The sequence below is a fragment of the Equus quagga genome, chromosome 10 (assembly GCF_021613505.1).
Source record: "Equus quagga isolate Etosha38 chromosome 10, UCLA_HA_Equagga_1.0, whole genome shotgun sequence".
In the NCBI taxonomy this organism is placed as follows: domain Eukaryota; kingdom Metazoa; phylum Chordata; class Mammalia; order Perissodactyla; family Equidae; genus Equus; species Equus quagga.
Genome location: NC_060276.1, coordinates 29,082,797 through 29,226,975, shown reverse-complemented (window position 1 = coordinate 29,226,975; position 144,179 = coordinate 29,082,797). Strand labels below are relative to the sequence as shown.

At 38.5% G+C, this 144,179-nt stretch overlaps 1 protein-coding gene across 1 annotated transcript; it reads left to right on the top strand.

Annotated features, from left to right (window-relative positions):
- Positions 1-57,208: 57,208 nt before the first annotated feature.
- Positions 57,209-129,160, top strand: WDR44 (WD repeat domain 44). Its single transcript, XM_046673893.1, has 20 exons — positions 57,209-57,668; positions 84,117-84,150; positions 90,453-90,527; positions 94,570-95,212; positions 95,710-95,840; positions 96,961-97,056; positions 98,316-98,452; positions 99,252-99,335; positions 103,023-103,129; positions 103,892-104,043; positions 105,648-105,786; positions 106,518-106,582; positions 116,831-116,944; positions 120,985-121,107; positions 123,613-123,804; positions 123,996-124,097; positions 124,313-124,428; positions 125,299-125,426; positions 125,818-125,952; positions 128,074-129,160. Exons 1-20 carry the CDS (start codon positions 57,592-57,594, stop codon positions 128,166-128,168), a joined length of 2,745 nt encoding a protein of 914 aa, XP_046529849.1. The 5' UTR covers positions 57,209-57,591; the 3' UTR covers positions 128,169-129,160.
- Positions 129,161-144,179: the final 15,019 nt, after the last annotated feature.

Sequence of the window (144,179 nt, the reverse complement as noted above, 5' to 3'; positions counted from 1 at the left end):
ATAAAGAAGAAAATGACAAAATTGAAAATAGAGAAGTAACCATAGACAGATGTAATCAAAAGAATTGTTGTATAATAATTTACTCAACTCTATACAAGTAAATTTGAAACCCTAGGTGAAATGGATTATTTCCAAGAAAAATTTGAATCACCAAAATTAATCCAAGAAGAGAATGAAAATAAACCAATTACTATGAAAGAAATTGAAAATGTCATCAGAGTAACCCCCACAATTTCTAAGGCTCAGAATTTTCTAATGAATTCCATGAAATCTTCAAGTACTGAATAACTCCAGTGTTATTTCACCTGTTTCATAGCACAAAGAAGAATCCAAATTATCTTCTCCAAATTTCAAAGAAAGCTTTAGCTCAATCTCACTTATGAATATCAATGCAAAAATACTAAGCAAAATATAAACAAATAGAATTAGATAGCCCATTGAAAGAATAACAAACCAATGACCAAGTGTGTTTATTTCTGGAAAGAAAATTATTTTTAACGTTAGGAAATCCATTAATATAATTCACTATATTAATAGATCAAGGGAGAAAAAATAATATGATCATTTTCATAGATGCTGAATACGTATTTGACAAAATAAAACATTCATTGCCAATTTAAAATACTCTCAATAAACTAGGGATACATATATACTTGCTTAACATTATGGTATTTAAAACAGTTTGATACTGATCTATAAACAGACAGACAGACAGACATAGCAACGGAAAGGATACAGTCCAGAAATAGAGCCAAATATATACGGGACTTTAGTATAGGAATAAAAGCCACATTTCAAATCAGTGGAGGAAATGGTTGTATTCAACAAATGGTGTAGTGACAACTGGCTAGACATACGCTAGATCCCTTCCACATTCCTTGCACCAAAAGAAATTCCAGACAGGATTAGTTTTCAAGAAACTAGGGGTCCGGCCCCGTGGCCCAGTGGTTATGTTTGCATGCTCTGCCTCGGTGGCCCAGGGTTTCACCGGTTCGGATCCTGGGCGAGGACATGGCCCCACTCATCAGGCCATGATGAGGCAGCATCCCACATGCCACCACTAGAAGGACCCACAGCTAAAATATACAACTGTTTACTGGGGGGATTTGGGGAGAAAAAGCAGAAGAAAAAAAAAAGAAGATTGGCAACAGTTGTTAGCTCAGGTGCCAATCTTTAAAAAAAAAAAAGAAACTAAAACATGTTAGAAAAAATTAGTTGAATATGTTTATGACCTTGGGATAAGAAAAGTCCATTTAAAGACAACACAATATACAAAAGCCATAAGGAAAAAATGATATATTTGACTACATTAAAAATTAAAATTTTCCATAGGGAAAAATATTCCTTGCCTCAAAATAATTCTAGATAGAACAAAGATCTAAACATTTTTTAAAATTATAAAAAATAACATGCAAGGTTTAAAAAAAAAATCCAAAGCCATGAAGGACCTTCCAAACAGGGCATAAAACACAGAAGCCATAAAGAAAATATTGACAAACTTGAATGCATAAAAATTTAAAAGATCTGCAAGAAAAAGCACTATAACCAAAGTCAAAAGACAAGCTGGACAAATATTGGCAATTCATATCACAGATGCAGCACTAGTTTCCTTAATATATAAAGAACTCTTGGCACTCAAAAAGAAAAAGACCAATAGAAAAATAGGCAAAGGATATAGACAGACATCCACAAGAAAAAAGGAACTTGCTTTTAGAATGTCAAAATTACTGAAGCTCACTCATAATGAAAGAGATGCAATTACAACGAGATATCATTTTCACCTATTCAAATTGTCCAAGATCTAACAGTTTGACATTATTATTATTTTATTTTATTTTCCTGAGGAAGATTTGCCCTGAACTAACATCTGTGCCAATCCTCTATTTTGTAAGTGGGTTGCTGCCACAGCATGACCGCCAAGTAGTGGTGTAGGTCCACGCACAGGAACCAAACCCAGCCTGCAGAAGCAGAGTGCACTGAACTTAACCACTAGGCCACAGGGCCAGCCCCTGATAACATTATTATTTTTTTTTAAAGATTTTATTTTTTCCTTTTTCTCCCCAAAGCCCCTCGGTACATAGTTGTATATTCTTCGTTGTGGGTCCTTCTAGTTGTGGCATGTGGGACGCTGTCTCAGCATGGTTTGATGAGCAGTGCCATGTCCGCACCCAGGATTCAAACCGACGAAACACTGGGCCACCTGCAGCGGAGCGCGCAAACTTAACCACTCGGCCACGGGGCTAGCCCGGTGATAACATTATTTTTGATGACGGTGTGAGAAAACAGACACTCTCTTACATTTCTGATGGGAGTGAAAATTGGTGCAACCAGTGTGGAAATCAATTTTTTTTTTATTGAGTTAATGATAGGTTACAATCTTGTGAAATTTCAATTGTACATTAATGTTTGTCAGTCATGTTGCAGGTGCACCACTTCACCCTTTGTGCCCACCCCCCCCCCCCACTTTTCCCCTGGTAGCCACTACCAGTCCGTCGCACTGCATTTTTTTTCCTCATATGAGTGGAGTCATACGGAGATTATCCTTCTCTATCTGGCTTATTTCACTTAACATAATTCTCTCAAGGTCCATCCATGTTATTGCAAATGGGATGATTTTGTTCTGTTTTGCAGCTGAGCAGTATTCCATTGTATATATGTACCACATCTTCTTTATCCATTCGTCTGTTGATGGGCACTTAGGTTGCTTCCACGTCTTGGCTATTGTAAACAGTGCTGCAATAAACATTGGGGTGCACAGGACTTTTGGGATTGCTGACTTCAAGCTCTTTGGATAAATACCCAGTTAGTGGAATGGCTGGATCGTATGGTAGTTCTATTTTTAACTTTTTGAGGAATCTCCATACTGTTTTCCATAGTGACTGCACCAGTTTGCATTCCCACCAGCAGTGTATGAGGGTTGCTTTTTCTCCGCAACCTCTCCAACATTTGTTGCTATTAGTTTTAGATATTTTTGTCATTCTAATGGGTGTAAGGTGATATCTTAGTGTAGTTTTGATTTGCATTTCCCTGATGATCAGCGATGATGAGCATCTTTTCGTGTGCCTATTGGCCATCAGTATATCTTCTTTGGAGAAATGTCTGTTCGTGTCTCCAGCCCATTTTTTGATTGGGTTGTTTGCTTTTTTGTTGTTGAGTTGTGAGAGTTCTTTATATATTATGGATATTAAGCCTTTGTCAGATATATGACTTGCAAATATTTTTTCCCAGTTAGCGGGTTGTTTTTTTGTTTCAATCCTGTTTTCATTTGCCTTGAAAAAGCTCTTTAGTCTGATGAAGTCCCATTTGTTTATTCTTTCTATTGTTTCCCTTCTCTGAGAAGGCATGGTGTCTGAAAAGATCCTTTTAATACTGATGTCAAAGAGCATACTGCCTACGTTTTCTTCCAGAAGCCTTATGGTTTCAGTCTCACCTTTAGGTCTTTGATCCATTTTGAGTTTATTTTGGTGAATGGTGAAAAAGAATGGTCAATTTTCATTCTTTTACATGTGGCTTTCCCGTTTTCCCAGCACCATTTGTTGAAAAGACTTTCTTTTCTCCATTGTATGCCCTCAGCTCCTTTGTCAAAGATAAGCTGTCCATCGATGTGTGGTTTTATTTCTGGGCTTTCAATTCTGTTCCATTGATCTGTGTACCTGTTTTTGTACCAGTACCATGCTGTTTTGATCAGTGTAGCTTTGTAATATGTTTTGAAGTCAGGGATTGTGATGCCTCCCGTTTTGTTCTTTTTTCTCAGGATTGCTTTAGAAATTCGGGGTCTTTTGTTGCCCCATATGAATTTTAGGATTCTTTGTTCTAATTCTGTAAAGAATGTCATTGGGATTCTGATTTGGATGGCGTTGAATCTGTAGATTGCTTTAGGCAGAACGGACATTTTAACTATGTTTATTCTTCCAATCCATGTACATGGAATGTCTTTCCATCTCCTTATGTCGTCATCCAGTTCTCTCAGACAGGCCTTGTAATTTTCATTATATAGGTCCTTCACTTCCTTAGTTAAATTTACCCCAAGGTATTTTATTCTTTTTGTTGCGATTGTGAATGGTATGGTGTTCTTGAGTTCTTTTTCTGTTAGTTCGTTCTTAGAATATAGAAATGCTACTAATTTGTGCAAATTGATTTTATACCCTGCAACTTTGCTGTAGTTGTTGATTACTTCTAAGAGTTTACCAATGGATTCTTTGGGGTTTTCTATATATAAGATCATGTCATCTGCAAACAGCGAGAGTTTCACTTCTTCCCTCCCTATTTGGATTCCTTTTATTCCTTTTTCTTGCCTGATTGCTCTGGCCAGGACCTCCAGTACTAGGTTAAATAAGAGTGGTGATAGAGGGCATCCTTGTCTCATTCCTGTTTTCAGGGGGATGGCGTTCAGTTTTTGCCCGTTGAGTATGATGTTGGCTATGGGTTTGTCGTATATGGCCTTTATTATGTTGAGGTAGTTTCCTTCTATGCCCATTTTGTTCAGAGTTTTTATCATAAATGCCTGTTGGATCTTATCAAATGCCTTCTCTGCATCTATTGAGATGATCATGTGGTTTTTATTCCTCAGTTTGTTGATGTGGAGCATGACGTTGATTGATTTGCGGATGTTGAACCATCCCTGTGTCCCTGGTATGAATCCCACCTGATCATGATGTATGATTCTTTTGATGAATTGCTGAATTCTGGTTGCCAAAATTTTGTTTAGAATTTTTGGATCTATGTTCATCAGTGATATTGGCCTGTAGTTCTCTTTTTCCATGGTGTCCTTGTCAGGTTTTGGTATCAGCGTGATGTTGGCCTCATAGAATGTGTTAGGAAGTGTTCCATCTTCCCTAATTTTTTGGAATAGCTTGAAAAGGATAGGTATTAAATCCTCTCTGAAAGTTTGGTAGAATTCCCCAGGAAAGCCATCTGGTCCTGGGGTTTTATTCTTTGGGATGTTTTTGATTGCTGTTTCAATCTCTTTCCTTGTGATTGGTCTGTTCAAATTATCTGCCTCTTCATGAGTGAGCTTGGGGAGATTGTAGGAGTCCAAGAATTTATCCATTTCCTCTAGGTTATCCATTCTGTTGGCATACAGTTTTTTGTAGTATTCTCTTATAATCTGTTGTATTTCTGCAGAGTCTGTTGTTATTTCTCCTCGCTCATTTCTGATTTTGTTTATTTGAGCTTTCTCCCTTTTTTTCTTTGTAAGTCTGGCTAGTGGTTTGTCAATTTTATTTATCTTCTCAAAAAACCAGCTCTTTGTCTCATTGATCCTTTCTACTGCCTTTTTCGTTTCAATAGTATTTATTTCTGCTCTGATTCTTATTATTTCTCTCCTTCTGCTGACTTTGGGCTTCATTTGTTCTTTTTTCTCTAGTTCAGTTAGGTGTGCTTTGAGGTTGCTTATTTGGGATTTTTCTTGTTTGTTAAGATGTGCCTGTATTGCGATGAATTTTCCTCTTAATACAGCTTTTGCTGTATCCCATATGAGTTGGTATGGCATGCTATCATTTTCATTTGTTTCCAGGTATTTTTTTATTTCTTCTTTAATTTCTTCAATGATCCATTGCTTGTTCAGTAGTGTGTTGTTTAGTCTCCACATCTTTGTGCCTTTCTCAGCTTTTTTCTTGTAATTAATTTCTAGCCTTATAGCACTATGATCTGAGAAGATGCTTGTTATTATTTCAATTTTTTTAAATTTGTAGAGGCTTGCCTTGTTTCCCAACATATGGTCTATCCTAGAGAATGTTCCATGTGCACTTGAGAAGAATGTGTATTCAGCTCTTTCAGGGTGAAGTGATCTATATATGTCTATTAAGTCCAATTGTTTTAGTTTTTCATTCAGCTCCACTATTTCCTTGTTGATTTTCTGTCTGGATGATCTGTCCATTGATGTGAGTGGGGTGTTGAGGTCCCCTACTATTATTGTGTTGTTTTTAACATCTTCCTTTAGGTCTGTTAATAGTTGCTTTGTGAATCTTGGTGCTCCTGTGTTGGGTGCATAGATATTTATAAGCGTTATTTCTTCTTGATGAAGCGTCCCTTTGATCATTATATATTGTCCCTCTGTGTCTCTCTTTACCTGTCTTATTTTGAAATCCACTTGGTCTGATATGAGAATTGCAACACCTGCCTTTTTTCCTTGCTATTTGCTTGAAGTATTGTCCTCCACCCCTTCACCCTGAGTCTGTGTTTGTCCTTGGGGCTGAGGTGTGTTTCCTGGAGGCAACAAATTGTTGGATCTTGTTCTTTAATCCATTTTGCCACTCTGTGTCTTTTTATTGGAGAGTTCAATCCGTTCACATTGAGAGTGATTATTGATGCATGCAGTCTTAGTGCTGTTAATCTGTCGCTCATTATCTTGTTTTCCTGCGTTTCTTTTCCTGTGTTCTTTAGACTACCCATTTAATACTGCAATTTCTTATGCGGGGTTTCTTTGATTTTTCCTTATTTATGATTTGTGACTCTGTTGTGTACTTTATTTTAGTGTCTACCTTGAAGTTTGTATTTAGAATCTCGTGTATAATATAGTCTATTCTCTGGTGGTCTCTTACTTACTTGACCAATACTGATTTAGACACTTTGCTCTTCCCCTCCTAAATAATTATTTTCATTTTTTATTCCAACTCGTCTTATTAATTGGTAGTTAGAGTGCTAAGATCGTCCTTGTTTTGGTAGTTTCCTTACCTTTACCCTAATGCTATAATTGAATATTTGCTATCCTGTTCTGGTTCTATCCATCGGTCTCCCTAGTCTGTGGATTGTGTCCCCTTTCTCCCTTTTTTCTTTTTTCAGGTATGAGAGCCTTCTTGAGGATTTCTTGTAGTGGAGGGCTTTTGGTTACAAATTCCCTTAACTTTTGTTTGTCTGGAAAAGATTTAATTTCTCCCTCATATCTGAAGGAAATTCTTGCTGGATAGAGTATTCTTGGCTGAAGATTTTTATCCTTTAAAGCTTTGAATATGTCACTCCATTCTCTCCTAGCTTGTAGGCTTTCTGTAGAGAAATCCGCTGACAGTCTGATAGGGGCTCCTTTATAGGTTATTCTCTTTTTTCTTACTTCCCTGAGTATTCTTTCCTTATCTTTCCTTTTTGTCAACTTTACTACTATGTGCCTTGCAGTAGGTCTTTTTACATTGACAAATCTAGGAGATCTAAAACCCTCCTCTGCACACATTTCTCTGTCGATCCCTAGATTTGGGAAGTTCTCTTCAATAATTTCGTTAAGCACACTTTCTGCTCCATTTTCCTTTTCCATATTCTCAGGAATTCCTATGATCCTTATGTTCTTACTCCTCATTGAATCCATTATCTCTCGGAGATTTTCCTCATTTTTTTTTAATTCTTAGGTCTCTTTCTTCCTCTGTCTGGCGCCATTCAGCCAGTCTATCTTCGATTATGCTAATTTGCTCCTCCATGTTGTCTACACGGGCATTCAGGGAATCTGTATTCTGTTTTATCTGATCCATTGTGTTTTTCATCTCAAGTAATTCTATTTGATTCTTGTTTGTGATTTCAATCTCTTTTGTGAAGTAACTCCAGAACTCGGCTTGTTTCTCTATCTTTCTCTCTACCTCATTGAGTTTTTTTATTATAGCTGCTCTGAATTCATTATCACTTAGTTTACCTAATTCCAAGTCCTCAGGACTTAATTCTGTGTTTTTATTGTTTTCCTTCTGGTCTGGGACTTTTATAAATTGCTGGATGGTAGAGGAGCGGTTTTTTCGCATGGTGGTAGAATTTGGTTGCAGTTACAGCCTGTCGCCACTAGATGGGGGTCGAGAGCCACGTGTTATGAGCTCTCCGCCTTGGGGCAAGATGGCTGCGCCCACTGGCTTTGCGGGGGGGGGGGGGGCTGTTACACGCGCTGGTCTGGGTTCAGATCAATTCTGTTCTCTGGTCTCCCAAGGCCCTTGATTTATAGGGTCCCCTGTGGACGGAAGCTTTCCCCCCATCAGCGGGTTTCCACTGAATCAGCGGCAGGAGTCCTGGATGATCCCCTGGTTGCGCGGCCCCTCCCCCGCTCCTTCCCTACCCGCGCCGCAGCAATCACAGACTCTAGGGGAGGGAGCAATGTTCTCTCCTACCGTTCCAGCACCTCCGAAGGTGTAAGCAAGGTTTATGATCTCCGCCTTCTTGGTATTGTAGGTCTCTAACGAGCTGGCATTATGTTTATCCTCTGAAATTCAGTTCTTCCAATCTTTTGTTGTATTTTGGAGGAGAGAGAATCCCGGGTCAGCTCACCCTGCCATTTTGCCTATCCGGAATCTCAGTGTGGAGATCAATTTAACAATATCTTTCAAAATTTAAAATAATTGACCCAGCAATTATATTTCAGATCATTTATCCTACTGTTAAACTCCCACTTTTGCAAAATGACATATGTACAGGGGTGTTTATTGCAACATTGTTTGCAATAGCAAGGGTTGGAAACAACTGAATCCCCATCAAATAGAGGACAGTTTAAATAAATAAAAGATCTATATGATTATACAAGTGATTTCTAGAAGCTACATGAAAAATGTTGAGTGCCTACTTCTGAGGAAGGAAACTGAGGGGTTGGAGATCAGTTAAGATTAGAAAGATTTACTTTTCATTGCATGCTTTTTTGTACTCCTTGAGCTTTTTACTATGTGCATAATTTACCTATTTTGTAAACTTACTTTATTTACTTAATAAACATGTCAAAATTAACTATTGCAGAACACTCTCAGCTTTCCAAACATCAACTCGGGTATTTTTCACAACAACCCTATGAGGTAGGCACTATTGTTATTTCCATTTCACAGATGATGAAACCCAAGCACACCGTGTGGGCACATTATGACTACCATGGGCCCTAGGCACTTTGGTCATTGTGGGACCATTCTGCCATAAAAAAATATTGATGGGGTCAGTTCCGCAGCATAGTGGTTAAGTTTGGCTGGCTCCACTTCGGTGGCACGGGTTCGCAGCTTTGGATTCAAGGCACAGACCCACACCATTCGTCAGCCATGCTGTGGTGGCAAACCACATATAAAGTGCAGGAAGATTGGTACAGATGTTAGCTCAGGGCTAATCTTCCTTAGCAAAAAAAAACATTGAAAATGACATTTTACAACTGCTTTGGTATATAAAGACAAATATAACCCAGGGTAGATTCATTATTACCTATTCATTGGTTTTATATTTATCTTTTCTTCTGATTTTAAAAGAAATTAAAGTTAAAACATTTTCATGGGCTCCTAAAAGTAGAACAGGTCCTAGGCACGGTGCCTACTGTGCCTAATGGATAAGTCAGCCTGCAGGCACAGAGAGATTAAGTAACTTGCCCAAGGTCACACAGCTAGTAAGTGGCAGGGCTGGAATTTGAACCCAGATAGTATGGTTTCACAATCTGTGCTTCTGATCTGTATGCTAGATAAATAAAGCAAATCACAGGTGGGAAATTATGTAGTTATATATGTGCTGACATGGAATTACCTATGAAATAAATTAAGTGAAAAAATCAGGAGGGAAAATAGTGTCATATTATGTGTTTTTTAAAAAGAAAGTTCATACACATACACACACACACACTCACACACACATGCGCTATCTCTGGAAAAATTTTTAAAAATGTCTAGAGAAAGGGACTGGGGAACTGGGGGCCAGGGAGACTTGTTTTCACTGTATGTTCCTTTTACCATGAGCATATATTTACAGATGAAGAAACTGAGGCTCAAACACGGTTAAGTAACTTGCCCAAAGTTACACATGTAGTAAAGAAACCAATAGCATACATATATGAACAACTATTCAGCCAATCCACAATACATTGCCATTTCTAAGTATAGACCTTTCAACATATCCTCATTAAATTTCATCATTTTAACCCATAGGACCAGTCAGCCAGGCTCTTTTTTTGCCTTTATTTTTTATTTATTTGATTTTTTTGAGGAAGATTAGCCCTGAGCTAACATCTGCCACCAATCCTCCTCTTTTTTTTGCTGAGGAAGACTGGCCCTGAGCTAACACCAGTGCCCATCTTCCTCTACTTTATATGTGGGACGCCTCCACAGCATGGCTTGCCAAGCGGTGCCATTTCCACACCAGGGATCCAAACCGGCAAGCCCCGGGCCACCAAAGCAGAATGTGTAAACTTAACTGCTGCACCACCGGGTCGGCCCCCAGGCTCTTTTCGTATCATGATTCCAGATCCGTTGCATTCATCTTTATGACACACTTAAATCTGGCAAACATGCTTTCTGTGTTTCCATCCAAGTTATTGATGAAAATGTTTACCACATGACAGAGCTTAAGCAGAGCCCTGCTGGTGAGACTAGAGATCCCTCCAGGATCACATCAACCACTCTCTTTGGGTAATGAGCTACCAACTCAACTGATTGTGCCATCTATCATTCCACTTGCATGCCTCTTTCCCCTTGCCTGTAGGATACCTGAAGATCCAAATGATTTACCACCAAGTGTCCATAGCATTCCCTTGCTCTCTGAAGCTTGCTTCCCTAAGCTTCTCTGAAACCCCTTTCACATTAGGTATTTAAAATTAATAAATGATTGGTTTCTTTATTATGTTCTGCAGGCTTCTGAAGTTTACAACCTGGCCAATTCCCCGGAACTCAAACATAAACTGTGTCAGAAAGACTATGATTTCCACCCCCAAATTTTTCATAACACATTTGAACAAAACATTTTAAGAAGCAGAGATATACAACCGTTTCCCCACTGAAATCAACCCACTACAACCCGAAATAACCCAGACAACTGAACACAGCAACCGGCAAAGGGACAGACATCTCTAGCCACAGGGGGAAGGGAGCTAAATGCATACCAAAGGAGTGCTCTCTGGAACAAACTCTTGCCCTATTTCTAGCTATGACACACAAGCTATAGTCAAAGTGTTGGGAGAAAAACATATTTTCTGGTTTCCTCTGTAATCACACACTATGGCACTGAATGTTTACACAGGTAACCCTAACAGCACACAATTGCTAAGTTTCTGAAAAGTTTACTGTAAAGCAGAATTTACTGAACAAGGATTCATTTTTTTCAATGACTTGCCCTACCAAATTGGAGCCACACTGCCCTGCAAATTATTTTGTCCCCTGGATATTAAAAAAAATTACTCTTACAAATGCAGCAGAATTTTCAATTACATATTTTAGAGGGAAAAATGTGATTAACACTAAAGTAATAAATAACATGTTTTACTCAAAATGTCAGAGTAAAATGACTAAAAGCAAAAACATAATAGAATGTCAGAGATTCCGGTAATGGGATGACTTAGCCAACATTGCCTCACATATTGTTCCACCGTGAAAGTTCAGTTTTGCACTATTTCTAATATTTTCCCATTTTAGATTTACCATCCCCTTTTCAGACCTCTACATCAGATGAAGTTTGTATGGTTTGTGAAAGGATTTGTTTTGATGGAAGATAATAATGCACAAAGTAGGTCTGTTTAGATATGCAGTTGACTGGCAGCTGTTAATGACCAAAAAATGATTAGCGAATTAAATTGTGACTATACTAGTCCCCAACCTAACAGTCAAAGTGGTGCTGCTCTCTTTAAGGTATGCTATTATATTAAAATAGTGTTTGTTGATGGGGCTGGCCCTGTGGCCGAGTGGCTAAGTTCGCACGCTCCGCTGCAGGCAGCCCAGTGTTTTGTTGGTTCGAATCCTGGGTGCGGACGTGGCACTGCTCATCAAACCACGCTGAGGCAGCGTCCCACATGCCACAACTAGAAGGACCCACAACGAAGAATATACAACTATGTACCGGGGGTCTTTGGGGAGAAAAAGGGAAAAAAAAATAACATCTTTGAAAAAGAAAAAATAGTGTTTGTTGAGATTGACAAAATGCTGGTCATAGTTAGATATTCACTTTTTGCTGTCCTTTACCATTGCAGAATGGAATAATGACATCTAACTTTTACTGAGCATTCACTATACACCAGATACTGGGGAAACTGTTTTACATGTATTATCACATTTAAGGTTTACAACAACCCTGTAAGGTAGAAAGCACTGTTATCCCCATTTTATAGAAGGAACTGAGGGACAGAGGAGCTAAGTAATTTGATCAAGATCACATAAGCAGTAAGTGGTAGAATCTAATATGAAGCGAGACTAATTTCAGAGCCTGAACTGAGTCACTACACTGGGAAAGGAATTTGGCATTTCTGTTGATGATGGATGGGGGGAGTAGATATAATAGCAGCAACTTTGTTTTTTAAAAAAATGGGGTTGCTATTTGTATCTTACTAAATTAATTTCTTGATTTGGGAGTTCATCTAAATCAATCAATGATAAGGAGAGACACCTACTTACTTAGGTTGACTCTGTCAATATTCCATGCATCTGTAAATGGCTTTTCATTAGATTACAACTGAACTTCACCCCCACCCCGCAACATTGTAGCTTTGATGCCTTTAGGATAAGTGACCTAGAGTGCATTGCTATAGAGAAGGGCTGGGAAGAGAAATGCGAAAGATTGTTTTCCTGAGGCTTGACTGAGGGGTCTCGCAGGAAAGGCCTGGAGGTACATTTAGTAGGAGCACATTAGTCCAATGCTCTTAAGACTCAACTCTCTTTTGTATATAAATTATTAAAAATTCTCGCACAGCTAAGAATAGCAATTCTCATTCTATACTATATTCAATAGAACACAACTGTAACTTAATATGTTAATACACCTGACACTGATATTTCAGATTATTGTTTTATAGTTGAGAATCCATATTAGAGGATAGAGATTCTAAAACAATGATCCTGGGCCAGCCTGGTGGCGCAGCAGTTAAGTGTGCACATTCCGCTTCAGCAGCCCAGGGTTCACCAGTTTCGATCCCAGGTGCGGACCTATGCACCGCTTGTAAAGCCATGCTGTGGCAGGTGTCCCACATATAAAGTACAGGAAGATGGGCATGGATGTTAGCTGAGGGCCAGTCTTCCTCAGCAAAAAAAAAAAAAGAGAGAGAGAGAGAGAGTAGGATTGGCAGCAGATGTTAGCTCAGGGGTAATCTTCTTCAAAAAAAATAAATAAATAAAACAGTGATCCTGACTCTTTTTTGAGTGATGTACTAAAAAAATATATACCAGCCAATTGAGCTGCATCCTAACCTCTTCTGAATTACACACAGGTCCTTCCCACCACCACTCCCTTTCCAAAATCATCTCTCTTCTCTACAAGGGCTCTCAAAGTCCCTCTTTTTTTTTTTCAAACATTTTATTTTTCCTTTTTATCCCCAAAGCCCCCCAGTACATAGCTGTGTATTTTTAGTTGTGGGTCCTTCCAGTTGTGGTATGTGGGATGCCACCTCAGCATGGCCTGATGAGCGGTGCCATGTCTGCGCCCAGGATTCAAAACAGCGAAACCCTGGGCCACCAAAGTGGAGCACTAGAACTTAACCACTCGGCCACGGGGCCAGCCCCTCAAAGTCCCTCCTGAATAATAGCTGACCAGTTATCAGAAAACCAGTCCTCCATGTTTTCTCCTAAACTATATGAAAATTACCCATTTTTCATTCTCACTCCAAGAGCAATAAGTCTCCCTTCCACATCGCAAATCAGGTACTGCTTTTATGGTGTTTCTCTTGATTTAGGGGTGGTTACAATTATTATTATTTCTAGTATTAGTCATGGTCTTCCAGAGAATAGCAAGGCTGTAATTCATGCTTTACTGTAATTGGTAAATCAGGCAAGTGAAAACCAGCAGAAGCCCATAATTTAAATCCTCTTTGGGTTCTTAATCTAAGTCTCTGACATTTGAGAATTAGGATCAGTAATATATGGTTAAAATTAAACCATGAAGCAAGCCTATATAAATTACTATAAAATCTAACTCTAACCCAGAAACTCATAAATTAAGAAATGAAATTGAAATTCTACTTTTAATCTTTAGTATTATAACTTAATACTACAGTACACACCATGCTAAATAGATGTATATTTTGTTTTTCTTTATATTGCCTGTTATAGAGTAAGGCTTTTTGATCCAAACTAAAAGCCAATAATTTGCAGCTGACAAGTTATTCTTCTGAAAACACATTTTTCCAATTAATGTAATTCCAGAAAACATTTTTATGCCATCAAATCTACACTCCATTTATTCTAAGTAATGGGAATTATATCCTATTTTCTCTTAGTTGTGACTTAAGTCTGACTCTTTTCTTTCTCATCCTCTCTTTTTCCCTTTGATGCCTGTTTTATAAGAACCATAGATAAACTAAAATTGCATGAGATTGAAACATTGCTTATAAGCTGAAGAATTACCAGACTATTTCAGATGACGCAGAAGGAAGTGGTCTTTGATTCTATGTCCCCAAATCACATATGAATGGCTGCCCTCTCAGGGTGGAAGTCAACAGTTCCCTTTTATTTCCTGTATCACTGGGGCCCTTGTCTTCTCCTAGCTCCCCTTTGTCTACTGCTACTCCCAGGCCCATCTTGCCTAAGTGCTGCCTGGCAAATGGAAATGGGAACACAAAAGGATGCTACTAAAGACAAAGGAAGGAACTAACATTCCTTGAACATCTTTTTTTGTGCCACACTCTGGACCAAGCATTTTATACGTCATCTCACTTAATTCTACAACAGCCCTACAAAACTGGAGCTATTATCCTCATTGGGCAGATAATGAAACAGAGGCTAAAAGACCTCTTAAAATGTGCCCAACACATACAGAGCTACCGAAGATCAGAAAGGAAACAAGAGAAATCAAAAAACTGAAGGGAAGACAAACTCTGTTCACCTTACTCCTTCCCATCTCTCTCCAATCCTCAACTCCAGGGGACCAGGAGGGCCAGTTGCCTCTAGGCTAAAATTCTCACTGAGCTTCAACTGAGACTTTTTTTTTTTTGAGGAAGACTAGCCCTGAGCTGACTGTTGCCAATCCTCCTCTTTTTGCTGAGGAAGACTGGCCCTGAGCTAACATCCGTGCCCATCTTTCTCTACTTTATATGTGGGGCGCTTACCACAGTATGGCTTGCCAAGCGGTGCCATGTCCGCACCCGGGATCCGAACCAGTGAACCCCAAGCACTGAGAAGCAGAACATGCAAACTTAACCGCTGCACCACCGGGCCAGCCTGGACAACTGAGACTCTTAATATTAAGTTAAACTTAACTCTTAAATGTTACCTACAATAAAGCCATTCATACGGGCTCAGAGACAAATGAAGGGATGGAAAGATCTTTGGACTTCCATTTCCAGGAATATGGAGGACTAGATCTCCTAAAAAATCTCATGCTACAAAATACCTAGAAATTCTGTAGGTTCATTTTGAATCTTTTTGATGTTTAACGTAACTCAGCCAACAAGAGAGAAGAGGAAATCTCTACAAGTCAAAAACCAAAAAAAAGCTGATAGGAGAACAACGAGCAGATGTTAATGCTTCAACAGCCCTGGGTATTTTTACACTTGTCAGTAACCAATATTCAAAGAGATATTAGCAGAGAAATTTATGGAATTTATGAAAGTTATAAATCCTCAGATTCAGACAGCACAAACCATAAACAGGATTAAAAAAAATAAATTCCAAATGGTAAAGGAAAAACTCAGATTTTTCCTTCCCATGTAGGGAAAACCTCAGTTCAGTCTACCTCCTGTGTTGGGAAATACCTAGCTCTTCCCTCCTGTGTGTCTCCTTTACTTTTACACATACGCTATACTCCCACAGAACACTTCACTTCTGACACTTCTAATCGCCAAATGCATGGAGGTTTCCCCAAACCAAGCAATCCTCTGTGACACCAGTTAGATGTCCTATAATTTAACTCAATTCTAACACTATTTCCAGGTAAATAGCGTTAGATCCCACAAGTTAAAGGTTCAGTCCCACAAAACTGCTCCCATCCCTCTTCAGATGCCAGTCGCAAGTAGTACACCCCCAGGTTACCCACAACTTCTGTCCGGTTTGCCTACCAATCAGAGGTTCCCATGACTCCCTCCTCAGGTTCAATTAATTTGCTAGAGCAGCTCACAGAACTTAGGGAAATACTTACTGACATTTACCAGTTTATCAGAGGATATGATAAAGGATACAGATGAAGAAATACAGAGGACAAGGTCTGGGAGGGTCCCGAGTGCAGGAGCTTCTGCCACCATGAAGTTGGGGTGTGTCACCCTCCCGGTGTGGATGTGTTCGCCCCCTTACTACTGGGCTTTTATGGAGGCTTCCTCACAGAGGCATGATAAGTTATTGACTCCATTTCCAGCCCCTCTCCCCTCTCTGGGAAATGGGGGACAAGGCTGAGAATTCCAAGCTTCTAATCATGGCTTGGTCCTTCTGGTGACCAAGCATCATCCAGGAGCCATCCAGGAGCCCACTCAGAGTCACCTCAGTACAATAAAAGATGCTCCCAGTGCTCTTATCACTTAGGAATTTACAAGGGTTTTAGGAGCCCTGTCTCAGGGATGAAGTCAAGACAAATATTAGAACAAGACATGCTCCCACTGCTCTTATCACTTAGGAAACTTAAAAGGGCTTTAAGAGCTCTGTGCCTGGACCAGGGGCAGAGATCGATATATAATATTTTCTATTATCTCACACAAATCTAAACACATTGCTGTCAAATATCAAAAATAAACAAAATATCTTAAAGCAGCCAGAGAGAAAAGATAATTATAAAGGGAAAACAAACAGACAGCAGGCATCTCAACTGTAACAATAAAAGCCAGAGTAAAAGAAAATAATATCTTTAAAGTGCTGAGAGAAAATAATTGTCAATTTGAAGTTGTGTAACCAGCAAAACTATCTATCAAGAACATGGGTAAAATAAAAACATTTTCAAACAAATGAAAATTAGAAGTTTCACCAACAGACCCTCACTAAAGGAAATTCTAATGAATAAACTTCAGAAAGAAGAAAAATTAACCCCAAAGGAAGGGCTGATATTCAAGAAGGAATGACTTGGAAGGATATTAGAAAATATATGGTCAAAGCCAAACAACCACTGACCATGTGAAACAATAACAACAATGTATAATTTGGATAAGGGGGATGTATAACACTGACCAACAGTAACAAGTAAAATGGGGGGAGGTTGAGTGAAATTAAAGCATTCTAAAGTTCTTATTTTGTTTTGGAAGAAGGTAGAGAATGTTTATTTTATTAATAAAGAGATTTTATTTAGTAAAGTATGCATGTTAGAAATTGAAGAGTAACAGTAAAAGAAAAAATTGTTTAAATCTCAAATTAAAACAAAACATCCTTGGGGCCAGCCCTGTGGCTGAGTGGTTAAGTTCATGCGCTCTGCTTCAGTGGCCCAGGGTTTCGCCAGTTCAGATCCCAGCTGCAGACATGGCACTGCTCATCAAGCCATGCTGAGGTGGCATCCCACATACCACAACTAGAAGGACCCACAACTAAAAAAATATGTACAACTATGTACCAGGGGGCTTTGGGGAGAAGAAGAAGGAAAAAAAAAGGAAGGAAGAAGATTGGCAACAGATGTTAGCTCAGGTGCCAATCTTTAAAAGAAAACAAACAAAAAAAACAGCCTTGATCAAGTCAAAGAAGACAGGAAAGGAGAAAAAAGGAAAAGGAAACAAGCAGAACAAATGGCATACAATAAGAGAGTGAACATAAATCCAAATATTTCCAGAAAGATGAGTGGATATACTTTTCTCATTACTCCCACTAAGTACAACTAAAATCTCTGGAAGTCATACATAAAACAAACATAAGAAAGCTCTGAAAGGTAGACAGAAGAAGGTAGACAGGCTAGGGATCTTGGGACCTAAGGAAGAACAAGATGGTGATTTCCCTAGGCATTCTTTTTGACTCATATATGCCAGACTTAGAGCCAAAGAAGCTGGCATCCCAGAAACTAAATGCGCGCAGATACAAAAAGCCCTAAGACTGCTCTCTCTATCTCAAAGGACCAGGAAAGGGGCAGCCTAGCAAAACAGAAATCTTTTAGACAATAACTACTCAGCTGTGGCCAAACATCACAGAAAAACTGTGGCCCTAGCCCTGCTCCATCGGCAAAAGGCATGTGGGGAGCCTAGACTTCTATCCTCTCTCCAGACTGTAACAAGGCTTCTCAGTACTCCCTTCAGAGTGGTGTCAGAGAAGGCTGAGTAGGGAGGCAGGAATTTCACTTCTTGTAGGTGATAATAAGGGAAACTGCCAACAAAGGTAGAAATGTAGGCCACATGGGGAGCCTGGCAGTAACAAAGCAGCCCTCCCTCTCCCTACTAGGGTAGTATCAGAGGAAGCTTGGTGGAGAGCTAGGATTTCACCACTGCCCAGTGGTAATGAGACCACTCATTACCTCCACTAATGGTGTCACTGGAGACTGTGGTGAGCTGCTGGGGAGGTATGAGTGGAGGCCTGGCAGAGCCAGAATTCCCACCCCCACCCAGCATTAGCAAGTAGCAAACCCTCTCCCACAAGTGTCTGACAAAAGCCAAGCAGGGAACCTGGACTCCTACAACCCACCTAGCAGTAACAAGGAAGTGCCCCTCTCCTCTTGCCAGAGCAATGCCAGAGGAAGCCCCCTTTTAGAAAGTCTAAATAAGATCCAGAATCTCATAACATAATCAAAAAATGTCCAGGTTTCAATAAAATCCAGTCCATATACCAAGAACCAGGAAGACAAGCTGAATTAAAAATAGAATCAATAGATGCCAACACCAAGATGACAGAGATATTAATATTATGTGACAAAGTTTAAAGCAGCCATCATAAAAATGCTTCCACAAGCAATTAAAAACACAGCTGAAACAAATGAAAAAATAAAAGAAAATCTTAGCAAAGAAATAGAAAATATAAAGAAGAACCAAATGGAATTGAAAAATATGATTAATTAAAATTTTAAAATTCAATGAATGAGCTAGACAACAGAATAGAAGGGACAGAGGAAAAATATATCAGTGAATTCAATGATAGAACAATGAAAATTACTCAGTCTGAACAAGAGAGAGAAAATAGATGGGAAAAAAATGAACAGAGCTTCCTGAGACTATAACAAAAGATAACATTCATGTCATCAGAGTCCCAGGAGAGGAGAAAAAGTGCAGTTCTTTAAAGATTTTATTTTTCCTTTTTCTCCCCAAAGCCCCTTGGTACATAGTTGTGTATTTTTAGTTGTGGGTCCTTCTAGTTGTGGAATTCAGGACACTGCCTCAGCATGGCCTGATGAGCAGTGCCTTGTCGGTGCCTGGGATCTAAACCAGCGAAACCCTGGCCTGCCAAAGCAGAGCGTGTGAACTTAACTACTCAGCCATGGGGCCAGCCCCAAAAAAGTGCAGTTCTTTAAAAGTATTCAAAGAAATAATGGATGGAGATTTCTCAAATTTGGCAAAAGACATAAATCTACAGGTTTAAGAAGTGAACCCCAAACAAGATAAATTCAAAATTCCACACATAGACACATCACAAACTTCTGAAAACTAATGACAAAAAAAAAATCTTGAAAGTAGCAAGAAAAGTGGAAACACAATTTGAATGACAGTGGATTTCTCATCTGAAACCATGCAGACCAGAAGGAAGTGGCATGGTAAACTTCACATGCTGAAAGAAAAGAACTGTCATACACTATGGAATACTACTCTGCCATAAGAAATGATGAAATCCGGCCATTTGTGACAACATGGATGGACCCTGAAGGTATTATGCTGAGTGAAATAAGTCAGAGGGAGAAAGTCAAATACCATATGATCTCACTCATAAGTAGAAGATAAAAACCACGACAATCAAACACATAGCAACGGAAAATGGATTGGTGGTTATCATAGGGGAAGGGGGGAGGGCAAAAGGGGTGATTAGGCTCACATGTGAGGGGATGGACTATAATTAGTTTTTGGGTGGTGAACATGATTTAATCTACACAGAATTCGGAATATATTATGATGTACATCTGAAAGTTATATAATGTTTAAATTTAAAAAATAAAATAAATTTTAAAAATAGAGCATCTGGGTTGTTTCCATTGTTTGACTATTGTGAATAAAGCTGCTGTGAACATGATGCATAAAAAAAAAAAAGAAAAGAAAAGAACTGTCAACCCAAATCCTACATCCAGGGTAAACATCCTTCAGGAATGAAGAGGAAATCAAGACATGAAGGCAAACTAAGGGAATTTGTCACCAGCTGCAGTAAAGGATTGGCTTTTAATAAAAACCTTTACTAAAACCTTGCCTAAATGGCTTAAAGAAGTTCTCTAAATGAAAAAACAATAATAAAAAAACGTATCTTGGAACATCAGAAAGGGAGAAAGAATATGATAAGCAGAATTTACTTCTTGAGTGTTCCAAATTATGTTGAATGATGGAAGCAAAAATTATAACACTGTCTAATGTGGTTCTAAATGTATGTAGAGGAAACATTTAGGACAAATATATTGTAAATGGGGAAGTGTAAAACAACATAAAAGGAGGTAAAGTTTCTACACTTCACTAGAACTGGTAAAATGAAGACTGATAGTCTGTGAAAAGTTACGTATATATAATACCTAGAACAATGACTAAAAAGACTACACAAAGAGATACTCTCAAAATCACCACACATAAATTAAAATAGAATTCTAAAAATGTTCAAGTAACCCACAGGAAGGTAAGGAAAAAGAAATTAGAGAAAGAAAAAAGTAAACAAAAAATAAAATGGCAAATTTAATTTAAAAATAGCAATAATTACATTAAAGTTAAATGGTATAAATGTATCAATTAAAAAACAGACTGGCACAGTGGAGTTTTGTTTTGTTTTGTTTTTTGTTTTTGAGGAAGATTAGCCCTGAGCTAACATCTGCTGTCAATTCTCGTCTTTTTGCTGAGGAAGACTGGCCCTGAGCTCATATCCATGCCCATCTTTCTCTACTTTATATGTGGGACGCCTACCACAGCATGGCTTGACAAACGGTGCCATATCTGCACCCGGATTCTGAACCAGCGAACCCTGCACCGCCAAAGTGGAACATGCACACTTAACCGCTGTACCATTGGGCTGGCCCCAGGCACAGTGGATTGAAAAACACAATGCACTGTAAGTTATCTGCAGGAAATTCACTTTAAATATAATAATATAGTCAGGTTGAAAGTAGAAGGATGGAAAAAGTTATATTGTGCAAACATTAATCAAAAGAAAACAAGAATGGCTATATTAATGCCAGAATATATAGAAAGAAAATATATATGCTAATATACATTAGCAGTTTATATGTTCTATATGATATGTAATTTTATCATTTACATATTATATATTAAATTAAATATATATTAATATATAAATAAATAATAATACATATATAGACAGAGTGTAATATAAAATAGATTTCAGGGCCAAAAGACTGAACTGAGACAGAGGATATTATATAACGGACCAATCCATCAGGAGATAATAATCCTAATTGTGTATGCACCAAACAGAGCTGCAAAACATGTGAAGTAAAAACTGATTGAACTAAAAGAAGAAATAGACAAATCCACAATTATAGCTGGAGACTTCATCACCCCTCTCTCAATAATTGACAGAACTAGACAAAAAAATCAGCAAGGATATAGTAGACCTCAACAGCACCATCAACCAATGGGATCTAATCAACATTTATAGAACACTCCACCTAACAGTGGAATACACACTCTCTTCAGTCCCCTTGGAACATATATCAAGATAGGCCCTATCCCAAGCCATAAAACAAACCTCAGCAAATTTAAAAGAATTGAAATCTTACAGAGTATGTTCTCTCACCACAGTAGAATCAAACTAGAAATCAATAACAGAAAGATAGAAAGAAAAGTCTCCAAACACTTGGAAACTTAGCAACACACTTCTGAACAATCCATGGATAAAAGTGCAATAAAAACATACTGATGTTGAAATGAATGAAAACAAAAACACAACATATCAAAATCTGTGGGACACAGCTAAAGCAGTGCTGAGCAGGAAATTTATAGCACTAATTGCATACAATAGAAAAAAGATAAAGTCTAAAATCAATAATCCAAGCTCCCACCTCAAGGACCTAGCAAAAGAAGAAAATAAATCCAAAGAAAGTAGAAGTAAAGAAATAATAAGGATAAAAGCAGAAATCAATGAAATAGAAAACAGAAAAACAATACAAAAAAAATCAATGAAACAAAGAGCTGCTTCTTTAGAAAGATCAAAAATTTGACAAACCTCTAGTAAGACTGACAAAGGAAAAAAAAGACACACATTACATTACATATCCTGCAGATATCAAAAGGATAACAGGAAAATACTATGAACAGTTCTACACATAAATTTGTCAAATTAGATGAAATGAACCAATTCTTACAAAAACACAAACTAACACAATTCACTCAGTATGAAATAGAACACTTGAACATCACTATAACTATAGGGAAATTTAATTAGCAACTTAAAAGACTCAATTTAAAAGGCTTCAATTTGAAAAAAAGAAATCTCCAGGTCCAAATGGTTTCACTGGACTATTCTACCAAACATTTAAAGAAGAATTAACACCAGTTCTACACAATCTCTTTTTTTTTTTTTAAGATTTTATTTTTTTCCTTTTTCTCCCCAAAGCCCCCAGGTACATAGTTGTATATTCTTCATTGTGGGTCCTTCTAGTTGTGGCATGTGGGACGCTGCCTCAGCGTGGTTTGATGAGCAGTGCCATGTCCGCGCCCAGGATTCGAACCAACAAAACACTGGTCTGCCTGCAGTGGAGCGCATGACCTTAACCACTCGGCCACGGGGGCCAGCCCCATACACACAATCTCTTATAGAAAAGAGAAGAAGAGTCATTTCCCAAATCATTGTATTGCCCTGATACAAAAACTAAATATAGTACAAAAAAGAAAACTATAGGGGCCAGCCCCATGGCCAAGTGGTTAAGTTTGCAAGTTGTGCTTTGGCGGCCTGGAGTTTCACTGGCTAGGAACCTGGGCACGGACACAGCACCGCTCAAGCCATGCTGAGGCGGCATCCCACATAGCACAACCAGAAGGACCTACAACTAGAATATACAACTACCACTGGTGGGCTTTGGGGAGAAGAAGAAGAAGAAAAAAAAAGATTGGCAACAGATGTTAGCTCAGGTGCCAATCTTTGAAAAGGAAAAGAAAACTATAGGCTAATATCTCTTATGACTATAGATGCAAAAATTCTTAAAAATTTTAGCAAATAGAATTCAGTAATACATAAAAAGAATTATATACTGTGAACAAGTAGAGTTTATTCCAGGGATGCAATGCTGGTTCAGTATTCAAAAATCAAGCAGTGTAATCCACCATATTAACAAGCTAAAGAAGAAATACCATATTAACAAGCTAAAGAAGAAAAATGACATGATCGTATCAATCAATTCAGAAAAAGCACGTGACAAAATTCAACACCCATTCATGAGTAAAAATCTCAGAAAAATAGGAATAGAGGGGAACTTCCTAAACTTGACAAAGAACATCTACAAAAACTCTACAGCTAACATCATACTTACTGGTGAGAAACTAGATGCTTTCCTCCTAAGATCAGGAACAAGGCAAGGATATCTGCTCTCACCACTCTTATTCATTATAGTGCTGGAAATTCTAGCCAGTGCAATAAGACAAGAAAAGCAAATAAAAGGCATAGAGAAAGGAAAGGAGGAAATAAAACTGTCCCTATTTGCAGGTGACATGATTGTCTATGCAGAAAATCCCGAGGAATTTACCAAAGAACTCCTAGAACTAATAAGTGAGTTCAGCAAAGTTTCAGGTACAAGATAAACACATAAAAATCTATTGTATTTCTATATACTAGCAATGAACACATGGACACCAAAATAAATACAATACCATTTACAATCACTCAAAAAAAATGAAATGCTTAAGTGTATATCTAACAACACCTGTACAGAACTTGTATGCTGAAAATTACAAAATGCCTCATACAAGAAATCAAGATCTAAGTAAATAGAAAGATACATCATGTTCATGGATTGGAAGACTCAACACAGTAAAGAAGTTAATCCTCTCCCAAACTGATATACAGGTTTAATGCAACCTCAATCAAAATCCAAGCAAGATTTTTTTATAGATATAGACAAGATTATTCCATAATTTATATAGAAAGACACAGTAACTAGAATAGCTAAAAGAATTTGAAAAAGAATAAAATGGAAGGAATCAGTCTACCTGATTTCAAAACCTGTTATATAGCTATAGTAATCAGGATTGCATATTGGTGAAGGGATAGACGTACAGATCAATGAAGCAAAATAGAGAACCCAGAACTAGACCCACACATATATGCCCAACCAATTTTTTAAAAAGGTGCAAAAGCATTCAATGGAAGAAAGATAGGCTTTTAAACAAATGATGCTGGAGCAATTGGTCATCCTTCAGCAAAAAATGAAACTCAATCTAAATCTCAAAATGGATCAGGGATTTAAGTGTAAAACTATAAAACTTTTAGGGAAAAAACATAGGAGAAAATATTTAAGAAGCAGGGGTGGGCAAAGAGTTCTTAGATTTGACACCAAAGGCAGGATCCATAAAAGGAAAAATTGATAAGCTGGGCTTCATCAAAATGAAAAATTTTTGCACTTTGGAAGATCCAGATAAGAATATGAAAAGACAAGCTACAGAATGGGAAAAAATATTTGCAAACCACATATCCGACAAAGGACCAATATCTGGAACGTATAAGGAACTCCCAAAACTCAATGGTAAAAAAACAATCTACTATAAGAGAAATTTCACCAAAAAGGATATACGGATGACAAATAAGCACATGAAAATATGTTTAACATCATTAGCCATTAGGGAGATAGAAATCAAAACCACAATAAGATATTACTACACATCTATCAGAAGGTCTAAAACAAAAAATAATGGCAACACCCAAGTACTGGCGAGGATGTGAAGAAACTGTATGACTCACACATTTCTGGTGTGGATGTAAAATGGTACAGCCACTCTGGAAAATCGTTTGGCAGTTTCTTAAAAAACTAAACATGCAACTATCATATGACCGAGCAGTTATACTCCTGGGCATCTACCCCAGAGAAATGAAAACTTATGTTCACACAAAAACCTATACAGGGGTGTTTATAGCAGTTTCATTCATAACAGTCAAAAACTGGAAAACAACCCACATGTCTTCTAACATGGATGAAACTTAAGGACATTATGCTAAGTAAAATAAACTAGCTACAAAAGGACAAATACTCTATGATTCCACTTATATGAAGTATCTAAGGTAACCAAATTCATAGAAACAGATAGTAGGATGGTGGTCAACCAGGGGAGGGGGAAATGAGGAGTTGCTGAATGGATATAAAATTTCAGTTTAGCAAGATGATAAGAGTTCTGGAGAATGCTTGCACAACAATGTGAATGTACTCCTACACTGTACACTTAAAATTGGATAAGATGGTAAATTTTGTTATGTATATTTTACCACAATCAAGAAATTTTAAAAAGATGTTCATCATATAACTTTAACCTTGTGTCTCATTTTCAATAACTGTCCATATAGTATAAGTCATTATTTTGTACAAATCCAGAAATTCTGGACAATTACATTGCATAATACTGTCCACATTAAGAAACATTAATTTGTCAACTGTGTACATTTAAAATATATGGCAATTTTTAACTTTTATTTGGCATTTATTTTTTAATATATCCCCCAAAACAAAATTGGGCAGGTTGCTCTAGACCTCCGAGAGTCCTTACTCCTCTTCACATACCCCTTTCAACCACCTTTCCCCTTCTAGTTCTTCACCCTTCTAGTGTCCCCATCCCATTTCTATGGAATCCTCACCCTGGGGGTCCTCAGTCCAGGAGCTCCTGTCATTTCTACCTCCCATCCCTGCCCAGCAGCCCGCATTCATCCTATCAAGCCAGAACTGCTAACCAGGGAAACTGCCACTTGGACTTGCTGCTTGGACTTGGGGGAATTTCCAGTCCTGCTCGTCAGAAACTGGCATGGAATGTTGTAGAAGTGGGGTGAGGAGTGCCAAGTTAGACGGTGGCAAGGCTTTCAGGACAGACTTTTGCATGAGTCTGAAGTCAAAGCTTAGGAACTACTTCCAAAGCAAGGAAGAGAAAGTTGACAGAGTTGGCTAAAGCTCTCACTAAACATTGGTGGGACAGGTCCCCCTGTTTGTCCAATACACAAGCACAGTCTGTTAGGAAACCACACAGCCCACAAATAAAGGGACAATTGGTTGGGTCAACGCTGTACTCCTAACAAACACTAGTCCTTAATGGAAGTTGGGATAGGTAGAAATGGATTCCAGATACATACTTAGGTAAACTATGAGCTTTGCAAAGCAGAGCCTGGACCAGAGAGGCCTGATCTGAATCCCAACTAAGCATGTTACTCCAAATTGTTCCACAGCTAGTAGGAAGGAACAGTGCCATAGTTTCATGAGTGTCTCTGGCCGATGGTATCCTGCCTCAGGCTTCCCCCCTCTTTGTGGACACAAAGCCAGCTTCAAGGGAGTACAACCCATGCAGTCAGTCACACAGGGCTCCCACTCAGAAGGGCCTGTGCTTAATTTAATGTTCAGCTAGTGCCATCTTGAAATTCTTAATAATTTTATCTCTGAACTTATATTTTGTAAGTGAGGTTCATTGGGACAATGGATCATGCACATGCACAGAGAAGATATGCGGAAGAAAGAAAAAAGCTTTATGTTTACGTGCATTTAACAGCAATTTTTTCTTTCTTTCTTTTGAAAAAAGCATTTTCATTTTGCACTTGGCCCGGCCAATTTAGGTATCCAGTCCTGCATGACCATCACATTTTCCTGGCAAAACACATCAACAACTGCCTCAAATCTGCCAACCAGATACTCTAGCTCTGCTTCAAAGAACCTGGAACTTTATGGAACTTTGTGCTTTTTCCCCCCTTAATTTCACAAAATACATTTATTAGAGGGAAATTAGAAAATATGGTTACAAAAAGAAAAATATGTAAAAGTCATTGCTGGGGCCAGCCTGGTGGCATAGTAGTTAAGTTCATACACTGTGCTTTGGTGGCCTAAGGGTTCGTGGGTTCAGATCCCCGGAGCAGACCCACATACCACTCATCAAGCCATGCTGTGGCAGTGTCCCACAAACAAAGTGGAGGAAGATTGGCAGATGTTAGCACAGCGACAATCTTCCCTAAGCAAAGAGGAAGACTGGCAACAGATGTTAGCTCAGGGCCAATCTTCCTCACACACACACACAAAAAAAGTCATTGCTAATCCCAAGATCCAGAGATAACCACTCTTTCTTTTTTTGGTGACTAAGATTGGCCCTGAGCTAACATCTGTTGCCAATCTTCCTCTTTGCTTGAGAAGATTGCCACTGAGCTAATATCTGTGCCAATACTTTTCTATTTTTTGTATGTGGGTTGCTGCCACAGTATGGCTTGATAAGTGGGTAGGTCTGCACCTGGGATCTGAACCCATGAACCCTGGGTCACCGAAACAGTGTGCAAACTTAACCACTACACCACTGGGCCGGCCCCAGAGAGATAACCACTCAATATTTTGACATATATCCTGTTTATATGCACATATACTCATTTTTGTAAAAACAAATATATATATAATGAATATATAAATATATACTATAAATATATATAAATCACATACAAGTTTATATATATACATATTTTATAAAACAGGATCGCACTCTATATACAGTCATAGAATCTTTTTTATTTTCCTATAGATTATGGTTCAATCTCCTAGGCACATGCTCATCTGGATTTGGGTGAATGCTACATAGAAAGGGACCTTCCAGATGTGTCTTGGAGAGGTAGAATATCTGATACTGCCCTATGCCCTGTGTCACACACCTTGACCATTTCCCAAAGACCAATCACTGGGATTCCTCCCAACTTTCTGGCCAGAATTTCACCAGTCTTGAAGAACTCCCTGCATCTCAGCTGTCACAGAATCACTCCTGAGCCAACCCGATGTTTATTTTAGAAAACTTAGAAGTGCAAAGGACAAGTTCTCTTTGGCCAAGGTATCTTCAGGATGCTGGACAAAGTATCAATTATCTTGGAGTGGAAAAGCCCCTGAACTATTAAGGACATTACCCAATTACTGGAGTTTCCCCAGTTTTCCACCTCCTCCCTAGGAACCCTAACAGACCTTCTCAAGAAGGAAAGCTTTCCTATAGTCCCTGGCTGCAGCCACAACCTGCCAGCAACTGAAATCCCTGTTTACCTCTGCCTTTATCTTTGCCTACCCTTCTCCAACATGCTCTGAAGTTATTAAAAACAACCTCCAGTTCTATGGAGAGAGCCATTAACCACATTTCCTCTAAAATATGTTACCCTACTCCTGTACCTACTTCTTAAGGAATCTGCCTTTGGTTGAAGTTAAGAATATAGTGTGGAAACAGGAATTCCTGTCTTCTAGCTGTAGACATACTACCTCAAAGTCCTCAAGTCCCTGTGACACTAAGGTCAGAACACCATTGGCTAAAGTAACTAGACAAATGAGAAAACTCAGTTTTTGACAAATAAGGAGGGCAGTATTTGTAGAGGTATTTGTTTCACATTCAGTGTAGGTGGGACCACTAACTAGATGCCCTATCACCTAAGCCAGAATACCAGGGAGTCACAGAGATTGCCCCTCTGCAGAGATCCCCTGGCCTAAAAGACTATGCACCTAGCATCATGCGCCATTACAATAATACAACAGGGAGAGCAGAAGAACATTAAGTACAGCAACACATGGCTGAGGTCCAGAGCTACCCAAGGCATCCTTTGTAGAGATGGAAAGCAAATATAAGGATGGATACTCTTTCTGTAGGACCTTTCATATCTCTAATGAGAGAAGCCCACATAGAAGTGATGCACTTCTGCTACAGGTTAACTCCCACAGTCATCTAGAAAACTATCCTCCCACACACCCACACTTGTGAAACATGCACCCAGATCAAGGAAGCATTAATTCAACAAACACTTATGAGCACCATTTATGTGCCATATACCATAAGAGATGGTGAGGATGCAATGATGAACCAAACAATCATGGTTCCAGTCCTCACAGTTTCGAGTATAAAGAGGGTAGACAGATATTAAACACATAATCACAATAAAGCTGATCACACTGTTATGATTCACCAAGTAGAGGATAGACCCCAAAGGCCCAAAGCATTCCTATTTGGAGCTCTGCTCCCAATTTCAATGTGTAGAGGGGGGTGGTTTCCCCCCACAGCACCAAGCAATGCTTGGGACACCAGCTGAGTGTCCTACAATTCAACTCAATTCTGACACTATCTACACAGACATAGCATTGGACTCCACAGGTTGAGGGCTCAGTCCCACAAGACTGCCCCCCACCTCCACATTTCAGATGTCAGTCGCAAGCCCAGATTGTTACCTATGCTTCTGACCAACAAGCTACAAATTAGAGGTTTCAAAAGCCCCTCCAGCTCAGGAGCCCAATTGCAAGTCCAGGTGGTTACCTGTACTTCTGACCCGACTGACTACAAATCAGAAGTTCCCACGACTCCTTCCTTCGGTTCTATTAATATGCTAGAGCAGCTCACAGAACACAAGAAACCCGTTTACTTACTGGAATATCAGTTTAATATGAAAGGATATAATTCAGGAGCAGCCAGATGGAAGAGATGCATAGAGCAAGGTATGGGAAAAGGATGAGAAGCTTCCATGCTCTCCAAGCATGCCACTCTCCAAGCACCTCCATGTGTTCACCAACCTGGAAACTCTCTTAATCCTGTCCTTGTGGGTTTTTATGGACGCTTCATTACATAAGCATAATTGATTAAATCATTGGCCATTGGTAATTGATTCAACCTCCAGCCCCTCTCCCCTCCCAGGAAATCGGGGATGGGACTGAAAGTTCTACCCCCTAGTCTTGGTTGGTTCCCCTGGCAATCAGCCCGCATCCTTAGGTGCTTTCCAAAAGTCATGTCATTAACATAAACTCAGTGATAGTGGAAAGGGGCTTGTTATACATAACAACACACTCATTTTACCTTTCTGACATTGAAGCAATTTCAGGAACTGAGGACAAGAGACCAAATATTATGACAAAAGATGCTCCCATTGCTCTTATCATTCAGAAAATTCCAAGGGTTTTGGGAGTGGTGAGCCAGGACAGTGAACCATGGACGAAGACCAGGTATTTATGAAAATTATATTTTGGTTATCCCAATGACCAAACATTTATTTCTTATAAATCACAATATCACAGTTTCCCTACTTATTCTTAATTTCTAAACACCCCTGGGAAATTGTCCCTCTTGATAATATCACATAGTGCTCCCTAAAGCTACAATTCATTTTGCCGTTAGCAGAATCATCTTCCTAAAACACAAATCTGATCATGGTACACATTTTTTCAAATTCCTTGGTGCCTACCAAATAAAATTCAAGCTCCTTGGTTATCTGGCAATCAACGGCCTTCACAATTTGGCCACAGTTATGTTTTGTTTTCAGTTTCTGCCACATGTCCCCAAATCTCTGCCAATGCACCATTCTAGCCCACCAAACTACTCCCCAAAGATACCATGTACTTTTAGATTCCATGCCAATCCTATCTCGTTATTGTTGGGTTTTGTTTTGTTTTGGTTTTTACAATTTTTCCATTCAAATCTATCCTCTAACATAGTGACTATAAGTGTGCATCTGACGATGTAATTTCCCAGTGGTTCCCGTTCACTTGCAGGATGAAGTTTAAACTTTTTTTTTTTAAAGATTTTATTTTATTTTTTCCTTTTTCTCCCGAAAGCCCCCTGGTACATGGCTGTATATTCTTAGTTGTGGGTCCTTCTGGTTGTGGCATGTGGGATGCCACCTCAGCATGGCTTGATGAGTGGTGCCATGTCCGAGCCCAGGTGGTGCAGTAGTTAAGTGCACATGTTCCACTTTGGAGGCCAGGGGTTTGCCAGTTCGGATCCCGGGCACGGACATGGCACCACTTGGCATGCCATGCTGTGGTAGGCGTCCCACATATAAAGTAGAAGAAGATGGGCATGGATGTTAGCTCAGGGCCAGTCTTCCTCAGCAAAAAGAGGAGGACTGTCAGCAGTTAGCTCAGGGCTAATCTTCCTCAAAAGAAAAAAAAAATGGAAAAGCAGGGGCCGGCCCCATGGCCAAGTGGTTAAGTTTGCATGCTCTGCTTCAGTGGCCCAGGGTTTCACTGGTTTGGATCCTGGGTGCAGATATGGCACCGCTCATCAGGCCATGCTGAGGCGGCATCCCACATGCCACAACTAGAAGGACCCACAACTGAAAATGCACAACTATGTACCAGCGGCTTTGGGGAAAAAAAGGAAAAATAAAATCTTTAAAAAAAAAAAAAGGAAAAGCATTATCAAGTGCCTGGGCGGCAAGATGCATTATTCTAAATAAAAACTTCTCTATAAATTAATGTATAAATCTAATGTAACTTTTATCAAAAACCTAAGGAAATTTTTTGAAATGTTAAAGTTAGTTGTAAAATTCATTTGTAAGAGCATATCCTAGAAATTTATTAATTTATTTTTTTGGTGAGGAAGAGTGGCCCTGAGCTAACATCTGTTACCAATCTTCCTCTTTTTGCTTGAGGAAGATTGTCACCGAGCTAACATCTGTGCCAATCTTCCTCTATTTTGTATGTGGGACACCATCACAGCATGGTGACAAAAATGGCAAGCAATAGCATATATTGGAGAATATGAGGAAGCCATTTGGTATAAACCTAATTCGGCCTGACCTTGTCTTTCCAAAAGGGCCTGACCGCAGCTGTTGAGCACGCATTGTATATCTGCTTTAGATATTCCCTATGGCAAGAACAAAGGCCCTTGAGATAAAGGTGCAACTTCCCTGCCCCTCCCAAGGTTGGCATTCCCTTAAGGATTAAGCATCTTTCCTTAGGCTAGAAACTGATTGCTGCACTCACCTGTGACCGCCCACCTAGGGACAATAGGCTTGCCTCCTGCTACACCCTGTGACATAGCAGACCCACTACCTGCTGTGTCCATGAAGCACTGTGCCGACAGGGCAACCTTGTGACTATTGTGGGAGAGACATTTCAATCATATGTGAAACGTCCTGTATGGGGGTATATAACCATTCTGTATACCTCACTTCTTTGGTGCCCTTTCTTCCTTCGGGAAGAAAGGCCCTGGGCCATGGTCCTCAGATTTCAGCTCAGAATAAACTCACCCAAATTTTCATTTATAGATTGGTTATGGATTATTTTCGTGGACAATGGCTTGATGAATGGTGTATAAGTCCACACCCAGGATCTCAACCTGTGAACCCCAGGCCACAGAGCAGAACATGCACACTTAACCACTACACTACCAGGCTGGCCCTCCCAGAAATTTTTGAAAAAAAAGAATAATGAGAATGGACTTGCTCTACCAGAAAGCAAAGCTTACATAAAGAAACAAAAATAGGGGCTGGCCCCATAGCCGAGTGGTTAAGTTCGCGCGCTCCACTGCAGGAGGCCCAGTGTTTCGTTGGTTTAAATCCTGGGTGCGGACATGGCACTGCTCATCAAACCAAGTTGAGGCAGCGTCCCACATACCACAACTAGAAGGACCCACAACGAAGAATATACAACTATGTACCGGGGGGCTTTGGGGAGAAAAAGGAAAAAATAAAAAAATCTTAAAAAAAAAAAGAAACAAAAGTGAATGTAGTCTAGGAACATATCCATGTATTTCTGGGATAGGGTATGTGATAATAGGGGTGCTTCCATTCAGATGGGAAGAAAATGATTATTCACTAAATGAAGTTAGTATGGTTTCCTATCCATCTGGGGAAAAAATTTAGAATCTGTACTTTATACCATATGCAAAAATAAATTCCAGATGGATTGAAGATCTCAAGATAAAAAGAAAATATAGAGGAAAGTACAAAAGAAGGAAATCCGAAAGACTTATTTGACAATATTGAGATAGGAAACACTTTCTAAGCAACTCACAAAACCCAGAGGCTATAAGTGAAAAGAAAGATAGATCTGACTGCATACAAATTCACAATTGTATGACAAATGACAGCATAAACACCAATCACATGTTTTTCTTTCAAAAACTAATAAATACAACTGGGATAAAATATACCGACAAATTAAAGGATAAGAAACTTAACGAATAAAGACTTAGCAAATCAATAGGAAAAGAGAATCCAAAGAGAAAATAGGCCACAGGCAATCCAAAGATGAGAAGTACAAATTGCTAACAAAACATTTTTAAATGTTCATCTTCACTAATAACCAAAACACGCAAATAAAAACAATGAGATCTTTATATTATCAAGTTGGGAAAAATGAAAACGATCAAGCACTTATTAACACAGTGCCACTGGTGAAGGTGTGGAGAAATGGACTCTCTTAAACTCTGTCGGTGAAAGTGACTAAATTGCTTCAAACTTCAAAAGCTCTACAACAAATTCTGTAAAATTTTAATCATATATTTAAGTATCTGTTACAATGTCATGTGTGTATAGCCAATCATCCAGCAATTGCATAGTGTGCCTTATATTATTTCCAAACTAAACTTCTATACTCAGCCAAATTATTAATCAAGTGACAGGGGAGATTAAAGACTTTTCAAACAGGCAAGATCTCAAATAATCTGTGATGCCTGGATCAGCTGAAGATTCTCATTCCCCACCCCCTAACACACACGCACACACAAGTGTTATGCTTTGACCTATTCTTGAGAGCTGGAGGTTGACCACAGCAAGCTTAAAAAATATAGGGCAGCCCACTCCCTCTGGTCATCTTTCTGCAAAATGTTCAAAACCTGCTCCACACTACTAGTCTTGCCAGATACCCTGACTATTGTGAGCCTTATGTTTCTTAGGACAAGTGGTTTGCTGGTTGGCTGGCTCTCCAAAATTTTCTTTCCTTTTTAAAGATTGGCACCTGAGCTAACATCTGTTGCCAATCTTCTTTTCCTCTTTTCTGCTTCTGCTCCTCCCCCTCCCCCCCCCGCACGCCCACCACCCCCCCCTCCTCCTTCTGCTGCTGTTTCTGCTTCTGCTGCTGCTACTATTTCTGTTTCTGTTTCTGTTTCTGTTTCTACTTCTGCTGCTGCTGCTGCTTCTGCATTTTCTTCTGCTGCTTCTGCTGCTGCTGCTGCTTCTGCTTTTTCTTCTGCTGCTTCTGCTGCTGCTTCTGCTTTTTCTTCTGCTGCTGCCACTTCTTTCTTCTTCTTCTTCTTCTCCTCTTCCTCCTCTTCCTCCTCCTCCTGCTTCTTCTACTTCTTCTGTTTCTTCTTCTACTTCTGCTTTTGCTTCTTCTGCTTCTGCTTCTGTTTCTTCTGTTTCTTCTGCTTCTCCTGCTGTTTCTTCTGCTGCTGCTGCTTCCTCCTCCTCCTCCCCCTCCTGCTTCTCCTGCTGTTTCTTCTGCTGCTGCTGCTTCCTCCTCCTTCTCCTCCTCCTCCCCCTCCCCCTCTTCCTCCTCCTCCTCCTCCTTCTCCCCAAAGACCCCCCAGTACATAGTTATATATTTTAGTTGTAGGTCCTTCTAGTTGTGGCATGTGGGACGCCGCCTCAACATGGCCTGATGAGCAGTGCCATGTCCACACCCAGGATCCGAACCGGCGAAACCCTGGGTTGTGGAAGTGGAGCACATGATCTTAACCACTCAGCCATGGGGCCAACCCCCAAAATACCTTTTATTCAAAAGAAAAAGGCCTGGGTTTAGAGTTTGTCAATTTTCATGACATAAATATTCCCATTACAGCCAATTTCAAGCTGCCAACATGACACCAATTCCCTGAAAATGTAATCATCAGCCAGTACAAGCCAACTCCAGCACACCACTGTGTAACACGCAGCACTCACTCACGACTTTGCCCATAAACTCCCTCAGGAGGGATTCATAGAAACTCTCAGGGAAGCTGAAGATGGCCTGTGCCCCAGAGACTCTTCCTCTGAAAACTCTATGTAATATGGAATGGCAACATTGCCCTTGCCTAATACGGCAAGATTAGTGCTTGCTATGCAATTTTTCAAAATTAAACAAAATACATCATATATAGGTAGTTAATACGTAAAGGGAAAACACAACGAAATGTTGAAACAAAAGGCAAGATAGTGATTAGCTTTGGTGGTGAGGGAATGGGACACAACTGAGGAGGAGCACGCAGGTGCCTTCTAAGGTATGGATGAGGTTGTTCCTTATGCTTACGATGGTGTTTATCTTATTATGATGCCTCTGCTATTTTTTATGTAATACACACTTAATAGTTCAAAATGTTTAAAGTAATAATAAAATAGAAAAAAGAAAAATGCTTAAAAGAAAAATTATATATTAAAATACAGTACAGTAGAACATTTTTATGTAGTCCTCAGTTGGGAGGGCCTTCCTTAGCAAGACTCTAAACTCCAAATCGAAAAGCTTGACAGATTTGATTATGTGAAAATTTAAAATTTCTGTACAACAAAAGATAACATAAACAAAGTTAAAAGACAAGTAACAGATTAGGAAGGAAATTTTTCTATTATGTGAGAAAAGGATTAAAACTTCAAATATATAAAGAGCTCCTATAAATCAATGAGAAAAAAGACAAATAATCTATCAGAAAATGGAGTAAAGAACATCAACAGACAATTCATAGAAAAAATGCAAATACTAATCATATGAAAAATATTCAATCTCACTAATATTTTGGAAAAAACAAACTAAACAATAATGAAATGCTATTTTTCACCCATCTTCTTGGCAAAGATAAAAAGGATTGATAATATCCATGCTGGTGAGGGTGTCGAGACACAGAGTCTCTCAAATACTACTGGTGAGAATGTAATTGTGTACATTCTTCTTAGAGGAAATCTGGTTGTATTTCTAACAAAATACTAAGTGCATTTTTCAACCCTGCAATTTCTCTTCTACAGTGCTAGCCTTTGGATACACTTGGATAGCACACAAAGTATAGATGTAAGAACAAAACTGAATGTCCATCAACAGGGGACTGATTAGATATAGTACAAGATATTCACACAAAGAAATACACGCATCTGCTGAAAAAAAGAAGACACACTGACATGGAAAGATAGCTCTGATTTATCGTAATATTAGAAAAAAGCAACATGCAGATCAATATTGATGGTATGATTTTATTTATGAGGAAAACTATATATGTGTGTGTGAATATACATATTTGCATATAGAAAAAAGCATAGAAAAAATTTATATATATATGTATATAAAACCATAGAAAAATATTTTGAAGGGAACTCACTAAACTGTTCATTATGGTTACCTCTTGTGAGGGAATGTGATTTGGGAGCAGCTAGAGGAAGACTAACAATTATGAAATTTAACTTCTGCATTGTTTGAATCTTGATAAGCATGTATCTGAAGATTTCTTGCATATTTGTAATATAAAGATGTTAATGTTTGCATAGTTGGTGAAGAAATTTTTACCAAAAAAATTTGATAATTTTTAATCTAGTATAGCTTTGATTGGGACCTCTTTTAAGAATAATCTAGATTACTTTTGTCAAAGCAGCTTATGGATAATATGGGATCACAAGCACAATCACAAAATGGTGTATCTCTGACTCCACTCCCATCTGCTCTACAGAAGTTATAAATAACCCTTTTAAGTTTTTCCCAGATATTTCTGGCAATAAGTCTCCAGCGGCTATCTCACATATGCTCTGTAAATGAGCCTGCTTTGCTGCCATGTGCTATCTGCCATTTTCCTCCAGCAATGATGTCTCCGATTCCCTTCATCACCAAAAGTGTCTAGTATGCCAACAGTGCCCAAGAACGCCACATGAGCTGATGTCTGAGCTGAAGCGCCAGTGTTAGTTGTCAAAGACACCGAAGCTACCACTGCCAACAGAGCTACTGCCCTCCACAGTGTCACTGCCGATGTTGCCGCCACCATCACCATCATCTTGGTACCTCTCTTTCCCTCCCCCTCATGTCCAGTTTATCTATAAGTCCTATGGATTCAACCTCCAAAACATATCTCAAATATGCCAACTTCTTTCCAAGTCCACTATTATCACCCTGGCCCAAGCCACCGCCGTATCCTACTTGTGCTCTTGCAAATACCCTACTAACTGGTCTCCCTGTTTCCATCCTTACACCAATCCAATCCATTTCCACAATAGTAGTAAGAATGACCCTTTAAAATATAAATTAGGTCTTACTTCTCTGCTCAAAACTATTCAGCGACTCTCCATTACACTTAGATTAAAATTCAGACTCTTTGCCATGAATTACTAGATGGTACAGGATCTGGCCCCTGACTACCTCTAGAACCTCAGCTCGTGCCACTCTCTCCTCAGTCAATCTGGTCCAGCCACGCTGGCCTCCTTTCTATTCTTCAAACATGCCAAGCTTCTCCTGCCTTCAGGTCATTATATTTGCTGTTCCTCTTGCCTAGAATGTTTTTCTCCCTGCATTTCATATGGCTGCCTCCTTCTTGTCATTCACACCTTGCCTTAAATCTCCCCTCTGCAGAGAGCAAGTTTCTCTGACCTACCAATCCAAATAGGCACTCATGCATCCTCTATCACGTCACTCTATTTAATACTCTCCAGAGCACTTCTCACTACCTGACGCTGTCTTGTTAGTCCATCCCCACCAACAAAACTACTAGAATCCAAGATCCAAGAGAGAATGGGCCTTGTCAATCCTGTTCGTCACTGTATCCTTAGCACCTAGACTAGTGCCTGGCACATAGGACAAGCTCTCAATAAAATGCTGTTGAATGAAGGAATCACCATCACCAATACTGCCCGTGTTGTTGCCAATGCCAAAGCTGTTGACTCCTTGTGCTCTTGAGATCCTACTGAATTTTAGAGGATGCTGTTCTTTTAAAAATTTTATTTTTCCTTTTCCTCCCCAAAGTGCCCCCAGTACATAGTTGTATATTTTTTTTAGTTGTGGGTCCTTCTAGTTGTGGCATGTGGGATGCCGTGTCAGTATGGCCTGACGAGCGCTGCCATGTCTGCGCCCAGGATCTGAACCGGCAAAAACCCAGGCCACCAAAGAGGAGTGCGTGAACTTAACCACTTGGCCATGGGGCCGGCCCCAAGGATGCTATTCTTTATATCTTACTCTTCTCCAGCTCCTTAGAGCTAGGTTTCAGGTACGGTAATTCACGTTATGGCCTCAGGAATGACTCCCGGGGGGCTGAACCCAGGGGCAATTTGATTGATAGACACATGCTGCACCCAGAACCACTCCTCCCTTGTCACATAGGCCAATATCCTGACTCAATCCTGTGTGTCTCTAGACTCTAGAGCAGCAATTCTCAAACTTGGCTGCACAAAGAATTACCTGAGGAAATTTAATAAATATTAATGCCTGGCCAGGTCCCACCTTCAGAGGTTCTGATTAATTGGTCTGGGAGGCATTGTGGGTGGCAAAATTTTTTTTTTTCAACTGTCCAGGTGATTCTGACGTGTAGCCAAGGTTGACAACCACTGCTTTAGAATAAATTCTTTGTTTTTTCCCTCCGCAAAGCCCCAATACATAGTTGTATATCCTGGTTGTAAGTCCTTCTAGTCCTTCTACGTGGGATGCCACCACAGCATGGCTTGATGAGCAGTGTGTAGGTCCGTGCCAGGGATCTGAACCCATGAACCCCAGGCGCCGAAGAGGAGTGTGCAAACTCAGCCATTACACCACCAGGCCAGCCCCAGAATAAATTATTTCACAGGGGACTCCCTGATCTGATTCCTCATATAAATATATTCCTGGTAGGTCAATTTCAAGTCCCCTTGACTCTCCCTGAATAGGACGAATAGTAATTTTAGGCTCAAGCTGGGACTGTTGCTGCATAGATGTGCTGCCACACACTAACAGTGAAATGTTAGTCCAATAATATCTTGACCTAACCAGGGTTCTGAAGATCCATTTCATGATCAGATCAACCGAGATGAAGCACTTTTAAGCAATGTAACATGTGCTTGTTGTCACTAGAGGGCTTGTCAGGCAAGGTAAGCAAAACAGGAAGAAACAAAATGTCCAACTTCAGAGAATCCATTTACTCCCACAGTTCCTATCATTTTGATGAGTACAAATCTAAACTTTCTATCCCTTGCTCGGATCGCTTTTCAAATGTCCAGTCCTGTATATTCAAGAACATCCTAGCTATTTCTTCCTAATTGTCTGTCACCTCACATTTAACCAAACACTAAAATCAAACATGTCTTCCAAAACTGACTTCCCTTTCTGACTTCTGTTTCTGTCAGTGATGTTTTTATTCTCCCAGTCACCCAAACAAGAAACTCCACAGTCCCATGCCTCCTTTTCCCATATGTTCCCTTCCTCCATGCTCCAAGTTGATTTTAGCTCCTAAGTTTTTCTCACATCCATTTCTTCCCATTTATAGCCATTGCCACAGCCCTAGTTCAGACCCAAAGAACTTCTTACTTGGACTTCTATAATAACTTTTTAAGGGATCTCTCTGACTCAGAGTTTGGAGTCCTCTACTCCTTCCTTAACACTGTCACCAGAATGACCTTTTCAAACCAAAAAGCTGATCATGGCAGTCCCCTGCTTAAAATCCTTCAGCGGCTCCATACATAATAAAGTACAAATATCCCTTTAGGGCCCTTTAAGATCTGTCTCCTTCTACTTTTCCAAACACATCGTTCACAGCCCCTTCTCTTGCATGCTAAGATCTGACTTCTCCAAACTTGCAGTTCCCCCATCTTTGCCTTTGCAAGTGCTATTTCCTCTGCCTATAATGTTCCTCCTCCTCTTTTTAACCTGGTGAGCTACTCATCCTTCAAAGTTCAGCTATGGAGTTTCCTTCTTTGTGCAGGCAAAGGTAGTCACTCTGGTGCTGCCTGGGCATCAGGATTTTTTAAAGCTCTCCAGGTTATCCTGATGTGTACCCAAGGCTGAGAACCACTGCTACCTTCTCTCTCACACTACACTGTATTTTAACTAGTTTTTAGCATATCTGTCCTCCTTTTTAAACTCTAAGGTCTTTGAGGGAATAAACCATGTCTTATTCAATTTTGCAGTCCTAGCACCTGTGGAGAACAAATGAATGAATGCGTGAATAAGCCCTACCAGTAACATAAAAGTACAAATTTCCATTAATATTTTTGTCATATCATAACCACATATAGTTCTCTTTTGCAAACATATGATGTAGCATTATCTTATAAGAACATAAGAACTGTCTTGCTGATTTAGACTAGGTATTTTCACCTATAGTGTAAAAGAACATGATTGTTCTGACAACTACCTCAACCTGCTCAGAGATATACCTACAATAATCCCAGCTTCCTGGAATAATTTATTATAAAACTATTATAGGTAAGTTAATCAATCTCTTCAGAAGTTATTTGTAATTTTAGCTAGTCCTATTTTGTGGTGATAAATTTACTGTTGGCACGCAGCAACATTCCAGGGCCTGGTAGTAGACACAGAGCGCAATGAAGCCACCTAAAATTTTCTTTTTTAGATAGAACTTGATCCTGGGACCAAGGACAATTTATCCCCAGAGCAGCTTCTCTAGATGCCTTCATTACAGCATCACATTCTTATCAACAGCTGCTTAGCTAAAAAGTCCTGAGGACAGCTCAGCCAGCCCAGCCCAAAAAACTTGAAGATATTTCTGGGATTAGAAGAGAGTTGAGAGACCATGGAAATAGAGGACATCTGTTGTTGTCATTCCACAACAAAGAAGACACCAGAAAACTTGGGCCTTTATCCTCGGTAGGAGTGCCTAACCACAACTTGGAGGTGTCTGGCCACGGAGAAATAGGAAGGCCTAACTTGACTTGGGTCTGGGACATGCATTCTCCTAACCTGGACCCTGCTTTGTCAGGGGTGCCCTGTTAAAGAGCTCTTTCAACTCCTTCCACCTCATTTACCTAGACACACATAGAGTATTTACAGGACTGGACCATGACCCCTTTCCAAAAGAACAGGGACCTGATTATTTGATAAGGCCATGGACTGGAAAGCAAGAAAGTATCTTGGTGCATGTGTAGCCAGATCAAGAAAACCAGGGTTCAAAAGTAGTTGGAACACTTATCAACAAACTCTTATGTAGGAGCATAGTCTAAAGCTGCAGCCAGGAGGCTAGTTGTTGCCTCAGCCCTGGTCTATGGAGGGCTGTTTAGGGATAAAAATGGCAAAATTCTTCCTATTTTCAGGACTTAAAGGGTGAGCATCTTGTTCTTTAACTGAAAGCTCTCTTGGGGTTGCAAATGGGATAAAATGGACCTGGACACCCTCTAGCTGGGCTCCTCGTATTTTCTCTACAGAACAGCTCCCTTGGTCTATTCCAGATGCAAGTAAACTTAAGGCACCGAGAGAAAAATTGGGGGAGAAGTGATTTACATTTGCAGTGATGGCAAACTATTGCTCAACTTTGCATAGGTTGAACCATTAACTCCTTCCAGTACTCACTGCTTACACTCCCTACAATACAGACGAGTGACAACACTCACTAAACTCTGATCTTGAAGTCTAAGTTTTCTAATTAATTTTCCCTCCTGCCATCTTCCAGTCACGGAAACAATTACGCTTTAACTTCCTTTTAGGTCTTTCGAGGAGCAAAGTCCTCTGTTCTTTGGCCTTCAACAGAGATGATTTTTGGCTTCAGATTGAAACAGCACTAACTTCTCTACCACCTCTCATCACCCAATTGGCTAGTTTCCCTCTGGCTGCTCCTAGAATGTTCTGTTTCTATCTTCTCCTCCCTGCTTATGACAGAGGCCCTGCTCCCACACTGTTCCTGGTCCCTGCTCCCAGGATTATAGCATCCTGAATGGTCTGCAGTTTCTCTCTGTTGCCTCTCTCCGGACTCTCTCCCTGGCTGCTGTACTTTCCAGCTTCCATCATATATTCTGTACCCAGCTCTCTTAAACTTCTTTCTTTCCCTAACTCTGGTCATGCCACATGTTTTCTATCTCTTCTCTTTTTTCAAAAAAAAAAACCCCACTTTTGAATTTTGGATTTGTTTTTTATGAGGCTATCCCTAGGGATCACCCATCCACCATGTAGGGCTGCATTTCCTTACCTCCCTCTAGTTTAATCTTTCCCCCATTCGGGTTTCAACAATTCACATCTTCAGAAGCACCCCCAACACACACAAACACACTGTCATCAAGCATTTACAAATACTTAAGATTCTTATGTTTACATTTAAATCAAATTAATTAAAATTAATTTTAAAATATAAATTGATTCTTATATTTTATAAATATATTCATAAATTTTATATATTTGATATTATATTTATATTTTAATAGTCCCACTTTTAGATCTCACATCCCCAATTTCACAGTCACTTTGAAGAAGGAAGGCATTTTATCTACAGATGTCTCTGAGTATTTATGGCTGGAATCCTCAGTCTGATGGCCAAACGGCAATCCTTACGGTATGAAAATATAACATGAAGCTCCCTCAAACAAACCTTGTTTAACGTGTTATCTAAAGACCACCTGCATCACAGTCACTTGGCGCAAGCTTCTTAAAATGCTGACTTCAGGGCCCTCTCAGAGATCAGAATTCAATAGATCTAGAGTGAAGTCTCAGAATCTATATTTTACCAGGCTCCCTAGGTGAGTGTGTAGTTTGAAAACCATTGCAGTAAGACATGCTGCTTACATAGCTTTGCTTACCTTAGGTGTCAGCATCTTGACTGTGGTCATCAACTAATGCACTCCTAACGGTATGTGGAAAGTTCTTCAACTTGGGACTTTAGGAAAACAGCAAAAATGTTGAGAATAACTGAACCTCAACAACAACAAGAACTATATACCTACTCATGCATGCACACACACAAACTGCTTGTTTACTTATTGCATATACTTAGATAAAACAAACTATGCAGCTCTACAGTGGGTTTTGATATCAATCTCCATATCCTCCTTTCTAAGGAACTGGCCCTGCGTACACTTTCCTTCCAGGTTCTGGGGATCATTGTCTGTGTCCCAAGTTGTTATTATCCCATGCTGACTGATGTGGGAGATCCAATTCTTGTTTCAGAATGCTTATTACGAATCCCACGCACTTGCTGTAAGTATGGAGAATTAACTGATTTCTACATTAAGCTTTATTTCCTTCCAATATGTTCTGCAAACAGCTGACTACCTACTGTACTAGTTAATTGAAATTGGCAATACTTTCAATAAATATATAGGGGCCAGCCCAGTAGCGCAGCAGTTTAGTTCGGGTGCTCCGCTTCTGCAGCCCGGGGTTCGCCGGTTCGGATCCTGTGTGTGGAACTACACACCACTTGTCAAGCCATGCTGTGGTAGGCATCCCACATATAAAGTAGAGGAAGATGGGCACAGATGTTAGTTCAGGGCCAGTCTTCCTCAGCAAAAAGAGGAGGATTGGCAGCAGTTAGCTCAGGGCTAATCTTCCTCAAAACAAAAAAAACAAAAAACAAAATAAAACAAAATAGTTCTGGGTTGGCAGTCCCAGGTAAGGGAATAGGGGTAAGCGCGACTCTTCTCTGGAAGAATTCACTTTAAACTCAAGTCTCAACGAACCTCCAAAGAAAAAGTTCCAATGAATATGTGCTCACAAACAAATATCACAACACACAAAAGGAAAAACACGAAAGACAGGTTAAGACACATGGAAGATATAATGAGAAGGACCAACATGCATCTAATGGGAGTTCTAGAAGGAAATATTAAACAGAATAAGAGAGACAACATCTAATAGATAATGTCTGAGAATTTTCCAGTTAGTGAAATACACAGATCCTCAGATTCAGGCCACATTTAGTTAGCATCCTAACTCTGTCTACTAAATTTACTAGGCTAATACCAAACCTTCATTTGTTCACATGATAATCCTAGATTGACCGCAATCAGGGTACCCAGTCATGTCATCCTCAAATGGAACAAAGGACAATGAGCACAGTTGCTTGAATGAGCCTCATGGTTTTTTCCAGAATACTAGAACTGAGACTATGTATAGTCAATGTAGACCTTTCTTTCAGAGTCTGAAGTCGTATCTGGTACGTGAGCTCTATTAATTCTAACTCCTAGCGTGGCTGTTCTGCAACCTCCAAAAAGAAAAACAGAGATAAAAGTATGCATTTCGATGCAATATACTGAGAAAAGCATGCATTTAAGGGCCAGGTTCACTTAAGTTTAAATTCTGAACCTGCGACTGTGCTTCAGGTCACTTTCTATAAAATCAAAATAAAAACACAGTGGAGGAAGGTTTGAGAATTGAATGATTGAGATAACGTGTACAATGCCAGTCAGATCATAGGTACAGAATAAACAATTATTCCCTTTTTATCCCCTATCCCTATTCTTAGGTCATGACTTTCAGACCTTTGTCCAAGACTGACGCCAGATCCACAGCTATGATAAGTATTTAAACAAGTTGTCTACTCTTGACAAATGGTCATTTAGGGTATAAAACTTTGCTAGAAAATTTGAAATACTAAAATTATGTCTACTATTTTGCAACTTCAAGATGCATGGGTAAGCCGGGTCTAAGGATTGAATTGATATTGACCAACCAGAACAGCCAGCCAATGTGACTGAGGTGGACAGGGTAGTAAAGGTGGACAGCACAACTCAAGCAGGCAAAAGATCTGGCACAGCAAGCGAGATTTTGAGTCCATAACTTAGCATTAGCCAGAGAACAGAGAAAGACTGTAGTCAAGGCAGGCTGGAGAAGGCTGGTGTCCAAAAGTTTAGGCTTCAAACATGAGGAACATAAGCTAAAGCCATAAATGAAAAGTTGGAGATTTGCTTATTCGGGGGCTGCGCAATGAATATTGGGAGCCCATGCCCAGATGATTTGTGTCACATGTGTCAGACTCCAGGCACAGAGTACTGGAGCTACAAGTCAGAGCTCGAATCAAGAGCTTAGATTACAGGGATGGATGCAAAGCCCAAACCAGAAGGACGAGGCAGGCCATACCATCATTAACCCACTACATAGCACAATGCCTAGTGCATAGTTAGCCCTTGATAAACATCTCTTGAATGAATTAATTAATGAATGAATGATCAAGCAACCACAGTGAAGCCAGGTAATGATACTGGAAGGTTAGTAGTAAGATTAACATTGAAACTAAGCCCAAGTTCTAAAGGCAAGCAGGTTCATGCAATGGTAAAAGACCACACAAACAGGAGATTGGACAGTCCCTAACATGACATGAGTAGCAAGCAGGACTGCTGCAGCTCTGGAGAATATTTTGCAAATGGGGTTGAATTTTGGGTGTCATGTACGTATGAGTGTATGTGAAACAAGATGTTTCTTTCATATTTTAAATGCACATTAGGTTATTTTTTCTGAATTCACTGTTTTTATCTTCTGTTACACCTTAATGTTCATGCCCAAGTTTATTCCCAAGTGCACTCAAGGACTTCAGAAAGCAAACAGCACCTGTTGATGTATTACACCTGTTTCACCATGACCTCCCTAGATCCATGGTTCTTAACTGGCAGAGGGAGGATAGGGATATTTACCCCCGAGGTAGTTTTTGTTGCTTCATAACAAACTGCCACAAAGTCAGTGGCTTTTAGAAATACCAATTTGTTAGCTCACAGTTCTGTAAGTCAGAAGTCTGGGTACAGGGCGGCTAGGCTCTCTGCTCAGGGTCTAAGAAGGCTAAAATAATGGTGTCAGCTAGGCTGCTTTCTCATGGAGCATGGAGTCCTCTTCTCAGCTCACTCACGTTGTTGGCAGAATTCAGATCCCTGCAGCCATAGGACCCAAGGCTCCATTTCCTCCTGACTAGCAGTAGGAGGCCACCCTCAGCTCCTAGGGGCCACATTCCACACCTCACGGCCCCCAGAGGCAGTTCACAGCATAGATGTTTGCTTTCTTCCAGGCCTGCCATAGAGCATTTCTCTAACTTCTTCCCCACCAGCCAGAGAAAACTCTGCTTTTAAAGGGCTCATGGGAGTAGGTCAAATCCACCTGCATAATGTCCCTATCTTAAAGTCAACTGATTTGTGACTTAATTACATCTGCAAAATCCCTTCACAGCAGCACTAGATTACCACTGAATTGAGTAACTGGAAGGAGATGTGTAGACACCAGGAGGTAGCAAATCCTAGGGTGTATCTTAAAATTCTACCTACCACAACCCCTAATGTTGAGATGTACCCATTTAGATAAAGAATACCGTAAAAAATGAAAAAAAAAGAGATATCAAGCAACTGCTTTAATTTTTTTTGTTGTAATATTATTTCCGGCACTTCACTCATTAACATGGCTCATTTGGTACAAGCTAGCAAAACTAGAGCAAATTCTAGGGAGATAAGGAAAAAATAACATCAAATCAAAATGTGATCTTGGGCATGTCACTAAACCTCTTAATGTCTCAGTTTTCACACTTGTAAAGTGAAGGTGATAATGTGATCTTTCATACGCTAAAGCACTTAAGAGTTCAGGCTCTGGATTCTGATTGACTTGGGCTCAAATCCCGACCACTAAATGCTAGCTGTGAAACTTGGGTAAAGTTATTTAACTTTTCCAAACCTCAGATTTCCCCACCCACAAAATGGGGATAATAGAGGTATATTCCTCATATAGTGTATGGATTCAGTAAAATAGCATATGCAAAGTACTTAATATAGTGCCTAGCACTAATTTAATGATAGCAATTATTATTTTATCACTGAATGACATAAGAGCTGTGAAACTATCTCAGAAAGTATAAAGAGCTATTCTAATGTAACATATTATCACTAGGTACACATAGAAAGCATAGGATTAGACAGGTACCCTGGGGCCGCCTGGTGGTGCAGCAGTTAAGTTCGCATGCTCTGTTTTGGTGGCCCAGGGTTTGCCGGTTCGGATCCTGGGTGTGGACCTACATACCACTCATCAAACCATGCTGTGGCAGGTGTCCCACAAATAAAATAGAGGAAGATGGGCATGGATGTTTGCTCAGGGCCAATCTTCCTCAGCAAAAAAAAAAAAAAAAAGACACAACTAGAAGGACCCAGAACAAAGAATATACAACTATGTACCAGGGGGCTTTGGGAAGGAAAAGGAAAAAATAAAATCTTTAAAAAAAAAAAAAAGAGCAGGATTGGCAGAGGATGTTAGCTGGGAGCTAATCTTCCTCAAAAAAAAAAAAAAAGAAAGACAGGTACCCTCTATATAACATGTTTAGTATGTACACATACTATCACACATTTAATGTACCACCTTAATTGTGCAGTTGAAATTGCCATTTATCTTCATCTCTGAACACATTCAGTGTAAACACATCAGTGTATATTCCCAGATAAAAAACATAAAGAGGACTGATAACCACCTTTAAACAGATCAAGGGTTTCGTAAGGACTTAGTAGCCAGAATTATAACCAGTGGATGGAAATTACAGAAGTACAGATTTGGGCTAAATACTATGAAGAAATTTGTTAACGTTTATCAAAAAATGGATTGGGTAAATAGTAAGCTCCATGTCCCTGAGTGACCATTTAGGGAATTCTGTGAAAGGAATTCATGCGTTAGACATGAGGCTCAGACTGGTGACCTTTAAAGTCCCTTTCAATTGTAAGAGTCCATGAAATTCTAGTTGTTGCTGTTGAGTGAGTGTGTGTGTGTGTGTGTGTGTGTGTGTGTGTGTATGTGTGTATTAGCCTGGTAATTGATAATTCTTTTTTTTTCTTTTTTGATTTTATTTTTTCCTTTTTGCTCCCCAAAGCTCCCCAAAGTACATAGTTGTATATTTTTAGTTGCAGGTCCCTCTAGTTGTGGCATGTGGGATGCCACCTAAGTGTGGCCTAACGAGCAGCGCCATGTCCGTGCCCAGGATCCGAACCGGCAAAACCCTGGGCTGCTGCAGCAGAGCACGTGAACTTAACCACTCGGCCATGAGGCCGGCCCCTGATAATTCTACATAAATGTTTGCCATTAGATTAAGTTTCAGGAGTTAAAAATATATATAAATGCCACGGAAGAAAAACAAAAGATTTCTTCTCCAGTTTTTGACCTAGAGTGATTTTTTGAAGCATAAAGTTCATATGTCTTAGTTTATCTCTTTTTAGATCAGGCCATATATACTGCTTATTGTTTTGAAAAACAAAATTATATTTAGTCGTATTATTAGAAGTGAACCTCTAATATTATATTTTGCATCTAGAAGTTCCATATCAGTCCATCATTTCACAGTTGCTTTGGAAATTACCATTACCATTCTCATTGTGTGTCAGGCCTGCAGTCAGAAAATATGACTTTTTACTGGTAGGCTAATTACATTCCAAGACTTGCTTTGTGGGTATTTTTTCCAAGTTCAGCTTCTTAGTGGCACTCTCTAAACTGTTCCTGAAGCTAAGTGTGACACCAGCAATACGCTCAGGACTCACAGTCAAGCACTATATTGGGAATGAATTTCAGGTCTTAATTTTGTGTCTCATTCTACCTTGTATATGATTGGTTAAATATTTTCTTTTACTATTTTCCCCTTGTTTACAAAGTAACACGTATTCACTGTAGAAAATTCAATCATTATATAAAGATACAAATAAAGCACAAATCTTATAATTATTTTTAATCAGTAACCAAAGGCAATCACCATCAATCGTTTGTGTGAACATACTTCCAGAATTCCCTATGCTTATATACACACATAGATACATAGATAAATGATTGTACAGAAATGGGATTATGCCACATGCAGTATTTTGTAACATCTGTCTTCATTTAACACATCATGAGATCTCGTCATGTCAATGAATATGGAGACTGAACCCTTAATAACTTGTGATTAGCACATTGTTCCTGTCTGCTAGTAACCCTTTCTTAGAAAAAAACATCCATTGCATCCTCTGTGTAGTCCTACTGAGGAAGACAGTCACAGTAGTCTTTCCCCATGTGGTGCATGGCAGGGAATCAGCTGACCCAGGCCTGACAAATTAGAATTCACTATGCCCTTAGCTAGAGAGATTTCCTAAGACCAATCAACATCATTCTTGAGATTTTATATGAACGCTGGGAAAGAGAAAGTCTCACTTCCTTTGGGATTGAGAATTAAGACATAATAAACTGAAGTTGCTTGCAGCCATCTTTGCTGACTACAAGAAGGAAGCTGTCTGCGATTGGTAAACTGAAGTCAAAGCACAAAAAAAAGCAGAGATAAGCAAAGATGAGAGATGGACAGGAAGAGAGAGTATTCATATATCTTGGATCCTGGATCCAGCCATGCCTGAAGCTACCTTATCTGGCCCACAACTGGTGCTGCTATAAGGCAACATATGCTTTCCTAAAAATCACTGCACTATGCAAAGTTGTTCAATAAAAACCACAGGGTTTATGGGGAAAACAGGACCAGGAATACAACATTCAAAAACTTTGTCAGTGACACATACACAAAAAGATACGAACCTAATAAAAACGATAGCACAGGGACACAGGGATGGTTCAACATCCGCAAATAAATCAACGTGATACACCACATCAACAAACTGAGGAATAAAAACCACATGATCATCTCAATAGATGCAGAGAAAGCATTTGACAAGATTCAACAGCCATTTATGATAAGAACTCTGAACAAAATGGGCATAGAAGGGAACTACCTCAACATAATAAAGGCCATATACGACAAACCCATAGCCAACATCATACTCAATGGGCAAAAACTGAGTGCCACGCCACTCAGTTTGGAAAACAGGAACAAGACAACGATGCCCTCTATCACCACTCTTATTTAACATAGTATTGGAGGTCCTGGCCAGAGCAATCAGGCAAGAAAAAGGAATAAAAGGAATCCAAATAGGGAGGGAAGAAGTGAAACTCTCGCTGTTTGCAGACGACATGATCTTATATATAGAAAACCCCAAAGAATCCATTGGAAAACTCTTAGAAGTAATCAACAACCACAGCAAAGTTGCAGGGTATAAAATCAATTTGCACAAATCAGTAGCATTTCTATATTCTAAGAACGAACTAACAGAAAAAGAACTCAAGAACACCATACCATTCACAATCGCAACAAAAAGAATAAAATACCTTGGGGTAAATTTAACTAAGGAAGTGAAGGACCTATATAATGAAAATTACAAGGCCTTTCTGAGAGAACTGGATGACGACATAAGGAGATGGAAAGACATTCCATGTACACGGATTGGAAGAATAAACATAGTTAAAATGTCCGTTCTACCTAAAGCAATCTACAGATTCAACGCCATCCCAATCAGAATCCCAATGACATTCTTTACAGAATTAGAACAAAGAATCCTAAAATTCATATGGGGCAACAAAAGACCCCGAATTTCTAAAGCAATCCTGAGAAAAAAGAACAAAACGGGAGGCATCACAATCCCTGACTTCAAAACATACTACAAAGCTACAGTAATCAAAACAGCATGGTACTGGTACAAAAACAGGTGCACAGATCAATGGAACAGAATTGAAAGCCCAGAAATAAAACCACACATCGATGGACAGCTTATCTTTGACAAAGGAGCTGAGGGCATACAATGGAGAAAAGAAAGTCTTTTCAACAAATGGTGCTGGGAAAACGGGAAAGCCACATGTAAAAGAATGAAAATTGACCATTCTTTTTCACCATTCACCAAAATAAACTCAAAATGGATCAAAGACCTTAAGGTGAGACCTGAAACCATAAGGCTTCTAGAAGAAAACGTAGGCAGTACACTCTTTGACATCAGTATTAAAAGGACCTTTTCGGAGTCCATGCCTTCTCAGAGAAGGGAAACAATAGAAAGAATAAGCAAATGGGACTTCATCAGACTAAAGAGCTTCTTCAAGGCAAATGAAAACAGGATTGAAACAAAAAAACAACCCACTAACTGGGAAAAAATATTTGCAAGTCATATATCTGACAAAGGCTTAATATCCATTATATATAAAGAACTCTCACAACTCAACAACAAAAAATCAAACAACCCAATCAAAAAATGGGCTGGAGACATGAACAGACATTTCTTCAAAGAAGATATACGGATGGCCAATAGGCACATGAAAAGATGCTCATCATCGCTGATCATCAGGGAAACGCAAATCAAAACTACACTAAGATATCACCTTACACCCATTAGAATGACAAAAATATCTAAATCTAATAGTAACAAATGTTGGAGAGGTTGTGGAGAGAATGGAACCCTCATACACTGCTGGTGGGAATGCAAACTAGTACAGCCACTGTGGAAAACAGTATGGAGATTCCTCAAAAAATTAAAAATAGAACTACCATATGATCCAGCCATTCCACTACTGGGTATCTATCCAAAGAGCTTGAAGTCAGGAATTCCAAAAGTCCTATGCACCCCAATGTTCATTGCAGCATTATGTACAATAGCCAAGACATGGAAGCAACCTAAGTGCCCATCAACAGATGAATGGATAAAGAAGTTGTGGTATATATATGCAATGGAATACTACTCAGCTGCAAAACAGAACAAAATCATTCCATTTGCAACAACATGGACTGACCTTGAGGGAATTATGTTAAGTGAAATAAGCCAGTTAGAGAAGGACAATCTCTGTATGACTCCACTCATATGAGGAATTTAAAAATGTGGACAAAGAGAACAGATTAGTGGCTACCAGCGGAAAGGTGGGGTGGGGGGTGGGCACAAAGTGTGAAATGGTGCACCTGCAACGCAAATGACAAACATTAATGTACAACTGAAATTTCACAAGATTGTAACCTATCATTAACTCAATAAAAAAAAATGGTAGCACAGTTTTACACATGTTAAATGGTTAAGGAACACACAAATACTATAATAAATATGGTGCTTTATTTAGAAAAAGATCTGAAGTTTGCTTAAGGAAATGGGTATCACAGAGGTTACAGGTTGGGAGTTATTGTGAAGTGGTGGAAGGAGGGTTATCTGAAATCAGATGGAACGTTGTAACACTAGACGTGCAGGAGTGTGACTCAAACGCACAAAAGGAAATGAGGTAGCTGGCAGGTGTTTAGGGTATGTGTGTGTATTTTACGTATTCCTATGCAACTTGATTCACCTGGGTATAATCTTCTGCTTTCACCTAATGTTTCTGGCTGACAAAATCACACATAAGCAAATGTAAAATTCACTGGATGCTCAAATTGTTCTCTAATCTATTAATCACAAAGGAACAGACAAGTGTTATAGCAGTCTGTATTTGATTATGCAAGCAAATAAATTCCTTTTTGTTGTTGTTGTTTACGATGATTCCAGCTAGCTTTATTCCAGAGTTCTGAACAGTAATATATGGCTATATAATATTCTGTTACATACTTTAAATCCCAGGCTGGCTTTTTTCTGTGTCTCTTCACACATTTCTAGACAATCTTTCTCTACTTTCAGTTCTTGCATGCTCAGAGATTGATAATTCATTTTAACGTTAACATAAACCATTATTAACAAGATGGGGTGGATTTGGAAAAGATATAAAGATTCCAAAGCCAAATAGAAATGATTTTTTGAATATTTACTATTATAATCTGTAACATGACTAACCTTTCAAACAGATAATTAAGGACTGATGATTATAGAATTTTATCTTGACCCTGAGAAATTTTGGCCAGTTTCAGAATGATCTTTTCATGAATTCTGATACTTCAAAATCCATAAAAACTCTCCCAGAGATTGCAATATTACATCTTTTCATGTCCATATTGTATCTTCAAATCATCTAACCCTGTACATAAAAAGTTTTTCCCTAAACTGGACAGCCACATGCAAGAGAATCAAAGCAGACCATCATCTTACACCGTGCACAAACATCAACTCAAAATGGATTAAAGACTTGAATGTAAGACCTGAAACCAGGAAACTTCTAGAAGAAAACAAAGGCAGCATGCTCTTTGACATCAGTCTTAGCAGCATATTTTCAAGTACTATGTCTGACCGGGCAAGGGAAACAAAAGAAAAAATAAACAAATGGGACTACAGCAAACTAAAAAGCTTCTGCACAGCAAAGAAACAATCAACAAAATGAAAAGACAACCTAACAATTGGGAGAAGATATTTGCAAACCACATATCAGATAAGGGGTTAATATCCAAAATATACAAAGAACTCATACAGTTCAACAACAAAAAACCAACAACTCAATTAAAAAATGGGCAAAAGATTTGAACAGAGATTTCTCCAAAGAAGATATACAGATGGCCAACAGGTACATGAAAACATATTCAACATCATTAACACGGAAAAGCAAATCAAAACTACAATGAGATATCTCACTCCGATCAGAATGGCTATAATTAACAAGACAGGAAATAACAAGTGGTGGAGAGGATGTGGAGAGAAGGGAACCCTTGTACACTGCTGGTGAGAGTGCAAACTGGTGCAGCCACTATGGAAAACAGTATGGAGTTTCCTCAGAAAATTAAAAATAGATCTACCATGCGATCCAGCTATTCCACTGCTGGGTATTTATCCAAAGATCGTGAAAACACAAATGCATAAAGATCATGCACCCCTATGTTCATTGCAGCATTATTCACAATAGCTAAGACTTGGAAGCAACCTAGGTGCCCAGCAAGGGACGAATGCATAAAGAAGATGTGGTATATATGCACAATGGAATAGTACTCAGCCATAAGAAATGATGAAATCCGGCCATTTGTGACAACATGGACGGACCTTGAGGGTATTATGTTAAGTGAAATAAGTTAGAGGGAAAAAGTCAAATACAATATGATCTCACTCATAAGTAGAAGATAAAAACAATGACAAACAAACGCAAAGCAACAGAGATTGGACTGGTGGTTACCACAGGGGAAGGGGGGAGGGAGGAGAGCAAAAGAGGTGATTAGGCACATGTGTGTGGGGATGGATTGTAATCAGTCTTTGGGTGGTGAACATGATGTAATCTACACAGAATTCGACATACATTATGATGCACATCTGAAAGTTATATAATGTTATAATCCAATGTTACTGCTATAAAAATAAAAATTAATTAATTAATTAATTAATTTAAAAAAAAGTTTTTCCCTGAGTTATCACATTAACTCTTGTTTGTAACAAAAGCCTACATGCATTACAAGTGGTTACACTTGGGGTTGGAGCAAAACTCGTCCCAAGGATACTGCCAGTTTGTATTACTCTTGCCAAGAGGAAAGAGCAAGTATCCCACAGACAAGCTGTTCCATACAGTGGCTGTGACCTCTAGCCTTTGAAATTTCTTTTTTTTTTTTTAAATATTGGCACCTGAGCTAACAAGTGTTGCCAATCTTTTTTTTTTTAATTGCTTTTTCTCCCCAAATCCCCCTAGTACATAGTTGTATATCTTAGTTGTGGGTCCTTCTAGTTGTGGCATGGGGGACGCTGCCTCAACATGGCCTGATGAGCAGTGCCATTATGAGTGCCATGTCCACACTCAGGATCCAAACCGGTGAAACTCTGGGCCGCTGAGGCGAAGCACGCAAACTTAACCATTGGCCACAGGGTTGGCCCCTAGCCTTTGGAATTTCTAAGTAGAGTTTATGCTAGGCAGGTAAGGAAGTGTAAAAAGTTTCCTTAAACTCACCTTAGCCTTAGACCTGCGTAGTTTTTAAAATTATTAGAAATGAGCCACGTGGGAAAAGGTTTTATCCTCCTTTTCATCTATACATATGATTTTGCTGCATTATACAATTCTGTTGTGAAACTGATTCAAATGACCATTTAATTTGAGTGTACTTTCAGTTCTAGGGTCCTCTAGAAATAGTATCCTTTGGACCAAGGGTTGGCAAAATTTTTCTGTAAAGAGCCTGATGGTAAATATTTTAGGCTTCGTGAGCCATACAGTCTTTGTCCCAACTACTCAACTCCACCCTGAAAGCAGACATATACAATACATAAACCAATAGGCCTGCCTGTGTTCCAATAAAACTTTATTTGCAAAAACAGACAGCAGGACAGATTTATCCAGTGTACCATAATTTGCCAACCCTTGCTTTGGACCAATAGTTTTCAAATTTTTTTTTTTTATGGAGCCTTGGTGCAGTCTCTGGAGACTCAGGGAAGGCCAAACAGGCAGAGACCTGAGCGATCCCTGCTTCAAACAGAGCAGTTTTTATTTTTATGATATGTGAACTTTTGCATGAAATTAGGTTTGTTTAAAGGGTTCCATTTCTAACAAGGAGAAAAGCTTCAAAATCACTGCCTTGGACTAAACCTAAAAGCTGCTGCTTTAAAACTCAAGAACAGATGTTCCAAGCAAAACAAACATCTTTGACATCTTTAAAAAACGATGATAGGGCCAGCCCTGTGGCATAGTGGTTAAGATCATACACTCTGCTTCAGTGGCCTGGGGTTCACTGGTTCGGATCCTGGCATGGACCTACACAGCACTCATCAAGCCATGCTGAGGCAGTGTCCCATATACAAAATAGAGGAAGATTGGCATAGATGTTAACTCAGTGACAATCTTCTTCAGGCAAAAAAAAAAAAAAAAAAAAAGAGGAAGATAGGCAATAAATGTTAGCTTAGGGCCAATCTTCCTCACCAAAAAAAGAAAGAAAGAAAGATGATAGGTGGTAGGCATGTGTTTTGACATTCCCAGAAATTCACTTTCTCACACAATTGATAAAAGCATTTAAATAAACAACTTTAGTAGCTCTAAAAATGTTAGCTTATCATTTCTATTCCATTTTGACTTTTTCTAAGTACAATGTTTAAAGTACCTTAAAAGGTCCAAGGGAGGGGTATGGTATAATGAAAAAAAGCATCAAACTAGGACTCCATATTTGTCTCCATTGGCAGATTGTGAGCTCCTGGAAGACAGGAACTAAGCTGTCCTCTTCATCTTTGAATTGTCCTCAGCACCTAGAACAGTACATGACACCAAACTTTAATTTTTAAGGCAAACATAAATTCACTATTAGATAACTAAAAAGAGAATAAATTCAGGTAATTTGTTTACTTATATCTTCCCATAACATAAGGAAAAAAGCGTATCTTTCCCAGTGAGCAACAAAATAAAAAGTTAGTACTTGGTGATACACTTTTATGTCTAGAAAATTAACATGTTGAAAACATATAAAAGTTAATAATTACTGGATTATGACAAAAGTCATATCCTCACAAGGATCCAGAAATCTCTTGTTTGCAATTCTGAAATTCAAAAAGCTCTGGAAAGCAAGAATTTTGGGGTTTTTTTTAAGTAGCTTATTTGACAGTCAAATTGATCTAACCTAAACTTATTTGTCAGTAGTATCTGACCTGAACTGAAATGAGACTATTTACCGATATTTATTTACGCCGTATGAAAAATCATATGGTTCGCTGCAAAAATATTACCGTATTTGATTATGCAGTGTTTTCTCTGAACTCCCTCGGATGTTACAGAAGATACAGTATACGGCACTGGTTCTACACAAGTCCACCAGACAACACCAGATCTTTTCCTCGTTGCTTTACAAGGAGGAATCTAGACTCCCATTCCAGCCATGCCCCTGGTCCCCATCATTCTTTTCCACCGCCATTTCGAGCAATAGTTGAGGCTGCGCAAACAGCTCACAGAGCTTGCCTGTCATGACATCAGTGGGAATGTGCTTTGCCATCATACAGAAAGTCAGTGTTATCACTTTCATGCTTAACGACCCGTTATTTAAGAAAGAACATCTTGGTCTCTTAAAAAGTACCTTTCTATTTTCACCACTGGATTTCGGGCAGTTGAGGATCCAAATTAAGTTACTAGCTCTTAGCCTTGCAACGGTGGCTGCTCAATATATATTTACCACCTGACTGATGCACATCTTGGCCAGCATAGCATGTACGAATTTCTCTCACATTAAGCGTGGGCAACAGATATTTGTAGAGAAAATGTAACCGGAGGCCCTATACTGGCTCAGCTCCAGCAATAAACCCATTATTACTTCATGGAACTGAAATACTCCCCACTTATCCGTCATGGACCCCACCCTCTGGCCGGCAGGATCGTATTTAGGGATCTCAACTAGAGATCTTGTAATAAATAGGGCGGTCTATTCCGGGGACGCTAGAGGTGTGGACCTGCCCACGCCCTGGAGTGGGATATTCCGGGCTGGAATAAACGAAGACGACGTAAAGGCAAAGCACACGTTTTCTAATAGCATTTCCTCGCAAGTGAAAAGCAGACTTAAAATCACCCCTCTGAAAACGCCTCTCTTTGGAACCGCAGAGCTCGGTGGGAGGCGCCCTGCCGGACCCAGCCGACGTCGGCAGCGCTCCCCGGGAGCCCGGGCAGCCCGCCGCCCCTGCGCAGGTCCTAGACTCCTCCCTCCAGGAGGCTTGTCCCCACCCTTCCCGGCTGCTTCCGGCCCTCACCGAATGCCCTCAACGCGCTTGCGCCGTTTTGATAGGCTTCTCGAGTAGAGGAAATCGGAACACTGCCTCTCTGGAACCGCCCCCGCCTCCTCTTCGCCCCGCCCACGCTTTCCCGTCCCCTCCCGAAATCTCGCGAGGGTAGGTGCGCGTCCGTATTTTGCGGGCAACTGGCTCTCCCAGCTGCAGTAATTGCTGCTGCGGGAGAAATCGGAGCTGCTGTCGTCGGCGCGCCCGCCCTCACCCTCGAGGAGAGCCGCCGCCTCTCCTCTCGCTCTCCTTATACACCTATCGCCGGGAGCGGCGGCAGCAACAGTCCCCGGAGCCGCCGCTGCCTCCTCAGGCGGCCGCTCTGCCGGTGGTTCTCACAGCCCGGCAGCTGACGGCGGTCCCCTGCCCCTCACCGGCTCCTCACTCAGATCGTCTGCCCCCTCCTCGTCCTCGCCAGGCACCCCCCCCTCCCCGCGGTCTCGCTGGTGTGGGGGACGACGAGGAGGAGACCAGAGTCACCCTCTCTCCAGGCGACGCCGGCCCCCTCACCCGCGGGTGTGTCCTATAAATGGCGTCGGAAAGCGACACCGAGGAATTCTTTGATGCCCCTGAAGATGTGCACCTAGGGGGTGGCTACCCTGTGGGGTAAGTAAGTGTAGCTCTGGCCCAGGAGCCGGGCGTCCCGGTCCTCCGGCTTCCCCTGTGCCTTCCCCCACCCCCCTCCCTGGTCCCGCCGGGTCCGCCACCGCTGCTCCTCGGGCACTTCAGAGGGAGTCGGGGGAGGGGGAGTCGCCCAATTCGAGCAAGGCCCCTCCTTTCCCTGGCGAACGGCCCAGGGGCGCTCTCGCAGCCCGTTTCTCGTCTTGCCTAGCTTTCTGCGAGGTGTGGGACACCTTACGTGCCTGAGAGCCGGCGATTTGTGTTTGTGGGGTTCAGAGCTTACCTTTGAAACATCCGTTTTGGCCTTGGGTACCATAGATGAAAGGAGCAGTAGCAGGAGAAATCACATTTACCATCTCTTTCTTTTGCCGCTAACTTACCTGTTCGTTTCAGAGGGAGCTGTAACTCTCCCTGTTGGCCGTCCGTCCTCTTCGTTGCACAGAAAGAAGAGGAGCGGGAGAAAGGTTGGGTGTTTACTTAGGAAAGTCCTCTAGCTGATGTTTTATTAAAATAGCACCTTAGCGCGAGGCAAAGGAAATCGCAGACAAGGTTCTTTACCATTAGGAAGAACGCGGTCTTAAAAAGGTAGCCGGACATAAATGTACACAACCGACTACAGAGATACAAACAAGTGCTGAGTAATCTGGTGGTTGGAAGGAGAGCCACAGCTTTGTGCGCTTTATCTAATTCTGCAAGATGTTTTAGTGGTGATTAATCGGGGAGATTCTGAGTAGGAAGTAGCGTAGTTGGAAGGCTTCGCTTGACTGAGACTTCTACTTACCCACTCCTCCACTTTTCAAAGTTGGAATAATGTTAAAAGCGATTTCATCGAGCTCTTCTACGGACTTCTCTGGAACTAGAGGCAGTGAAATATGTTGTCATGCTATAAGACCTTGAGGATTGGTGAAATCTGTATGTTAATGCAAGTCCTAATATGGTTCCAGGAGTCAGCCGCCTTCAATTTTCAAGCTTACCACGTCGAAGAAATACCTCATTTGATGCAAATAAAGTTATCTGTACATTCTAGAAGTCATTGTAAAACCTAATATATATTATATGTGACATGTACCAAAAAAGTTGCAGCAACAAAATCAGAAAGAAATATATGTTGGTAGATCGTTGACGTGCGTGTGTTTCCACCAACCTTCATGTCACTGTTGTGGGGTTTTTGAGTGACAATGGCCGATCCTGAGATGGCAGTGAATCTCCTTCAAGTTCAGTATCTGAAAGAAGTTCATAGCTAGATTGTAGAGGAGAGAAAATACATTTGGATTTCCAAATACTTTGGAGTCCCTTGAAATTAAATTTTCTTGTTGTGGTTTTCCCCTCAAAGTAATGAACTGTCAATTTTGGTTAAATGAGACACCTGATCATTTAGGACTTTTGTGTGTGTGTCTGTGGAGAAGGGGAGGGAAATAACTATCCATGTATATGATTTTAATCAATCTAGAACTATGTGAATATTGTTACTTTTCAATGAATAAAGCAAATTTAATTTTTAAGGACAGTTATATCAGGACCTATGTTAACTGCCTAGTCTATTACCTGGCACAGAGAAAGAACTCACATGTTCATTCCTTTCTACTTCCTTTCTCGGAATTAGCAAATTTAACTTCACACAGTGCTTACTTTGGGAGGCAGTATGCAGAACTTGGAGCTATTTAACTTATCTAAACTGAATGAGTCATTTGGATAGGATTGATAGAGTCACTTCTTCCCTCCTGGCATAATATAGCTTCTCAAGCACTGTGATCCTTTGGTACTTGATGAAAAGTAACAACGTCTCTTGGGACCCAGCATTCTAATTTTAACTCGGACCTGCCCAAATCTTCAGCTTGTTGAGCTGTATGGGTAAAACTGTCCTGTCAGTCTGAATTTCACGACTCCATCCTGTATCAGTGAGGGGATTTGGAAGAGAATTAGACTCATCTGGAGAATTGCATCTGAAAAGAACTAGCAGTACTGGGAGGACAGCAGAAGGTTGGCATCATTAACCTTTTCCCTCTCCTTTGTGAGAAGTTTTGTCATTTGCATAAAGTACCCTGAGGAGACTTGGCTGGGTAACTAACAACCTAGAATTGCAGTGAGAAGTCTTGATTGGTGGAAACAGATGGTGTCACTGGATATCTGGTCATCAGAAATACCTTCTGTCCCTTGATATGAACTGGAGTGGGCACACCATACAATCTCCAAGAGATTAACACACTGAATTTGGGCACTTTAAGAAATGTCCCTTGCTATTGTGTTTTCTCGACTACACAGATCATTTCACCAAATTGTAGTAAACTGAGTAGGCAGTTGAGAATTATCTGGTGTGTTTTCTTAATTAGGAGAATCCAAATACACAATCCATTTCCTAAAATTGACTTATTTCTTCGATTTCCCCTCCAATGGTGTCTTCAGTTTTGTCATTCTACTCTTTGAAAGCAAATTTAGTAAGTTAAAAATCAGCCCAGTTTTTAATGGAAAGGCTTTTGATTCCAATGCAGCCTACTTTTCCACAGTGGCAGATCGTCTCCACTTGCCCAGCTTTGCAGTATACACCACATTTATAATGCTTTATTTTGATTGATATTTTAGGTCAGGTTTCCTTATTCTTACCTCTCTTTTTACATATGAGGAACCTTGGGCTCAAACAAGTTAATGAATTGGCCTAGGAGACACAGCTTCTAAGCTATAGAGCTGGGATTTGAAACCAGTTCTTCACACTTCTAGTCCAGTATTTTTTTCTAGTACATCGTAGCTGTGTGTGTGTGTGTATGTGTATGTAGAGGGTATCCTCCTCTTAAGAGATTCTGGAATAAAATGCTTTAGGACCAGCTTATTGAATTGAACCGATGCATCTATTTAAAACCAGCAGCCCAAACTTTTCAGTTCTCTTGTCTAGAAAGTCCCACTTTTCTCCTTCAGGAATATGTCTTTTGTTTTGTCAAATAGGAGTTTTATTAGATCATATCATGTTACAACTAGAAGGGACATCTAGTTAAACTCCTTCATATAAAATGTTGGGAAAACCATAGCCTGGAGAGAGAAAGTGACTTGTCCAAGGTGCCACAGCAAATTAATGGCAGAGTTAGGACTAGAATCCAGATCACTTTCATAGTCTACTGTTCTTTTTGCTACCATGCTGTCTTTTGATAAAGCAGGAAAGGAGGAGGAAGTGTGGTATAGTAGAAAAAAGCCTGGGCTATGAGTCATTTCATTTCCTCATCTTTAAATTGAGGAGATTACACTCAGAACCCTTCCAACTCTAAAAGTCTGTCATTGTGTTGAGATTTGATAGTGTGCTTTTACTGATAAGCTTTCGTTCTTGGGAAATCTTTCCGTGATTTTTTTTTTTTTTAGTTTAACAAACTTGACGGTGTTAAATATTTAAATTAAATATTTACTGGGTAAATTATATATGGGATGAATACTCCTGCTGGTTGTGTGGATTATACATACACATACTAAAGGCTGGCACTGAGAACATGTTATAAAAATAAATGTGACATTTTGAGCATTCTTTAAGTTTTTTTTTTTTACCAGCAACCAAAATATTTTTGAGGCCTTGGAAGGAAAGACAGAATGGTAACATTTTTATAGTGGGAAGGGACCAGAGATCGTTTAGCCCAGCCCTCGCATTTAACTGAAAGAGAAACCTAGGCTCAGAGAAGGGAAGTGACATATTGCTGACTCGTGGCAGACTCAGAAGTAGAACCCAAGTCTCCTGCTTCCTCGTTTGTACGATGATGTTGCCTTGCCTGTGGAAGGAGGGAAAGTGTTGCTGGGGATCCCTACTCTAGGTTTTTGGCACTTACCCTGTTAGTGGGGCTCCTCAGATGGTCTACTCCTATCAGCTGTGATTCTCTTTCTTCATGCCTTGCTCTCAGAGGATGTTAACTGTTTTAGGATCCTAACTTTTGCCCACAAATTTTCTCCAAGTCAGGATGAAAAACGGTGACAGAATAGCTGATCTAAGAACAGTGGTTGTTACCTGTCTTGTTTTATTTTTAGGAGTCTAGTTAGTGTCAACTGCAGCTTATCATTTTAGGTTGGAGTAATAGTGAAATTTTGATTTTTAAGTCATGACAACGGAGATCACACTATCCCAAAGAATGGTTTGGTCTAAAAGACAAAAAGTTCCACAGTTGCCTTTGTTGAAAACTCAGCTTCTCACTTTACTCAGGCATCAGAAACATTTCTCCCTGAACTGAAAATTGATACCAGTTTCAGTAAAAAAAAATTTTTTGCGATTTGGGTTACTTTAGGAAAAATTCCCTAAAGGTGGCCGTTCCTGGGTTGGCATTTAATTATAGATTATATTTAATCATGGATTATATTTAATTGCTGTTGGCTTTGATGATTGATAGAATATTTGTAAATGCTGTTTTATTATACCCATGTAACATCATATTGAAGTAGAGGAAAAACCTACATATTAATTAGTAAATCCAAGTTCTAAATTTAGTGGCCTCCAACTGTCATTTGGTGACTCATGGAGATAAGACAGTCCTTAGCAGTATAGCAGTTGGGGGGCTCAATTTGAATCTGTACCAACTCTGTAAATTGAAAACTCTGTTCTTGTGATAACCTACTTCATAAAATAGGGTAGATAAGATTTGATCTTTAAAAATGTTAAAAAGCTAGATAGTTTAGAATGTTGACAGTTCAGTGGTGGTCCTACAGGACAGAACATGATTTCTAATTGTTGGTATTTGAGACTTACTGTGTAACCTTCACATTGCACAACAGTTCGTGTGTTCTCTTCAGTTCGTTGTTTTAACTTTGACAAAATCAGGTGAATTTACCAGGCAAACCCGTTGAAGAGGCTGTTTGTTTCTTCCTCAGATTCTGCCTGCAATTCTGATAATCACTTCCTTGGGGTACTGTAGGTGGAGGAAGGGAGTGGTCGTTGGGGTGGTGGTGATGGAGCTGGAGGTGGGGAAGGTAGCCCTAGCAGCCTGTGTAGAGACCAGGTTACAAGGCTGCCTCCTGGGGCGTGGATAACTGAGAGACTACAAGTCGAACCATTTAGTATTGTTTTAGATACACCCCTACACAGTGTGCATTCAGTAACGCTTTCTGTAAGAGATTAATAGCCCATAAGAAATACCTCAAACAAAATTTAAAGAAATAAAAATTGTGGGTACTATGTCCCACTGATATTTAACTTGAATTGATAATTAACCTACATTTCTGTTTTCTACCCAGAGCTAAGCTAATTTCTACAAACTTTCACAAGGTCTGTTCCCTCCAGCTGTCAGATATTATTCTGCTAACCAGCTAAAGCTTTAATTGGGTGCTTTCCTTATTCTTCAGAGCAGGACCCTATTTGTTCTCTTGTTTCAAACTGAGCAGTCTTTGTGTTAGTCTGTCATCTCGTGATTCAAAATTGAGGAAAAAGCACATAACACATAATGTGAGCCTCATACCTAATGGCAACCCCGATGTTTTTCCCCAGTCAGTGTACAAATTTATCTTGGTTACTATAGCAACCAGCCTATCAGTTATTCTTCTAGCTCTTTTGCCTTCTCTCAGATGCTGGGATTACCATATAATCAAGTTCTGCTAAAGCTCTTCAGGTCTTAGCATTTTATTACCAGCTACAGCTGTCTGGCAGTTTACAGTTTGGCATTCCATCAGGGTCAATTGGTTTTAAGTCCACAAAGCCTTTTTGTCTTCAAATATTTTAAACATACAGAATTTAACAACACGTTTAGGCAACAATTTCATCATACTAATTTTCTCAGTTCCATTGTTCGTCATTGTCTTGAAGATTGAATGCATTGCATCGCTGATATCCAATGGCCATCCCTTTGTAATATCAGCTAAAATAAATTTCAAGATGAAGAGTGACCATTTAGGAAATATATGTGCAGATATGATTTTAGGCTCTGTATCATCACAAACTAACTGAGGTAACTTAAAAGCACCTTGGTTCATCAGCAAGTACCAAATAAATAATCTGGCTCCTAACAAAGATAATTTTTGTTGGTTGTAAAAAGAATGTTTGGCCTTTATATTCATTCTAATTTGAGAAAACTTTTAGAAATGTAATAGGAAAGGTTATCTTTCTTTTGCAGCCTTTGAATAAGTGGGAAAAGAAAAGACTGAATGGTTGTATGGGTCTTTATTATAAGTCTTTCTATTTACTTGACAAATACATTTTTTCTCTCTTAAAAATCTCAGAATTCCTATAACTAAAATAGTTTTAAATTATAAATGTTTACTTGTCTTGCTAAAAATAAAGATATTGAAGAAATAGGAAATATAAACTCAGTTTATATTATATATTAGTGTTTGTGTTAGTAATTGTTTTTGGTGCTCATCCTTGTTAATATTGTATAGGGTAGTAATAACTTCTAAACGTGTACAATCCCTCGGGTTATCTGAATTGAAGGTAGTTAATCTGTTAATGATTTAGCCAATATTAGTGTCCATTTCTGTAGATGACAATGACATAAGTAATATCTTTTTAAAAAATCAAAGTAGAATTTTAGTCTTAATATACTGTGTGTACTTTTCAAAAAGTGTTTATTTTTCTGAATTAGAACATTATGTAGTAAGCTTGTAAGTTTGTGAAATGATTAAATTAAATCTTCCTGGCTTGAATTTTTATTGAAATCATGAGTTGAATGGTTTCATTTTAAGACTTAGTGTATCCTATTAAAAACTGTGGTTAAATTCTGACAATGCCCCAAGGAGAACTTTATTTTAATTGCACAAATAGACTTAAGAGCAGAAGGAGTTTTACTTTCTCCACAGGGCCCTAATCCTTAAAACTTTAAAGAAGAAGAGAGAGGGGAAGGATAAAACATTTTAAAAAAATGCAAAGGGTGAAGCATAAAATTTTTGGAAGCTTCTGACAGAAAACTTTAACAATATTTTCCAGTAGACAGCGTGTACAGAGCAAGCCATACCTATATAAAACCTACTTGACCACTACTAATTATAATAGACTATTCCAGTACAAACTCATTGAACCATGGGCATTCTTATGAACCACAGGTCAAGCTTTCTAGAGAATGAATGAATAGAATGTAGAGCTGTATTCAAACCCACTTTCTCAGGAGCAGGCATCCTGGTTACTAAGTAGGCTCAAGAGAAGAGGTTGGCAGTGTTCTTTCCGGCATTGCTCTTGAACTGGAAAGACTAGCCACGGAGGAGCTTCATATCCATAGTGTTCTTTTAAATTTGTTCCTGAAAGTCTTTATTTAAATTGGAAGACTGAGGGAATCATCTTTCTGGTTTAGCAGTACTATTAACAATTTGTGTGTTTTTTAAAAATATCTATTTTAGATATGCTTATGTACGCTTGTCAAACTGAAATGGCAGGTGGTTTGAACGTTTTCCCCAGCCCCAGTTTCAGCCCATTCACCCACAGCTTTCTCCTTCCCAGCTTACCTAATGTCATTAGTAGAGAGATTCCCTGGCACAATAACTCATTGTCCCTTACAACTGACAAGGGGCAGTAATGGATGAAATATAATGGTTGGGTCTTTGGGAAAGGAGTAAGGGAAAGATGGGTTAAATTGGATATAGTGGATGCATTGGTAAGTGGGAAAGGTTAGCGTCACAGGTAGGGGTAGGTTATTGGGTTTGTCAAAGTTAGGTGAGCAGAATGAATACATAACTTGATAAAACTAGTACCTTTGTGAGTGAAAGTGAGTAGGTTTGTCAATATTTTGCAATTGGTATTTTATCTTTATTGGACTGGCTTTAGAGATTAAGGCTAGTGACTAAGATCAGTCTTTTTTCCTTTAAGTGAACTTTACTATCCCTATTTTGTCCCTGGTCATAGCTCTTGGCTGTTGACTTTTAACCTTTGCCTTATTTCCCAGCATTGAGAGATGTCCACAGCTGATGTGTAGCAGCAACAAAAGGTTTAGGTGGCAATAGGGATGGTGAGTAGGCATGCTCTGTGCTCTTCCACTTCTCCTCACAGTTTCTTCTACTTTTGAACTTCCTGGTTCTCTCAAATTCCCCATCCCCTGCGGGCAAGCACACACCACTTACTATATGAGTAAAGAGGGAGGGAATGGAGGGGGCTGAGGCAAGGACAGTGGTTTGGATTTATGGGACCTTTGTGACTTGGGGACATCCTGTACTCAATAAATAATTAAATGTTAACAGTGAAGCTTTGGGAGATGTTGCCAGTTATTCTGCAGTTGTATCAGTTCCTTGTTGCCAATTTTTTTTCCATTTTTTCCATCGTTCACAATAAGAAAGAAGTGTTATAGTCCTACGTGTTGTTACATGTAAAGAATGATAATCCCATACTGTCAGCTAATGTCTTGGGCATTAGGTTTCAAAGTGCTTTTACTCGTGTTATCTCTTCTGATTATCCAGCAGTTCTGTGAGATAAAAAGACAATTTTTGTGAGATAGATAGGACAATTATTATCCTAATTTTGCAAATAAGAAAACTCAGCTCAGGGTGGATAAAGGACAGCCAGCAAAAATGGAACGTCAGGGGCGGGCCTGGTGGCGCAGCGGTTAAGTGCACACGTTCCACTTTGGCTGCCCAGGGTTCGCCGGTTCGGATCCTGGGTGCAGACCACTTGGCAAGCCATGCTGTGGCAGGCGTCCCACATATAAAGTACAGGAAGATGGGCACGGATGTTAGCTCAGGGCTAATCTTCCTCAGAAAAAAAAAAAAAGAACATTACTCATTTGTGGTGATTAGATGATGGTTTTGAATGGAGATATAAAACATTAGATTCCTCCCTATTTTCCTTTTGTAAACTATAAACATGTCAGATGTTATATTGTAAATGTGAAGTATTAAAGTGATGAGGCTAACTCTCCTGCCATTTGGGTATGTATAATTTACTGTGTAAAACGATGAAAAGCAGTATTTTTTATGCTCTTCTTTTTAAGCTTTGACAGAATTGACTATAGTACGGTAGCTAGGTCACAAAATGACCTTGCTACTGAAAGAGCTGGAATCCCAGACACTGCTAACTGCCTTTCACAGGGTATGTTCTTTGTTCCTAAGGGAAAACCCCTCAAGAAGTGAGCCACTGCTGATTTGGGCTTCTGTGCCCCAGAAAGTTTTGATCCCAGATTTCCTTTTTCTGTAATTGCTCTGTAGGTTGTTGTCAGTTGTTTAGTTAGGCCACAGTTGTTGGGTTTTTCTGTTTGATTTTTTTTTTTTTTTGGTATAACTCTGATTCATGTTTTTGGCTACAAGCCACTAATTAGAAACACAATGTTTCTTTCTTTTTTTTTCTTGCCCTTCAGAGTTGTTTTCTAGCAGTCACAATGAATGCATGTGGTAGCTATTAATATTTTGCACCTAATCAAACGTCTATTGGCTTTCAAATTTATTTGACATCAAATATTAATGGAAAAAATGTATTCTCAGTAGTTAGGTAAATAGAAAAATTACATTATCAGTAGTTACTATTTAAGATGTAAATAAGGTTGAGGAATCTTTTTTGTAATAAACAACTTGGCTTACAGAATGTTTTATGTAGGTAAACATTCTAGGTAATTTGAGATTTTTCTAGAATATTTATCAAGTCTTTAATACATGTTTCATTAAAGAATGCAGAAGTAGAAATTCAAATACATAAAGCATAGAATTTATAAAGTACTTAATATTAAATCATACTGAAATATGTTCAGTTTTCTATTGTTATGATATTAAGGGAGAACATGAATAATTAAAAACTACCAGTTACACCAAAACCTCAGTTCAGTCATTAGTTTACATCTTCCTTTCCCATCAAACCTTTTATCAGAGATAACAGTAAATGTTTTATTAAAAGATTTAAAAAACAAAATAAATGATTTGATTTTTGTTCCTCTGCTCATCTTTGGTGATGAGCAGTGAACTCAGAAGGAGAAAAGTGAAGAATCTCAAAGTGTGAATAAGCAGTTCACTGATAATAGAATTGATTTATTTAAATTTTGGGGTTTTTTTCTTTTTAATGAGAAGATTTTTAAAGATTTTATTTTTTTTCCTTTTTCTCCCCAAAGCCCCCAGGTACGTAGTTGTATATTCTTAGTTGTGGGTCCTTCTAGTGGTATGTGGGACGCCACCTCAGCGTGGCTCGATGAGCAGTGCCATGTCCGTGCCTAGGGTTCAAACCAAGGAAACCCTAGGCCGCCTGCAGCGGAGCGCACGAACTTAACCACTCAGCCACAGTGCTGGCCCCATTTTTGGGGTTTTTTTTGAGGAAGATTAGCCCTGAGCTAACATCTGCCACCAATCCTCTTTTTGCTGAGGAAGACTGGCCCTGAGCTAACATCTGTGCCCATCTTCCTCTACTTTGTATATGGGACACCTGTCACAGCGTGATTTGCCAAGTGGTGCCATGTCTGCACCAGGGCTCCAAACTGGCGAACCCCAGGCTGCCGAAGCGGAACATGCTAACTTAACGATTGGGCCACCCGGCCAGCCCCCAATTTTTTTTTTTAAGATTGGCATCTAGCTAACAACTGTTGCCAATCTTTTTTTTTTTCCTTTTTCTCCCCAAATCCCCCCAGTACACAGTTGTATATTTTAGTTGTGGGTCCTTCTAGTTGTGGCATGTGGAACACCACCTCAACATGGCCTGATGAGCGGTGCCATGTCCACGCCCAGGATCCGAACCAGTGAAACCCTGGGCTGCCCAAGTGGAGTGCGGGAACTTAACCCTTAACCACTCGGCCACGGGCCAGCCCATATTTAAATTTTTTGAAAAGGAGGGTTGTGACAGGTTCTTTAGAGCTCTAATTTTTATATAGGGTGACCTTAGAAGTTATTGGCATTGACTTTTTAAGATTAATATGCCATTGGATGTTTCAGATAACTTACAAAATCATATTACCACATTAACTTGATAAAGCGTCTGTAATATGGCCTGTAGCCCAATATCTTGTTTACTTTTTAAAAAGTAAGTTATAAAGTGATTTAGCATGTTTGCATTTGTATTGACTTCTCCAGGCAGTCAAAAATTTAGTTACCTGTTTCTGTTGCGATTTTACTAGAAATTACTTTAAATAGTTAATACATGTGAGTTTTATCTAACCCACTTTATTGATTGGGACATTGTGATATAGCTACCCTACCCTGGAGTTATTATTTTAATGTGGGTATTTATTGAATGGTTGTAAACATGTGGAGTAGAATGTTTTTAGTTTATAATTCTTAAGTAGGCCCAGGAAACTGATCTATTTTTCTGTTACTTTGTCAATAAATAATTAAACTCTTCTTTTAGGAATATGGCATAAAACTACATGAATTACATAAATCAGTTTTGAAAAATCAAGTTGTCATTTTAGATAAGATATAGTTGCTTAAGGATCCACTTTAAGTGTGTAATTACTTTATGTGTGACTAGATTTTTATTTCATTATAAAGTTTCCTTTGATTTCATTAAAGATCGTTTAAAAATATTGCCACAAAACCTACTTTCAAAAACATAGAGCCGTTGTGCCAAATTTTCTCACCATCTATTTCTATTAATATCATTGATAAAATAGTTTTTAGGTATTTTAGATATATTTTACTTCTTGGCTTTCATAGTATTTAAAACTTAAAATGGTCTTTCAAAGGAAAATAAAAGTAGTAATTCACATCTTGAGGATTCAGTTAATTCCCTGTTAGGTAATTGTTGCAACTATGGTCTCAGCTTTTTGTTAATCTTGTTAATAAACCAGTATTGCCACGTGTCTAGGGAAATTGGAGTGATTCCTATTTTCGACTGCCTAATTAAAACGTGACATTTTAGGTTGTACTAGGAAGATAAGACTTGTTTATGATTGACCTAGCACTTATTTTTTTCCTGCTGTTGCTATACTTTCAGGTTTAGTTGGGATTGTCACTTTTGGTAGTAGCCAACTTAAAATAGGGCTGTGAGCGTGGGCCTGATACTGTCACAAATGATTTGAGTTTGAAAGGCCAGCAGATGATTTTCTCTTAGATCTCGTTTCTTTACTTTGACTATTGTTATTAGGTTGAAGATGCTGCTTGACTTCCCACCTTCTATGGGGGTTTTACACTTAGCGTAGAATCTAGTAAAACTTGCCATAAGAATGTAACTAATTAATCATTATATACGTTTCAATTCCAGCGAACAATACTGAATACCAAATATTGAAAACCACGCACTTAGAGCAAGATTTAAAAAATAAAACAGTATCTTGTTCTCTGAATTTGAACTGTTTTCAGTTTTTGTTCAACCTGGGGTTTTGTTTTGTTTTTGTTGTTGTTTTCCTTCCTGGCCTAAGTGGGGAAAAAATCTTCATGTCAGTGCTTTCTGAGCACCTTCTGATTCCTAGTTTAGACTTAGCACTTTCATGTTGGTCTTAGTTGGCATCAGATCTTCCTATTTCAGCTTGCTAGGCTTTAGAAATCAAAACCCTTTAATTACCTGCTTACTTTAATGGCTGGCTAAAGCCCTATCTATACTCATATCCTGTTCACCTCAAAGACCTTAGAATCCCAGCACCTTCTTTGCACAGGCAAGCTGTTCTTTGCTCTGCTTCATTCAGTTCCTTGACGTACTGCTTAAGCTCGTCTTACATTTATATTTTCCTGCTAGCAGATGCAAAAAGAAGAAGGGGGTAAAAACAAAATCAAGCTATATAGTAATTCTCTGTTAAGCCCTTGGTAGTCACCTTCCTATAAGAAAAATGTTTCCCAAGCCACCAGCTTTATTCTAGCTGAGTCACTCTATACTCCCTCCTTCCATATCTGTCATTGCCCCTTTTTACCTCTTTAGGAGTCTGCCAGGAATTTTGCAACCTGACAAGAGGCTTCTTCAAAGCAAACCACGTTTTTTTCTCAGAGCCTAAAAAAAGTGAGTCCTCTTACTGACAGAAAAAGAAAAGAAGACCTTGTTAGTCTATTTTTCTGTCTTTTGTCCAATTGTTTTGTTATATTCTTTTCACCTCGTATAATGAAAAGTTTGGAAATGGGAATGTTAAGCGTGAGACGGCTCTTGTATTTTATCTTCGTACTTTAGGAGGTGGGTCTTTGAGTTCCTAGTTGTTTAGTTGACTATGAAGCAGGTGGCAAATGTAGGTTTACTTTGCATGCTCCTTCCTCCCTGTTCTCAGAAGGCTTACAGATTGTGTTTGTTTTTCAGATAACCCTCAGGTAAGAGGTAGAGAAACACCAAGCCCGAAAGGCTGAAGGATCGGTCTATAGCTAAAGGGTGAGAAACTAGAGAGGTAGGATGGCTTGTGGAATCTGGCTCTTTGAACCATGGAAATTCAGTGTGCTTTTTAAAAGTAGACTTAAGCACTTGCATCATGAGTTTACATCCTGATTACCCTAAAGCCATAGTGCATGAGTGATAAAGATTTGAGTTTAAAATTGGAAAAGGTGATCCAGTGATTGCCTGTTGAGCAACCACTCGCTGAAGCTCTGAAAAACCAAGTTAGACTTCTACTGTAGTCAACCATGTCGATACCTGATTGCAGACTGCGAAACGTGGCTTTGCAGTAAGCCAGGCAGGGCAAATGCAACTAGCTTCTATTTAGGGAATCTAATCTATACGGGTTCTTAATACACACTTATATTGATTGCCATTCAAATCTAGGAGCTATTAGTGCTTCAGGTTGTGGAAGGATGTTGAGATTATGTATTGACAGAATTGAGATGCAAATTCTACTTCATATTGCAGAAGGCTCATCAGTTTTTTGATTGATAAATAATATATCTGAAATATTTCTAATATTCTTTTTATAAAGTGAAGTGTGTCCTAAAATAACTTTATTTATAGTAACTGAATCCCTTTTTAATAACAACATAATTTTAATCGATATTTATCTAGAAAATTAGCTGATGATATTTATTTGACCAATGTAGGGTAACTTCATTTTGAACACATTGACTGAGGACAGTTTCGAAATGATATGAATATGTTTATAAATAATGATCGTGAGTCAATTTACATATCTAGAGATTTTGTCGTTTTGTTAGAATAGCCATCTTGTTTTTGGTTTTTTGTGGGGGGCAATCAAAGCTAAAATAATGAAGCAATTAATACACCTTCCTACTCTTCACTGAATTTTTTTTGAAAAATTTGCATAATAGCATATATGTATTTGCATTTGGGTATGTATGCTGAATGCACGGTCTGAAAAGGCATTCACTGAATTCACATGTGCAATTTTTTTCCCAAGTCAGTGAATGCTATTGAATACTTAGATGAATATTTATACAGTAGATTGACAACTCAATTCCTCCTACTTTGTCCCTTTATCACATACTAGCAGATCATAGGATTAATTGTCTACCTAATTAACTTGGAGGTGGGGGTTGCCAGATAAAATACAGGGCTCCCAGTTAAATTCCAATTTCAGATAAACAATGAATACATTTTCAGTATGTTTATCTGAAATGGAATTTAACTGGGCAGCCTATACTTGTAGTTGCTAAATCTGGCAACCCTAGGTGGGGGAGAAGCAGAAGGAGACTAGTGGGTATGGGCACGCTTGTGAGACTTAAATACAATTAGAGTGTGCAATGACAAGGACAGCCTTTCTCTGAAAGGGATGCCAAGATTTTTGAATGCTGTGTTTATTTTAGAGTCCAACACTTTTTCTTTGGAAATACATCAGTGAAAACAGAGCTTAGAAATTGCAAAACTTAGCAATATATCGTTTCGGGGTACATTGCATTTTAAAAATGAAAAAGTAAGGTAACAATAAATCAAATCTAGGCTAGTGGTTCCCTCAAAGGGAAAGGCAGCAAATGGAGTAGAGCACACAGCGGCTGCACTGGTCTTGATGCTATTCTCATTCTAGGTGACATGGTAAGTCATGCTTCATTTTATTTGTTATGCTTCATAATTACATGTATATGCTACACACACTCTTTTGTACATATCAAATATAGAATAACAGTTTAAAAGTTAAATTAAAACTTAAGTTTCAATGAGAAAATTAGCCTATATACAAAGTTTCACTGCCTCTACTTTCCAGAATAAATCCAAAATCTAAAAAGTAAAGAAGCATTCATCTTCGTTCTCTTCTCTAGGTTAGCCATCCTTAGTTCTTTATATCTTTCTACTTGGTTTCTAGAACATTCACCAAATTGGTTTCTCTCTTTCACATATGTTCTGTTTTATGTGTTCCTTTTAAAATGTAGTATTCCAATAGTACACAATATTCTTAAGTGTGCTCTTATCAGTGAGAAGTAGAGTAGAATTTACCACTTCCCTTGCCCTGGACATAACAGTTCTGCTAGTTCAGCCTGAGATTACACTAGCTCTTTCCACAGCCATACCAGTTTTTACTCTGTCTGAGCAATCAACAAAAATACCTAAATGTTTTCACATGATTTGCTAAGTTATATCTTCCTCATCGTGCATTTTACATTTATCCGTACTATACTGCATTCTGTTAAGATTTGGCCCATTTTTCTAGCCTGTTGAAATATTTTTGGATCCTGTCAGCCAGTATATTCCTTATCCCTCCCAACCTTGTGTCATCTGCAAATTTGGTGGATATGCCATCAGTGTCCTCATCCAAGACATTAATAAGAACATCAATTGGAATAGAACATCAGGTAGGATAGAGCACTAGAGAAATTATTTGATGTTGCCTCATGGTTTTTTCATTGATCCATTAATCAGCACACCTTAAATAATGTTCAACCGGTTACAAACCCACCGAAGTGTATTCTAACCTACATCTCTTTGTTATCTAAAAGGATATCATGAGAGAATTATAAAATTTAGTGCTTAAATCCAGATTTTTTGTGTGTGTACAGTTTGCCCTTTATATTCTAGGCCAGTGGCCCTATCAAAAAAGGAAATTAGGTTAATCTTGCCTGATTGGCTTTCTGTGAATGCTTACTGACTCTTAATGAGTATCTTCCCCAGCCTGCCCCCCCCCCCCCCGCCCCCGCCTCGCGCGTGCCTAGAGCTCTTAAATCGTTTTACAGTGTGCTTAAGAATTTTCCTGGAGATTGACATCAAGCGAATCTGTTTACAGTTTGTGGCATCTACCTGCTTTCCAGTGTTGACTATTAGAGTGTTTTCCTTATCATCCTCTTCCCATCCTCCCTGAGTCTTCAAAGATTTTAGATAGGGATTGAGCTCTGTAAATCCTTGGAGTATACAGGGATACAATTTGTCTGGGACAGGAGAGCTGAACTCATTTAGATTAGCTAGGTACTTTTATTTCCATGAATGCTTTGGGATTCAATTTTTTCATTCTATGTTCTTTTTCCCCTTTCTGGTTTGAGTATCAGTAATCTTAATTGGGAAAAAAAAAAATGAATTGAGGGAGCCTTTTACATTATGCTATTTATCCACATCTAAATAGACCTGCAGTTTCTTTTTGTTCTTGTTCTGAATATAAATTAAAAGTTTTTTCTCTATTTTTAAAAATCCTAGCACATTCTGAGTACCAGTCTTTTTGATACTGTTCTTACAGGTTTTTGTAGTTTTCCTTGGATATATGCCCATTCCATCCCTCCAATCTCTTCTGCGTGTTTCCCTTTAAAATATTTCTAATGATGTCACCATGGAGATTCAGTCAACAAAGTTCAGACCGTGAGAAATTCTACAGGATAAACAACCTAGTTCCTTTTATTTTTGTTTGTATGTTTTTTTTTTAAGACCTTGGTTTTTTATTTTTATTTATTTATTTTTTTTTAGTGAGGAAGATTGGTCCTGAGCTAACATCTGTTGTCAATCTTCTTTTTGCGTGAGGAAGATTGTCAGTAAGCTAACATCTGTGCCAGTCTTCCTCTGTTTTGTATGTGGGATGCTGCCACAGCATGGCCTAACGAGTGGTGTGTAGGTCCACAGCCAGGATCTGAACCCATGAATCCTGGGCCACCGAAGTGGAGCGCACAAACTTAACCCCTACACCACTGGGCCAGCCCCAAGACTTTATTTTTTTAGAGCAGTTTTAAGTTCACTGCAAAATTGAGAGGAAGGTGCAGAGATTTCCCATGTACCTTCATTCCCCACACATACGTAGCCTCACCCATCATCAACGTCCCTGCCACAATAGTACATTTGTTACAGTTGGTGAACCTACACTGACATAATCACGCAAAGTCCATAGTTTACATTAGGGTTTACTCTTGCTGTTGTAGATTCTACAGGTTTGGACAAATTTATAATGACATGTATTCATCGTTATAGTATCATACAGAGTAGTTTCACTGCCCTAAAATTCCTCTTCAGGATGAACAACTTAGATGAACTGCAAGAAATAAAAGAGATTGAAGGGAAACTTACTGATTGAAAGACACATAACTGATTGCAACGCATGGACCTTATTTACTATTAATTGAAATAGACCAATTTTTTTTGATCAACTGTGGTGATGGATGGTAACTAGATTTGTGGTGATCACTTTGTAGTGTATACAGATGTCGAATTATAAAGCAGTACACCTGAAACTTAACACAATTTAAAAAAACTTGACAATCTGGGAAATGTGAATGTCAACTGTATGATAAGGAATTGTTAAATTTAATAGTATTGTGGTTGTGTTTTAAAGAAGTCTTTTTTATATACATACTGAAATTTTTATGAGTAAAAATGAAACACTTTCTAGAATTTGCTTCAAAATCATCTCTCAGAGGAGTGGAAGGATGGATATTGATATTGATTATTATTGAACATGGTCAACATGTTGTACATGTGAGTTCATAATATTATTCTCCCAATTTTGTATGTTTGAAATAGCTGTAATTAAAAGTTGGGAAAACTCTCCCAAAATATTTTTTATGGTCACATGCATTGTTACTGGCAGATTCAGGACTAAAACTCGGATCTCCTGGTTCTGGCTCATGTTCTTTTACTATGTAGCTAAACTTACAGCCCTTCTACTTCCAGATTGGTGTCACATTGCCCTTTCAGTTTCTGGGACCCCCAAGCCATCTCTGGGAAATTTATGGTGGAACTTGTAGACAATCAAGGCTTTAAAAAATGGCCGGTTTAGGGGCTGGCCCCGTGGCCGAGTGGTTAAGTTCGCGCGCTCTGCTGCAGGCGGCCCAGTGTTTCGTTGGTTCGAATCCTGGGCACGGACATGGCACTGCTCATCAAGCCACACTGAGGCAGCGTCCCACATGCCACAACTAGAAGGACCCACAGCGAAGAATGTGCAACTATGTACCTGTGGGCTTTGGGGAGAAAAAGGAAAAAATAAAATCTTTAAAAAAAAAAAAAAAGTTCATTTAAAAAAAAAAAATGGCCGGTTTCACTTGACTGGCTGGCTACCTGCCCATGTGAAACCTTGAAGGGATATTAGAATTATTAGGGTAATCGATGGGTTGTTAGAATCAGCAGGGAGTCTTGGGTCCAAGTCCTAACTAGGCCTTTGATCTTAGCACAAGCTCTAGGAGGGCGGGGATCCTGTCTGCTTTGTTCACCACTTTACACCCAGTGCTCAGCACTGTGCTGGTACATGGGAAGCAATAGGTAAATGTTAAATTAATGGATTAATTTAATCTTCTTTGGCCTTATTTCCCTCACGTGTGGAATGAGGTAATTGGTCCAGATGATTCTTAAGCTTCCTTCAAACACTAACAAAAATTTATTCTTCCCTTCTGACTGATTTTTCAAAATCTTTTTAAGATTTTGAAAAGAATTACTATAAATCTCTTTAACACTCGGTGACAGCAGTAGGTAAGTATGCTCACTTCTCACACCTGTGACAGAAAACCTACAGTATTATGTTGCATCCAAATCTCTTAAAAATAGCCTCCTGCTATGTGTTTTCTGTTGGATTGATTGTGTTTCTATAAAATAAATGAAAACTGTTCTAGACATTACTAAATTAAAGAGTCAGATTTAGTAAGTTCCAAAGACGAGCCATCTAAGAAGGTTAGTGAAATGTGTTGCTTGCATATTTGTACCTCACTGAAGTTGTATTGATTGCAGTATTATTATGTTAGAGTTTATAAAGGATTTGGCATTTTGCTTCCTATGGAAACCTAGTGGGCAACTTTTGGGCAAGTGGCAGTTATTATCAGATCGAAATCCCTGTGACTGGGCACTTACCTTTGGTAGTAATGACTTTATTGTTCTAATGAAATATGCCTCAATCTGAAAGTTATCACTGGATCAGGTCAGAGTGTATAAAAGAAAAATAATTCCTATACTGTCCTGCAAAATGACCAAAGCAACATTTTGAAGCCGTGTAAAAATTTTAAAAAATAAATATCATGCAGATATTAAAATGCATTGATACTGAACTCTAATACCCTAGCTGCAAAAGGAAAACTCCTATAATTAAAATGCTGAATGGATAAGGACTGGAGAAAGCATCTGTCACACATTATTTTATATTCAAAGATGAGGTTTGTTAGTATAAACTGAACTTAGTGAATGCATGAAAATAACTTTCTTATAGAAGACAAGATATAATAAAATATTCTATCTGTATTGAAAGTTGCTGAAGTACTAATCTGAAAATATTTTTATATTCGAAATCTAAGTGGAAACCACACTAAAAATCATTTTAGTATTTGATCTGTAAGCCATGTGGGTTTTTGTGGGGTTTTTTTAATAGAATACCAATACTTGTTAAAGGCAGACTTTATTTTGAACCTGTTTCAGAAATTCCTTGTTTTTCGTGTTTAAATTTAATAGTACAATTGATAGGGATTGTCTTCAATTTCAGAAACTATGCTACAAAATCAAAGATTTACCTTTTGTGATTAATATTAATATGTTGGGAGATTTTTTTATGCTATTAGGTAATCAAGAAAGTTTAACCCTTTAAAGTTAATTTTTGTTCAACTTTGTAAGAAGCACATTTATTATTTAAATTAAGCTTTGTTAATCAGATATTTAAATGTGTAAAAAATAATTTGATTTAAAAATGCCCTATGATGAAAACTTTTGAAGTTCTCATTTTAGTTTATGTTTTATTTAAAGTGGGGTATACCACTAGTACTTAAATATGTCTACCTGTTACTTTAGAGTTTTCTTAAAGATTTCTCACTTGTGTGGGTATAATAAAAGTTATTTTATGTAAGCATTTGGATTTTTTCTGGGAAAAATTACAACCCATGAAAAGGAGGACTCTGGGGCTGGCCCCGTGGCCCAGTGGTTAAGTTCACGCGCTCCACTGCAGGCGGCCCAGTGTTTCGTTGGTTCGAATCCTGGGCGTGGACATGGCACTGCTCATCAAACCACGCTGAGGCAGCGTCCCACATGCCACAACCAGAAGGACCCACAACGAAGAATATACAACTATGTACTGGGGGACTTTGGGGAGAAAAAGAAAAAAAGAAAATAATAAAATCTTTAAAAAAAATGATAATTAGAAAAAAAGACTTTTGAAAAGGAGGACTCTAATTTGCTCTATTTAATATCTACAGAAAAGTTTGAAGGAATATTTTTCTAGTTAACTATATGTATCAAAGTATTACTGGATATTGTTGGATGTGTATGTGTGTGTGTTGCATTATGTCCATGTTTCCTATAATATCAGAGGGTATAAAATTTAGATCATTAATCATGGTATAAATTAATCTTCACTGCCAAATTAATGAAGGGTCTTAAAATTTCCTAAAATTACAGGAGCTCTAAAAATCATTTTTTAAAGGTCTTGCAGCTAGTTGGTTGGGAAAGCCGAGAGTAGAACTTAATTTTCTCGACCTTTAGTCTCCCATTTCTCCTGTCCCCAAACACAATCATGAATAGTTGTTTTCTTTAGGCAGATAATCACTCTAAAATAGTATTATGTTACTATCTCTACTTTGAAGTTAGAGACTGAGTTACAGAAAAGAGTTGAGTGGTTGTCTAGGGATCCAGATTAGTGACACCTCGCTTACCTGGTAGCCACTTCTTTGGTGATGACGATTCTCCGATACAGCTGGAAATAAGAAATAATCCCTTAAACAGGCTCTGAACAATCAAAAAATGTGCCACGAAGTCCACAATAAAGCTATGTACAAAAATTCTCATGGGAAGACCCTCACTAAGAATCTCTGCATCCTTCTTTTACAATTCCATTTTTAAAAACCTGGTTTCCCATCTCAATGCAAATTAGAAGAAAAATTAGAAGGGGAGGGGGATATAGCTTTTAAAGGCAGGCACATGGTCAACTGTAAAAAGTGACCACTTAAATCAAGGAAGGAGACACAAAACTGTAAAAGACAGACATTCCAAGCACAGTAGCCTGGGGTCCTGCGGTGTGAAGGCAAATAAATCCCCTGCACCTTAGGGTCCCCGGAGGGCATTATTCCATTAAAATATGGGGTAGCATTTGAGTGTGTTAATTACTCTGAGTCAGTAAGAAAGGGAAAATTGTGTATCCTTTGTTAAAGAAGGCATTTGCAAGGGAAGGATTACTGAAATGGGCAAGGCTTAGCCTGTAGTGTACTTAATTTACAAGCTGCTTTTGAAATTTGAAATTCAAAAAAAATTAAATTATTTTCAGAAGTTTAGCACTCAAAGAGAAGCTTCATCTCTCTGGAAATTTTATATATGGAACATTTCATTATTTTATTCCCTAGCAGTGCCAAATCAATTAGGCGTTAATTGTAGTTGTTAAAGACAGATCAGGATTCAGAGCCTTTGAGTTAATCAGTTTAGTTCAACCCAAGAAGCTGTGCTGATTGCCTTTACTGGTGCTCATTCATAGCACCAATTAGAATATTTTCATAACCATCATCTTTTAAGACCTTACCGGGAAAGGAGGCAATATTGGGAAATATTTGAGATCGGCCCTAAAGTCAGACTGCCTGGGGTCAAATTCTGGCCCTACTATTTACTAGCAGTGCAATTTAAATTATCTAGTCTGACCCAAGCCTCAGTTTTTTGTTGTATAAAATAGGGAAGGTAATATAACTCATAGGAAAGTTGTGAGGACTAAAGAAACTAAAGCAAGTCCTTTTAGCACACTTTTTGGCACATGCTTAATAAATAATGGCCATTGTTTTAGTATTATTACAAGGCCCCTATTAGGAATGCTTCCTGTGGGAATACTAAATAATAATTTACTGTTTCTTAAGGTGAAATGAGTTGTTCTTTTTTCATCTTGGCACATGATACAAATCATTTTAGCCAACTTTGCAAATTATAAATGTGCTTTCACTTTTTACTAGATGCTAATGTTCTATAAAAGACTCAAAAAATGTGTCACAAAAGAATTCTGGTCTTACAGACTACCCTGATAGACAATTTTAGGCTTGATTAGACTAGAAGAAGCTATAGTGGTCTGAAGTGTTTTACTACCTACCAAGACCTTAACAACATTTAAAATATGTTTCAAACGTGAGTGTCTTCTGTTATTAGTTTGGTTTTTTTTAAGATTTTTAAAATTTTTCCTTTTTCTCCCAAAGCCCCCTGGTACATAGTTGTGTATTTTTAGTTGTGGGTCCTTCTAGTTGTCGCATGTGGGACGCCACCTCAGCATGGCTTGAGGAGCGGTGCCATGTCGGCACCCAGGATTCGAACTGGCAAAACCCTGGGCCGCCAAAGCAGAGTGTGCGAACTTAACCACTCGGCCACAGGGCCGGCCCCTGTTATTAGTTTTTTAATGACACTACAAAATGCAGGCAGGATCCCATTTTAATCACCAGCTCAATATAATCTGGCTTTTTTCTTTTTTTTTTTTTTTTTTTATTAATGTTATGATAGATTACAACCTTGTGAGATTTCAGTTGTACATTTTTGTTAGTCACCACTTCCCCCTCCGTACCCTCCTCCCACCCCCCCTTTTCCCTGGTAACCACCGATCAGATCTCCTTCTCAATATACTAATTTCCACCTATGAGTGGAGTCATATAGAGTTCGTCTTTCTCTGACTGACTTATTTCGCTTAACATAATGCCCTCGAGGTCCATCCACGTTGTTGTGAATGGGCCAATTTCGTCTTTTTTTATGGCTGAGTAGTATTCCATTGTGTATATATACCACATCTTCTTTATCCAATCATCAGTTTCTGGGCATGTAGGCTGGTTCCACGTCTTGGCTATTGTAAATAATGCTGCGATGAACATAGGGGTGCAACGGACTCTTGAGATATCTGATATCAGGTTCTTAGGATAGATACCCAGTAATGGGATGGCTGGGTCATAGGGTATTTCTATTTTTAACTTTTTGAGAAATCTCCATACTGTTTTCCATAGTGGCTGTACCAGTTTGCATTCCCACCAACAGTGTATGAGGGTTCCTCTTTCTCCACAACCTCTCCAACATTTGTCGTTCTTGGTTTTGGATGTTTTTGCCAATCTAACGGGGGTAAGGTGATATCTTAGTGTAGTTTTGATTTGCATTTCCCTGATGATTAGCGATGATGAACATCTTTTCATGTGTCTATTGGCCATATTCATATCTTCTTTTGAGAAATGTCTGTTCCTGTCCTCTGCCCATTTTTTGAACGGGTTGTTTGTTTTTTTGTTGTTAAGCAGTGTGAGTTCTTTGTATATTATGGAGATTAACCCTTTGTCGGATAAGTGGCTTGTAAATATTTTTTCCCAATTAGTGAGCTGTTTTTTTGTTTCAATCCTGTTTTCCCTTGCCTTGAAGAAGCTCTTTAGTCTGATGAAGTCTCATTTGTTTATTCTTTCTATTGTTTCCCTCAACTGAGGAGTTACAGTGTCCGAAAAGATTCTTTTGAAACTGATGTCAAAGAGTGTACTGCCTATATTCTCTTCCAAAAGACTTATTGTCTCAGGCCTAATCTTTAGGTCTTTGATCCATTTTGAGTTTATTTTGGTGTGTGGTGAAAAAGAATGGTCAATTTTCAATCTTTTGCATGTGGCTGTCCAGTTTTCCCAGCACCATTTGCAATCTGGCTTTTTTCATGTTCCCTGTTGTCAAGTAGGCTGGAGCTTGACAGGCTGTGTAGGATATCTTTTTTGTATTCCAGAAATTGATCTCAGGCTCCCCACTACTGATAGGCAGCCAGAGTGCCTTGGAGAAACTGCGTGAAGCTCATCATTTCTGAGTTTCGATGGAGCAATTCAAAGCTACTGAAGAAACTACCACTTATTGGGTGTGCCCCATGTTCTCTCACTTAATCCTTATAGTAGTCCTATGAAGTAGATGGTTTTACCCCCTTTTACAGAGAAGGAGATTATGGCTTGGAGAAATTAAATGATTTGATCAGGTTCACGCATAGGGTAACTGGTAGAAATGATATTCAGGCAAGGTTCATCTGCTCAAAAGCCCATGCTCTTTTCACTACATCCCCTTGGCTCTCAAAGGGCAGTAATAAATTACTCTTTATAGTTTGTGCATGCTATATGTAAAGCCCCACCAGAACCAATTTGGAATATTTCCATGTGTGTCAGCAATTGGTCCGTAACTGAGATCCTGTGAATCAACAGCCAGAAAGTGCTCTTTATGAAAGCACTTACATCCAGGAGAGAAATGTGGCTCCCTATTCTGTTTTGTTGACAGCTAAAAACGTGATCAGATTTCTCAAAGTGGGGGTCATGGGGAAGGCAGGTTTTCTTTTCTCTCTTTGCTACCTCATATGGGGCTTAAGTTTTTTTAAAATCGGGGGCCTGCCCGGTGGCGCAGTGGTTAAGTGTGCCCGTTCTGCTTCAGCGGCCCGGGGTTCACCGGTTCGGATCCCGGGTGCCGACATGGCACTGCTTGGCAAGCCATGCTGTGGTAGGCGTCCCACATATAAAGTGGAGGAAGATGGGCACGGATGTTAGCTCAGGGCCAGTCTTCCTCAGCAAAAAGAGGAAGATTGGCGGCAGTTAGCTTAGGGCTAATCTTCCTCAAAAAAAAAAGGTTTTTTAAAATCTTATTTTCTCTTGCCTTTATGCCTCTGTGGCAGGTGATTTTCTTTTTTTTCCTGATTGGTGTTCAGAATACGTGTCACATGGAAATTTGAGCCCCTTCAAGGTTTTCTTTTGTTTTTTTGATTTTTGTTTTGATTGCATGTGTATTGTTTTAAAATCCTTTATTTGGAATCTTTTTTTCTTTTTTTAAAATTGGGATAGCTTTGGTCCTAATCACCTCTGGGTAAACAGAATTTTGTTACATAGTAGGAGAGGTTTGCTAAGGAAGCTAATAATTGGGGATATAAAAATTTTCATTTCTGGAAATTGTCCTCTGTTAACATGAAATTATATTGTCTAGGCACTGCAATTAAATAGGTGGGCACTATTTTATACAGCTTCCTTTTTTGTTTTTTAAACAGGGTTTAAAAACCCTCTGAAGTAGAATTGTGTCCTATTCATCTTCATATCTATAGTCCCTGACATGTAGTAACTAGTCCATAAATGTTTATTGAAGAAAGGGGTTGATTTTCTAATAAGTGGCAAAAGTAATTCTTTTTTATCACACTAAGTTTTGATTAGAGGTCAAGGATTCTTATGCCAAATATGGATCACTCAATTTGGCATATAAAGAGCATGGTTGCAGGACTCCATGCTTTTCTTGGTTCTGCCTCAAAATATGTGACTTTGGGGAAAGTCACAATCTCTCAGCAATATTAATTATTTAAAAGTGTTTCTGGGGCCGGCCCCATGGCTGAGCGGTTAAGTTTGTGTGCTCCACTTTGGTGGCCCAGGGTTTCCTGGTTCAGATCCTGGGTGTGGACCTACACACTGCTTATCAACCCATGCTGTGGCAGCATCTCACACAGAAGAACTAGAATGACCTACAACTATGTTTGGGGGCTTTGGGTAGGAAAATAAATAAATAAATAAAAGAATTCATTCTTAAAAAAAAGATATATTAAAAAAAAAGTGTTTCTTACTGCATAACCCTGAGATATAATAAGTGGCTATAAGAGTGTGTCTCTCCCTTATGCTTTAAAGCAGATATCAAACTGTTCCTATTTGAAGAAAAATGGAGGGTGGGGAGGTGAAAATCACTGGTGAAGTTACTTTTTAAAATTACTGTATCTAGGGGCCGGCCCGGTGGTGCAGCAGTTAAGTTCGCATGTTCCGCTTCTTGGCAGGCTAGGGTTCACCAGTTCGGATCCTGTGTGCCGACACAGCACCGCTTGGCAAAAGCCATGTTGTGGTAGGCGTCCCACATATAAAGTAGAGGAAGATGGGCATGGATGTTAGCTCAGGGCCAGTCTTCCTCAGCAAAAAGAGGAGAATTGGCAGTAGTTAGCTCAGGGCTAATCTTCCTCAAAAAAAAAAAAACTGGTACAACCGTTTTGGAGGGCAATTTGAAAGTTTCTGAAAATCCTGAAAAGGATGTATACTTTTGACCTGCACTTCTACTTCTAGAGAAGTTTATTTTAAATAAATTTATAATGGAAGAGCACAAATTTTTATTTACAAAGATGCTTATAGAATTGTATGTCATATATGTGTATATATATATATATATGGGAAGACAAGAGATACTCAAATTTCTGTGTGATAAGATTATGGATCATTTTAAGTTTCTTCTCTACTGTTTTATGTTTTCTACATTTTCTATATGCACAGAAGACATTTTAATCACAAAATATGTACATGTTTTTAAAAATGTGGGCTTGTCTTTAATAAGTGTGTGGAAGTATTTCCCTTCTCACCTCCACTATTCAACGCCTCCTTGCTTTTATTTCTGAACAGGTCTCCAGGAAAGGTTGGGATTTCAACATTAAAGGTAAGTTGTGCTTTCTGAAAGTTATGTTTCTACACAAATCATGTACACCTTTCCTTCATTTTTCTCTTGTATGTAGTTCTTCATTTTCTTGCTTTTGCTTTCTATTGCTTATTTTTCTAAATAATATTGTTGTATCTTACTAGGTGTGATTAGGTAGTCTAGAAATATCTAATTAAATATTGTGTGATAAGGAAGGGATTATAATTATTGTTTAGATTTCCACTAACTTTTATTTGGTTTATAATTTTTAGAATAAAAGAACACTATAAAATACTTGTATTGTGTGTATGTGTGTCTTAATTGAAATGGTAAAACTTGCAGGACAATAATGTGGAGTAACCAAAACACTTGTATACTTCTTATGGGCGCACATACTGGTATCATCACTATATATAAAAATCAATCCCAGACTTATATCTAAGCAAAGGAATTTGATATTGAGACATTATATCAATGAGAGCCATTTTAAGTATAAGAATATCACCAAACAGAACTACTTCCATCAAATAGAGTATATGCTATATATCTATGCTTGTGTATGTTTGTGGGTATGTCTGTACATGTGTATGCATAATCTCAAACATGCTTTATTTTTTTTCAGTTCCAGTATCTCTATCTTCTGTTTATACACATTGGATACTGATCTCTTTGATAAATTGTGGTATATAATTCATATGGAATATTCTGCAGTAGTGGGTATGAATGAAGTAGTTATGCATAATAACATGGGTGAATTTCAGCACTGTAGTGTTGAGTGGGGGGAAAAATACAAGTCACCGGAAAACACATGCATAAGATTCCGTTTAAGGGGCTCGCCTGATGGCATAGTGGTTAAGTTCAGTGTGCTCCACTTCGGCGGTCTGGGTTCAGTTCCTGGGCATGGACCTATACCACTTGACGGCGGCCATGCTGTGGCAGTGACCCACATAAAAATAGAGGAAGATTGGCACAGATATTAGCTCAGGGCTAATCTTCCTCAAGCAAAAGGAGGACAAGTAGTAACACATCTTAGCTCAGGGCAAATCTTTCTTAGCAAAAAGAAAAAAGATTCCATTTATATTAAGTTCAAAAGCATTCTAAATTAAAGAATATATTGTTTAGAGATACAAGCATAGTAAAACCATAAAGAACAGCAAAGGAATGATAAACACAAAGTTTAGGGTGTCAGCCATCTCTGACGGAGAAACAATGTAATAGAAATGGTGAAGGATATGTAAGAGACTTGAATGCTAATAGTAATAATCTTTTTCTTAAAAATGCTTAAGAAAGGTTATATCATAATTCTTTATTCCTTATATTTTATAAAAATCTTTTTATATTTTAATAAAAACAACTTTTAAAAATAGTACATGGAGGGGCCAGCCTGGTGGCGTAGTGGTTAAGTTTGCGCGCTCTACTTTGGCAGCCAAGGGTTTGCGTGTTCAGATCCTGGGTGCAGATTTAGAACCGCTCATCAAGCCACGCTGTGGCAGGATCCCACATAAAATAGAGGAGGATTGGCACAGATGTTAGCTCAGTGCCAGTCTTCCTCAGAAAAAAAAATAATACATGGATATGGTTAAAATTTGCTCAGTGCAAAAAGTAGATGGTTAACAATTGTAGCTTCCCTCCCATCCGTCATCCTCCACCTCCCAATTCCCATATCCAGAGACACTTGCTGTTTATGCTTGTAGATTTTAAAAGCCACTTGGCTCTAAGACATCTTTAGGTTATAACTAATAGGCTGTGGGAATTTACTTTATCTCAGTAATTATAGATTGCCCTTAACTTGAATAAAACTAGAGAGAGAATGTACATGTTTGGTAAACAAATATGAAGTTGGATGTTCTTTTTTATCTTCTATTTTGAAATAATTATAGATTCACCGGAAGTTGCAAAGACAGTACAGAGAAGTCCTGTGTATCCTTCACCCATTTTCCCCAGGGGTTATGTCTTAATTACAGTGCAACATCAAAACCAGGAATTTGACATTGGTACAATGTGAGCATATACTTCTATGTCAGTTTATTACATGTGTATATTTGTGTAACCACCACCACAGTCAAGATGCAGATCTATTTCATCACCACAAAGATCTCCTTTGTGTTACCCCTTTATAAAGTCACATCCGCTACCACTCCCACATCATCCCTAACCCCAGACAGCCACTAATCTGTTTTTCATCTCTATAAATTTTGTCGTTTGAGATTGTCCTATAAATGAAATCATATAGTGTGTGACCTTTTGAGATTGGCTCAAAGGATTGAGAGCCATCCAAGTTGTTGCATGTATTAATGGTTTATTCCTTTTTGTTGCTAAGTAGTATTCTATGATATGGATATACTCAGATTATTAAGTGCATATTATGTGTAATAGTGTATCTATTGTTGTCTTAAGCAATCCAAAGGAAAGTTTGATATAGTCCCGATTTTTGATGATTTTACAATCTCACAGAAGAGACATGTATATGAAGGGATGATATATGAAGTATTGATGTTTAGAGAGTAGAATAGACCTTAAGTGCTGCAAGGAATTTGGAGGAAGAAGGGAGAGATAGAACAAGCATGAGAACATTGTTACCTGAAATAGAGAAAAATTTCAGAGGGAAGGTAGATCTTGTGCTGGGTTTTGAAAATTGGGAGAAGTTTGCGTAGGTAGAGAGTGCAAAGGTATAGAATTTGCTGGGAGCATTGAAAAACTGAGGTGACCAATGTAAAGTGTCAGTGGTGGAATGTTGAACAAGTAAATTGGGGCCAGGTTTCCATGAACCTTGAATGTCAGGTTAAGAACTCTAGGCTTTATGGGCCCAGCCCCATGGCCGAGTGGTTAAGTTCGCGTGCTCTGCTGCAGTGGCCCAGGGTTTCGCCAGCTCAGATCCTGGGCACGGACCTAGCACCGATCATCAAGCCTTGCTGAGGCAGCGTCCCACATGCCACACCTAGAAGGACCCACAACTGGGAAAAAAAAAAAGTACACAACTATGTACCAGGGGCCTTTGGGGAGAAAAAGGGAAAAAAAAAATCTTTAAAAAAATAAAAAAGAACTCTGGGCTTTAAAATTTTGAAGCAACATATTTAAAAAGTCAATTTTTTGTATGTCTTATAGCTGTGCTCTCCAAGGTGTTTTGCTGGGGAATTAACATAAGATAAGTGGTGGGAGGGTGGAAGAAAGTTTGGAGGAAAGAGACTAAGTACAGAGAGAGTTGTTAAGAGACAGTTAGAACGTCAAGACATGAGACTCCGACACGGATGGTGTTGATAGGATTGGATGGATGGATACGACAACTATTTAAGAATTGTTTCCTATGTGTTATTTTCTCTCTTCCCAATCGAGAAGAGTGGAGGGCACATCTCTAAAACATTTTTTTAAATTTCCCTTTAGTCATTGTTAGTAGAGTAGACCTTCCTCATTACTAAAAACGAGACGTAACCCAAATGTTTAAATAACTAACATTTTTAGCTTAATGTTCGTTAATAGATAATAAGATTTCTTTGAGTGTAGATCACTTTTGTACAAATGATTTGTGAAGCCAAGTTATCTTTTGTTGGATGTGTTTATTAAAATTCAAAAGCTCAAATCTCATAACTGAATACTCTGAGGAGGGTACAAGCAGCTCTCTAATATTTAACACAGCTGGAGGGAAACAGTGGCGTGCATTGCTAGAAATTGAATGATCTGCCATACCTTTTAAGGAAGCGTATCTCTAAGGTTGTAGGGGTTAGAGAAATGGCCTGAAGACAGGAAGCTGGATTTAGTAACTACTATGCTTTAGTAATAGGGCAGTCCATCTCCAGAAGGAGATAATATATGAGGACTGTCTCAAATCTAGCTAAGTTGGTGTTGGTTGTCTGCAGGCACATGCTTGGCTTCCATTGCTATCCCCAAAGCCTGATCAAGGCGCTGGAGGAAGGACCTGGACCTTAGACAACACTGGGACAGAATCATAGATGACTATATATATACTAAGTCAGGTTTTACTAAGAAATCTTCCAATTAACTACTCCAGAGATGAGATCTTCTGGTAGGTGCCATATCACTCCTTTAAACTTGTGACTTAACAGAAGTTTACCTTATAGGAGTCGGTATCTTTCAAAAGTTCAAAGTCCAAGAGTGTTTTGCCAAATAACATAGAAGTCTGATCACTGCTTGGCATTTTGGGTCAGTGTAAGAATGTTAATCTGTGATCTTTGTAAGAACATAATTAAAACAAGTTAAATTGAGGTTCAGGAATTATTAGTGTGTATTTTTGCTTAGGTTAACTTAGGGAAAATATCCACAGAATTATGTTGTACAATGCTTCTGATTTTCCTACTAACGGATACGTAACTCGTCGGACAGTTTCTTTGCTGTGCACTAACTGTTCTTAATGGCCATCAGCTTTCAAGTATTCTTTCTCCCTCATCTTGTCAAGATTATCTTAGTAATTGGTTTTGATTAGAGTTTTTTTTTTAGTTTAAAACCAAGATTCAATTGAAGGACATATAAACTTAAGATACATGTGTTAACTGAAGAAAAGCCAGAGTATGCGTTATTCAGCATTCATTCAGCAAATGATTACTTTTGCCAGGTAGTGTTTTAAGGACTGGGTAAGTAATGGTAGACGGAACAAAGTCCCTGCTCTCGTGGGGCTTACATTCTAGTGGGGCAAGGAAGAGACAAAAAATAAACAAGTAAACCAGGTCGTTTCAGATGGTGATAAGTGCCATGAAGGAAAAAAAAATAGGATAATGTGATATAAAGTTAAAGAGATGAGGCTATTTGAAGGTGGTCAGAGAAGGCTTTTCTGATGTAATAACACTTGAGCTGTGCCCCTTAGGATGGTAAGGAGCCATCCAGTTGGCCAGAGTGTAATTGTGGGGTTGTGGAGGGAGAGGGAGGTGAGAAATGGAGAAGATATCAAAGATGTAGGCAGGGGCCGTACATGTTAGGCCCTCATGGGTTGTGGTAGAGTTTGATTTTACCTAACACTTAAAATTCCATGAAACAACTTTTCTGTAGAAAAATCTATATAATACTGGTAGTATTTCCCAAATGCTGGAAAGAATTCAATGAAACAAATTTTCAACTTGAAGATATTGGAAGTCCTACAGAAATTTCTCTAGCACGTTAAATCTTTGGCATTATAATAATCTCTGGAGTAATTTTATCATGGAGCCTATCGTGATCATATCCTGATACTTGGATAAGCGCTTCCTGAATACTTACTTACAACCTTACATGCCTTAGGTCACTTATCTGTCAAAAATGCTTATGGCGACCTTTTTCTAACAAGCGCTATAATGTGTACCAAGAATTATGAAGTTTTTTCTCAGTATTGGTAGTAACATTCAAATTACTGTACTTCTATAAATGTGAGGACAGCTTAATATGGAGGAGAATATTGTATTAAGATTTGCAAATGTATGATTGTCTTATTTTACCCAAATTTTTTTCCAGGAGAAATGTAGTATCCATTTCTACCTTCTCTAACCTCCCAAATATATATATATATGTACGTATGTGTATATGAATGTATACGTAGATATATATGTATTTTTGGTGGGTTTAATTTTTTCATCTGTGACTGTTTTGAGGACTTCATTTAACTTCTGATTAACTCTTCATTCCTTTTATCTAAGGCATGCAGAGTTTTTAAGAAAATTATTCTCTGAATGTGGTTTTCTGTGTTATGTACTTTTATATTTATGCATATTTATGGAACAATACTTTGGGAAAAATAACAGTTCTCATTCAACCCTTTGCTTAACTCCTTAATCTTTTTAAGCTACGAAGGTACTTAGTAGTTCTTATCTTCCTTTACAGTTTTTTGATGTTAAAGAGTTGGGCACATTTGGGGGCTGGCCTGGTGGCCTAGTGGTTAAGTTTGTGCTCCACTTCAGAGGTTTACAGGTTTGGACCCAAGGTGTGGACCTACACACCACTCATCAAGTCATGCTGTGGCAGCATCCCACATACAAAAAATAGAGGAAGATTGCCACAGATGTTAGCTCAGTGACAGTCTGCCTCAAGCAAAAATGAAGAAGGTTAGCAACAGATGTTAGCTCAGGCCCAGTCTTCCTCACCAAAAAAAAAAAAAAAAAAAGTTGGGTACATTTAAAGGAAAATACCCTATTGCAGGAGAAAAATAGTAAATTGCTGATTGGTAACCTTCTTATGCAACTCTCGTCCCAGTTGGCATAAAATCTCTGAGCATCTATCCATATACAAACATCTATGGGCCTTTTCTTTATTAATGCTACATTTTCTAGTTTATACCTACTTTAAACAGAAGTTGAAAGAAAACATGTCATTGTTTGGTCTCTGTTCTTTTCTTTTTAAAATAGGAAACAGAGAACACTGCATACAAACTTGGAAATGAGTCCCCTGTACAAGAATTGAAACAAGATGTGTCTAAAAAGGTTGGTAAAATATAATGTCAATATTAGTTTAGCAGATGTCATATCTATATGGTATATTTAAAGCATAAAATTTTCTATATTCTTTTAGTATAGTACTCTGTGTGTGGTAGATGTTCAGTGAATGTTCCTTGAATCTGTTAAATTTTGCGATTGAAGACACATCAGCCTTTTTAGAAGTCATTTCGTAATCAAACTGATTGGTAATTTATCCTTGAAACAATATTTTGAAAAACTTTTTGTAATGTGTTTTTGTTTTTCATGCTTGTATTTTTATTAGAATAAGATATTGCTACTCTTGAGGTTACTACCAAGAGTTAAAGGTATTGAAAAGCTCAGTGCAGCAAATTTTGGTATCTTTAGGAGTTAGAGGTTACAAGAAGTCGTTATTCTGATAGTGCCTTTGATAGCTTTTAAAGAATTGATTCTATGAAGCTTCGGAGTTTGATTTACTAGAAGAGACTGAGCACAAGATAAAAATTTTGACAATAGATAGTTTACAGTACCAGGATAAAATCCAAGGAGAAAGATGGTGTGTGTTCATAGTTTTCAGTGTTTTCTGTGCCTTGGGCACTGTTCTAGCTAGTAGATTTCCAGAGACTAACAAGATGGCACATTCTCTACCCCACAGTTTCTCAACAGTGACACTTTGGGCTGGGTAATTCTTTATTGTGGAGGGAAAGGGGGAGACTGCTCTGTGCATTGTAGGATGTTTACCAGCATCCCTGGCTTCTACCCACTAGATGTCAATGGATCCCCCCAACCCCTACCCCATTGTGACAACTGAAAATGTCTCCAGACATCACCAAATGTCTGGGGAGAGATGCTAGGCAAAATCGCCTCCAATGGAGAGCCGTTGTTCTACCCTTATGGAATTTAGAAATGTAATGAACCATATATTTTAATATTGATTATACTTTTTCCTTTAAAAGGAAAAATTTCCTTTTTGGAAGAAATGAGACTGTGTATCAGCATAAATAAGATAACAAGAGTAGTACCATTTTTTTTTTTTTAATCGGAAATTACCCACAATTCTCCGCTTAAATAGCTGTCTTGATTTTTCAGCATTCCCTTCTGGTTCTCACTCATTCTCATACTTTTTTTTCTTTTCTTTTTTTTTTCCCCTAATTGTAGTATAGATAGAATTTTATATTCTACCTTTTCCTCTTACCATTTTTAGATTTTCATGTTTCTACACAATTTCAATAGTTTTCACTTGATGTATCAGTTTCCATCAAGCAAATGTATTTCAATGTGTCTAGCTATTTTTATTATGGAAAACTTGAAATGTTTCTGTTTTTTCCACTAGAAGTTTTCTTTCCCTTTTTAAGAATTTTTTCTTAGGATAAATTACAAATGGATAACTATCTATAGTTAGTAGTAAAAGAAGGTGACTTCTAAGGAGAGATTAGAAGCTGAAAAAATAGTGAGTAAACACTAGGGGCCATAGATTCTTTAGACTCTAGGTATCACTTTTTAAGTTCTAGCCTTTTCAGTTGAATTAAATGTCACACATTAATGATAAAGGCTGTGGGGATATACCCTTGACCAGGATACGATCCCTCTCCCCAGTAGCTTACATTTTAGTAGAGGAAATTGAATAAACACAAAACTAAATGTAATAAGTGTTCAAATAAGCTTACAAACTTTTATAAGAACACTGAGGGGGAGACTTTACTTCCTGCTTCAAGGTAGGAGTGGGAGGAGTTCATAGAGGAAGTAGCATCTAAGCTGGTTCGTGATGACTAGGTAAGATTTGGGCAGGTGGAGATGGGAAAGACATAACCAAAGGCAAGGAGAGGAGGAGTGTGCAGAATGTTTGAGGATGAGTCTAGAGCCAATGATAAGGCCAGATTAAGGAAATGCCTCTTATGTCATACTAAAACATCTGGTTTTTATTTTATGGTGGCTGGCAAAGCAAGAGGTTCTTGAAGCAGGGAGGTGATGTGAAGCAAATAGTTGCTTTAGCATGATCATTTCTGTGTTGATCTTGATGCTCCCTGTTCTCTTGGTCTTTCCCTCCTTGCTACCCCTGAATCTAGAAAAACATACAGGGCTAGGCACTGTAAATAGATGCTATGGAAGCATATCAAGAGGTAGAAAAAATGAGCCTTGTTTTCCAGGAACTAATTATCTGGTGTGGAGAAAATGTTTATACAGAGCTAGCCCATATACTACCTTGTATTTATATTATAGTTCATACTGTAATGGACAGTAAGAATGATGGGAGTTCAGAGAAGGGAGAGATTGTTCTCAGATAAGGGATTAGGGAAGACATGATTTTCAACCTCATTTTAACCCCTTAGGGCATAGGCCTTTCCATTATGCATAGTGATTATTTCAAACCTTTACATTCATCTCACGCTCACTATGCCCACTTGGATCCTGCTCACTTTCACCAGATAACCTTGTTTCCCACTGCACGTAGGCATTAGAGGCTAAGGAGCCTGAATTCACTCCTTCCCATTGTCTCTCACTTCTCTTACCTGCAAGCTTGTTTTCTTCTTTTACCTCTTTTTCGTGTCATTGCTGAGAGTTTAGTATTCTTTTTTTTTCCTGTCCAAAGTAGCATTGTATAATATAAAGAACACTGGATTTCTGAGAGAAACCTGGATTTCAGTTTTGATTTTGTAGTTTACTAGCTGTGGGACCTTGGGCAAAATTCTTACTGCCTTTATCTCAGATTCCTGCATTGGTAGAAGAGAGAGAGTCTAGCTACCTCACAAGGCCTGTGTGATGATTAGGTAGAAAATGTGTGTGCTGGGTCTAATGCACAGTAGACCCTCTTTCCTTTCTTCTCCAGAACTGTGTCTTCCTTTCCCTTGGCTCCTTCCCCGCAGCTTATAAAAATGCTGGGTCACTTTGTTGTAGCCTCTTTCATTTGTAGCCAAACTTTTTGAAAATGTAGACTGTGCTGTCTCTATGTCTTCATCTCGTATTCATTCTTAAATCCACTGTAATCTGATTTCTGTTATCACTAAGATACTCAGTGCTCAGTAACCTCCTAATTGACAAATTAAGTGGACTCTAGTTGATATTACTCTGGTAATAGTCAAGTAAGTCTAGGGTAAAAATTTGAAGCTTGAGAAAAATTAATATATGGAATATGTTGGGAAGCAAGGGATGACTATTATTGAGCAGCAGTAATATCCACTTCAAGTTAGCACGAATTTGTGGTAAGCCAGATCAGGATGATTCTGTGACACATTCTGTTAACTTTCTGGGGCCAAGGAATTGAAAAAGCAGAATGGTTGAGTGTGGTGGAAAGATAAGTGAGCTGGGAGACTTAATGTGTTAATAATGACAGGACTGAGTAGAAAATAGATTTTCTCCTAAGTGTTGGTAGAAGACGTAGAAAACCAATCTGTATTTTTCAGCTACACATAAAAAATAAAAGGGAGCTGGGAGTTTGAACTCTTCTCAGGTCCTGCCATCTATCTGAATAGTGGGGCATTAGATGTAGTCTGTTTAAGAATGTTAATCTCCCTGCATCTGCTGGCTTTTCCTGTCATAGGCTTGAGTTCAGAGCTAAACAACTTGAATTCTTGTTCTAGGTGGTTTTGATTCTCATGGTTTTGTTAACTAGGCTCAAACCAACAAGCTGTTACTGCAACTAACTTGGCCTAAATATGTAAGTGAACTATGACAAGAAGAGTCTGAATGTAAATTTAGGTTTGAACTTTATTTTACAGGATTGGTTGAAATTTTGTGATTCACTTATTTACACAGATTCCCTATTATAATGGTTAAGAGTGTGGATTCTGGGACCAACCTCCCTGGTTTTATGCCAGCTTCTTCACTTCCTAGCTTTGTGACCTTGGACAAATCACTTGATCCCTCTGTGCCTTAGTTCCCTGCTTCGTATAATGATGATAGTAAGAGTGCTATCTCATAAGGTTCTTGAAAAGATTAAAAGATTAAAAAAGATTAAAAAGTGTTAAGAACATTGTCTGGCACATAGTGAGTACTGTATAAATGATTAGCTATTATAATGTTCTTGTAGATAGCTTTATTTTTTAAAAACTGTTTTTTAACCTTTCATCAGATTATTGAAAGTATTATTGAGGAGAGTCAGAAAGTACTACAGCTTGAAGATGACTCTTTGGATTCCAAAGGAAAAGGACACTCTGATCAGGCTACTGCAAGTCCTATCGTGGCAGGAACAGATCTTAGCAATATTCCTGGACTGTTAGCCATAGATCAAGTACTACACGAAGATTCCAAAAGGGCAGAGAGTCAGAATGTATTTGAAGAAACTGAATTAGAATCAAAAAAAAGTTTTCCTTCTGATGACACCAGTGAGAAGCCAGTAGATGAAACCGCTAAGGTAACTGAAATAAGTTCAGCTGAGCAGCTTAATGTTAATGTGCCTGAAACTGAAACAGAAGTATTGAACAAAGAAGCCATGGAAGTCAAAGGAAGTGATGTTCTAGAACCTGCATCCTCAAACTCCTTACCTACTAAAGATTTTGCTGCCGTGGAAGAAGTGGCTCCTGCCAAACCCCCAAGGCAACTTACTCCAGAGCCTGACATAGTGGCTAGTACAAAGAAGCCTGTTCCAGCGCGCCCACCCCCTCCAACTAATTTCCCGCCTCCTAGACCCCCACCTCCATCTCGACCTGCACCACCACCAAGAAAAAAGAAAAGCGAATTGGAGTTCGAGGCTCTTAAAACGCCTGATCTAGATGGCAAGTATTAATTGAGAAATAACTATTTTTGTGGGGAGATTTTTGAATTGAAACTGTTTACCTTTCTGGTTTTGTTGAGTTGATGCTGTGTACAACCATGTTGGTGACTGAAGTATAAAAATTATTATTTTAGTAATAAAAAGTGAAACATGTACATTGGTGATGTTACATTACTATAATTGAACATTTCAGCTGACTTCAGACTTTCAAATCTGTTGTCATTGGAGAACCAGCGTGGGGTGGTGAAAAGAACACAGGATTTGGAGACCTAAGATTTGAATTCAAGTCTTAGATCTTTTAATGTATAAGTTGTATAGCCTTGAGGAATTTAAATAACTTGTTTGAATACTGGTCTCCCCATATATAAAATGAGAGTAATAAAACTACTTTCCTTACAGGATTGTTATAAGAATCAGACAAATAGGGGTTAAAGCACTTTTCAAGCTATCTATAAGATTCTATATAAATATTAGTTATTATTATTATTATTATTGCAGTACCCAAAGAGAATATTACATCTGAAACTCTCCTAACTGCGAACATGGCTTCAGAGAGTACAGTCAAGGATTCTCAGCCTTCTCTTGATTTGGCAAGTGCTACCAGTGGAGATAAGATAGTTACTGCCCAGGTTGGTGAATTTGTGTTATATTTGATATAGGCTTTATCAGCTTTCTGCAACTGGCTGGTTTGTTGATTGTCAAACCTTTCTTCTGCAAGCCAAATATTTCCTTGTTCCCAAAACCTGGCCTGCTTACATCCCTTGTTCAGCTCTGCTACTAAGTAGCTGGGCGAATCTAGCAAGTTATAACATCTGAGTCTCAGATGCCCCATTGCTAAAATGGGGGGGAAACCTGCCTTGAAGCTTTCTTACAAGGATGAAATGAGCTAAAGTATGCCAAGTACCTGGCATGTAGTCGCCATTCAAAAAACAACAGATGCTGCTATTTGTAATATTATTGATATTAATAAACATCAGCTACAGTCTTTGTTAACCTGACCTATATTGGTCAAAATTGGGGACTTTTACTTTTTATAATTTCCTTTTCCTAATCATGAAAAGACTTCATACACTAAGCTATATATCTATATATGAGGTAATAGATAGGACTTGACAATATGAATTTTTACCATAGCCAAATTCTGGAACTCAAGGATTACTTATGTGATAGCTGTGGTTGGGGTAGGTTAGCATACTGGGAGATAAGACACTATAGTCTTACAGCAGCCTTAGAGCAGAGGTTGGCAGTGACCTGTTTTTTAGCATCCCCAAGCTAAGAATGGTCTTTACATGTTTAAAGAGTTGTTAAAAAAAAAAAAAAAAAAACAGAGTATGCGACAGACACTATATGTGAAGCAAAAAGCCTAACATACTTGCTATCTGGCTGTTTACAAAAAAAGTTGTCTAACCCCTGTTTTCGAGATATGCACACGTACAGCCCTGATTAATGGCAGTCTTAGGGCTGGCATTCTCCTAGTGGAGAATTGCTTTTGGGCCAGGTTCAAACAGAACATTTATTTGCTTTCAAAACTACTAATATATTATTTCATGGGCAGCAGTAGTTTTGGTCCCAATGTTTTTAAACATGCTGGGAGTAATAAAGAACTGAAATGGAGTGTTCCATTTAAATTTTCAGTAGGCTCCATTATCTGAATTATGGAATTCTTTAGAACTATGTGTGGTAATGAATAATTAAATATTTACAGAAATTGACTCAGTCTACTTTCTGTTTATAAAATTATAATTTCAGGAAAATGGAAAAGGACCTGATGGGCAGACAATAGCAGGTGAAGTGATGGGCCCTCAGAGACCTAGATCCAACTCTGGGAGAGAGCTTACTGATGAGGTACAATTAGATTTCTTTTGTTCTTAAAAACAAAATATAAAAATTATAATGGGAAGATGGAAAAGTTCTGGAGATGAATGATGGTGATGGTTGCATGGCAGTGTGGATGTAATGCCACTGAACTATACAATTAAAAATTGTTAAAATGGTAAATTTTATATTAAGTATATTTTACTATGATTAAAAAATCTTTTTAAGTTTATTGCTGTTAGGCAAAAATAATCATGATGTAGAAGAAAAAATGGAAATTGAAGATTGTCTTACTTTTTGTTTTTTTAATATGCTGGAGTTTGCAGTTCTGACTTAAACTTACCCTTGCACACAATTATATAGTGGAATAAATGTATTGAAAGCAAGACCTATGTTATATAGAAAGTAGGCTTAAAAAGAACTTGATGTTGTAGATAGATGATATATAGTATATGCAAACTCAGTGCTTCTTACCATTAAAATTTAATATATATCTATTGGCCAAATTATTCAGAAGGAAGTTTTGTAGCAAAATCTTCGTTTTCATTTATTTTAAACATCACGTTTAAAAATATTGTTCTTTGGAAAACAGTTTGGCAGTTTCTCAAAATATTGAACATTGAGTTACCATGACCCAGCAATTCCATTCCAATGGATACACCAAAGAGAAATGAAAATGTATGTCCACACCAAAAATGTACAGAGTTGTCCATAATAGCCAAAGTGTGGAAACAACAAACATCCATTGCTGATGAATGGATAAATAAAATGTGGTATATCCATCCACGTGCACTGTTTTTTGGCAATTAAAAGGAATGAAGTTCTGATACTTGCTGCAGTGTGAATGAACCTTGAAAACATCTTGCTAAGTGAAAGAAACCAGTCACAAAGACCACATGCTATATGATTTAATTCATATGAAATGTCCGGAATAGGCAAATCCGTAGAAACAGAAAGTAGATGACTGGTTGCCAGGGGCTGGGAGAAGAGGGGAATGAGATATGACAGCTAATGGGGATGGGGTTTCTTTTTGGGGTAGTGGAAATGTTCCACACTTAGATAATGGTGATGGTTGCACAGCTCTGTGAATGTACTCAAAACCATTGAATTATACACCTTAAATGAGTGCATTTTGCAGTTTGTGAATTTTGTCTCACTAAAAATGTTAAAAATTATTGTACACAGGACTGAATGTATCTAGAAGGTCGTTAGCTTAAATGTTTGAGGATTTTGTAGCCTCAGAAAGATAATTAAATTATAGGTCCTCTTGGTGTTATTTTTTACTTCAGGAAATTTTAGCCAGTGTAATGATTAAGAACCTGGATACTGGAGAAGAAATACCTTTGAGTCTTGCGGAAGAGAAACTGCCAACAGGTATTAATCCTCTCACTCTACACATCATGAGAAGGACTAAGGAATATGTAAGGTATGGCCTAATGTTATTATTTATCATTTGTAGTATTTCAGAGTGGTAAAGATTTCTCTGTTTGTGAACTATGACAGTTCCTAATTTGATTTCGTTGTCTTTTTTTTTTTTAATTTGGGATTAAAACAGAGTTTATGTATGTATTCTTAAACTTTGTTCTCTCTTAAGACTACAATTACTCGGGAAAAATAGTATGTATCTTAAATCCTATAGTATTTTGTTCCTTCTTTTAAAATGATTTATATTATACTAGAGACAGTATTAAAACATGTTCAGGCTAAAAAGCTATGTGGAATGAATACCTGGTCTTCTGAAATCTTGCTTTAAGAATCAGAAATTTTATAAATAATTGCATTGTCTTTGTAGGGTCAGGAAATGGCTTTAGAGTCAGGTGATGGTCTTTACTGTGAGATGTACGTAGATCTAAGGAATAATTTCTGTGAAAGCAAAGCTTTTTAAAATTTAATAAATGATGTGCCTGATGAGTGAGGAGGAAGATATTTACAAGTTAATTTGTCATTTCTGTTTCGCACGTTTTGCCCAGCAAAAAGCCTTGTTTGTAGTAGGTTTTTTCATAAGTTCCTAAATTTTGTACATTGTAGCTTGCTTAAAGATTCTATTCTTTGATTTGTCACATCTTTAAATTCTCAGTCATCATTTAAGTTAGATTTCTATAAAGCATGTTAACATACTTTTTTCTTATTCTGATTAGCTAATTATATAATAAGTTTACATAGAGATTTTTGAGAAGTGTAGGGGAAATGACTTCTTTTAAAGTGACTTCTTCCCCTTCTTGTAGTAATGATGCAGCACAGTCAGATGATGAAGAGAAGTTACAGTCTCAGCCAACAGATACTGATGGTGGAAGGTTAAAACAGAAAACGTGAGTTACACTGCATCCCTTTTCTTCATTTCAAATTTTTATTAAAAAATATGACAACTACCATACTATTTTAAATCTATGCTCTTTCCAGTTTATGTGTCCGTCCACCACCACCACTGCCTGCCTCTAACCCAGTTCATTGAGGCTGTGTTGGTCATTTTTATAGCATCTGATGTATAGTAAATGGCCGATAAATTTTGCATCCTGCCTGTATTATTTCTGATGGTAGGTACCAAGAGTGTTAGTAGAAGAACATGATTGTCCTCAAAGTTGCCTTTTCCCTTTCTCTTCATCTCTGCCAATTCTGTTTATCTTTCCAAACCCAGCTACTTGAGATCTTCCTGACCACTCCAGTTCACAGCAAATTTCTTCCTTTCCTCAATTTCAGTGACACCTATAGTCTATATAATTTACGTTTGCCCTTTATTTTATATTATCTTAAACTGGTTTTTGATTTAAAAAAAACCGAGATAAATGTTAAACAACTAAACTATATGTTGCAAAAGGATTGTGGTCGTACCATCCTTCTGTTTCCCCTCCAGACATCTAGCACAATGGTGAGCATATAGATTTTGCTTTATTCTACATAAGTCACTTAATTGGCAATAATTTTGTCTAAGGCCCAAAGCGAATTTGCTGCTATAATGTGATCTTTTCCTAGTGTGGAAAGTGTATCAAAGAAAGCGTGGAGAATTCTTAGAAAAGGTGTATCCATAATGCAGGCATATGATAACACCTCAGATGTCTGGAGCCTAACTGTCTAGCGATGCCATTATCAGGAATCAGAGAATTAGGAATTATTCATGAGACAGATAAACATCCAGGAGAGATGTTACTCCATGCATTAAAGCTCATCATTTTTCTAAAAGAAAAGCTCTTCAGCTTTATTCAAAGCCATTATACATAGTTCTTACATAATTTTTTAAAAATCTAGTCATCTGGTGTCTGAGCTCACAGCAAAATAGAAGCAGCAAACTATGTAAGTCAATACATGAAACTGTCAGGTGATATTTTGCTTGCAAGAGAGGAATCAGAAAAATGATAAAAGGACTCATACATACCACAACATTCCATATGGCAGTGCTTTCCACTTTTTCTTATGTCACAATACACATAGAACATAGTAATATTTGCACTGAATGCTGGGGTAAACCGATGAGTCAGCTGGTGGCCAGAAGAGACTGGCTCAAGTTTCTGGCTTCCCTGGGCCTTCCCTGTTGCCTTGAAGGCTGAGAGGGGGAACTAATATTATGACCCACCTGCCATTCATTTGAAAAACCCTCCATGTATTAAAGAACAGTAAAGATGGTAACTGGCCCTATTTATTAAGGAAAAACTTATTGAACATTAAGTGCTATTGAAGAAGGCACAAAAGTATGTATTTTAGAAATATTCTCATCCAAAATGATTAAAATATCTGTTTTTTTGCTTAAAGTAGTAGTAAACCTATAGTTATACAGAAAATATAACTTCAGAGTTACAGATAGCAGAGACCATATAGTAATTTTTAAAGTGGTTTATCATCTGTGTTTTCTCATTATCAGAAGTAATACAGAAATGCATAAAATAGAAAATGAAAGTCTCTCATACTCTCACCCCTGGAAATAATCAGTGTTAATAATTAGACATATGCTCCATAGAATTTTTTTTCTCACAAAAGTGGGATTATACTGTGTCTATAGTTTGTCAACTTGCTTTTTTTTTCCCTCTTTCTTCACTGTTTGTTTAAATGAGACAAAATGCTCAATGAGCTATAGGCCTGGTCTTATTTATTTATTTTTTGCAGTTCAGATGATATTTAATATTTAAAATTGATTTGTAAAATTAAGCCATTGAAAATTCAATTGCAGTAAACTATCAAAACAATATTTTTCAGCTTGTCGCTCTAAATTAACACATTTTACCTTTATTATTTGTTAAAAATTTATTGATTTTTATTTGTATAGAAATCAATTCAAATATTAACATTCCTTATGTAAGTTCTGATACGTATTTTGGGATCATACAAGAAAGAAAATGTTTTCCTTGCATTGGAATCAACTTGTTTTTTTTAAATATCTAATATGTAATGGACATCTTTTCATATCAGTACCGATAGTAATAGTAAATATATTGGAGTCTTTCTGTCAATCAGATATGGGAGTTAGATGCTGCAGATACAATAGTTAAGAAGACAGTCACAGTCTCTGCCCCCATAGAGCTTCCACTTAAATCGGAGAAACAGACACTAAACGTGTAATTACCAAGATAAATCTAACTACATTTATAGTAATTACTATAAAAGAAATGTGTGGGGTGCTGTGAGTGTGTATAAGAGGAAAACCTGTTGTTCTAAAGAGTCAAGGGAGGCTTTTTTGAGAGAGAGCTGTTTGGTCCAAGACCTAAAAGATAAATGGAAATTAGCAAGGGGAGGAGTGTTCCAGACAGAAATAACCACATGTGCAAAGGCCCTGAGGTGACTAAGCTTAGCACATTTAGAGAACTGAGGTTTGCCTCATTTATTTTATTGTACTCCATTTGTCAAGATATGTCATCAGTTATTTATCCATTCTTTTGTTAATGAAAATTCAGTTGATCTATACTTTTTCCTATTCTAAACAATGCAGCAGTGGACATCTTTGTATATATAGTTTAGCAACTTTTTCAAATACTATCCTTAATCTCATGAGCTCCCATGAATTGGTGAAAATTTCCCCCTGATTTTAAATTTTGTTTTCATTTTAAATATCGTGTACTGTGCTTTGTATTTTAAAATCTTAATATATGAGATTTGAGACTTAGATAATTGAAAAAGCAATAAGTAAGTTCTATTTATGAAAGTTTGAGGTGCATACTTGCATTACATTATATTTGGGAATACCTACTGGGAAAGCTCAGCCTAACTGTATTGCACGCAAATAACCCAAACTGAAAGAGAAGGGACAGGGGCCATCTTAGGCTACCAAAGCATTCTATTTTGTAAGTAAATACCTCTCTACAGTTTCTTTTTATTGGTAAATGTATTTTTGAAGATGACTCTCTAAAGCAGTCTTCTCAAAGCAGTTACTCATTGCAAACTCATGGCCTCACCCTAGACCCTCTAAATTGGATGATCTGTGGATGGGGCCCAGCTATCTGCACTGTAAACACTCCCTCCCACCCCATTGCCGCCAGCTGATTATTTTTCACCATTGAAAAGCAGTGCTCTGGAGTACATGGTATTGTACACTGGGGGGACGTGCTGTGTTTCCTTTGTTATCATATTGACTTGAATATATTTATTCCATAGAACAAGGGATTGAGAAACTCAAAGATCTACTATTTATGTAAAAAAGGAGTTATTTCAAAATAATACACTTTACCAGTCACAGCTAATGAGATTATCTATGAATTGTTGAACTTTTTTTCTTTTTTTGAGGAAGATTATCCCTGAGCTAACATCTGCCGCCAATCCTCCTCTTTTTGCTGAGGAGGACTGGCCCTGAGCTAACATCGTGCCCACCTTCATCTACTTTATATGTGGGACGCCTACCACAGCATGGCATGCCAAGCGGTGCCATGTCTGCACCCGGGATCCGAACTGGCGAATCCCGGGCTGCCAAAGTGGAACGTAACCACGGCGCCACTGGGCTGGCCCCTGAATTGTTGGACTTTTGCAGTTAGTTGAGTTAATAAGAAATAATTTTGGTTTTTTGTACTTTTGATAAGGACTCAACTAAAGAAGTTCCTAGGAAAATCAGTAAAGAGAGCAAAGCACCTTGCTGAGGAATATGGTGAACGTGCTGTGAATAAGGTTAAAAGTGTTAGAGATGAAGGTAAGTGAATAGAACATTTCAACTGAATATTTAGTTTATTTGTAATCATCTGAATTTAACCTGTAGTTTATAAGAAGCATTCTATTTCATTGAAAGTAATAAACTTTTTTATAGGTAATATCTTAGTATTTCAATAAATGATGTTACCCTCGCTATCACTTAATTTTATGAGCAGGAAGCAAAATGAATATATGCATCTTAAACATGAATTTGTACATACTTTGTGACTGTGGCAACATGGAAGGGTTAAGTGTTCAATAATCAGTTGCAAATTAGTTTTGTAAGGCTTTTAGTTTTTAAATATTTTCAAGATTAGGTAAATTTTCTAAATTTGCACAGATCTTAACTTCCTATGCCTTTGTCATGATTCTACTTGTTTGGTTTATTTAATAAACGCACATATAGTACTTACTCTTTGTCACACACTGGTCTAAGCACTTTCACCTGTATTAACTCATTTAATCCTCATAAAAACCCTATGAGGTAAGTACCATTATTATCAGCATTTTATAGATGAAAAAACTGAGGCACAGAAAGGTCAAGTACCTTGCCTGTGGTCACACCAATAATAAATGACAGAGCTGGATTTGGACTCAGGCAAACTGGCACCAGACTCCATGCTCCTAACTAATATGCTATTTAGTAATAGACAGATTTTGCTTTTCCATTTAATGAATTTTCTCGGTAAGCAGTGGGTTTGAAAATATGATAGTAGCTACATCTACGTTAGCTAGTGATGATTTCTGTTGCTTTTCTATTCAGTGTTTCATACTGATCAAGATGATCCTTCATCAAGTGATGATGAAGGAATGCCGTACACAAGACCAGTTAAATTTAAAGCAGCGCATGGTTTCAAAGGACCTTATGATTTTGATCAGATCAAAGTGGTGCAAGATCTTAGTGGTGAACATATGGTAAGTAACCTTTTTATTTTTCAGGATTGCTTCTGTTTTCATTGAGAGAATTACTTTGGCTTTTATAGAGCTGATCTCTTCTTATGTGATGTAGTGTTTCTACCTGCCTCGAGAAGAGTGAATTGATATTAATATGATTTAATGAATAGGTAATGAAGAGTCTATCTGAATTATTCAAGAAGTGAGTTATCGCATAAATAAACTCTAGGCCTGTGTTATTAAGAAAGCTATGTAAAGGTACCACACTTTAAAGCAGTTAAGTTAGAGAGTAGTCTATCACTTTGAAAAATGTTTAAAATGGTCCCTGGTAGATTTTAAATAATTTACACAAATATTTTAGAAGCTCAATATATTTTGTAAAGTGACAGCTAGAACAAGGAGAGAGGTAGAGGCACAAGTTCTCTATCAGAGTTAAAATGTATCAAAGTAGATAAAGTGCACAAATTATATTGCAGTTACCCCCTGAAAATGCTGGAAACGCAGAGGAGGCAGTAATAAACTCAGAATTGGATAAATGATGCTGTGGGTCCTTGATCAGGGAATCTATTTATCTATTTAGATTTTAAATCTAAAAATTGGCTTAACTGGAAGGAAGCAACCATGAACATATCAGATGGCAGCCAGATTGGAATTTAAACTTTGGTGCTTATAATCTACACATAAAATATTTGAGTTGGTTATAATAACTTCCTTAAGGAATCCGATTAATTTCCTTGTACTGTATTGATTCTTTTTCATTATTTCCAGTTTGAAGTGCAATCTCATTGTAGTAGGCTCCAAATGACAAATTTCTTAATATACTTGAATTTTGTGGAAATGAATGTTATTTCAGTAAATGAGCTGTTGCCTCTAATTTGGATAATCTTTTTGATCTGCATAGATATATGTTATAATAGTTAAACAGTATTTGTTGTAATAGGATTTGGCTTTTCCAATTTAAGGGTTCACAATCTTTAACCCCGCCCCCCAATGCGTGCACACACGCACGCATGCACACACACACACACTCACATACTCTCTCTCTCTCTGTCTCTTCACCACTGTTTTCAGTATTTATCTGGGAATTCTGGCCATATACTGTGAAACCTTGTTTCTGGGGAGAAAATCGGGATGAGACCATACCATTCCAACACTTCTTCTAAATGCCCAGTGCTGTGAGGGTCACTGCTAAGGTGGTCCTTATTCTTCCCTCAGCCCTGGTCAGGAGTCGTTAGTGCTATGCTATGCTGAGGACTCTGCCCCCTCCTATCCCACACCCCCTTATAGTTATCTAGGAGACTGAGATCCCAAACTAGGATTTGGGCTTTTACTGTGAAGATTTCTGGCCACCTCAGAACTCTCTGTTTCCATTAATATGTGGACAAGCTTTGGAGTCTTGAAGTTGTTAGTTTAGATTGTGGCAAACTGCGACTATCTTATCCTGCCTTTCTTCTAAAAGTCCCTCTTTGTGGCATTGTTGCACCATTGGACTCTTGGCTTTAAGTGGTGTTAGTAATGTGAGCATTATCTTAGTATGTATAATTTGGCATTATTTTTTACTTTGGCTTAAAAATCATGTCTCAACTTTTAAAGTAATAACTTTGAACGTTCCTTTGTTTTCATAGGGAGCTGTTTGGACCATGAAATTTTCTCACTGTGGCCGATTACTTGCCTCAGCTGGACAAGACAATGTAGTGAGAATATGGGCTTTAAAAAATGCTTTCGACTATTTCAACAATATGCGAATGAAGTACAATACTGAAGGTATTTTTTATTTATTTGTGGGCTTTAAAAATCTAGAGACATCTGGTATTTGTACATTTTAGGTATAATCCCTCTTATCTGGCAATCATTTGCAGCAACCACTACTTTCCGTAATAGCCACAAACCTAAAAGTAAGACAGAAGTCAACGGCAAAAAGCACTTAGCCGTGTGGAAGAAGCTACCACAAAGCTTTTGACTTTATCCCTTTTCAGGTGTGGGGCAGAACCCCTGTATACCTGCGGACTTTAGTAGCCCTGTAGGTATTGCTTGCATCATGTTATAATACATAATTCAAGGTGATAATGAGTTGACAAAAAGTTAAACTATGTTTACTGTACATTTCTTTTATTGTCCTTCCTGGAGCAGAAAGACTATTTTCAGTGGCCCTGGAGTCTTACCCTAGCATAGACCCTTTCTGCCCCTTTATTGTTCATCTTGCTACTTGTTGTGATTAACAAGAACGCATTCACTATGAGTAATGAGGATTTAACAGTATTTTGTAAATTGGGGAAATGGTTAAGCTATTTTATAAGGATTTTATATAAAAATGATAAAAGCAAATATTTTGGTGCTCAAAGAGTGAATGCTTCACTTGTTTAAAATGATGTATTTTTCCAGAATGTTACATTCTATGACTATTAATTAGGTATTACTGTGTCATTATTTCTGGTTGATGTTTTTTTTGTGTCTGTGTGTACATACATGTCTTTTTACAATTATTATGTTTTTAGGACGTGTGTCCCCGTCACCTTCTCAGGAAAGTCTAAATTCATCAAAATCTGATACAGATACAGGGGTACGTTCATTATTTTATGGTTACTATTGTTAAATACTGTGATTTGCTTTGTCTACCATAAAGTGCCTTATCATTTATCAGAAATTACAGTTGCATGAAAGCAGTTAATTAAAATTAAGATACATTAGAAACAAAAGTTTCTTCTATTAGAATTGGTAAATGAAAAATTGTGATGCTTAAAGGTTGTCAGGCAGTCAATAATATTATTCAAGCTATTAAACTACTAATGTAAACTTAAGTTAAACAAAATCCCCTTCCCTCAATTCCATGTTAGGTTTTTTTTTTTAAATAATGGATACTTAAGAGGTAATTAAGGAAAGAAAAATGATACTGAAATATTTTAATTTTTCCATCTTCTTGGTTCAATAAATGCTTTATCACACAGTTTCAGGTAGTTTAAAATATCTTAATGATTTTCATTTGGTCTCAGAACTGGAGGGTTAAATATAACCAGTTTTAAACCTAAACAGCAGAAAACAAAATATTATTCCAGGCTCTCCCTTGTGCTGCTTATGTATTGATCTAGGCAAGGTTAGTGTAAACAAAGAGAACCGAAAATGTCCACTTGTTCAACAGTATTTTCCTGGGATTTTATTGGCTCTATAGTGTATGACACTAGTTTTTCCCTACTCTAAATGTACTCCTCTCAGCTTTCCATGGTTCTGTTTTTCCTTGTTCTCTTTCTATGTCCCTGCTGTCTCTTCCTCTTCTCCCCCTTAAATTTCGCTGTTTCTCTGAGTTCTGTCGTTGGCCATTCTTAATTGACATATTTGCTGGCTGCCTCCAGTCCTGAACTGGCTTTAGCTCCATAATTCTTGTTTCCTTTAAATAGCTTTATGTTTTTTAATCAAGAATAAGATCTTATTGTGCGTGCTCCTCTTTTCACATAGTAATATAATAGGATCTCTCCACCTTCATGTTCTTCAAGTATGTCAATTAATAGGTCTAAAACTGAACTCCCTCAACAAATGTTTTTTGAGTGCCTGTTGCATGTGCCAGACACTGCTGGATTTTGCAAAATCAAACGAGACATGTTCTCTGGCCTCAGGGACCTTGCTGACTAGTGAAATACATCCACAATTACGGTGTTGGATGGTAATATTCTACAGAAGGTACTGTATGGATATAGGAGTTAACCTTAGGAATCAGGGTGTCAGGAAAGCTTTGATGTTTGAGCGAGGAGTTAACTATGTGAGAGAAGGAAGGAAGGGGCTTATCAGCGAATAGCAGGTGAAGAGGCATGAAGACTGAAAGCGCATGGCATGTTAAAGGTACTACAAGAAATTCCATGTGGCTGAAGCAAAGGGTGCGTGTGTGAGAGTAGTAGGAGAGGTAGGCAGGATTGGGATTTTAAATGGCCTTTTGTGTTACGACATTTGAACTTCATCCTGCAAGCTACGGCGGAGGCGGGGGTTGGACTTTGAAGGGTTTTCATCAAGAACTTATTAAAATGTTCAGATTTTTGTTTTAAAAAGAGCATTCTGGTAGCACTGTAAAGGACCCATTGGATGGGGGCTCCAGGCTAGAGACAACAAGACCACTTTAAGAGCCTGTTAACCCAGGAGAGAAATGAGTGCTTCAATTACGATAGACTATGATAGCAGTGAGTCTAAGAAAACGTAAAGATGCGCTAAATTTGAGAGATGTGAAAGAAGTGAGACCTCTAGGACTTGGTGACTGACCAGCTGGGCTGGTGAGTGAGTAGCCTAGGATGATTCCCAGGTGTCTGGCTTAAGTAACTGGCTAGATGTTAATGGTCATTCACAGAAGTATTTTTTATCATCTACCCACAACCCTGCTTGTCCTCTCTTTTGAACCTTCTTTAATGGCATCATCATCCATAAATTACCTTTTTAACTCAGTCAAAAACCTCTATTACTTTTTCTTCCTTACTCACATATCAAATTAGTTACAAATGCCCCTGGAATTTGTCCCCTCATCCCTCATTGTCACTCATATTGTCTAGGCTCTCCATACTCATTTAACTCTTTGCTGTAGCCTCCTAATTGGTTTTTCCCTCTCTGTTCTTTGCTCAGTTCATTTTCTATACTGCCACCAGGTATTTTTTTCCAAAGTACAGAGTTGACTGCCATTTTGTGATTTAAAATCTTCTGATAGCTCCTTGTCACCTACAGAATAAAGTCCTTCCTTATATTGTCTCATCTTACCTTTTTTTTTTTTAATTCACTTTAGTGGAGCCATTTTATATCACTTGTTTTTGGTGAGGAAGATTGGCTCTGAACTAAAATCTTTGCCAATCTTCCTCCTTTTTTTTCCTCCCCAAAATCCCCTGGTACATAGTTGTATATCCTATCTATAAGTTCTTCTAGCTCCTCTATGTGGGACACTGCCCCAGCATGACCTGATGAGTGGTGCTAGGTCAGTGCCCAGGATCCAAATCTGCAAACCCTGGGCTGCCGAAGTGGAGCACATGAACTTAACCACTCAGCCACAGGGCCGGCCCCTCATCTTACCTTTTTAACCCAGTTCTAATTCCATAGTGCCTGTGCATCCTCCTTGCCATGCTGGATATAGGTCTGTACCCTAAACATTCTTTCACTTTTATGTCTTTGTCCATGCTGTTTGCTTTTCAAGGAATGCCCTCCCTGTCCCCTTTCCTCACAGAGGAAAGCCCTACTTATCCTTCAATATTCAGCTCAAATATCTTATCTTCTCTTATTATTTTCCCTGAATCAAGCAGGCAAAATTGTTCCTCATTCGTGTTCTGACAGTATGTCATATGTACTTTGACATAGGTATTACTTAGTACGTCTTCCTTGGCAGTTTGCCTCACTGGCTAGGCTCTGGGCTGTTTTAAGGCAAAGAACTGTACAGTCGTGCGTCACTTAACGCCAGGAATATGTTCTGAGAAATGCGTCGTTAGGTGATTTCATTGTCCTGTGAACATCCTAGAGTATACTTACATAAACCTCGCTGGAATAGCCTACTACACACCTAGGCTCAATGGTACTGATCTTATGGGACCACTGTCGTATATGCAGTACGTTGTTGACCGAAACATCCTTATGTGGAGCATGACTGTATTTTATAGATCTTAGTATCCTTGGAACCTAACCCCGTGCCTGACTGTGGTAGGCCTGAATCTGTGTTGAATTCCTGCTTCTGTGCCTTTGTCCCTGTTTTCCTTATCTGGATGCCTGCAATCTCCCTTCTTTCTATTCAAAGCTTGCCCGTTCTTCAAGGCCCACTTCCTCCATAAAGCCTTCACTGACTAATGTAACTGTGAAGATTTCAGCTGCTTTGCTTTAGGGAAAAGAGTTTGCTTTTATTAGTTTAATTCACCATACAGTTTCCAGGTATTGATTACTATTAAAAACGGATTATTTGTACCATCTTGTATTATGCTTATTTCAATAATCCTACTTACAGATACTTACTTCCACCCCTCTATACACCCCACCCCCCCCAAAAAAACCTAAGTAACTCCCAGTCTTCTTTGAATGCAAGGCCTTTTAAATGAGGAGCATAGTAGTTCTTTGATGCAAAAAGTAGTGGCCCCCTAGAGTACTGAGCTTTTTTTCTGTAGTAGTTGAATGTCATTTGTAGCTGTTGTTATCAGGAAAAGGTTGTTTGAGGTTTCTTTCACTTCTTTCATTCTATTTGGGAACAGTTAAAAGAGGCCTCTATCTCATATGGCTGTGGAGTTTCCTATCTGGCATTATCTTTGAACCTAGTGCTGGCTGCAGTGAGGCGAAGTAAGCACAATGGAGTTTATTTTCCTGATGTGTGTGTTCTTTTTTCTCATGATAGTGATATCTTATATCTCTTTTGAATTACATTCTCCCTCTTGTCTTCTTAGCATCCGTGTAAAATAGAATACATAAAAGTACTTGTTGTGCAGTTGGGCACACAGAATGGTGCACCCAAGATCACTTACCTACTCTTTGGTCTTGCCAAGCCTAGAATTCTGGCTGTTATGCTGTTTCTATTGATTTCCAAAAGTAGCTCAGTAAACATAAGGAAGAAAGGAAGAGGAGTACGCTTAGTTTGCTCCATTATGCTAGAGACTTGTAAAATGTCCCTTATGCTAAAGACTTGTAAAATTTCTTCTTAGCACTAGAAGTCATTAAGTATGCTGTTTACCTAGAAATTAATGCTTTTCTTGGGTAAATCTGTGTTTGGTGTGCTTGATTAGTAGAACATCAATATGGGGATTATAGCATTTAACTGCTGCTTAGAATTTTTGAGACTAGATTGTAGGGGAGGAAAAAAATTTCCTCTACCGTATTAGGTTCTGCGTAGATCTACTACAAAAATAACCGACAAAAGGCAGATTAACAGAAGCAGTTAGACCCAGGGGCTGTGCATATAATTTTAACAAAGAGCAGTAAGTTTTTGGAGAAGTGACCAGACAAAAAAGGATTTAGGCTTATGGGTGCCTAAATTGTGGGAAGGTAAATATATTGGGGGAAACTAATGGAAGATAAGAGTTATTTAGTAAGGTTCTGTTTATGTAGACTTGGGTTATCTCCAGAGATAAGACTCATTCTTTTCCTGGTAAGGACAAGGTGAGGGGGAGACAGCTTCACAAAGGAAATTTTATGCTCTGCTTTCTAGTAGAAAGTGGGAGGGCAGAGACTTTTTCTTGTGTCTGTTTCTTCTCAGTTGCCTTCAGCTCAAAATAATCTTTATGCAAAGGGACATATTTTGGGGTGATATATTCTGATCCCCTTCAAGATCATTAAAATCTAAAGCTTGGATGAAGGGAGTTAACTGTAAAGGAGTGGGAGTGAGAGGTAACTTATGTGAAATTGTACATATGCAGCATTTTATTAAAAATATGCATTGGTTTAGATTTGGTTCAGTCAAAAAACAATTATTAAATGTCTATAATGTGTTAGGCACTGAAACTATAAAGATGCAATGGACAATCCATGCCAAGGAGCTATGCATGGGGAAAGACAGGCATCAGCAATGATAATATATGTCCAAAACAGAATTAAGTATCATTTTCCCGAGAAAACCCCTCCTTTGACAGAGTTCTTGATGTCAGTTAATTAACACCCATACCATCTCTTGAGTTAGAAACCGTGATCACTTTTTACTCTCTTATCTCCCCTCAGTGTCTGCTCATTCACCAAATCCTGCCCGCTTGATCTCAGAAATGTCTTTGGAATCTGGCCATTCCTTTCATTTCCACTGCTATAATCCAGGCCTTTATCTCTTACCTGGACCATTAGAGCTGTTCTCCCAGATTCCAGTCTTTCATCCGCACTGCCAGCAGAATTACTTTCCTATAAAACAAATCTGATCATGTGTCTCTCCTGTTTAAGCACTCCTTTGGACTCTCTTTTTTTCCTCTCAAATTAAGTCCAAATTCCTTAGCTTGACTCGAGGTCTTTCTGAGGTTAGCCTGACTTCAACTCTCATTGTTATTTCCCACGCTTCCCCCTCACAGACCTTATGTTCTGAGCTGCTCCGTTATTCATTGATGCCCTAACAAAAATGGCAGACCCTTTGTTGATTCTGTGTATTTACATATACTATTCCCCTTTGCCTGCTGAGTTCATTTGAGACTCAAGTTTTCTCGCTGAAGCATTCCTTGCTTCACCTAATGCATAATTACTTATAAGCTCCCTCGCTGTTCCCATGGTACTTTGCCCATATTTCTGTTAAAATCACTTACTATACTATGTCAATTTGTATAACAACAGCTAACTATTTTATAAGCCCTTACTATGTGCCATGTACTTTGCTAAGTATATTTTATGACTTATCTCAGTTTACCTCACAACAGCCCTGGTACTGTTGTGAAGTACTTTTAAGAACCTTATTTTGCAGATGAAGAAAAAAAGGCTTAGAGTTGTTAAGTAACTCACCAATTTCACACAGTTGGTAGCTACAGCATCAAAATTAGAACCCAGCTCCGATCTGTCTCTAGAGCTTAAGCTCTTAACCATTATGTTCCACTAGTGGGCTTCCTGAGGTCTGGCCCTATATCTTCACTTAGTGCACAAATACTTAATGAGTGCCTCTTATGTATTAATCACTGTTCTAGGAACTAGGGATATAATAGTGGACAAAAGAGACAAAACTATCTGTTGTTATGAAGCTTAAATTCTAGTGCTGGGAGACAGAGAAACAATAGGTCAATTTTGTACTATATTAGAAGATAATATATTTCATGGAGAAAAATGAAGGAGATAAAGTGGGGTGGCAGGGGGTAAATAAGGTGGACAAGTAAAGCTTCACCAAGAGTTGTCATTGAGCAAAATCTGACGGAGGTGAGGGGGTGGTCATTTGGCCATCTGGAGAAGAGCATTCCGGGTACAGGGAACAGCAAGTGAAAGTGCTATGAGGCAGGAGTTCTGGTGTGTTCAGGAAACAGTATTGAGGCCTAGGTAGCTGGAGCCAGTGAGTGAGGGGAAGAGTAGTAGAAATGAAGTCACAGAGGTGTGGATGGGCAATCATAACATGTAGGCCATTGCAAGGACTTTGGCTTTTGCTCTGAGAAGGATGGAAACCAATGGAGGGTTTTTGAACAGAGAATGACATATTCTGATATTTTAAAAGGTTCATTCTGGCTTTTAAATAGTGAAAATAGGTTATAAGAAGATAAGAAATGTCTTATTCATTTTGGTATCTCGAGTAACCAGTACAGTACTTGGTATATAGTAATATATCTGTATCTCATATATAGTAAGAATATATCTGTAAATAGTAATATAGTATGCTATTAAATATCAAAAGCCTTACAAGTCTTGATAGCAGTCCGACTTTAAAATGACGTGTTTAGATAATCAGGATATTTGAATGTAGATTAGATATTAGATAGAAATGGTAATTTTTAGATGTAGTAGTGGCATGGTAGTTATATTTAAAAGAGGGCTTATTGGTTGGAGATTCATATATTTACTGATAAAATCAATGGTGTCTAGATCTTGCTTTCTCATTAGCTGCAGCAAAAATAAGCAAATATAAAAAGGTGGGAGGATTGATAAAACAAAATGAGTAAAACATTGATAATCGTTAAAGCAGGTGATGGATGCATGGGATTCATTATGCTATTTATTATATTGTATCTACTTTTGTGTATATTTGAAATGTCCATAATAGAAAGTTATGTAGATAGATAGAGATAGCTATTTAGAGAGAGAGATTTTTAAAAGTAGAATTACCAAGTAAAATGTTACATATTGTATCTATCATAAAGAAATAATCAGGGGCCAACCCCGTAGCCAAGTGGTTAAGTTTGCGCGCTCCGCTTCGGTGACCCGGGGTCTCACTGGTTTGGATCCTGGGTATGGACGTGGCACCGCTCATCAGGCCATGCTGGGACAGTGTCCCACATGGCACAACCAGAGGCACTCACAGCTAGAATATATAACTATGTACTGGGGGACTTTGGGAAGGGAAAAAAAAAAAGAAGATTGGCAACAGTTGTTAGCTCATGTGCCAATCTTTGAAAAAAAAAAAAAAGAAAGAAAGAAAAAAATAATCTGATATCCCCAAAGATGTAAATAAAAGGATTTTCATCTTATTATTTACACAGCAGTTAAAATTTGAACAACTTAAATTTCTAAGAGTTGAAAAATAAAAACTGTTGCATAATCCATACAGTAGAATACTATGCAGTCCTTAAATTGTTTTTAAAGACTATTTAATGCCATTAAAAATATTCAAAATAAAGTGAAGAAAGGAGAATGAAAAATTAGATACAATATTCCAATTTTGACTAAAAATCTATAAATATTTATAGATAAAAGACTTGAAATACACAATTATTAATAGTAATTATCTCTAGGTGGTAGATTTTAGGTCATTTTTATTTGATTCTTTATACTTTTCTGTATTTCTAAAGTCTTCTTTAGTAAACTTACCTGCTTTTATCAAAGCAAGCAACAGTAGACATTATAGAAGTCTTAGGTTTAAACCTTTTGACCGACTAATACCCCTTCTATTTGGATAAACAACCAAATAGGGATAAAATTTATATTCTGGGATGTTCATTGAACTGATATTTATATTAGCAAAAAAATTGGAAATGTCTAAGTGACCAACAGATGGCAAATGATTAAATTATGGTGCATCCATATTATGCAGCCAGTAAATGTTTAAAGAGTGACATACAGAAAATGTTTATGGTATAATGAAAAGGAAGACACCAAATTCTGTGTACAATATGATTTCAATCCTGTTTTTAAAAAATGAAAAATTGAAGGCGGTCAAAATGTTAGGTTACGGGTGATTTTAATTTTAATTTTTCTACTATGTTTTCTGAATTGTCTACCCTGAACATGCACTACTTTCTAATAAAAAAAAAAAAACATTAAGTATTTTGAAAAAAAGGTAGACTACAGGGAGAAGGAAAAGATGTTTAAGGAAGGAAAAAGAGGGGCCAGCCCCGTGGCCCAGTGGTTAAGTTCTCTCACTCCACTTCAACCAACGGCCCAGGGTTTCACCGGTTTGGATCCTGAGCACGGACATGGTGCCGCTAGTCGGGCCGCTTTGGGGCGGCGTCCCACATGCCACAGCTGGGAGGACTCACAACTAAAAATACACAACTATGTGCTGGGGGGATTTGGGGAGGGAAAAAAAAGCAGGAAGGAAAAAGAGATCTGGAATGACTGCTAGAGGAAATATGCTAAGGAGTTGATGAAACGTAAATGATTGTTAAACAGAAAGTTGAATTTGAATTTTATGTAGTGGGTCAAGCCTGTTTAGTTTATGTCTTCTAGCAGTGCTCGCTAGGCTGGCAGCAAAATTAGGACAAGTAGTTGTCACCCAGGGTTAGTGCTTGGCAAAAGGCCAGGGTGTCCGTGTTGCTGGACACAATTGATGTGAAGATATTTTTATCAACTGTGAAGTTCTAGACAAATAGTGGTAGTTTTTATCTATCCCCATGGCCACTGTCCTAGTTTAAAACCTCATTATTCTTATTAAATTTACTGACTGCTCTTTCCTCCTCTACTCTCTCTCTCTCTCTGCAAACCATCTTTTACATTATTGCCCAGTGTTCACTTTCTAAGCACGAGTCAGATTGTATTATTTTCCTCTTCAGATACCTGTGTTGGCTCTCCATCGCCTTAGAATGTCTGAAGTTTTAAGGCACAAAGTCGAGGCGCTTTATGATCTGGTCTCAAAGTATCTTTCCAGCCTAATTCCCTACTATGTCTCTGTATACTTTTTTCTCCAGCCTCATCATCCTCTCTGCCCTTCCCTAAATATGCAAGGCTTAGCTAATACTCCATATTTTTCCTCATGCTACATCCTCTAAAACATTTGAGGGACAATCTCTGGACCTACAGTTAGATGATTTGTATGTTTGCTTTGGTTCTGCTGGTTACAGGTGGCTGTGTGACCTTTGATATGTTATTTTGACCTCTTTGAGCCTCAGTTTTTTTCTTAATTTCTTCCTCTTCATACCTATCTCACAAAGTTGTTAGGATTCATTCAGATAATCAGTACAAGACCATGTTGTATGCTAAATGCACAGCACACAATGTGGCATTATTTTCTACCTACCTCTGTCAGGATGCTTTTGACTTCAAATAACAGCAATCCAACTGAAAATGGCTTAATGAGGAAGCAAGTCTGGAGGTAAGGCGGTTCCAGGGTTGGTTAATTCAGCAGCTCAGTAGTGTCGTCAGGGACACCGGGTCCTACCATCCTCCTGCTTTGCTGTTCTTTATTTGTTGTTCTCTTGGGCTTGTTCCCTTCATGGTCCTAAGATGGCTGCTACAGTCTTAGGTGTCATATGCCCACAACAATGTTCAGAGGCAGGAAAGAGGAAGGTCCCTTTAGTATGCCCCTTTTTAAGAGTGAGGAAATATTTCTAGGAGCCTTCCCCTATTCCCCCTCACCCCCCAAAAACTTTGCCTCGTGTCTAATTAATAAAAATTGTAGCACATGCCCATGCCTAAACCAGTCATCACTGGGGAAAGAGAATGAGCTCATCTTGATTAGCTTGGACCTGTCGTGATCACCCCCTGGTTCTGGCTCCTACCTCTCCTGAAGGAACAGATGTTCAGAAAAGGACAAAGTAGGGGCTCTGTTAGGGAGGGAAAAAGATTGTGATAGCGCAGTGTCTTCAGGGATGATCCTGGTTTGTTAGGTCAAGGAGGTGAAGAGGTAATAAGTACTAGATGCAGCCTAAAGGGGAGTTTGCTTTTGGTGGATCAAGGTTTCACACAGACGTCATACAAAATGATGAGAGAACAGATGGAGTGGGAAGAATATGAAGCTTTTGTTTTGCTAGTTTTAACATTTGTCTTTATGTCTAAATAGGTATGCAGTGGAGCTGATGAAGACCCTGATGATAAAAATGCACCATTTCGACAACGGCCGTTTTGCAAATATAAAGGACATACTGCTGATCTCCTTGATCTTTCATGGTCTAAAGTAAGAAATTCTTATTTGAATTCTACATTAATTCTATGTAATATGAGTTTAGGGTAAAAGCAAATGTTTTATTTGTATGATTGTCACACTGTCGAGTGTTTGAATGTCCGTATCTACTTTGTGGGAGCTATCTACAAATTAATCTAAGTTAAAAAAGAGAAACATCAGGTTAGGATAATAAGAAAATGTTTACTTTATATTACTTAACAGTTTCTACTTGGATATGTCTATATACTGTACCTTTTGCTTCTTTTGTAATTTTGCAAAGTAACTATCCACAGCAAAATGGATATGACTTCAGCTACAAAGGTGAAGTCTGATCTGTCTAATCAAGACTGCTTTGGGGCTAATCTGCTATATTCTGCTGCATTTGGGGCTAATTCTGCTACTGTGAAATTAGTAATTTAGGTTTAACAATTAATTCTATGAATCAATGATGTCTTCATTTTGTGATGTTTTTTCCCCCTTAGAGCAAAATTATTTCAGAAGTAGAAGGTCTGTTTTGCCACCGATCAAATATCTTAGCAGTTTTGTGAAAATTTTAAGAGGTATTTTAAACTTGATGTAAGGTCTTTGAAGCATGAAGCAGTCTTTGGAATTTTTGCTTGATACGTTACAATTACTTTGTATTAAAATTTGGCGGTAATCAGAATCTAAAATATGTTAAGAATTCAGAAGGAAAGTAATATTTAAAAGCCTTAAACTGAGAAAAGTCAACTAAGTTAACAAAATACTATCAGGGATACCAGTGCTGCTTATATATTTTAACTATGTCAGGAGAACCTCCTGTACCCAAAAATATCACTGGTATGTATTGGCAAGTCAGGCTGTCCTTGAGCTTCAGCCTTGACTCACTTCTTTTATGAATTGCTACTCCTATCATTACTTGTTTAGAGGTTCTGGATGCTTTTCGTAACTCATTTGTCATAATGTCTTTCTCTAACCTGGAACAAGCTTGGGCCTCACCTGGTAGTCTCGTTTTAAACTGAGCCCTATTTGTGTCTTTGTACTTCTTCCCCACCCTGTGCAAAATCTGACTGAGTTGTCAGAAGATGGAAATCTAAAGTCTTCTTACTCTGATAATCGTATTCATCTGGAATAAGAAGTACAAAGCACATAGTTTGGAACCTTGCACTCATTTTACTTGCTAAAGCAAACCAATATTTTTTCTGCAATATAACACTAACTGGAGGAAATTAGATCTCCATTGACCGCAGTATCAGTCCGCGTTCTCCAGAGTAACAGAGGATATACATACATAAGGAAGGTTATTTTAAGGAATTGGCTCAGGCAGTTGCGGGGGCAGGCAAGTTTGAAATCTGTAGGGCAGGCTGGCAACTCAGTAGGAGTCATACTGGAGAATATCTTCTCTAGGAAACCTCAGTTTTTGTTCTTAAGGCTTTCATCTACCTGTATGTTCTTTTCTTAAACGTTCTTTTTTACTTAACTGTTTAACTATGTACGTTTCTATGTCTTGTTTGCAACAAGATTCTAAATCCCTTGAGAGTAGGGACCAGATCTTATTTTACTGTTGTTTCTTTTCAGTATCTAGCACAGTCACTGTTGATAGTGGGTTTTAAATTTGTTGAAGACTTATTTTGTGCCAGGTAACAAGAATTCCCTTGTTAATTCTTACAGTAACAACCCTGTGAAGTAGGTGGTATTTCATTTTGTAGATGAGGAGACTGGGCCTCTGACCCGTCCAAGATCACAAAACTAGTTATGGGTGGAACTTAGATTTGAATCTAACTTCTTTGTCTCCCAGGATCATGCTTAGTTCAAGAAAATTATTTAGGGGCCGGCCCAGTGGCGCAGCGGTTAAGTGTGCACATTCCACTTCAGTGGCCCAGGGTTTGCTGGTTCGGATCCCGGGTGCAGACATGGCACCACTTGGCAAAAGCCATGCTGTGGTAGGCGTCCCACATATAAAGTGGAGGAAGATGGGCACGGATGTTAGCTCAGGGCCAGCCTTCCTCAGCAAAAAGGAAGATTGGCAGCAGTTAGCTCAGGGCTAATCTTCCTCAAAAAAAAAGAATAATACTTTTTATTTATTCAGTAAGTATTTATTGAACAGAAATCTCTTGGCCTAGTAGAACAAGTCTTAACATGTCTTCAGCATCTTCACTTTTAGGGATGTCATTATATTTCTTTTACATGTTTAAAGCAATGGACTATTGCAAAAATTGAATAAAGTCAGTTTTAATGAACAGCAGACCATAGATTTATATTTTATACAGTTGTTACTAATCAAGAAGAAATATAAAGCAAACTGCACATACTCTTCAAAAGTTTTCTGGAACTGAATGGATCTTGAAAATAAAGATAATTGTTATTAGTTGTTCCAAAAGTTATTGTAAATTTCGCAAAATTCTATTTTTTAATTATAAGGTACACCATATGTTTAAAAACAGGTATACCACATAAAATGTACACCTCCTAAACTAGCCCAAAATAGCATATATATTTATTAGTACAGCAACATAGCCAAATCAATATTTGCACTTAGTCTTTTTACATTCAAAGATTAAGGATTCTTTATTACTTTTAGCAAATGACAAAGCATCTTGTTTCTTTTTATAACGTGTTGTACTTGAGCACGTTGAGTGTTAGTGGTTACAGCCTGGACTTAGAGTCAGACTACCCAAGTTTGAATCCCAGCTCTGCCACTGACGAACTGTATAGTCTTAGACAAATTATGTAACCTCTCTGTGCCTCAACATTCTCATTTTTAAAAGGGGGTAATAATGTGCCTACCTCGTAGGATTGCTGTATCATGTTAAGAACGATGTTTTACACATTGTAAGTACTCAATAAATGTCATCATTACTTCAGTTTGTTTAGCACTTTTAGGCATACCAAATACTAGGGTCTCATTTGGGTTTCCTTGTTCAGTATAACTCATAGTTCTCCCCTTAAGTAGATTATGTTTAGAAATTGAAGAACTTCTACCAGCTGGAAGCTTTTGACAGATAGAGGTTTGGTCCTGGGTAATGGGCCATCAGCAATCCCTAAATATTACACTGCCCTCTTTTAGCTTTGAAAATTCTATGGGTTTGGTAAAGGGACTCTCGAGGGCTAGTGTGGGGCCGGCGAGGAACAGGGGGCTGCTGTCACCACGGCTGGGCCCAAGGAGGGGTGGGGCCTGGACCTGGGGACAGAGCCAAGGCAAGAGGGCCGTCAGAGGTGCCGCTGTGGCCCTGTGGCCTGGAGGGGAGATGTGGAACGACTAGGTTATGCCCCCGCCGGTGCTGGGAGATTCAACAATTTCTGTTCTCTAGTTTTATTGCCTAGGGTGTGACAGGTACACAATAACTTTTCATTTCCCTGCTGCATTATAGGGTAATCTTTTTGAAGGCATTTTAAGTGACAATTAGGGAATCCACGTGAGTTAAAATTCACCAGTGTTGGGGCTGTACCCGTGGCCGAGTGGTTAAGTTCGCGTGCTCCGCTGCAGGCGGCCCAGTGTTTCGTTGGTTCGAATCCTGGGCGCAGACATGGCACTGCTCATCGAACCACGCTGAGGCAGCGTCCCACATGCCACAACTAGAAAGACCCACAACGAAGAATATACAACTATGTATTGGGGGGTGCTTTGGGGAGAAAAAGGAAAAAAATAAAATCTTAAAAAAAAAATTCACCAGTGTTGTCAATGTGAAAATAATTGAACTGAAGTGGCAATCAAATGAATAGATGCCTTATACTCATAGCTAAGTTCCAATATATGCAGGCTATAACAACTAAGGCACACCTTAGTCCTCTGTTGGTACCTGGCAGATTTTTGACATAAATCATAAGATTCATCCTAATTTCAGAATAGGTAATGTGAAAAAGTCTTAGAATCAAAGAAATACGGTATTTAACTTTTTGGGAAAAAATGAGATCTTCCAAGTGAATTGGATAATCTTTTGTTCTTTCTAATACAGCATATGGCAACAATAAAAACAAAACTATTGAGATACATAAAACCAGAAGTTCACTTTTATTGCATAAGTAGTTTTTTTAATACGGTGATAAAATAATCAGTGTCACTTTCTCTGTAGAACTACTTTCTGCTTTCTTCTTCAATGGATAAAACAGTCAGGTTATGGCACATTTCCAGAAGAGAATGCCTTTGCTGTTTTCAACATATAGATTTTGTCACTGCCATAGCTTTCCATCCAAGAGTAAGTAATTGTTTATACATTTTTTTTATACTGTAAGGAAGGTGAGGGAACTGGGTTTCTCTGGAGGGCAAATGAACTACAGGAAAAAAAATTATTAACAGCCGCATAGTTAAGACCAACTTAATTTAGTGTTTCATTTTGCTTTAAAAATGAAAATAGGAAATAAATATTCTGCTAACCTGCATTAGAAGAACTGGAAGTGTTATAGTCTAAATATAGCAGTGAAAAGTCATCCCAAATCTTTAATAAAACATGCAGGGTATAAAGAAAGAAATAAAGTGTCCTTTTAAAGATGAGAGATAATGGAGATGGAGGAAGAAGAGAAAGTAGCAGGTAGATAAATGAGAAAGGGAAGCATATAGGCAGGACTAGTTGTGGGAGGGTTGGGCAGGGTAGAGACAAAGAGGAAAAGATCGAAAGAGGCAAAGACCAAAATTCGTTATAAGATATACTGAATTCCTGTTTAATATTGGGAAGCGTTGTTAATCTTGAGATCCCTCTTATTCATCCCTCAGTGTAGAAAATCCTTTAATATCTTTCCTCTGGAAAGAAAGAATTTCATATGATTTCAACCAAAGAAGAATCTCCTATCATGGAATTGCCGACCTATCTTATGCCCTTACAGTATAGAGCCACTCAAATGTGTAAGGCTAAATTAATTTTAGTTCTTTTCAACAGTAAACAACAGTAAACACAGGGAAGTCACATGTTGGTGCTACTCCACTAGCTAGGTTGAAATAAGTGGAGGGCTAGTGCTGACCCTAGTTGACTTTCCCTTCCCTGTGTTGATGTATGATTACATTTCCAATCATGTTCTCATCTCTATATGTTCAACAGCCATTGTCTTTTTAATGCAACATTTCAATTATGTTCACATTTCTTCCTCTTTTTCCCCAGATTAAAAGAAGAATGACTTTTTTTCCTCAATATAATTTCCCTCTCTGTGCAGGCTTATAACATAGGCAGTAATGATTTTGAACCCTTAGAAGACTTGGTTAAGAACTTTTGAAAATTAAAAATGTTTGATCTATATTAATAACTTATCAGTTTTGACCATGAAGCCTTTTGAGGCTTCTTTCTGAATAACACCCCTACTCTGTCACCCAAGGATGCAGTAAAAAGATGGGTTTACCCCTGTCAGCAACTGTAAGCAAAGTCCTTCCCTCCACCTCTATTTTAATTATAATGTATCTGAGTGGAAAGAGAGAAGTATTACATGGTGATAGTTATCTGTGTAGTTCTTTATTATTAAAGCTTCTGTTTAATCAATAATTTTTGCATACTTTTATTTGGTTTTATCTTGGAAACTGAAAAGCCCCATTTGTAAAAATTCTGCTGACCTGTTGAGTCATGTATGTAAATAAAATTCTGAATTGTAAGACCAAAATGAAGTATTTTTACTTGATCAGCTCTTCTTCTACTGGTAGACACTGAGGCAAGCCTGAGTGCCTCAAAAATGCCCATGCTATGTAGATTATCCTTGACAGGCTTCAGAGGTGGGTAAGAATCTTGAGCAGAGAAGAGAATCTGTTTCTTATTTTGGCATCCCAATTATTTTATCTTTAATTCTTATGTTAGCAAAAGTTAGACCAGCTTAGTGGTAAGCCTGGTTTAGTTTAGAGCAGGGTGTCTCAGGCCTAGCACAATTGACGTTTTGGGCTGGATAATGCTGTGTTGTAGAGGGAGGGAATGCGGTCCTGTGCGTGATAGGATGTTCAGCATTCCTGTCCTCTACCCACTAGATGTCATCACCCCCCAGCTGTGACAAACAGAAATGTCTCTAGACATTGCTAGATGTCCCCTGTGGGGCCAAATTGCCCCTGGTTGAGAACCCCTGGTTTGAGATTGAGAATTTGAGTAGTGAAGCGATTCTCTGATGACGTGGTGTCAGATTCCAAAAATTGACTGGTTCTGTGGGCTAACTGACATTACTCTTTTATCCAACTGTTACATGTATCCCAGAGGAGGGGAGGGGCAAAGGCATCATTATAGGATAGTTTCTCCCAAAGCTTCTTCCTTGAAGGTACTAGCCCTGCTAGGTGTTTCTACCTGACCCCCTCCCAGCACCCCAAAAAAGTCTGTGGTTAAGTAGGTTGGAGGATGCTACCTTCGTTATCCTCCCTTTGGAAATTCAGAATGCACGTTAACTGAGAATCCTGTTTAACTTCCTGTAACGCAGAATTTTTCAAACATCTTTGATTGCAGAACCCTCTCCTACGTATTATATACTCCAGCACTTATCTATTAACATCCATACCTTGGCAAAGCACCTTAAGGATATGATAAAGTGATTAGAAAGTCATTTCTTCAAAATGAATACTGAAGTTTCTAATCATCATTATTTTTAGTGAATAAAATAATGCTTACTTGAAGAATACTTTAGTACTTTTCCAATGAGATCTACATATATTAAACATTATTTCTAATAGACTTAAGGTTTTGATTTGCTAATGAATTTTTCTTGAGCTGGTAAAATGAAAGTTTTCTCTTTTGCCACATTTTTAGGATGACAGGTATTTTCTAAGTGGGTCATTGGATGGAAAGCTCCGCCTTTGGAACATACCTGACAAAAAAGTGGCTTTATGGAATGAAGTAGACGGTCAAACAAAATTGATCACAGCTGCAAATTTCTGTCAGAATGGCAAATATGCAGTAATTGGGACATATGATGGCAGATGTATTTTCTATGATACAGAGGTAAATGATTATCTTGTGTAAATTGCATAAGTGAATACTTAGTAAAAACACTTCTTTAATTTTTGGATAAGTTGATGTATCCTCTCTGGGCTGTGTAAGTTGAGGCAATTAATACCATGTCTGTCTGCAAGTTGGATCAGATGGTCTTTAAGGTTCCTTCTGATATTTTTAATTTGTAATTTCTTTTTTAGCATTTGAAATACCATACACAAATACATGTCCGATCTACCAGAGGGCGCAACAAGGTTGGAAGAAAAATTACTGGCATTGAGCCTTTACCTGGAGAAAATAAGGTACTAAGTATTCAAAACCGTCTCTCTCCACCCTATATATAGACTCCTGAAAGTTAGTTCTTAATATTTTGGCTAAGAACATATTTCCTTTCCTTTGGAATACTACTTATTCTAGTTTTGAAGTATGTTCTCTATGTGTGTAACACTTTGTTTTGGTTATACCTTAACTTAGATAAAAGGTGGTATTTTTAACTTTTCCTTTGATTTATTTTTAGATACTGGTAACCTCAAATGACTCCAGAATACGACTGTATGATCTTAGAGATTTGTCACTGTCCATGAAGTATAAGGGTTATGTCAACAGCAGCAGCCAGATCAAAGCAAGTTTCAGGTAAATTAGCAATGAGGAATTCCCAAAGGAGAGAACATTTCGACTTTACTCCCGTTTTTCCATTAATCTATGCCTTATGTTTATATGATGTTTTTAGTTCCTTTGCACTTTTACAACTTGTATGGCATATATCAATCCTGCAGTACTTACTGTACTCACCTGTTTGGTAGATAGAGTTAGAATTGCCCCTGTTCTGCAGATGAAGGAACCAAGACCCAGAAAATTAAGTAATTTGCCTAGCATCACACTGGGACTTGCAGAGCCAGGATTAGAAGACTCCTAGCTCCAGAATTTGTGCTTTTGTACTTTTATGTAAGTTTTTTAAGAGGAGGTTTACCCCGCCACCACCCACCCCACCCATGGTCATGATCCTTTTAGGTACAGAAGCTAATAAAGCATTTTAACGCCCTAAAGTACAGTGTCCTGTATTTATACCTTTACATATCATTATTATTTGAACTCTTAATTTGGGGTCTGGAGGCTCTCCTGGAATACCTTCCTCTTCTTCCTTCTAGTCCTCTTTCTTTCAGCTCTTTTCTTGTCAGTTCTTTCTTCTTGAATTACCCAGTAGTTATCCAATAATTTAATTGGTAAGGTACTCTGCTTCTCTCATTCATCTTTTAAGTAGGCATTCCTCCCAGTGTGGGTTAACCAGCAGCAGTTACCTAGATCTTTGATGAAAATACTAATGCCAATGGCCCCCACGTCAAACCTACATATTTAGAACCTCTGGAGTGAAACTAGGAGTCTGTATTTCAACAAGCTCTCTCGGGTGTCTTCTTAGGTGTTTTAAAGTAGGAAGCACTGATAGAAAGAAACCAAAAAAACCCCAGAACTTTGATTGTTTTTTTCTTTCTTCCCCAAATTTAGCCATGATTTTAGTTACCTTGTTAGTGGCTCAGAAGATAAGTATGTTTATATCTGGAGTACTTACCATGACCTAAGCAAGTTTACTTCAGTCAGAAGAGATCGGAATGACTTTTGGGAAGGTATTAAAGGTAAGTAAATGCCCACTTTTGTGTATCTTATAAGTGAATAAAATCAAAGTGGAGATGTACTAAAAGTAACTGTGTAGAAGCAGTATTTCAGAGAGAGAGTTTGGCAGTTATCACTGCTTTTGCTTTGTATTTGGTTTTGTTTGATTTTTCTATACCAAGGAAGAACTTACACTTGTCTAAAATTTGAGGGGTCACAGAATGTCAGAACTTGTATGTGGTATTTTTTTTTTTAGAAAATATTTTTGGATTTTAAATAGTTCTTAGTTATATGTTAGTTTTAAAAGATATTTGCATATAACATACACTGGTATACTTTTTGCATATTATACTTTTTGTCTTGATGTTTGGAATCAAATTTATTCGTTCTCCTGAAGTAAATGTTTTTTCGCAGCACATAATGCAGTTGTGACATCGGCCATCTTTGCTCCAAACCCAAGTTTGATGTTGTCTTTGGATGTACAATCTGAGAAATCAGAAGGGAATGATAAAAGTGAAGATGCTGAAGTTTTGGATACCATGCCTTCTGGTGGGTACTCATGTTTTATTGTCCTGCATTTTTGTAGCCTGGTTGATCTAGTCAGGTATTGAGAGCTTTTCATGAGAATGAAGAATACTTCTTTCTTCTTTACAACGTAATGGTTGTCAGATATCCATTTCTGAACATTTCAGTAACATTGTTCTTGCAAGTTTTACTTCTTTGAAATTCACCGGAGAATTAAAAATGAAAATTTTGAAAGTTCATAGTTTTTTTTATGGGAAACCATTCTCCTTGGAGAAACACAAACAAGACATACAAATACAAAATGTATTCTCTGTCTCTTCTACTAGACTGTAATATCTGTGAGGACAGAGACTTTCTGTGTCTTATACATTGTTCTAGTGCCAGTGCCTAGCACGGTGCTTGCCTGCATATAGTAGGTGCTTAATAAACATTTGCTGAATAAATGAATTAAACCAAAATGAAAGCAATGTTGTTTTTCTACTTTGCACAAATTTACAGCTTTTCATAGATAGCTGTTTACAAGCCTGTAATTTCTTGTCATTTGCAGTATATGCTTTGAGAATGAATAATAATTCCAGTTATATAAAATGCTCAGATTGAGAAGTGGAAAGAAAGCGTCAAGTAGTATTGAGTGTCAATTATATAAAAATGGTCCCTGTTAGTCCTTAAGAGTATGATAAAACCATGTAAATTTGGATCAGATATTAATGAAAACAAGTTTGTATTATTAAAATCAACTGCAGAATAGTTTATTAAATGTTTTCTCTCACTTTAGAGACTATAACCAGGCCTTTAAGAGAGTTGTAAAGCCACAACAGATAAAATGTACAAAAGGTGCTTTTAAAAGTATTTGAATGCTTAGAAGTTCTCAAGTATTTTTATTTCATTTACTCTCAAGTAATTTCCCTTGTGGTATTATTTGCACTATACACTACACTAAATACACTCTTCTGTCCATGAAGAAAAATTTTGGTGGCAAAGATGAACAACTTTTAATGGATCATACTCAGATTTGTATTTGCTGTTTTGTTCTTATCTAGGTATAATCTAAGAATAAACTCTTAAACCCAGCGTATGAGGTCATAAAACAGATATAACTGCCCCCTATATTCCTGACATACTTGGCAATTTGAGCTTCAGTTTTCCTCGTATGGTGATAATACCTAGTTTACAAGGTTGTGATAAGAATTAAAGATAACATATGTACAGTGCCCAGCAAAATGCCTGGCTTATAGTAGATATTATCATTATCATCTTCATTATTCTTGTATCTTATAAAGCATTTTCTTCTCCAGCCTTTCTCATATCCCTGAGTCCTTTGCTGCTGCTTCTGCTGTATAACACTACTTTGAGATATGCCAAAAGGCTGGTGAGGAATGTTCAAAGGCTTAGGATATGGTGTTAGCAAATCTAAGTGAAGTCATTTTTTCTAACTCATTCTGTACACAACTTTCCAGTTAAAAGTTGGAAAAAAAAGTTCCTTCCTTACTAATCAGTACTTCTTAAATCTACAGTTTTTGCCTAAGCATAATAGAGTTAGTTAACACTGAGTTTTGTTAAGTGCTTTTACTGGCAAATGTAAGAGGTAAGCATTTTTGTCATTCAGCATAGCTACATAGCTCTCAGTGTGGATTGTACAGGTGAAAGGTGCTGTCGGCATTCACAGAGCGATCAAGTGTACTTCGTTTCATGGCAGGTTCAGTATGTCTCCTGTATGATAAACCTTACGGTCAACCTCGTTAGAGAACCCTGTTAGCAATAGACTTGCCCAGCTGATCCCATCCTGCCAGCACTCCCAGTCCTGGGGCTGAATAACACACTAGCCTCTTGCCACGAAATGAAGCGTTAAACAACTCAGAGGCCTAGGCTGCCTGGGAGTAAATCCAGGCATCCTAGCGCCGAGGGACTGTAATCTCCCCAGGCCAGGGAAAGACCAGCTAAGACAAGGTAAGTGGAGGTGAGCCTCAGAGAGGAGAGGTCCAGGAGGATGGAGGGATTACAGAGGCGAGCCAGAAAAGAGACTGGAAAGGTTTGGAGAGGATCTTCCACCCCAAAGGTGTGGAGGGTCATGGACGTGTGATAAGTGGCAGTAGGCTTCATATTCCTTTAAAATCAACTAAAAACTATTCTTTTTATGCTTTTAAGGTATTATGAAGACAGATAACACAGAAGTTCTTCTCTCTGCTGACTTCACTGGAGCAATCAAAGTGTTTATTAACAAAAGGAAAAATGTATCTTAATTTGAAATGACATTTAAAATAAACCTATCAGTAAGTTTCTATACGTATCAGAACTGAAAAAAAATACTATAGTGTTTTAGGCTAACATCCTTTTTTTAATTTTTATTGGAAGTTGTTCAAATATAATATATTTTTTGAGAGGCAATGTTAATGGTCTAGTAAACGCTGGACTGATAGACTAGAAAGGAATATGGCTAGAATAACATTGCCAAACATTAGGCTTTACGTTTTGTTACGTTTGTGTTTTTGTTATATAATTGTGAACATGCAAGGTTTCTGCATGAAAATATATTAATATATTAATCACATGTGTGTGCCTTTTGGTTACATGCACTAAATCTAACAGAGTTAAGTTATTTCAGTGGCTCTTTTGGCCTCTTATTTGGGGGGGAGTCTCGTTTCTAGCTTAAACAGTTTCTTTTGCACAAAATTCCATTTTTAAGGAAAGTGGTATATTTTGACTGAGTTATTGTTTTGAAAATGTTATATAGGTTTTCAGTAGGTCAAAAACCATGTGTAAATGGTTTTTATAAATTTCTCAATTTAGGGACAAGATTTTTTTTTTGTGGTCTAAATTGTGGACTTAAGAATCTTTTCTTTGTATGTGTATATATAATTTCTCTTTTTTTGCCACACTGGAGCACAATGTTTCTATGTAAAGAATTCTTTTCATTCTTTATCCATGAGCACCAGGCTTTGCTCACTTAAAAAAAATTAAGCCGCATTAAGGAGTGAGTCTTCTTTTTTACGATAATGTAAAATTGAACTGTTTACATTTTTTTAAAGCATTGTAGTTTTAAAAATTAAGCTGTTTTGTTTTGTGTTGTTGAATTTGAAAGCCTCTGTAAATATTGATATGATGTACCAATGAAATAACATCTGGGGCAATAGAGCCCTGATCATGTTGTTGATGGTTAGCATATGTTTCTGAAAATTAAATATGTATTATTAAAAGTTGGTCGCCAACACTTGTTAAACATGTGACTTTGTTTTCAAATAACTTCAGTAAATTGAGGAGTGTAGGAAAAACAAAGTCTTGTTTTATAATGTGATTTTTAGCAAGCAGAAGATCAAATTTTGGACCCCTAAATTATAATGCATTAGCTACATACCTCTAAGGAAAAGAAATTTAAATTCTAGTTCTAAAATGAACACTGCTAAGAGTTCCTCTATATGCTTTATATGTTCCTGACTGCATTTGTTTTCAGTGTGTAAGCCAGAAGCTGGGGAGCCACAGTCATAGCCTTGTTAATCCTGCATGGTTTGGGAGTATTCTGGATTTTCTAGTTCATCGCATACTGTTTGCCTTGGTTTTACCCCATGCTGCTTTCTTCCTCTTGCCAGTGCTGTGCTCTCTCCTTCCTCTCCTCTCGCCTCTCCCCATCTCTCTGCTCACTCTTCTGTACTCTACACCATAGATGAAGCTGTTAGGCAATTAGCTTTCTAACTAACCAGTTTCTTTTTTTGTCCTCTGCTTTTTCTCCTCAAATCCTCTCAGTACATAGTTGTATATTTTAGTTGTGGGTCCTTGTAGTTGTGGCATGTGGGACACCACCTCATCATGGCCTGATGAGCAGTGCCATGTCCGCGCCCAGGATCCGAACTGGCGAAACCCTGGGCCGCTGAAGCAGAGCGTGCAAACTTAACCACTCGGCCACAGGGTCAGCCCCCCAACCAGTTTCTTTAGTCTCAGGGTCTAGGAGACAGTGTGATTGGTCTAGTGTTTCAAAGAACTTGATGTCTTTTTTTTTTTTTTTTTTTTTTTGAGGAAGATTAGCCCTGAGCTAACATCTGCCACCAATCCTCCTCTTTTGCTGAGGAAGACTGGCCCTGAGCTAACATCCGTCTTTACTCTTTCCATCTTCCTCTACTTTATATGTGGGACACCTACCACAGCATGGCTTGCCAAGCCGTGCCGTGTCCGCACCTGGGATCAAAACTGGCGAACCCCAGGCCACCAAAGCAGAACGTACGCACTTAACCGCTGTGCCACCTGGCCAGCCCCAGAACTTGATGTCTTTAATTCTTTGAGGCAGCTTAGCTTTCAATGACTTCTGCCCAAGGACTTGTGTGCTGTGGTGCTGGTCATTTCAACTGCAGATAATCAAGGCGTTGCCATGTGAATATTTCCTGATAGGTTTTATGTGGTTTCTTGGACAAAAAGGCAAAAATAGTTGGGATGCAAGCTTAAGAGAATACTGACACTTCTAAGTTTAGTTTTTTAAATGTTTGCTGTCACTATATAAATATACTACAGTTACAAGTTAGAAAGTGAATTTGAAAGGTAACATTAAGATGTGTGCAAAGAAAAATTGAACAATATCCTTCCCTAAAATGAGTATTAGAGACTCACTCTAATAAGTAGTGTGGTATTATAGGAAAGAGCACAGATTCCAGAATCAGGTAAACTTGGGTTTGGTTCCCTCTGTTAGCATATTCCTTGGGCAAATTATTTACCCTATATTAATTTCCATTTCCTTATCTGTAATATGAGAACATCTGACTGAAATTGTAAAGATTTACTGAGAAATAGTGTATATGTAAAGCTTGGTGCCTAACCAGTAGGTGTAGTCAACAAATGTACATTTCTTACTGCCTCTCCCGAATCCCTGAGTGCCAGCCTAGAACAAAAAGAGAAAAGGATATGGAAGTGCTTTCTAACATTGGAATTTCATAGACGAATAGCATTTTAGGGATCAACATAGGGCACCAACATTTTTTTGCCAACTCGACACTTTTTTAAACTGCCATCATCTGCTATCACCTCTTCATAAAAGAGAACATTTTAATACTAAAAAAAAAGTCAAGCAGAATCTTATCATCTTAGAGCAATGGACAGTCTATTAAAGTGAATAAACCCAGCTTTTAAAACAGTAACCGTATTCTGTTATTTTCCAATTTCTCCTATGGTGAAAATTTCATCATGGGCCTGGTGTGGCAAGCTGAGAACCACTGTGCTAGAAGAAAAGGCTTAAAACCACATTTCATTAAAAGCTCTTTGAAGAGTCATATTGAGCCTTTTTTCACCTGTCTTGTTTACCTTAATTGGAATTAAAATATTGACCTAACATAATTTAGCATGCTATTTTCTCTGATCCTCAAATTATACAGCTGGGCAGTGGCTTTTTCTTCTTAGAAATATATGTTTAACATTAATACACCATCCTCCAAATTCCGATTTCAGTTGTGTAATTATGAGAGTCAGAGGCCAGATCTTCCCACTGATGTGAAGAAAGCATCAGAATATTTTTAAATACCTTAAATGTTATGGGGATTCAAGGTAAAGACATATTTGAGACTTAGTGTTTCCCCATAAGTTTCTGAAGGAAAAGCATTCCCAATCTCACTGGTTTCTGGCTTGCTGCCTTACTTATCCATTAAGCAGATGTTTTCTGAACACCTTACTATGCACTGCTGGGACTAGAGAAGGATAAGCCAACAGCCCTGTGCCAGAAGAGCTCACAGTCTGGTGGAGAAGATGGCCACAGAAACAAGTAAGAGGCTTGGAACGGTCTTGTGGCTATGGCCCTAGAAATGTCCCTTCTCACCCTAACCCCTGTCTGTTCTACCCTTCCTAGTAACTCTTGGCAGGCACTTGATTCTCAGACCAATCTTTGTTCATCTAATATTACAAGCAGCAAAGATAATATGGGTGAAAGAGTTTATGAGTAGGCCATAGGTAAGGCCGAGAAAATGGAGTACCGACTGTGTCGTCATTTTCGCTGGTCTCCGGCCTTCTCCCAGCCTAGAATCATTGTCTTATTTCCCAAAAAATCTTAACTGTCTTCTGTTCTGAGCTAACTCCTGCTTAACAGACCCCTTCCCCCCACCTGCTCACCTGTTCCCTTCATTTCTGAAGCTTGGCCCATTTTGTTTTGTTTTGTTCTCTAAATTTGAGTCATCTAGTCTCCTGGGGATCCCTTCCCCTGTTACCCACAGCCGCTTTTCTGGTATAGATCCATGCATGTGAAATGCATTCAGGCCAATACAGCAGGGCCAGCATGGGAGACAGTGTGGCGATGAGGGGAGAGATTGACTACAGAGTCCCAAACAAATCAAATGCCATCATACAGGTTATCTAGGGTGGTCCAAACAGATCGAGTTTGCTTGTGCATCCAGCTACCCTCCATTCCATTTTTTAAATAAAATTTTTATTTTGGAACAACTAGATTTACAGAAAAGTTGCAAAGAAAATACAGTGAGTTCCCATGTACTCCATACCCAGTTTCCTCTAATGTTAATACCTTACATTACTGTGGTACATTTGTCGAAACTAAAGAAACCAACTCTGGTGCATGCTATTAAGTAAACTCAAGACTTTATTCAGATTGTACCAATTTTCCACCAGTGTCCTTTTTCAGTTCCAAGATCCAGTCCAGGATATACTGAGGCATATTATGCTTTCTTGATTTAAGTAAACTTTTTATAATAGTTTTAGATTTTCAGAAAAGTTTGCCAAGAGTTCACATAACCCCTGCACCACTTTCCCCTGTTGTTAACATCTGACATTACTGTGGTACATTTTCACTTTAAGGAACCAACACTGGTACATTACTGTTAACTAAACTCCGTACTTTATTCAGATTTCACTAGTTTTTACCTAGTGTTCTTCTGTTCTGGGATCCCATCCAGGGTATGACATGTTGGTAATCATCAGGTCTCCTTAGGCCCCTCTTAGCCATGACAGTTTCTCATACTTCCCATGCTTTTGTAGACCCCGACAGTTTTGAGGAGTACTGGTCAAATATTTTGTCAAATGTACCTCAATTTGGGTTCGTCCAATGTTTTTCTCATGATTCAGCCAGGGTTATGGACTTTGGGGAGGAAAACCACAGAGGTGACTTGTTTTTTACTTCACATCAAGGATACATACTGTCACCATGACTCATCACCTAGCTGAGGAGTGTTTGTTAGGTTTCTCCACTGTAAAGTTACTTTTTCTCCTGTTCCATAAATCTGCTCTTTGAAAGTGAGTCACTAAGCACAGGTCAAACCCAAGGAGTGGGGAGGAGTTAAGGCCCACCGCCTTAAGGGGCAAATATCCATATAACTTAATTTGGAATTGCTCTTTACAGCAGATAGGTCTCTTCTCCCTCATTTATTTATTTATTCAGCCATTTATTTACGTCGGCTTGGACTTAGGTGTATTTATTTTATACTTTGAGTTATAATCCAATGCTGCATTATTTTGTTGTTCTGTTTATTCCAGTTTTAGCCTTTGAGAGTTCTTTCAAGTTGGCTTTTGTGTCCTTTTGACATGCTGCCACCTTTTTTTTTTTGAACACTTTACTGTCACTCTAAGATGCTCGTGGCTCATCTTGTATAGTTCCTAGTCCAGCCCTAGAATCAGCCATTTATCCAAGGAGCTCTGGTTCCTTTTTGTTTTTTTAAAGATTTTATTTTTCCTTTTTCTCCCCAAAGCCCCCCAGTACATAATTGTATATTTTTAGCTGTGGGTCCTTCCAGTTGTGGCATGTGGGATGCCACCCCAGCATGTCTTGATGAGCAGTGCCGTGTCCACGCCCAGGATCCGAACCAGCGAAACCCTGAGCCGCCGAAGCGGGGCGCGCGAACCCAACCACTCGGCCTAGGGCCAGCCCCCCAAGTTCCTTTTACTGGAAATGGGTATTATAAATCAAGGTCTCAGTGGTAGATGTGCTCATTGCTGCTGAGGTGTCATTTCTCTAACGCGCTCTCAGCTGTCAGAGCAAAGAAATATATGCATGTATACTAATCTCTTTATATATACACATCTATAAATATTTCTGTGTAACCATCTCTATATTAAATGAAATGAGTCCTTACTGATGTCTGACTAATCTATTAACACATGGATCATTCTAGCTTTCTCCTCTTGCTTGTCAATAACCTCCTTCTCCAACAATGAGAAAACTGACTTCCACCATTTACTGTCTATTATTTGTTCAATCCCAACATAACATACTCAGCAGTTTCAGAATTGCTTCCCTATATCCCCGTGAGAAACACCTTTACCACCTAGAGTACAGTTTGTACCTGTCGTCCTTTGTCTTTGGTGTCAGTTTCCAGTAAAAACACTATTTTCCAAAATTTCTTAGGTCAGCATCCTTTTTTCCCCACCCGTATTTCCTTTTTAATATTAGATTCACTTAAATTATCCATAGAATCTGTTGGGATTTGATGATGTGCAGAGCCATACTTATTTGGTTAGTAAGCAGTGGCATTCTTTTGTAGACAGCTTCCTGCCTTGCTTTCAGATGGCATAGCATTATCCTAAAGCAGTTTTACCATTCTGTCCTGTTGCTGCGCTGAGGCTTCATTCATTCAGCAAACGTCAGTTGCTTAGTCTGTGTCAAGACCTTGAAGGAGTCTAAAGGATAAACATAAGCATGATGATTCCATCCAGACTCTATGTTTACATGATTAAGTGGGTTGTCTTCTCTGATTTTAATGTCAAGCTATTTATAAAATGTTGGGTTAACTAGTTGGGGGCTGGCCCCGTGGCCGAGTGGTTAAGTTCACGCACTCTGCTGCGGCGGCCCAGGGTTTCGCCAGTTCGAATCCTGGGCACAGACATGGCACCTCTCGTCAGGCCATGGTGAGGCAGCGTACCACATACCACAACTAGAAGGAACTGCAACTAAGATATACAACTATGTACCGGGGGGATTTGGGGAGAAAAAGCAGAAAAAAAAAAAAAAGTTGGGTTGACTGCAAACCCAATTCACTACTTCAGCATGCAAGCAGGTATTGATTCCCCTTGCTTGTATATAAGCAGTATTCTCAGTTATCAAAAAGCAGACTTCATTGAGAATACACAAAATTTGTTGACATCTTAAGGAATTAGTAATTCATTGGAAGATATGGAGTCCATTCTCAAAGAAAAGTCGTTTCTAATTTATTTATGAATAACTTTTCTCTCCTGATGAAAGACATGGAGGTAGAGCCATTCTAACAGACACTCTGAAAGTTGAGTAAAGTGGTCATTGGGATTCATGCTGTGGATCATTATAGATGCTAGCCTGACAGCCCCGTAACTTGGTTGTAATGAGTCTGCCTGCGTTAGTTTGCTAGGGCTGCCATACGAAAATAGCACAGACTGTGTGGCTTCAATAACAGAAATTCATTTTCTCACAACTCTGGAGGCTGGAAGTCCAAGATCAAGATGCCGGCAGGTTTGATTTCCTCTGAGGCCTCTCCTTGGCTTGCAGATGGCCACCCTTTCTGCACCTCACAGGGTCATCCCTCTGTGTACGTGTGCTGCTGGTATCTCTGTGTGTCCTAATCTCTCATATAAGGACACAAGTCAGATTGGATTAAGTTCCACCTTAAGGCCTCGTTTTCATCACCTCTGTAAAGGCCCTGTCTCCAAATATAGTCACATGCTGAGGCGCTGGGGGTTAGGGCTTCGACATGTGAATTTTGAGGCAACACAATTCAGTCCATAACACCCCTCCGACAGTCATTTTATTTAAAATAAATCTAAAAAGTGATAAAACTGTAGTAACAGGAAACGGGAATTGGAAATACTAAAATTAATTACTCAGCCTATGGCTAGGTTTTCTCGGGCCCTGTGTTTAGGGTTATACATGAAATACATCTAAACCAGACAAGCTCAAAGATGAAGCAAATTGACGGCTTAGACCATCAAAGCTTCTAAGTTTATATATATGTATAATGTTTAGACATAAAACAGATACTTGTGTCTAAAATCCAAACTCGTTCCTTCACATGCACTGTATAACACCTTTTAAACATCTTTATTGATATATAATTCACATACTGTAAAATTGACCCATTTGAAGTGTACAATTCAGTGGTCTTAGTTGTGTAACCGTCACCACCAAGTTTAGAACATTTTCATCACTCCAAAAAGATTCTGTACCCCTTAGCAATTACTTCCTGCTTCCCATTTCCCTTCACCCAGCCCCAGCCTCACTAACCTAATTTCTGTCTGGACATTTCATATGAATAGAAGCATACAGTATGTTCCCTTTTGTCCCTGGCTTTCATTTAGCTTAATATTCTCAAGGTTCACCCATGTTGTATCATATGTCAGTACTTCATTCCATTTCATTTCTAAATAATATTCCATTGTACATTTTGTTTATTCATCAGTTAATGGACAGTTGTGTTGTTTCCCATCTTTATTATAAATAATGATGTTCTGAACATTTGTGCACTGCCAAGCTGTTTTCTACAGTGGCTGTGCCATTTTCATTTCCACCAGCAATGTATGAGGGTTCCAATTTCTCCACATCTTCATCAACACTTGTTATTGTCCATTTTTTTATTATAGCCATCCTAGTGGGTGTGAAGTCCATTGTCCTTGTGGTTTTGATTTGCATTTTGCAAACACTAATGATGTTGAGCATCTTCTCATGTGCCTCCTCTCCATTTGTATGTCTTTGGAGAAATGTCTTTTCAAATCTTTTGTCCATTTTTTGTTATTGAGTTGTAAGGGTACTTTACATATTCTGTATACAAATCCTTATCAGATAGATGATTTGTAAATATATTCTCCAATTCTATAAGTTGTCTTCTCACTTTCTTGATGTGTTCTTTAAAGCACAAATATTTTTAATTTTTATGTATCTATTTTTTCTTTTGTTCTTACTTTTGGTGTCATATCTAGCACACCATTGTGTAATCCAAGGTCACAGAGATTTACTTCTAAGTTTTATTCTAAGAGTCTTACAGTTTTAGCTCTTATATTTAGGTCTATGATCCATTTTGAGTTAATTTTTTTTTTGCTTTTTCTCCCCAAATCCTCCCAGTACATAGTTGTATATTTTAGTTGTCAGTCCTTCTAGTTGTGGCATGTGGGACGCCACCTCAGCATGGCCTGATGAGCAGTGCCATGTCCTCGCCCAGGATCCGAACAAGTGAAACCCTGGGCCGCCGCAGCAGAGTGCACGAATTTAACCACTCGGCCACAGGGCCACCACTGTTTTTTGAGTTAATTTTTATGCATGGTGTAAGAAAGGAGTCCAACTTTGTTTTTTTGCATGTGGATATCCAATTGTTCCAGCACCATTTCTTGAAAAGATTATTCTTTTCCTGTTGAATTGTCTTGGCATCCTTGTAGAAAATCACTTGACCAAAATGTAAGGGCTTGTTTCTGGACTCTTAGTACTATTCCATTGATCTCTGTGCCTATCCATAAGCCAGTATCAGACTGTCTTGATTAGTGCACTTGTGTAATAACTTTTGAAATTGGGAACTATGAGTCCTTCATTTTTGTTCTTCCTTTTCAAAATTGTTTTAGTGGGGCCGACCGCGTGGCCGAGTGGTTAAGTTCACGCATTCCGCTTCAGCAGCCCAGGGTTTCCCCAGTTCGGATCCTGGGCACCAACATGGCACCACTCATCAAGCCCTGCTGAGGCAGCATCCCACATGCCACAACTGGAAGGACCCACAACTTAAAATACACAACTATGTCTCCGGGGGGCTTTGGGGAGAAAAAGGAAAAATAAAAATCTTTTTAAAAAATTGTTTTAGCTATTCTAAGTTGCTTGCATTTCCGTATGAATTTTAGGATCAGCTTGTCAAGTTCTGCAAAAGCATTTGGAATCTAATGGGAAAATTAACCCTAATTTCTAAAAATATTTTTGATGTACCTCTGAAGAGCTTATCAGAATTTGAAAAGCCTATGAGAACCAAGTTTGAAGCAGCTGGTTGAGGCTAAATCAACATAGGAATAATTTCAAAGCAAATGATTTTCAGAGAATCACCTGGATTGCCTTGAACCATTTACAATATGCTTCAGATCTCAGAAATCATTAAGCAGTTACAATTATGATTTAAATCATTTTATTGCATATTTCCTAAGTTTCTACCATACTAAGTACTGTAAAGAATAGAAAGATAAGCCCTTTCCTTCAAAGTTCACAAATCAGCACACCATTAATAGAAAGCTTTCCCCACTATTAGAACTTGTTAATTAAGCCTCTTCAAATTAATGCAAGGGCAGAAGCAATGTGAGGATCTGTTACACATTTATTCAACTTCCACTTTTGTGGGAAACCTAAATCTTAGGAGGATTTGGTGAAAAGCTATAGAGAAACCATGACTTAAGGATTATTTACATGCAAAATATTACCTTTGGAGTAGCATTTGTAGGAGCCGAGTTGGGTTTATATATATGCTGATTGCTGGCTTGGACTAGTAGCAAGGGTTAGGCATAGAGAAAATTCAGTTGCTGGCATACTTGATCTATAAGCTGACACAAATTCATGAGAAATTCCTTTTATTTATTTATTTAATTTATTTTTGAGGAAGATTGGCCATGAGCTAATATCTGCTTCCAATCCTCCTCTTTTTTGCCAAGGAAGACTGGCCCTGAGCTAACAACTGTGCCCATCTTCCTCTACTTTATATGTGGGATGCCTGCCACAGCATAGCTTCACAAATGGTGCATAGGTCTGCACCCGGGATCCAAACCGGCGAACCCCAGGCTGCTGAAGCAGACTGTGCCAACTTAACCACTGTGCCACAGGGCTGGCCCTGAGAAATCCCTTTTAATTTAAAATATTATTTATTTTGCTTTAATACTTGCTCATTGTAGAAAACTTGACATATACCAAAAAGTATAAATAAGAAATAATTATCATACTGTAGTTTGGAGATAACCAGTCTTAATATTTTAGTGTATTTAACTTTATTTTTAATGCATATGTATATTTTAAAGAGCTTATATGATTATACAAGATAATTTAAATAATATTTATGCTATATATCATGGACAGCGTTTATATTTCTTCGTGGTGCATAAATGTTCATCATATGGACACAATGTAAGCAATCATTTGAACATTCAGGGTATACCTGTATTTTATTATTATGAATAAAAATGAGAAAAGTAGAGGTAAATATTTTTGTCAGCATTTCTACTTATTGGGACCGGCCCAGTGGTGCAGCGGTTAAGTTTGCACACTCTACTTCAGCGGCCCAGGGTTCACCGGTTCATTCAGATCCTGGGCATGGACCTATGCACTGCTTATCAAGCCATGCTGTGGCAGGTGTCCCACATATAAAATGGAGGAAGATGGGCACGGATGTTGGCTCAGGGCCAGTCTTCCCTCAGCAAAAAGAGGAGGATTGGCAGAAGATGTTAGCTCAGGGCTAATCTTCCTCAAAAAAAAAAAAAATTTCTACTTATTCACTTAAAATGGTAGATCCTTAAAATGAAAGTATAAAGCATGAACTCTTAAGGATAAACAGTATAACGGATAGTAAAAATCTTCTGCGCAGGAATTGGGAGCCCCGGTTTGTAGTCTTGGCTCTGGTAGCCTTGTGACTTCAGGAAAGTTAAGTAATTCTCTGAGAGCCTTATAAAATGAGGTATTTAGATTAAGATGCTTTCTAACTCTGATGGTCCATCTGCCCCTCAGCATTCCTTCAGAGGCAGTGCAGCTAAGGATTTACCCACTTTCTTTCTTTCTTTTTTTCTTTCTTTCTTTCTTTCTTTTTTTGATGAGGAAGATTAGCCCTGAGCTAACATCTGCCGCCAATCCTCGTTTTGCTGAGGAAGCTTCACCCTGAGCTAACATCTGTGCCCATCTTCCTCTACTTTACGTATGCAACGCTGCCACAGCATGCCCTGGTAAGGGATGTGTGGGTCCACACCTGGCATCCAAACTAGCGAACCCTGGGCTGCCAAAGCGGAGCATGCAAACTTAACCACCACACCACCGGGCCAGCCTCTACCCTCTTTCTTTTTTGCTCACCAGATATTATAAAGGACCTGTGATATGCAAGGCACTTGCAGATTATGTCCCCAGCTAAGTCATAGCCATGTGAAGTCTGTTGAAGTCAAGCCTGGGAGCTCACTTCCAGAGATGGGATTCCTGGCAATAGAATTGACTGGCAGGAGAAAGGGGGGTGGGTAACAGAGTTGGCTCGCCTTTCCCCACGTCTATAAGGCTAGCCACCACACCCAAGTGTATCAACTCCTCTGGCTTTATTACACTTCCATAGCTTCATTTGTTTGGGTCTTGAAGGTTTTTCACCCTGGGAAGGAATAACTAATTAAGCTGGTATCAGTTAATTTTCCTTATCATTTGGCATATACTAATAGCTAAATATAAAGAAAATAAAGCACTGGAAAAATGTTGGAAGGTACTAAGAAGGAAAAAAGGGAAGCAGATATGGAAGATGGGAAAACCCCAAAACAAATTCCATGGACCTTACATTTTTGCCTAGTGTATTCCTGGTTGTGTCAAGGTTACTTACCTCTGCTTTATGGAATGTTAGACCAAGTTGATGATAATAAATTGGTGACTCACAGCTTAATCCCAACAATAACCAAAACTACCAGAGGCAGACACAGGGGTCCCAATCGGAGCATCCCTGAGAGCTACACTGCAGTAAGTTCAGCTGCTCCCGAGGCTGGCTGTATTGGGCCCGTGGCAACTAGGAACTAAGGCTAAGATTTGTGCTGTTAATGTCTTTACACTCATGCTGACATTATAACTTCTGCGGCACCAGAATGGCCAAATCAGTGACTGAGTTCTACCCCTAGAATTTCTAATTACAACTGAGCATGCCCCAAGTCAGTATATTGAGAAGCATCTTCCCTAAGGTTTTTTCCCCAAAACACCTGGATCGGTAAATATTGTCTCCTCTGGGTGGTACTCAACATTTAAAATATTGCAGTGCATATTATTCATTATCTGGATAAGAAGACCAAAGCATAACTTAAAATTGCTAGGAGAACCAAAAGCCTTAGATTTTCACCATCCCTGGTTGGGGGAGGGGAGGAATATTGCAGCAGTTGGCGGCTGGCAGTGCTTTGCTTCTCCTGGGACCACACCAAACAGAGAAGGAACCAAAACGCAGGAATGAGCTGTGCTAATCTGCTGAACCCCCAAACAGAACTCACACCTGTTTTAGTGAACCATAGTGAATCTAACCTACTTACAAAATATTTAGTAAAGCAGTGCAAACTAGAACTGAACCTGTTTTCTAAAAATGTTGAATATGAGTAAAATTTATTAAAATAATGTCCAAAGAGAACTTAAATTGAATCTTGCCTTGGTAAGTCAGAATCCATAATCAGAAGAATCTTCTGGAAGATACGTTTTGGATAAGAAAGGCACACTGAGTCTTAATGAAGCTCTGTGTGTGCAAGAGCAGGAGTAGTGAAGCCCAAAGGATGAGGTGGAAGGAATGCAGACAGACTCAGAGGCAGCAACAGCTGGGACAGACATGGGTGGCAATGGGTAAGAAAGGTGGCAGAAAGCCTGAAAACCCCCGGGAATCAACAGGAAATGGTGGAGCATATGCTGCAGAGGTCATTGAATGATGAGTGTAGGGCCTCTGACTGCCAGGCTAAAGCATCTGGGTTTTACTCTGAGCAGGGAAAAGACGTGCACAAATAGTGTTTTAGATTGTATTGAGCTAATGAAGTTACCATGCGTGTTAAAGTTGTGGTATAAACTAAGACATCACCGAATTTAACGCTAAATGAGTCTCCTGGTCTGGAATGCTCTAGATATTCACAGTGGAGTTGAGCTTATTTAGGCATCCAGAAAAATAAATACCTAAATCAAATGAATTTCTTATGGCCAGATGAATAAATATTGCTCAACTGAAGAAAAAAAAAGCCCTGGGAATCAAGTTGAAATAGATACAGAAGACAGAAGAATCATTCCACTTCATCATTGATTATTATGGATTGACTTCACCCATAGAATGTATATGAAAGTTGATCACAGGGCCTTGCAAGTATGAGGTGCTCAACAAATGTTCTGTCTAAATTGAGTCTGCTGCAGTGCATAGCACAGTGTGAAAAAGGTTAAAGTAATGAAAGAGAGATCAGAAATTATGTGTGACTTCATTGGCTTGATTTTTGCCTTGACATGGGCATTCACTAAATCAAAGGAATAACCATTAGAGGCTGCGTTCAGTCAGCCAAGCTTTCCTGCATCTCCATTAGGGAAAGGATTTCTTTTAAGCTTATAAACAATTACATGAAAGCATTTCACTCTCATGCATTAATGTCAAGAACAGGCCATTTTGTTTCTCCGCTTTCAAGGTCCTCTCCTTTCACTTCTCTCAAATTGTGGTCTGTCTGGTTAGTCACCCTTCCTCAGAAGCACCTGAGAGCTTGTTAAACATGCAAAATTCTGGGTCACACTGAATCAAAATCTCTAGGGGAAGGGAGGCAGGAATCCATTTTTAACAACTACCTAGGAGATTGTTTTGCACCCTCAAGTTAAAAAATCCCTGAGCTAGGAATGGAAGTTCAAGCAGCTAACTCATTTGGTTAAAGGCCAAGAGGTAGACAAGTGGAGCCTTGGATTTGCCCAGGGCCTACACCACACAACCATTGACGGGTGTGCTGGTAAAGGTTAAACAATTGGCTCTCCAAAAGAAGCCCCAGTTGGTAGCATTTGCCGTTTCCATTGTGCGAATACCCACCATGGCCAATTTCAAGCTGCCAGTGAGAAGGGACACGCAGTAGGGCACTTTTATATAGTATTTCCACCATACAAATACAGTGGATGTAAATGACCCTCAAGATCAATATATAATAGTAAAAGGTAGGAAAATAATTAGGAAGTGATGAGTTTTGAGTATTTATTACCCTGGTCTTTATTATAATTTATCTTGTAATTTAAATTTCAATTATGACTCTGTTTAACAAATAGCTTGCAAATTTAATGATTGCCTCTCACCGGTATTATAAGCTGGCACCATCACACCACTGCCTGCAGCCATTCCTGTAAGACACACAACGCTTCTTTGGCCTGTGGACTAATCATGGCACATGAGCAATCTCAGAGAGCCTGCCCATCTGCCCAGTGAGGAAGGAGCAGGGTGTGGGGAGCATGGAGATGGGGCTGTTTAGAGATAGATTTGGCCAGTAATCAACATCTATTGGTTTGCTAACTCCTCTAGGGCTCGTGTGGCCACATAGAACCCATGAGGCAGCTACTTCAGCCTCATTCAGAGACTTGCCCTGGAGCCTGAGCTAAGGAAAAAAGACCATAGGTGGTTGCATATGTGTGTATGCCTGCAGCCCACAGGCCAGCTGTCCTCTGCATCTTATATTCTAGCCGGGATTTCTTGAGTGTCAAGCACAGACAACCTGCATCTGGTGGGGGAGAGGAGGAGGTGTGCTTAGAATGCAGAGTCCTGGGCCCAACCCCAGACCTCCTGAATCAGAATCACAGGGAACTGGGGCCCCAGGATTTGCATATTTACAAACTTATCAAGCAATTCTGATAAGCACTAAAATTTGAGAACCCCTGGGTTGGAGCAGCTGTAGTTAAAGATAAGTACACATACCCGCAAGGGTGCATGAAGACTTTCCAAGACATGTATAGCACAGAGAGTTTTAAAGGAATCCATTTCCAGATCCTCCACTTCCATATGTTCTCAGATTTCCTAAAATCCATCTGCCTGAGGAAGACGCAATCTGCAGAATCTCCTGTCCTGCCTCCCCTTTCAAGGTCACCTGTATCTCCCTTGACAGACAAAAGAAAATCATACTTCTCGTCCACCCTAGAAAAAACCTCCATGGGACAAACCAAGTACTGGTGTTGAGGCTGAGAAAATTCATGAGTACAATAAAGGGATAGCATATCTTCTTGCCAGTCAAGTGGTTTCCAGTTCTTTGCTTTCAACGAAATTGCAGGAGTACCTAACTGTGAGCTAACCATTAAAAAATAACTTTGAGGGGCTGGCCCCGTGGCCGAGTGGTTAAGTTCGCGCACTCTGCTGCAGGCGGCCCAGTGTTTCGTTGGTTCGAATCCTGGGTGCGGACATGACACTGCTCATCAAACCACACTGAGGCAGCGTCCCACATGCCACAACTAGAAGGACCCACAACAAAGAATATACAACTATGTACTGGGGGGCTTTGGGGAGAAAAAGGAAAAAAGATAAAATCTTTAAAAAAAGAATAAAGAAAATAACTTTGATAAGAGGGTTGCTATTTTTTTATATACTTGGAAAGGGTTCAAAGAATTGAATGGCATTACTTATAACAAAATTCTCATCTACTTAAATTTGTGAATAAGGCTT

Excerpts from the sequence above, each read along its gene's own strand:
- WDR44 (XM_046673893.1), top strand. The coding sequence starts at position 57,592 with ATGGCGTCGGAAAGCGACACCGAGGAATTCTTTGATGCCCCTGAAGAT. Across the intron at positions 97,057-98,315 it reads GGAGAGAGCTTACTGATGAG|GAAATTTTAGCCAGTGTAAT; the intron begins GTACAATTAGAT and ends TTTTTACTTCAG. Across the intron at positions 98,453-99,251 it reads AGGACTAAGGAATATGTAAG|TAATGATGCAGCACAGTCAG; the intron begins GTATGGCCTAAT and ends CCCTTCTTGTAG.